This window comes from Molothrus aeneus, chromosome 9, assembly GCF_037042795.1.
Source record: "Molothrus aeneus isolate 106 chromosome 9, BPBGC_Maene_1.0, whole genome shotgun sequence".
Lineage (NCBI taxonomy): Eukaryota > Metazoa > Chordata > Aves > Passeriformes > Icteridae > Molothrus > Molothrus aeneus.
In genome coordinates, this window is record NC_089654.1 from 24,186,816 (window position 1) to 24,296,844 (window position 110,029).

General features: G+C 44.5%; 2 protein-coding genes and 1 long non-coding RNA gene across 5 annotated transcripts; all 3 read right to left on the reverse strand.

Annotated features, from left to right (window-relative positions):
* Positions 1-5,694: 5,694 nt before the first annotated feature.
* EDEM3 (ER degradation enhancing alpha-mannosidase like protein 3) lies at positions 5,695-32,498 on the reverse strand. 3 transcript variants are annotated; one of them, XM_066555466.1, is made up of 21 exons: positions 32,301-32,498; positions 30,563-30,608; positions 26,170-26,270; positions 23,609-23,648; positions 23,047-23,159; positions 22,260-22,413; positions 21,646-21,780; positions 21,151-21,256; positions 20,308-20,405; positions 18,944-19,069; positions 18,156-18,239; positions 17,129-17,212; positions 16,835-16,959; positions 16,154-16,319; positions 13,785-13,939; positions 12,864-13,017; positions 12,173-12,367; positions 11,267-11,432; positions 10,696-10,881; positions 9,854-9,868; positions 5,695-9,194 (listed from the first exon to the last, which is right to left on the reverse strand). In XM_066555466.1, exons 1-21 carry the CDS (start codon positions 32,459-32,461, stop codon positions 8,785-8,787), a joined length of 2,820 nt encoding a protein of 939 aa, XP_066411563.1. In that variant the 5' UTR covers positions 32,462-32,498; the 3' UTR covers positions 5,695-8,784. The 3 variants fall into 3 exon arrangements, with proteins under 3 accessions (XP_066411563.1, XP_066411562.1, XP_066411564.1); XM_066555465.1 differs by having other exon boundaries at positions 9,821-9,868; XM_066555467.1 differs by lacking the exon at positions 9,854-9,868.
* A 625-nt stretch (positions 32,499-33,123) lies between these two features.
* NIBAN1 (niban apoptosis regulator 1) lies at positions 33,124-88,991 on the reverse strand. Its single transcript, XM_066555571.1, has 14 exons — positions 88,886-88,991; positions 62,158-62,288; positions 60,977-61,108; positions 60,131-60,245; positions 58,512-58,676; positions 46,114-46,229; positions 43,709-43,813; positions 43,452-43,614; positions 42,472-42,659; positions 42,065-42,226; positions 39,938-40,048; positions 39,289-39,396; positions 38,295-38,406; positions 33,124-37,339 (listed from the first exon to the last, which is right to left on the reverse strand). Exons 1-14 carry the CDS (start codon positions 88,938-88,940, stop codon positions 35,670-35,672), a joined length of 3,333 nt encoding a protein of 1,110 aa, XP_066411668.1. The 5' UTR covers positions 88,941-88,991; the 3' UTR covers positions 33,124-35,669.
* A 5,425-nt stretch (positions 88,992-94,416) lies between these two features.
* On the reverse strand, positions 94,417-108,554 carry LOC136559891 (uncharacterized). The gene is made up of 3 exons (XR_010784061.1): positions 108,444-108,554; positions 103,444-103,514; positions 94,417-94,504 (listed from the first exon to the last, which is right to left on the reverse strand). It is a non-coding gene; the product is annotated as an uncharacterized lncRNA (long non-coding RNA).
* Positions 108,555-110,029: the final 1,475 nt, after the last annotated feature.

The window sequence follows — 110,029 nt, forward strand, 5'->3', positions numbered from 1 at the left end:
GTAGTTTGCTGTCACTGTGTTGATTTCAATTGTGGGATGGGTGTGGACCAGACTGAGGTGCATTAACAGCATCTCCTAGGGTGTGGCTGACACTGGAGTGGGGCACTCAGCCCAAATATTGGCCATTTTTCACTAGGCTTTCTGAAATCAGATCCCTCCAAAGGATCTAAGTCCCTCAAAGATCACCTGTGACCTCTGCAGATCTCTAAGTTATTGCTGAATTTCCTGACTAAAGGTTTCCCTGAATGTGGGCTCTGAGTGGGGCTGGACAGTCCAGATTATTTAATTCCCCACCAGTTCTGGGCTGTGACTGGAATATCTCCAGAAACCCCCAGCTCTCTCTGCTGCCATCCCTGCACTGGATTTACCTCTGGATTTTGGGGATGAGCAGCGGGGACAGACCTGGCAGCTGCTCCTAGGGGCTGGGTGTGAGCCCATCCAGCAGCAGCAGCAGCAGCTGTGAGGCTGCAAATCAGCTGTTTCTAAAGGTAGAAGCTCTTTCTGAGCCCTGCAGGCTCCCCAGGCTGCCTCAGTCTGAGCCCAGTGGTTGGGTTGCTGTCCCAGGATTCAGACAACCCAAGAGCTTCAGCAGCTTCCCCTATAAAAGCTCAGTGTCAGGGTCCTCTATGGTGTATTCAGCTGTATCCCATTAATGGTCAAAAGCCACCAAATGTCCCTAAATCTTCCTTGAGCAGCTGCATTGGCCAGGCAGCCCCTCCCAGTATCCTAACCTCCCTGGAGACAAAGTTTCTCTGCCTCCCTCCATCCCATGGCTGTTCCTGGGGCTGTGGCATCTCTCAGTGCTAGAGGGCCATTGTGTTTTGGGATGAATTGATGTCTCTCTTCCTGGATATGACTTTTTTCCATAATTTATGCCAGCTCTTGAGCAGGTGACTACGCTTGGGAGAGCTGAGAGATTGTGCATTTCAATTATTTAAAACACTTTAATGAATAAAGAGTCCTGGGGCTTGGTCCCACAAACCCTTCTCTGCAAAGCACTTTGGAAAAGCTTTCACAGTAGTGCAGGAGTGATGGGGTTGGGTCTGTTGTTTTGGAACATCTTGTGTGTAAATGTCCCACACAAACACCGTGTTAGACACGTTCTGGTCTTTCTTTCAGCCATCTCTTAGTTTTAATAATTCTTTTATTTAACATTTTCCTTGCTGCTGGCACTGGAGACCTGCGCTTCGCTGGACGTTTTGTGAGAGAGGAGAAGCAATTCCCATCTTACCTGTGCTTGTATTCCAGCCAGCAGCAGGTGCTTTAGACTTCTGGATGAGTCAAATCCTCCCTGCTGGACCTGTAGATGGCAATATTTGGGAAGGCCTGGGTAGGCTGTGATGCTGCTGGCTGGGAGGCACTGGGGTGGGCAGGAGGTTTGGAATTCTTCCACCTTTGCAAAACCCTGGCAGATTTTGTTAGAAGTCTAAATATATGTGGCAGCTGAAGGTCTGTAACAATACAAGCAGATTACTCAGGCTGGAAATGCATCTCTCCTTGGAGCTCTACCTCCCCATTGCTTTGCTCTGCTCAAATACATTCAGCAGTGTGAAGAGGAGGCTGGGAAGAGAAGGAAGACTTGCTCCTATCTGGTATGCTGTGCTGGGCTCTAAATGGGATTTCAAGGTTCCTCTCAAAATGCCAGGGAGGGGATTTGAGGCCCAAGCTTCTCTTGAGGAAGCTGATGCAGCATTTCCTGAGCTCCACATTGTATTCTGGGATCTTGGAGAGAATGGTGGTGGAGGGGTTTTGCAATCAACCTTCTTCCCTTGAAGTGCATTCTCCTTTGTCCAGAGCCCTTTGAGTGGTGCTGGTTTTCCTCCTTGGAGCCTGCCCCAAGCACTGGGAGGGAAACTGAGGAGCTGCTGCCCACCCCAGGCCCAGCCTTGGGCCCTGTTGTATCTCTTGTTTAATTGTTTAATTACTGGCAGTTCCATTTCACCCCCTCCCAGCCCCTTCCACCCCTCAGCTAACATTGATTTCTTCCCTTGCATTCAGCCAGAGGTTTGGCTCTTTTGAGTTAAGTCTCCCTGCCAGGATCCAGCAGAGCCACCTCTGTGTCCTGCCCTGCCACAAGCCCTTTGTGGCCACGGATGGGCCACCAGCTCCAGGCTGGCTCAGTGCCCCTCTCCATGCCCTGTAAACAGCAGGAGCAGCAGGGCCTCAACAATCCCAGAATTTTTTGCAGTGTGCCTCTTTCTTGGTATAACAACACCCAGGCTGGTGACTGCCCCAGAGTACAGCAGGATTTAAACTCTGGATGATGAGAAGGGAGCACAGGGATCCATGAAGCACCAGGGAGTCATGTTTGAACTCTGAAGACATCGCTGTCATCGCATGAGAATGGGCCTGGAGAGAAATATTCTGTTCCCAGCTATTTTGGTTTTACCAGGTCTGTAAAACAGTAATTTCCTGTCACTTCCATTTGGAGTCATCAATGACTCAACTCCAGATCAGCCTGGCTGACACACCAGGCCTTCAGGATAGGAGAGGCTGGGTGAGGTGTGTGTCTGTCAAAGAGCAGATGTCAGATGGGCTTGGCACAAAAAGGGGTGGTTTCCAGTTCCACCATGGTGGTAGGACACTGGCACAGGGTGCCCAGAGAGGCTGTGGCTGCCCCTGGATCCCTGGGAGTGTCCCAGGCCAGGCTGGATGGGGCTTGGAGCACCCTGGGATAGTGGAAGGTGTCCCTGCCCATGCCTTGTTCCAGGTTGCCCATCGAACAAGATGATTTTTAAGGTCCCTTCCAACCCAAACCATTCTGGGATTCCATGATTATAGAACCAGTGCCCTGACTCAAGTCCTTTGTGAGCTGTTGGGTAATCTGAGCAACATCCTCTGTGTTTAAGAAGCTTTTACCTGTCTGGGGCAGCCCCAGCCCAGGGGGGCAATAATGGCACTTGCACTCTGGAAAATCAAAAGCTTTGATCTCAGCCAAGGTCACTGTGTGGTACAGGCAATTTTTAGGGTGTTCACTGAGAAACTACAGATTTATGGCACTTCTGCCAATGTGGCTTTATGGAAGATGCTTTTGGGTCCTGGTACTGCTGACCAACTCTCCTTTTTCAGGCTGAAATCTCCCTCTGTTTAGTTCAATTCTGTAGGAGTTTGGGGAAGAGGAGACCAGAAATGCAGGGATGGCTTTGGAAGGGCACCTTATTTGCTTTGTTGTTGGGGAGATGAGACATCCAAAAAGAGTGAAAAGACCTGAGTGAAATTCCTATTATTGTTACTGTGCTGTTGTGGCAAAGGGAAAGAAGCCCCAGCTCAGGGTACTTCAAGATGGGAAAGTTGATAGAACTCAAAGATGTTCATGTCTTTGCTTTTTAAAAATTCATACAGTTTTCTTTCAATTTAGCTGCACACATCTACCCATGACATCCAGGGAAATGCTCACTCTGAGTTTGAAGATGGGAGAGTCACCATCATCATCCTCAGGATCATCATCATCAATACATATGGGACTGTGGGACCTCCTTCACAGAAGCCAACTCCAACGCCAGCCCCATGGACACCCAGGGCAGCAAAAGGAGAAGCCTGTGAATCTTCCCTCTTGAAATGACTCCTTTTCTCCACCCTGCTGCTCTGCCATCCCAGATGGAGCCTGGCACCCTGGAGCACCCATCCTTCATCCCTGCAGAACAGCCCCTGCCAAAGCCTCCGAGGTGCGAGCTCGACGGAAAATTTATACATTTAATTCTTTTAATGTATCTGTATATTGAATTAAATTTTGAGACAAAAAGTTCTCAAGAGCAGTTGCTGCAAGAAGCTAGAAAGCTCCATGTGGGAACAGAGCATATTCCTGGGGTTTTGGCATTCTGCTTTTGTGTCTATTAATAATCCCCCAGAGTGAGTCATATGGAGCTGCATTTATTCACTGACTCGGAGAGAGCTGCTACCCAAAATAGCAGCTCTGTAATTTTTTATGATGCTGTAATGCCAGTGCAGTGAAGATTGACATCATTTGAGGGAGATGCTCCAGCCTGGCAGCCAGAGAACCCGTGTCCAGCCCCACAAGGAACGTGGGGAGCCACGTGCTCCATTACATAAAAGCGCTGGAGAGCCAGCACGGGGCGGAGATGTCTTTTCTGTCCTCACCTGAGCATCTTTTCCCCAGATTTTTCATCTAGTTTAGGCCTCTCTAAGCCTTTTTGCTCATTTTCTTCAATCACCAGGAGCACTGGGCCAGAGGATGATGAGGAAATGGCTTTTGCTGCAGAGGGGAGCCTCAAGCACTTCTCAAACCATCAACCTGCCTGCCAGGAGCTCCATAGGGAAATCTTGAAATGCATCAAATTCAGCATCACCAGCTCATCCTTTTTCTCACCCACATTGCTGCTCTGTGTCCCTTCCTGAACCCCTGAGTGTCCCCCATGCCCAAAATCTGCCAGCTCCTTCCCAGCCCTGTGTTCCTGACTGATGGCAGCCCCGGGCAAAGGGCAGAGAAACGCTGGGGCAAGGTTTGGGCTGGGCTTTTTAAGGATCAATCTGGTTTTCGGGATTGCTTCTCATTCTCTGCCCTACACTGCTGCCATCAGGTCTGTCCTGGAGTGGCAGCCAGGGGGGCATGCAAGACATTCTGGGGTGGCCCCACTGCTCCCCAAGAACACCTCTGGGTGTACCACACAGGCTTTTTGGCACAATTCTGGCTAAAATTCCTCTGCAGGGGCCCCAGCCCATCACTCTGTGCTCTCCACCAAAGCATTAGGAAAGATGAATTTGCCAGTGCTGGGCATCAATAGCCTGGGTGAACTTTTGCAGATCAACAGTGTTTTATAGGCTCCATTCCAGCTGGAAATATTTATTAACATTACCTTGTCATGGAGCACCTGGGGAGAAAATGGAACTCCTGCCACAGCAGCTTTGAGCCAGTGTGACTGATGGGATGAGCAGCTCAAGTGCTTTGGGTGAAGGGTGTCACACCTTTGGGAAATGTGACAGCTGAGTTCAGGACCTCAATACAACCACTGGCATAAATTAATAAATATAGTTTTAATAGGAGGGGTGAGGACTTGGTGTCCCTTGTTTCTTGAATGGGGCAGAAAGGGCCTTTGCTCCAATATCCTCCAGTCCCTAAGCCCTGATGTTCCCAGAAAATGGGAAACAGTAGGGCTGAAGGAATTTGGCACTTCCCTAGCAAGGCTAGCAATGGTTCCTACTTCATATCATAAATACTGCTCAGCACTTGAACAAGGACTTGGATTTAGGACTCCTGCATCTTCATCCTCATTTTCCCAGGATTGAAAAAAAACTTCCAGAGAGGAAAAATTTACAGGAATAGAGGTGGTGGAGGAGAGCTCCTAACAGCAATGAGGGATACACCCCTCAAAGACTCACCTCGTCAGGCCCAAGTGAGACCTGGTTTGTTCATTCTAAGTATAATATTTGCAGCAGTCAAAATGAACTTTTGAGGGTCTGGATTCTGGATTTTAAACATAATAATGCCTAAATCATAGAGAAAAAGAGGTTGAAATAGTCCTATTAGAGCTGGTTGCTGAGAGCCTGTCCAGTTTCAGTCCTAGACTGAAAAGGTGGTGTTTTGGTTATTACAATACCTTTGGGTTCAGCCAACTTCCCAGGCAAAAATTGCAGGGTGGCTCCAGCCCTGGGGCTGCCAGTGAAGGACTGGTGTGACTGACTTGGTGAAAGTGACAGCCAACAGCAATGCAGAAATGAGCATCAGTTCAGCACAGCTTGACCAGAATATTTACATTTTATTAAATCTTTACAATCAGCAGTTATAATCAAGTACACAATTATGTACACGGATTATGTACATTTTAGCCCAGACTTTTACATCACAGTACATAGTTGCCCTTAGAAATATTGGGTACATTTATCACCAGAGAGTAAAACCCAACAATTGTGTTACAGCACCTGTTATTAGACATCTTCCATAAGAAAATATACGGCTGTAAATTGGTCTGGCTAAAAAAAAAAAAAAACAAACCAAAAATCTTATAAAATCTGAACATACAATTTTCATTCACAGAATGGTTTGTTTTCTATGTTCTGACTGATGCCTGTTGCATAAGATGTCCTGTTTTTCACCTCTCAACACACACTCATTGGTGCCTACTCAGGGACACTGGCAGGAGGAGGAGAACCAGAGCTGGGCTCATTCTCAAACTTCATTAAGAAACAATAAATGTAAACAATTAAGAAGATTCCTCTAAGATCAAATGAGAAATTAATTGGCTGATCTGAATTACATGGCATGGAATAAGTGCTAGTTGCAGCTGTGATTCCTGAATTCTTCAGTTTTCAATACCATACAGAGAAATGTACAATGCTATACACTAAGGGCGATTCCTGATTAATGATGAGCAATATTCCATATGCAGGGAGCAGACTTCCAAACATTTGGGAAGAACACTTTCTCCCCTTTCCAAAAGGGTTTTTCTTTTTGACGAATACATTCTTTTTGCTTTTTAAGATGATAGTAACAGAAAACTGAATTCTTTCCAGAATGATATGAACAGGTTAAACCAAAGCCTATGTCCTCATAAGGAAATACAAAGTGAAAATAACCTGAATAAAACTGTCCCCCCAGTTTAATCCTCTATCCCAAAAGGTCAACCTTGCCTGATTCAGTTCTGTAAACAAAGCTATGGCTCTTGTGATGGTTTCAAAGGTGAAGCAGAACTAAATGAAACAAAAACCACTTCAAAAGGAAGGAGGCAACAGTAATCTGAGGTAGGCCACCACCAAAATGCTGCCCCCTAAATCCATATGGAGTTCTGGGATCCCTGAAAGGTAATGCCTGCTGCTCTAATAACAGGTGGAGAAAGCAGTTACTAAAAATGAACTGGTGATGGCAAGGAAAGTTAACCTTTTAATAACATTTGACATCTACACCTAAATCTGCAAGTAAAAAAAAGAAAACCTTTAGCTGCTATTTTGAGATAGTAATGACCAGAGGCCTCTAGGATATAAAAATAACTCTATTTCCACCAAAAGAGCTACCAAGAAGGAAGATGATGTCCATGTCAGAAAGCATGGGAACAAAGATGCTCCTTTTGTGGCACTGAGCACTGACAGATCAATGGAATTCTCTGAGTGAAAACGTTTGATCTGCACCTCATGGTTTGATCCTGCACTTGGCTGTGTCCTGGCATTCCCAGGGCTCCAAAGAACCAAGGACACTTACAAGGCTCCCATGGTCAAATGCCTTCTATGAACTCATGTAACAAAACCCATAAATAAAAACATTCCCAACTGAAAACCCCAGCTGCTTCAAGTCCAAGCCTCCAGACAGTTACTTGTGCAAAGGAATGACAACTCCATTTAAGAGCTATTTTCTTTCAAAGGACACTTATTCACTATTTCCCCTCAAATTCCCTCCTACCCTGGTGATTTAAAGTTCTGGATGATATTTAGATGGACTGCCATGCTCTCAAAAGATGCCTGTGCATTCTGAGACTTTTGAAAGCAAGTGTGGCTGAGTACATGGATCCAACATGCCTGGGATTGCCCTGCTCACTGTACAGAGTATAAATACAGAGTATGGCTGTGCTAATTAACAGTTGCATATTCAGCACCTGTCATTTCACCAACTAAATCAAAGGTGCAGTCCAGACTGGGGCTTCCTGTTTATTGACTCCATTGCAGTGATGAACATAAACCTGCATTTTTAGCCTGGTGCAGCATATAGGCAGTGTTCATTCTGTCTTTAATATAAAACCATTTTTGAACCACAAGTCACTAAAAGCAGTTTATATAAATCAAGTTAATTAGTTTTTGGCAGTTTCTTTGGACACAGTCAAAATGCCTCTATGCTGTTTAAACTTGCCCATTTCTACTTCAATATAATGTGGACAGCAAATTTGGACTCCCACTTACCTGTAACAAACTCCAGAGCCTGGGATAACTCCCCTGGACTCTGAACTATCAACCCAACAGCCAGAATTGTTGCTCTTCCTCACTGGCCCTGGCCTCCCTGCCTGAAACACCACACACACAAGTTGTATATAAAAAGAACATGGAGTCAAGCTGTTGGAAGTCAAACTTGTAGAAAAAGGTTTTGCTACAGCTGATGGAGCTGTGTCCTTTCAGAGACTGTTCCAGATTTTGGGGCAGGCTGGAGTTTTTCCATCTGGGAGGCCAAGGGAAACACCTGGGACTCAACACCTGCCTTGTGTGCTTCCCTCAGCCTCCAGCAGGACCTTCCCACACCTTTTCCCAGTGGCCCCATGGCTGGCCCAGCCTCCCTGACAGGACCTGCTCACACTCTGCCTTTGGTTTGTACAATTCCTGCAGCTGGAAGCAGAGCAGGAGGGGAACTCCCAGGTCCCCTTGTGGTTCCTCGTGGCAAGGGGTGCAAGGAGCGATGAGCAGCACTGTGATATGTCAGGCAAAAGCAGACTGCTTCCAGCTGTGCAAACACCTGGAAACAATTCCCCTGCTGCTGTAAGGAAGGCTTTCAGCTGGGGAGGGGTGGGTGGCCCATCAAGAACCATTCCATGGTGTGTCACCCCACCCTGCTCAACTGCTTCCCAGAGCCCCAGGAGTCCCCTCAGAGCCTGGAAGGCAGGAGTCAGGCTCATCCCTACCTGGGGCACAGCACCAGCCACGGGGCCACCCAATTGCTTTGATTGCACGTTCCCATTTTTAAACAGGAAAAATTAAAACATACAAAGAGCCTGTGCTGGAATTCTGTGTTGTTTTCCAGGTGACACCTGGTTGCTCATCCCAATACTGAATATGTTTTCTTGCATATCAGGGCCTCACTTCTACCCAAAGAGGTCTCCATTTGTTTATTAACAAATAAGTTATTATTACAAGTCATAGCTCATCCTTTTCCATCATTTCAAATGCTTCTATATCTTCATTCCAGTCTGCTAATATGGATTCCATAGGCTGGACTTTACTATCCCAGTGAGCTTTGGAAGTGGCCTCTGTCTGGGTGTTTTGTTCCTGAGGCTGGCTGTCCCCTGGTGTGCATGCTGGCTCTGGAGCACTGGCCTCTGCAGGTCCAGAGGTGTGGGGATCCTCCTCTGCCATGGAAACACTGGCACTGGCTGTGCTGGCAGCAGACAAAGGATCAGGGTCACCAACAGCAGAGCTCTCCCCTCCTCCTTCGGGCTCCTCACCAACTGCTCCAGCATCCTGAGAGTCTGAAGGAGCTTCCTCGGAATTTGGTTTGTGTGCATCACTTTCAGATGATTTCTGGTCCATATTCTCCATCTCCAAGTCTTTGAAAGGGAAGAAAAAAACAAAAAAAAAAGTTAAAACAACCGTAGGAATGCAACATTTTATTATGTATTTCAAAATCAAGGTCACTTCCTTTGGCCTTATTTCTTCAAGGAAGAGCAGACTTTCCAGTGATATGAAAATTTAATGGTACTGAAGAATGTATTTTACAGAGGGATAGGAGGGAAGCCTTTTAAACACATTTTAAAGGAGGGCAAACAATACATTGAGGCTCATTTTGGTTCCTCAAACTTCAGGAGTGACTTGTGGGTCAGTGCCAGTTACCCTCCTTCAGCCTTAAGCAAATATCCACTGCGTGCACTGAACTTGAATGCTGGATTTTAAAGCACTCCCAGATCCACCAGGATCCCACATCTGAGCACTTGGGAGTTGGACAGAGTTTCCTAAGTTTGCTGAACTGTGCATTTGAGAGAGCCAAAGCCAGAGCCTCCCCACTCAAAGCAAGTAACACACGTCTCCCACGTCCCAGCTCAGCTCCCAACAACTGCCCAATTTAGTCATGCAGATTTCCCTGGGTTTGATGTTTATGGCTATAAGAAGGACACTGGTATTTCAGGATTTTTAGGGAATTTAACTGCACATGCCACTGTTGACATGGGATACTTACTGCTATCAATAATGTAGTTTGGAATCATTTTACCTTTAAAGATTGTTGCTGGGATTCCAAACGGAAGCACGAGGAGGGGGAAGAAGCAGATATGGATTACAAACTCTCAAAGGCAGAGCTATCCTGTATTCAGCATTTTGTCAGAGCACTTAGCACAGTTATAAACAGGAGGGATTTGTAAGTTAGGAAGAAACAAGACAAGATTTTGGCATATCCCCTTTGCAAATAGGCTGATTTTCTGGATACTTGTTCTTACCTACTCTGCTTGGACACAGCAGTGCTACAAAGAAGGCTTACAAGAGGAAAATCTGGAATTTTCTGCTGCATTCAAACATTTCAACTGGGAATGTATTAGCTTGCAATTTTCTTGCATTATACAAGAACACCCACGAAACATCTGAGGTCAGCAGCCTTATTTCTCATGTTTACCACTTCTCCTTAGATAGGCAAAATAGTTCCAGCACTCGTCTCTCTCCTTTTGGGTCCCAGGAATGTCACTGGGGATCTTGCTGAGGGAGGGATGCTCACAATGTAGGGCACTGGAAACATGCTGTTCCTGATGCTGCTTCAAAGCAGCTGATGACAAAAAGGGTTCAAAAGGAATCCAAAAGGCTGGATTTTCTCATAAGCCAAAGTGACATTTAGGAACAGCATTTCTGCATGTTACCTTGTGGGGGGAGTGGATATCAAGTGGATATATCTGAGAGATACATGATATCTCTCAGACAACAGTTTGCTTAATAAAAAAACTAATTCCAGTGTCAAACAGAAAACCACAGCACCTCTGGGCTGCAGTGCAAATCATTCCTGTCCATTTTCCACTGTGCCACAGCACAGAGGGGAGCTAGATTTACATAAATCACCTCAAACCTTACCTCTGTCTTTTGCTTTATCAGAAAGGAGCACCTCCACAGCCTCATACTCCCGGATGGCATCCAGGATGATGTTCCCTTCCTTGTTGAAGAGGAAGAGCATGGGAATGGTGATGTCATCTGTGTTCTTGCCATCCCCAGCCATTTGGAAGAGAGGGGCTGTGTCACTGCTGCTGCCCTCGTTGTCATCTAGGCAGAGAGTACAAGGGGAAGGGCAAACCTCCTGTTAGATCAGCTCAGCTTGGAACAGCCTCCCCTGCCCAGTCACTTCACAGCAAACCCCAACCTCGTGTGTTTGCCTCCACTTTTCATTTCTATCCCCATTATTCCTCAGCAGTTAGTAATGACAGCACCCTGCAATCCTTAAAGTAACAACTTTTAGTCTGCAAAAACACTGACAACCCTCATCCCAATTTGTGTCTGCACAGAACCTGACAAACCCCAAACATCTCTTCATCTTCTGAAAGCACAATTGCTGTGCTTCACAGCTTAAAGCTTGTCAGCTTTCCTGTATCTTCAAATCTGTAAAATTAGGTTACATTTACACAAATTAAGAACTTGGAATTGTATTTACCAATGACAATGCCTCCTATTGCTCCAGCTTTCTGAATGTTTCGTGCCTTTTCAGCAAACATGCACTGGCCTCTCTGCATCAAAGCAATTTTCTCTTTCACTGCCTCAGGATTAGTGATCTCTGAGCATCCATTATATGGCTTAATGGTTGCAACGAATCCTCTTGTCTGTTTGGAAAAAACAAAAATAAAGAGAGAATTAGAGCAATATGGTCATGCTTGTGAAAGATTCCCATGTATTTTTGTTCTTTCAGTCATTCTACTGCATTTAGTGTTGTCTTGTGTCACTGCAGACAATCTGTGCCCTGAAACTGGAGCTCTAGAAGCAAAGCACAACTGAATGAAAACCTAATTCTCATGATCAGTGTGGTTTGTCTATACCTGGGAAGTGCTGCCTCTGGAAATTTTTCTCCTGTGAACTGCTAGTCTGGAACTCTTCTTTGGGGCTGCAATGGTTTTTCCTACTGCTTCCCAAAGGGACTCCCGCCTCTGTGGATTGCCCTCTTCCATCTACACAGAGCCTTCTAGAAAAGCTTTCCTCAGAACAATTTGCTCTAACTCTAAAAAGCTTCTGCCAGCTCCTGGCTGACATGGGAGAGAAACTTCCCCTAAATCACCATCTCCTCAGCTGTGCACTGCAGACTGGATAAGCTTGCTTTGCAACTCATGCTGTGCATGTGTTTTAAATCCTAAAGCATGGCTGATGACTCAGGAGCAGAGCACAGACAGATAAGGCACTCACCCCACTACTGTAACTGCTGTCATTGTCACCACTGGGCCTGTCATTTTAACCCTGTAATTAACTGAGCACCTGGAGGATCAACTGGATGCCCTCAAACAACAGCAGTACTGTAAAGCTGAGGCTTGTGCAACAGAGAAAGGAACAGACACACCCACATCTCACATACCCCTGCTTTGTGTTTGGACAAGTCCATCCCAAACTGTGCTGGCCCAGCAGTCAAGACTACCCTGCCAAAGAAGGGATGGGAAACAATCTGGACAGCACGAGGAGGGAGCTGCTGCTCCTTCTGCTGCTGGCTGGAGAGCTCAATCATTTCCTGCATGAACCTTAAGCCATCCTCAGCATCCAGGGAACTCGCTGCCTGCAGAGAAAGGAATCAATAAACAATTTTGTCTTAAATGTTTGAGGAATTTGGGGGAAAAGAAACTCAAGTTGTGTTTGCTTGGACCACTGCTACAAAGGCTTTAAGACACAGGGTGGTTGCTCACTTCCACTCAAGCATCATTTCACAAAAGCTTTAGCACCTGCACCACCCAGGAAATTGAAAATATACAAATATATAGACCTCATAAAGAGATGGAAGCATCTCACACTGAAAGCAGTGTTTTCAGCCAAGATGCTGTTGGCTCCATCACTTCAACCTGAGCAGCCTCTATTTAATTTAGTGGAAGATAAAAAGTGTTGCTGAGGCAAAATATTAACAGGCATCAGGCCTGCTAAATATAGCTACAATATCCAGCTCATGTGCCTCCTTCCACAGGGTGGCTGTCCCTCCTGAAGCTCCAGGTATTAAGTATCATTGCTGGGAGGACTTTGCTGAGAGCTCTAAAAAACAAAACCCTGCCAGGCCATCTTACTTGCACTGCATGCTGCACTAGTTGTACTCGTCCATCTTTCAGGTGGATCAAACTGACTCCCATCTTCTTCAGGATCTCCAGGTGCTCAGGATTACTGGCCATGAAGTCTCTGGCTCTCAGTGGTGGTTTTGGTCCACTTCCCAAACTCTCTTCTCTGCCAAAATACATCAGAGATCAAAGCTTTAAGAATCAGATTATCCTTGAAACAGAACTCTAGTGTTCTAGAGTTCTCTGCCATCACAAGACTGGAATTCTTGGTCCACTGAGTGCAAGCTTCAGTGGAATGCAACTTCTCAATCAAGTTATCTTTTTTATAAAGTTGTCTTTATATAAGCAATAATTTTATAGTGCAAAACCTCCCTCCCAAGTATTGATAACAAAACTGCCATATACTCTCTCTCATTTGTAAATTGTCTGCATTATTGCCACACTGACCAAACCCTGCTTGCCTTATACAGTTCCAACTCAGTTTTATTCATGAAATACAAATATAGAAGAGGTGGTCAGGAGGACAAACTTCCTCAGCCTTAACACTGCCCTAAATTCCTCAAAACGGGTGCAGTTATGTGTGGCAGCATAATTTCCTTACTACAAAGAAGACTTTCAGAATTGTTCAGGAGACTGCAGAAAGTATTTTACAAATAGAGAGACACACTTCCTGCAATACTCCAAGTGAGAGCTGCAGCCAGAGTATGCAGCTCATTCAGCTCCTTTTGCTTTGAAAGACTTGCTAATTCCACCTGGAAACAAACTAAATTTTGCTGAAATCCAAAGTGATTTTTCCTGTGGCCAGGAATTATCCCTTTGGCCCATCCCAAAAGGACTGGCAGCTGCAGCACAGCTCATGGCTCTCCTTCCCTGCAGAGCAGAGCCTGTTCCACTCAGTCCTGAGCTAACAAAGAGAGGAAACATCCATCTTACGCTCTGGAAATGCCCCGGGGACAGCTCTTGTCCACCACGTTCTTCAGAGGCTCTCGGATGCTCTGGGCAAACATGGGGTCATTTGGGAAGAGGATCTGGGTGTTTGGACAGGTCCAGTCAAAGTTGCTGTCGTCCAGCTCTGTGTACTCTGTGCTCTAAAATCAAAGAAACAGAGTAAAATAATGCAGGTCATGTTTTTACATAAAGAACATCAATAGATAATCCTAACTTAAGTAATCTGTGTTCTGGGGACATCTGGCAGCAATAGGGGTGAGCCAGTGCACTGCAACCCCTTGGACAGATGAATACAACACTCATGCTAATTTGTAATTTACTAAATTTATATGTAGTTTCTAGATTATTTTGTTTCCAGAAACAGCTAATCCTCTGCTGGTAGACAGAACTTGTCAAGCCTGCTCATGACAAAGCCAGTGCCCTGTATTTTATGGGCTGGACAAGTAAAGGGAGTAGTTCTGGTTTCACCTAATATTGGCTTTACAGTGAGTAACCAGCTGCAGGTTTTAGGTCATTCTTACTAAAAATGTCACATCTTTTCATGTGAACAAAAGATTCTCCTCCTCAGGAGCCACACAGACTTGCAAGTCTGGATGAGCAAGGATGAATCTCTATATAATTCAAACAATTTCTATTTTCAGGAAAGATGGCAGAGTGAACATCTGCACAAATTGCAGGTTTGTAACATGTGAAACCATGTGGAACATGTCTGGTGGTTTGGAGCCACATTTAGCATGTCCTTAGCTTAGCAAATAACTGGCTATAGATAACTGGCAAGTTCATTTCATAACCCATAAAAATTAATGTAGTATTTATCTACCTAAAAAGACTCACCCCTCCTGTTTGCAACATATTGGCCAATGAAAAATCAAGTATTTCAAGGCTCCCTAAAATCCAAGACCTAAAGGGCTGTTACTAAGCATGACCTTTCTTGTTTATGAGAGCAAATACAAACAGGATGTTGGGTTGATAGTACCAAGTATATCTCTCACAGTTTGTTTTAATAGCACTGTATTTATGTTAAAAATCATTTACACATTCCATCTGTTCAGATAAAATTCCATAAAAGAGGAACACCCAATGTCACAGCCTTTCAGTCACCTTCAATGGGCTTTTCTTACTTGGATTATGCACATTTATAGCTTTGACTCAAAGAGCTTAAAAACTGCATTTGAGCAATTTATTCTACCCTCTCTACTGGCTTTTCATTAACATTTGCAGTTCTCAACAGAACAAACTAAGTTAGGCCAGCACTCAGAACAGCACCAGCTGTGGGAACCCTGCCTGTCTCAAAGGTATTCAATTCTTATATTGGGAACAAAAGTTACATAAAAGACTCCTTCAGACCCTTCAGAAAACTTCTTGCTTAGTTCAGAAAACTGCCTGTTTCCAAAACTCAAAGAGGAAAGATAAATTCTCAGGGAAGGAACATTTCAGAGAGGGTGTGGGATTTCCACCCTGAAGGAACATTTAACACCAAACCCATGACCCATTAAAACATAACCAGTGTTTGACATTAAGATGAAATAACTGAAAATTTGTCACTGCTTAATGCTGAAGTCCATCAAACAGTGATTTTTCAGGATATATGGCTTGACACACAATATAAGCCTTTTCCTCTGATCCAGGCATTATTCTAAAACTCTTAGAAAATGTTAAAAATAGAAGCACAAATAAGGGAATTTGTATCCTTGATGTCTCAGACATAATTTTCTCTTTCTCTTCTTCCTTTTTCTTATTGCCTTACAGACAAATTATGTCACCTTGTTGACCACAAAATAAAAAAAAAGTGAGGATTTATGATGCTTCATGGCACAGCTCTATCACTCCAGGTTATTTTGGAAGGTTAAGTATTTATAAACCCACAACTGTTCTCATATTTATGCAATAGGTGCCTACTGCATGGACTAAAGTGATTAAACATCCCTAATCTGTCTGTAGCTCTGTATCTTGTCAAATTAATTCCACAGCTGTCTCAAAAAACCTTTCAAAATTTGTTCACAAGAACAAACAAGAAAACCTTAGCTTTTAGAAAAAATAATAAAAAAATAAAGATGGGGACAAAAATATCCTACTGTGCTATCTTCCAATTTATACAGAAGTGGGGAATGATTGTCTTTTAAAATCCTGCTAATAATTCCTATCTTTTATCTCAAGGTTCAGCAGTGCAGAATCCAGTCATTATTCCTACTCTTGTGACTGCACTGTTAATATGATGAAATAGTGCCTATTAAACAATGTGTTCAAACTGCTACACTTCCTCAAACTATGATCTTTCCTGATTTTATTTCCATTTCCCCTCAAAAAAAGGAAGTGTACCACAGAAAGTGATTCAGACTGGAGCTGTTACATACTGTATTTTTTTTAGAGATGGTTTGGTTTGTAGTGGAGAGCCAGAGTGGCAACAGATGAGCTTCTGTGGTGAAGATATAATCTTCAATGTCAAAAATCATGTCCTCCTTATCAGCAAATAGCAGGTACAGATATTTAAACATCTCAGCCAGAAAGAATGAGTCCATCCTGTGGAGAAAAAGGGGATGTCCTTTAGGGAGAGCTCATTTCTAGAACATCAGTAAAATAAATATTCCTAGTTCTCCATCTCTGAAGATTTCATGACTATTACTGCTGGACATAAACCATTAGCATTCCTTCTGCATGGAAGAAGCTGTGTTTGGAGAGAAATGATTCAGCACATTCAGTAAAAAACAGCATTAGAGAAAAAAACAGATAAACCTCCTGACAAACCTACAGATCTGAAGTATATTTAGCTTGAAAGTAATTAATTGCTCTCAGACAAATGAAAGGTTATTAAACTGAAAGTATTCTTCTAGAGCACCCTATAACCCTACTGAAACAGTGCACAGCTTGTTTCAATGCATTTACAGTTCAATGCATTTACAAACAGGTAATTTAAGGCTTGGTTATCAGAGTGAAGACAGACAGCTCCTCAAGTATTAATTCATTCAATTACACAGGAAAATTTGATTTTTTTTTCTGTATTTTTATATTTTAAAAGATAATTGTACAAACTTTACCTGTCTTCATGACTTCCTGTACGAACATCCTTCATTGCAGCAAACCCACAGGGAACTCTGGCATACTTGTTCAAGTTTTCAATGAGGGTTTTTCCTACTTCTAGGTAGTAAGGGTCTCCTGTAGCCTATAAAATAAAACCAAAAATAATTTATAACCATTACATCTTGTTTATATGCTAAACTGGCTCAAGTGGTTAGTTAAGCTGGAGATATGCTACTCTAATCTGTATTGAAATAAAACAGCAACAAAACTCTAGGTGCAAGAAAAGGTCAGAGGAGTGGATGTGACTGTACCTTATACAAGAAGTAGGTGCTTTCAGCAAATTCAGGCCTCAGAGGATGCTGAGCCCAGTGAACTCTGAAGTCTGTTGTGAATGCCTGAGGAGAAAAAGAGCAGACAAAAATAAATGCAGGAATGCAAACCAAACACAGGTTTACTTGAATTCTATCTTAACTGTATAACCAGCCTAGCTTTGCTAAACACCATTTTTACAAACATACCTACCACCTGATACCTCCAGTGCAGTCAAGTGTCACTGCACACTGACAGATGGTTGAGCAGCTGTTTCTAGATTAATACCACAGGCTAGAAGTCAGGTATCTAAAAATTTCCTGTTTATCTATTCACTCTTAATGTGCACTGGGAAAAGCCATTTCTGTCATATATTCACTACTATTTCACACTAAGATTTAAACCAAGTCTTTGCTTAGGGGATGGTCTGTTAGCTTAAGTACAACTAGCTGACCTTTTAAAGTTTCCTTCATAAATACAAAACACAAAAAAAAAACAACCAAAAAACCATAAAGAGCCAAATTGCACCATTTTAAAAGCCCTCAAAAAATTAATTCCAGTGCTTAGCATTCTTTGCTCTCAATAACCACACTAGGTGAATGTGATGTCAATTAAAATGTTCTCTAACAGAAATAAGCTTACACTAGAGGAAAGTCAGAATTAAACCCGGAGTCAGAACATTTCAAATATAACCTGAGTCATCACAGATTAAAGACACACACTTCAGCAGGTAAACAAGCTTTTCTGTGCACAATGGACTTGCTCAAAGACTTGCAGCATCTGCAGTAAGTTGGTGTGCTGACTTTCAAAGTCATTATACAAAATTTCAGAACATCCTCTCAGCTGTCAGACATGCAGAACTGCAAATCACATAAGAATGCTGTGGAAATGAGGCTCTGATTTTAATAACATATATACCTGCTGGCTTTTCAAATGGGCATCTGCAACTGCTCAAATTGATGTAAGAATCAGTTTACACAATCAAAAATACAAATTTTTGATTTACAAAATCAAAACCTACTAGCTTACCTCTGGAAGGAAGTTATGCTTTTTTATAACCTGATACAGCATCTCATGTGTTTCAATAGCAGGTCTAATATCACCCTTCAACACCTAAAATTAAATAATAAAGTATCATTAATTCACCAAGCATAGGAATAATACTCAAGCTTATAAAAACTTTCATGGTACGTTCATGTAAAGCTACAGAGCAGTCACTACATATTGCAATTATTAATCCCTATCAGTGTAAGTCACAGTTACTCCTTAAGAGTTTTTTAAGCAAAATCAGTGAACTCATTAAAATTATTGCCCATGTAGAACAACATGAACTTTACAGAGAACTAGGGTGAAAATGTCTTTTAGTTTATCTTAAAGATGTCAATGGCACACAAAGTAGAAAACCAGTTACTAGTACAAAGGTAGCTTAATTGGAGTATTTTCATGACTAGGAGTGAAGGAAGCAAATTACAAGAACACACTTGTCCTGATGGCCAACCCAGCCAGCAAAGCACATTAACTTGCATCATAGCATTGAACTGACTGGAAGACTAAGTACAGAACACATGGAATTAGAAAGGTTTAGGTTGGAAAGGACCTCAAAGCCCATCCAGTGCCACCCCTGCCATGGGCAGGGACACCTTCCACTAGCCCAGGGTGCTCCAAGCCCCATCCAACCTGGCCTGGGACACTGCCAGGATGTTCCCGCAGTATGTCTGAAAATCAAATTACTACACTTGACTTGAAAATCATATATCCAACTCAGTTAATAATTTCTTTGTTATTAAAACCATCTCTACATGGGTTTTACACCTTACCTGCAATCCAGGGAAGAAAGCAAGCAGAGAATCCATCCAGGTCCGAGCATTTAGCATTGGTTTGTGAATGTGAACATCAAGGAGAAGAGGTGGCTGGCTGATGTATCTCATTATGGCATCATAGTGCTGCCAAACATCAGGAAAAGCAGCAGTTTGTATCAATTCATTCCCCAAAAGAGAGACAGATTACCAGACTGGCATTGTATTTGAATGGAAAAGGCAGTACTACATCTCCAATCATTATTACATTTGGCAGTGCCTCTCATCTCTAGTTCTGCAAACTAAAACCAAGTGTAATAAATACTGAAAAGCTCCACATTACTACTCTTGCAAAGCTTATCACATTTCCAAGGAATACACATACACAAAAGTACATCCAGCAGCCATGTGATAAACCAGGAATATCACAGTTAAGGCACATTTGTTTTGGCTGAATTTTAAAGCACACTCTAAAGAAAGCTGAAATTGCTTTTTCTGAACAACAGAATTCCAAAGCATATGGATCTCAGGAGGAAAAGGAGGTTAAAAAACCCACACAAAGCAGCTAGACTGCATGGCTCAGAAGCACTTCTAAACCCCCCCTAGGTCACTTGCCATGTTGCTGACTTCCAATCCTAAACTTTGTTTTCAGAAGGTGCAATACTGAGCACATGAGCCAAACTGACAGGAAACACTTAATAGATGTAGCTCAAGAAAATGTTGCACTTAGGACCTTGAATGAAATCATCATTACACCTAAAGTATTAAAACTTTAACTATGGAATTATTCACTTCTAATAAAAAAATCATGCTATATGATATAAAATCATTTTATGAATTAAGATGTTTTTAATGGATATTGCTATTTTCAAAATAAATAATGCTTTTATGAAGGAATTATGATGCTAACCAAGTTGGTCAGTAATTTATGAATTAAAAAAAACCTAAGTGTGGTTTTCAGCTTGTATACTTAAATGCATCCTGGGCCTGAAGATCTGCAGTGAAAAGCAAAATCCACACTTTGAGTTTTTTTGTTGCTCCAGGACAGAATGAAATTGTACAATGGTTTGGAAGAAGAGGCCCTTATGTTCTTTTACAGAAACATTTGCAGTATTGGTCTGGAAATACAGCTTCTCCCATACTGGGAACATGGATAAAGGCCTAGAAGGTTCTGATTTTTTACTGCACAGGGTTAAAATAACTGCTCATGTGACAGCTAATCACCCAAGATTAGCAAAAACCCTCAGTAAAAAGAGCTGGCACTAAACACAGCAGCAGTCACAGAAATTCTACTAAAGATCCCTTCTCAGGCTAACAGCTGACAACACAATTACTCTGAAATTTGTATTGCAGAAGGCACAAACCTGAGCAAGGTGTTAACTTACCGTGTTAAATCTTTCCAGGAAACTGTCATCTCCCAGCAAGACATAGGCTTTTAATAAATATTCATAATATGAATCTATTCCTGCTCCAACTCCACTGTCTAGGAACAGGTGAAAATAAAAAGGTGAGTTTACTTTATCTAGGGATATGGGTATTTTCCACATTTTCCCACTTTGAGTTTAAGGGCTCTTCCAGTAAATGGAAAAGCTTCCTTTCACTGGGATTAAGGCACAGATGGAAGCAGAGACACAATACTGTGTGTCTATGCCAAAGGCTTTGCACTACCAGTGCACATAATAATATGGACAGACATGCACTGAAAGACACTTATTTCACAGGACATCACCTCTCCCATCCTATTTATTTTTTCCCCATGTATTTATAGCAAAGTCTCTGAAAATTCATCCCAAGGCACTTCCCTCTTGGCGTTGAAGAGGATCAGGGTACACTTTGCCATGAATAAAACCACTTTCTTTACTAGAGAGGGCTTTGGGGCAGCACGTTCCTCCACTGCCTATCCCATTAGCATCTTTCAGCAGCCCAGGTAAGCTGGGGGTGGGTGAGACCCCCCTGGCTCTGGCTCCCTTTGCAGACCCAGTCCTCAGTGTGGATGGTTATGGTGACCCCCACTAAGCTGCTGCTGCTCTGCCTCTTCTCCCAGAGAAAGGGAACACTTTGCCATGAATAAAAGCACTTTTTCTACCAGAGAAGGCTTTGCTCTCTCAGAGCAGAGCCAGGTTTGGGGCAGCAGGATTCTCCACTGCCTATCCCATTAACATCTTTCAGCAGGCCAGGTAAGCCTGCTGGGGGTGGGTGAGACGCCCCTGGCTGTGGCTCAGCCCCACCTTTGCGGACCCAGTCCCCAGTGTGGATGTTGATGGTGACCCCCACTAAGTTGCTGCTGCGCTGCCTCTTCTCCCAGATAAAATCCAGCGCCTTCCGGGCATATTCCTGCAACAACAACAACAACAGGGAATTAGGGAAACACAGACACTCAACTCCCCGATTCTTCTGGCTATTTTAATTAAGATGCTAGGATGTTTCATGTCTAACAATTTCAGAACTCTTTCTGATCCTCAGAATATTTATTTTGTTTACTTCTGTATTGCTCTAACTACTTTCAACCAAAATTATTTCCTGTGATTTAAAAAATTATTTAAAAAAATCAAGCCTTAGAAGGAAACCCACAAACTCTACAAATCTCAATATATACAAATGTTTTTGTGCAGCACAGCTAAGACATGCATTTAGTGAACTCAGAATTGTTTTTCCAAAATTACAAAATGTAAACACAATGCTAAAAACCTACAGCAAAAAATAAGATACCGTGGAAAGCAAACCTCAAATATAGATGTGCCTGTGAATCTGCTTAAAGCTGCAAACTCAAGAATCAAGGTACCAGCACAAGCTGTACAGGTATCAGTTTCTGTTCCTGTTCGTGCTTCTGGATGTCTTACACCAAATTTTAAGTTAACCTAGAGAAAAACAGAGATTAATATATTTATTTTTCCTAGCTGAAAGAGTTTACATTCCTATGATTGTATAGCAAGTATATAATCTATGCTCTTTCTAAAGAAAGAAAAAACAGATCTCTTTGGTTTTGCTCTGCCAACTTAGACATGCACAGAGAACTATCCACAAATATTCAAAATCTCAACCCTCCCAAACAAGAACCTGTTTCCTGGTTCACTAGGCATTTGAATAAGAGAATACACTCTAAAAATCTAATCTGAGCAATTTTTTTTAGCAACAAATCAGAACGTCACAAGTGCTCCTGGAAATTCAGTTTTGTAAATATCTCACTACTTCTGGCTCTTAGAGTACCTGCAATTTATCAGCTTTCAATTTTCTGGCCACTTAATAAATACAGAAATTATTCTGGAAACAGATATAAAATCAAAACAACACAAGTCATGATTACAGTATAATCCTGCATTACAGAAACAGAACTTACTCTTGGATAAGGGAGACCACTAGTGGTGTTAAAAGCAGGTAAAAGCTTGTAGCCCAGTTCCTTGGCCATGTGCAGGAGTTCACCATTGTACCACTGCATATATTCACCTTTTTCCTTCAGCATAATTGCCACTGAGTGCCCACCTAGGAGACCTCTAAACACAAGAGAAATCATCCACATCTCAAAAGGTATGCTCATATGAACAGCAAGGACAGCTCTCTACAATTTAGGTGACATGCACATAACTGTGACCCTAATTTTTAGACTGCTGATTCAATTCCCATTATAATCCAGGTTAGCTATCAGGATTTTGGAAGCAATTCTTCTTGTTTATCATTGGATTCATAGATTCATCAATATTAGACAGGAATAGCAACCAAGACCTCCAAAATGGTATATAATAACTTAAAATTACATGCTCTGATCCAGCATTGAGCCCCAGAGGTCCCTTCCAAGCTGAAATAATCTATGATCCCAGGTACCAAAATGTGGTAAATCAAGCATTGAACAGAGCCATTTGCAAGCCTGTTTCTCTAAAGCAACCCTCCTGCTCCCTCAGCATGCTCATGGGGTTCTTAATCAGCAAAGCTGTGCCTGGAGCAGTGAGTTGGGGCAGCTTGATCCAGTAGCACTGCAGCAAGTCCTGCCTTGCATTTTAAAACCACTCTCAGGCAAACTGACAAAGGCACAACTATTTCAAACAGGTGGAAAAGCATAGAAAGGGGTCTTAAAGACACACTACCTAAAATCCACATTTTTAGGAGTTTTGAAAACAAAAGTTACTCACCCAAGGACTCTTATGTTGGTTTCAAAGACAGACACAACTATGTCATTATCTAAATTAACATCCTTTATTACTTTTTTTACAGCCTCTTCAAACTCTTTGGTTTTATTTAACACCTGGAATACAACAGGGAGCAGGTGTTCAGTTCCAGTATAGCTAATGCAGTCACAGTGTATTTGCATACAGGATATTTCAGTGCACACAAAGTTACCCAAGAAATATGAACATACAATTTCAACCAGAAATACATCAGCAGTTACTAAGAGGTTTCCACCACTAACTGAGCCTCTTGCTTTAGACTATAAGGGAGAGCAAATTCTTTTGTGTTAAGTTAGGGCCAAAAAAAGCAATATAAAAAGGTATCAATGAAATGTGAAGGAACTGCTGTAGTTATTACAACCAACTCCAAACTCCATCCTCACAGCACTTCAAAGTTCCCACAAGCAACAGAAACTTCAAACAGAGCCAGAGATCAACAGCCATGAAAAAGAAATCTAAAAATAAGTCTGAGCATCAGAAGACAATCTCTTTGTTTTATCAAAACTTATCAACAGATTAAGCTTACCACAAGAGTGTCCAAGGTATCGATTAAGGTCAGTGAAAACCTATGAAAGAAAATTTAAAACAGATTTACTATAGATCTGTATGTGTAAGAATTAAGTGACTTTTAATAGTAACTGATACCAGGGAAGAAACTAAATTCTCACAGACCACCAGCTGCAAAACAATCAGCTGTACTCAAAATGCTTAATATCAAAACCTCTTTCTAAGTTTCTCCCTTTGCTAGTAACCAGAATAGGAGCTGACAAAGAAGCTATGATTACAGATACATTTATTTATTGCAAAGGTTTCTAACTTCTGGTAAGCAAATTTAATTTTTATTTCTTGTCTCCAATCAAATCTATTAAGAAACCCAGCATAAAAGTTTAAGTTGTTTTCCAGACCCTGTTTCACTTGTTGTTTTTTTTTTTAAAAAAAAAGGAAAAATGTTGAGATCAAAAGCCATTCCAAGCTAAATTTCTCATACCAGAAACTCTTCCAACACTAGCAAGTGGTAGGCTTAAACTAAGGAAGTACTTTATTTATTCTAAAATAAAGAACTATTTTAGTAGTGTCCAAGGCCAGGCTGGACAGGGCTTGAAGCAACCTGGGCTAGTGGAAGATGTCCCTGCCCATGGCACTGGAGGGGTTTTAAGGGCTCTTCCAACCCAAACCAGGCTGGGATTCTGTGACTATTCCATGAAATGAGAGCATCAAGTCAGCTCCACAGAGTGTGAAACAAGAACATCCTAACAAGGACCAGAGGTTTTCTCCAGGGCTGTTCCAGTGCATCCCAAGCTGAGAGAAGCTCTCCCCATCCCAGGAATTGTATCTATGATTGTATCTTAAACACGTCTAATTCCAACAACTGCTCCTATGCTAAGACACACCCACAACACAGAATAGAATTTACAGAACACAATGGTGTTTGAACACTTTGGAACAGTTAAAATTGCCTACTGAGGAGCACACCCCAAGGATTTCAGTAAGTGCCCAATGTTTGAAACCTTGCAGGCAACATGTGACACCAAAATTCTAATTAAGTGTTGCTATATTATAATTCTCTTGAATTTGTAAAGATATAAGGGCATTTTGTGAGTGCTGTTTTACAGGAGACAGAGATTAATTAATGACTATGCACAACTGCCTAACAAATTCACAACTTTTTCTGTACAAGAGGAGAGAAATGATGCATTTCACATCTATATGGAAGGCTCCTAAGTTCTCCAGGGAAAGAGAACTGACCCAGCTGCCTCACCCTGTCCTTTTGTGATTGCAAAGACTGGCAGAGAACACAACTGATGAGGCAGCTGGCAAGAAAAAGGATTAGATAAGAAATCTGCTACATAATAATGTAACTAATTATAAGGTACAGAATAAAGTCTGTATACAGAAAAACAATAAATACATACAATAATTTAATGCATCTAAGGGTAGATGGTAGGGGGGAAGGTATTTTTTACTCAAATGGGCTGGAAGGTATTTTTACTCAAATGCTAGTATGTTACTTTTTAAAAAGGTCATTAAAAAGAATGGATTCAAAATACATTTTCATTATGCTTTTCATCTGCTGTATCTTTGGATACCTCCAAGGCAGCAGGATTGTATGGAAATCTCTAGACTAAAAACCATTTGTACGTAACACAACATAGCCAAAATAACATGCTCAATATCCTAAAGACAATTAGAAACAGTCTATAAGAGAAGGATTTCAGCTTTGATTAACACTATTGTGCTTAGAGACATTAAACTGTGATGTTAAAAAACCCAGCTGTTTGCTATTAAAGAATTTGATCTATAAACTGCACATATTCAAAGGTATCAATTACAAATGCATTTAGAGTAGGTCAATTTTGCCTTTGACTATTCCATTTAACATGGAAAAAAACAGTCCTTAAATCTACATTTTGCTAGCCAAAGGATCAGTATTTTGTACTATCAGCTCCCTTGAAAGAAAGAATAGAAAATATTTCCATGTCTGAAATAATGTTTTATACTTCAGCAAAGGCCTCAGGCTATGATACACATGATAATCATTTGACTGCTTGTTTTCAGAAAACTTTCTACTTAAAAAAGCACTTTAAATGTCACTTATTAGGCCAGCATCATGGATAAGAGTTTATTGTTCTGTTCAGCACAACATTAACCCTTATAACCTGTACTACCAATACTATAAATGTCAGCGCCCATTTGGAAGGTTTTCCTATGGAAAATACTTGGGGAATGAGTAAAAAAATAATTTTTGGATCTCATTCACTGGTCAATTCTTTTCTTCTAATTAAGGTACAATTTCACATCAGTTAACTTCATAATAATAAAAACACAAGTGTAAGTTAACTTCATAATAATAACAACACTTCTTACAAGTGTAAGTTAACTTCACAACAATAAAAACACTTCTTACAAGTGTAAGTTAACTTCACAACAATAAAAACACTTCTTACAAGTGTAAGGTAACTTCGTAATAACAAAAACACTTCTTACAAGTGTAAGTTTCTGGCCAAATCAACTGAACAAACAAGTTTTATAGGCTGCCAATTGTACTTCTATTCCTAGATGTTTACAGTGACCATTTCAGACACTAACTTTCCCAAGGCATCATCCACATCCCCTCGACTTGGCTCCTGACCCCGCACTCGTCCACGACAAGTTAAAGGCATGAGTTCATCAGCTGGATACGCATGCTCCTGTTGGGAACAAAACAGGGGAATCAGTCACAGTGCTCACTGCCACCCTTGGGAGCAGTAAAAGGAATCCTCATCATGCTGCTCTGCAGAAAACCTGCATGGCCATCACAGAGCCCTGCAGGTGGGAAGGGACCTCCAAAGTTCATCTTGTCCAAGCCCTCTGCTCAAGAAGGGCCACCCAGACCCAGCTGCCCAGTACCATGTCCAGGTAACTCCTGAGCATCTGCAAGGAGGGAGACTCCCTGGCCCCTCTGGACACCCTGTCAACTCCACCTGGTCAACTCCACAGTGTAAAAGTGTTTCCTCCTGTTCAGAGGGAATCGCCCATGGTTCAGTTTATGTCCATTTCCTCTGAGCACTCCTGAGAAGAGCCTGGCTCTGTCTTCTTGACAGCCTCCCTTGATGAACTCCCTGGAGCTTTCCCTTCTCCAGGCTGAACAGCCCCAGCTCTCTCCCTTGTTAAACTCCCTGGAGCTTTCCCTTCTCCAGGCTGAACAGCCCCAGCTCTCTGCCTTGTTAAAGTCCCTGCAGCTTTCCCTTCTCCAGGCTGAACAGCCCCAGCTCTCTGCCTTGTTAAAGTCCCTGCAGCTTTCCCTTCTCCAGGCTGAACAGCCCCAGCTCTCTCCCTTGTTAAATTCCCTGCAGCTTTCCCTTCTCCAGGCTGAACAGCCCCAGCTCTCTCCCTTGTTAAATTCCCTGCAGCTTTCCCTTCTCCAGGCTGAACAGCCCCAGCTCTGCCTTGTTAAATTCCCTGGAGCTTTCCCTTCTCCAGGCTGAACAGCCCCAGCTCTGCCTTGTTAAATTCCCTGGAGCTTTCCCTTCTCCAGGCTGAACAGCCCCAGCTCTCTCCCTTGTTAAATTTCCTAGAGCCTTCCCTTCTCCATGCTGAACAGCCCCAGCTCTCTCCCTTGTTAAATTCCCTGCAGCTTTCCCTTCTCCATGCTGAACAGCCCCAGCTCTGCCTTGTTAAATTCCCTGCAGCTTTCCCTTCTCCAGGCTGAACAGCCCCAGCTCTCTCCCTTGTTAAATTCCCTGCAGCTTTCCCTCCTCCATGCTGAACAGCCCCAGCTCTCTCCCTTGTTAAATTTCCTAGAGCCTTCCCTTCTCCATGCTGAACAGCCCCAGCTCTCCCTTGTTAAATTCCCTGGAGCTTTCCCTTCTCCATGCTGAACAGCCCCAGCTCTCCCCTGTTAAACTCCCTGGAGCTTTCCCTTCTCCATGCTGAACAGCCCCAGCTCTCTCCCTTGTTAAATTCCCTGGAGCTTTCCCTTCTCCATGCTGAACAGCCCCAGCTCTCTCCCCTGTTAAATTCCCTGGAGCTTTCCCTTCTCCATGCTGAAGAGCCCCAGCTCTCCCTTGTTAAATTCCCTGCAGCTTTCCCTTCTCCAGGCTGAACAGCCCCAGTTCTCTCCCCTGTTAAACTCCCTGGAGCTTTCCCTTCTCCAGGCTGAACAGCCCCAGCTCTCCCCTGTTAAACTCCCTGGAGCCTTCCCTTCTCCAGGCTGAACAGCCCCAGCTCTCTCCCCTGTTAAATTCCCTGGAGCTTTCCCTTCTCCAGGCTGAACAGCCCCAGCTCTCTCCCCTGTTAAATTCCCTGGAGCTTTCCCTTCTCCAGGCTGAACAGCCCCAGCTCCCTCAGCCTTTCTTTACAGGGAAGATGCTCCAGCCTCTCCATCCCCTTGATGGCCCTTCACTGCACTCTGCACAATGAACTCACCTGCCTGAGGGTGACAGTCAGTGACAGGTAAGAGAACTCAAAAGTTCAAACAAAACATTGATGAATTACTACATAAGACATAAATGATAACATTCACAGAAAAAAAAAAAGCCCTAACAAGACTGAGCCTCTTACAAACATAACAAATATAAGACTGACATCAATGACAATGAATCTTAAATATATCTAATTCAAATGAACATGAAATTGTCTCCCTTAGAAGCTTAACACAAGTGGTTTGAGATAGAGCTTTTCTCTTGATTTCAGCAGGAAACTGGCTGCTGTACTGAGGTCTCCAGTTTGACTTCTAGTGGAGAACTAACATGTGGCAGGAGAAAAAACTTCAATTGCTGCACTGAAACTGCAAGTAAACACATGCAAAATCTTTCCAAATATATGGTACAAAAATAATCTGTATTCAAGCATGAAATAAAAATAAAAAAGGAACATTCCTCTATAAATAAACAGTTCTTACAGCAACTTCTTTTGAAACTGATGGTTTGTTTCCCTGTATACCACCCTCCTGAGTGTTTTGGTCTTTGCTCAAGTCTTTGTTCTCCTCAAGTTTAACTACAAAAGGCAGAATCTAGATCATTTTAATACAGCTTAGATGTTTCTGAGTATCTCTGCAAAGTATTCAGAAAAACAGATTAAAGAAGTACACAATAAAAGCAATGTCAAAACTGAGATCTCTGGCTTAAATTTTGGATAAGAGAAGTGATAAAAAATCTGGAAAAATAAACTTTTAACTTTACAAATAAAGAACTTTAAGCATTTTGAAAAATAAAAGTTCACTTATTCTCTACCTACAGCAGAGAATAAGCAGCTATTGCATTGAGTTATTTCCCAACTTGTCACTAGCCTCAAGTGACTGACATGTCATTTTCACATGTTCTGACAGCCAAGAAGAAAAATGTCCCCATTATTACAAATGTCGTTCAAGGACTGAAAAAAACAGCAGCTTTTTCTAAGCTTCTGTTAACAACTTAAAAAAAGAAAAAAAAAAAAGGCAAGGGAATTTCCCTTGCAATCACATGAATTTTCAGTCTTCTAAATATGCATGTCTAAAATATGTATTAATAGAAACAGAAAATCAAAACTTTTCAGCTGGCTGTTTCAAAAACACCTGCAAAAACACTTCATTTTCCTGTTGTCAGAATCAAGTCTGATACTCTAATCTTTTCTTCAGCTTTAAACAGGCAAGTCACATTTCTCTGTTTGTTTAGTGCTCCAGCATACGTGGCAAATAAATATCCTTTTGGCTTCAAAGCTTCCAGGATAGCTGAAGTTTTCTCTCTCCTTCAAACAGAATTTTCTTGCTTCAGATGTGGCAAGACCCCTACCAGTTGCCAATTTATCACACAATGAACAGTAGAAGCACAGATCCTTGTAATATTTTGTCCAATTTTGCCAAACACATAAGTTTTCCATTGAGGAAATCCAAGCCAAGTGTTTTTCATGGAACCAGATTACAAAAATTATGACCAAAAAAGCCTTGATGTTTAACTGCTAAAGGTTTCAAAAGTAAAGAGCTTAAGTTAAAAGGAGAAACTGCACCCCTTTGAAAATCCTCTTGGCTTAGCCTTCTGTCCACTCTACAGTCCTGTATCTCTCCCATGCTGTATAAAGTTTTAACTCCTGAGATTTTAAGTTTGAATTACATATTAAAGTTTAACCCATAACACAGAACCTGGGACATGTGGCAAGATGCTGCAAGGAAACAGCAGTTTGTGCTGCAGGAACTGATGCAACTTCAGAGGGGTTTCTGTAACAGCCACAAAGAATGTGCCAGAATGTCCATATGAAGCCAGTAAGAATTAATCTTTTATATTTATCTTAGTCAACTCCACACTTTCGCCTCAGAAGTGTATTACTGATAGAATATTTGAAAGTAATTTTTACTTGAGGAAGTGCACTCCAAGTAAATATTTATGGTTAAGCTTTTGTAAACAGAGCCAGACCAGGGTGTGTGGGGTGGCTCAGAGATCCAGAACAGGAGGATACCTGCAGAGGAATCACAAGTCAGAGCAAAAGAAACCACAGCCAGCATGGCCCATGGTCATATGACAGTCACACCCTGGCATGCCTGGATATGGCACCAGATTCCCTTTCTCTTCTACAGTTTGTACAAGAATGCCCAAACTGCATCTGACATGGCTTACCACTGAAGAAATATTAAATGTCATTTTACCTACAAAATAAGTAAGATCAACTTGTGTTCTCCAGAATCTAATGCCCATAGACAGCTCTCCCAAACTCCCTTTTCCTGGAGTTTCAAACCAAATACTTTACTGTTGATAGCCTGACATGAGATGAACTGGTTTGGGAAAGGTCAGGCATGGATTAGGAGAGTTACCACAAGCAATTCTTAGTTACCACTCTAAAAGCCATCACAACCTTCCTGAAAGTAACACTTATGGTCTTTTTAAAGGCTTTACAGGTGCTGTTATTAATTTTAGCTGTTTTCACCCCTCCTTCCCAGATATTTCTATAGAATGTCATGTGCTGTAGGTTGCTTTCTCCCCTAGGTCAGCAACAACTCCTCTGAAAAACACCAAACAAGTATTTGACTTACCATATAATTGCTATATGCATGATCAAACATTTCAAGCACTTGATTTCTAAAAAAGAAAAAAGAAACAGCATTAGTGGTCTGTCTCCCAATGGCCTTCAACACACCATCTTACATGTATCACACTTTCATATCTGAATGTCAGGCACAGGTTCTCTACTAACATACTCTACTCAAGTAAATGAAATACAGAATAATATTTTTTTCTTGATTCAGCTACTCTTGTCCACTCCAAAAAGTAAAGACTCTTTCTTCACCTAACATGAAATTATTTGGGGATCTCTTGGCAAGCAAACACTAAAGAAAACCCTTACATTTGTTTCGTAAGTCTGGAAAGATGGAAATGCTTCTGCACGTACAACCTCCCAAAAAACCACATTTTTTTAAGACACAGCACTACTTGTGATCATTCCTAACTGTTTCACTAGGAAGCCCTGCAAGGAAAAAAGGATGCTAATTTCTACCATCAACATAATTCCCAATCTCTGCTGATAAGACAGAACAAAAAGGAGCCAGGAACGCCACAATTATATTGTAAATATCCAATTTAGTTCAATGACTTGGAAATGCAAGATGTAGTTTTAACTCATCAAGTGCATTAAGGCATCAAAAGAGCAGAGGATGGTGCTTTTCCCAGGTGCCTCTCAGGTTGCAGCAGGCAAAAAGCCCCAGATAAACACACAGACAACTGCTTAAAACTTAGATTTACAGGCAAACACAAACCACAGCAGGACATGGCCTGCACATGCCTGGGGCATCAGATGATATTTTAAGTGCAACACAAAAATTTTAAAACAAAATGGGGAATGAAATTTCAACTCCTTGTATAGCCTCGTGAAGAAAACATATATAAGATTGCACACACAAATTATCCTGAGAACCCATGATGGAAAACTCCAGTAACTGTAAACACTGGAGTTAAATATCAACTTATACATGACAGCTGGACTTGATGGTCTTGGAGGCCTTCTCCAACCTTAACAACTGTGAGAGTATCCACATCGCTTCTCCAGCAGACCTTTGGCATTATTGTTCTGTACAACTCACCACTGGATGGGAACAGGCGATGAAACTGCCCCCAGAAACATACTAACACAAAATACCCTTGATTGCAAATTTGTTTTATAAAGTCCCACTCCATGCAGGAAAATGTATTTCCCATATATGTTGCAATATTTACTCTTCAACTAAAAGCTACCATAAAAGAATCAGCCTATTAGACATAGGCGCACGGGGACCGGAGCAGTTGAGCTTACATACAGGAACTGGGCAGAACACACGTAAACATTTACCTTTTTTATGACTCCCGCACTCTCCCAGAGGCACGGCCATAATTAAACCAACCGAGCGGGGATTTACACTTACCTTTGCTCACTTTCACCCCCAGCCCCTTTTCAGCAAGCCCTGGCTGAAGCCTCCAAGGCGAGCTCCAGGTTCCCAGAGCACACGGCTTGATCCCAGAGCGGAGCAGGGGCCGCGTGTGCCCCGCAGCCGGCGGAGCTGGCCCGGACGCGGCCAGGCTCCGGCACACGCAGCCCCAGCCCGGCCGGGCACCGACACCGCGCGGCCCCTGGAGCGTTAGGGGGCAAACGAACGGACGGACGGACGGACGGACAGACAGGGGACGCCGTCCCGAAGCTCTACAGTCACCCAGCCCAGCCCAGCCCCGGGGGCAGCGCACACGCCAGCCCGGCCCGCCGTCCCTCCGTCCGTCCCTCCCTCCGTCCGTCCCTGCGCTCACCCCAGCCGGCGCTTCTCCTCCCTGCTCATGGCCCCGGCGCCCGGGGCGGCCGCCAGCACGGAGGAGGCGGAGAGCAGGCCAAGGGCCAGGAGCTTCCAGGGCCTCCTCCAGCGGGGCCCCCGCTCCCCGGCGCGGCAGCCCGGAGCTGCGCTGAGGGCCATGGCGGCCGGCCGGGTGCCCGCTAGTCCCGCTGCGGGCCCATCGTGGCTCCCGGGGCAGGAAGGGCCCGGCCCGGCCCCTCCGCGCGCGCCCGCGGGGGCGTAGCCAAGGAAACGGCCTCGCGCCGCCGCCGCTTCCGGCACCGCCCCCCTCCAGCGCGCGCCGCCGGGCCAATGGGGGAGCGCGGCGCGGGGGTCACGTGAGCCGGCAGGGAACGCGTAACGAGAGGGTCGACGTGGACAAAGGGTGGGGAACCACAGCTCCCGGCGAGCCCCGCGCTCCGCCCCGCCCGCCGCGCTCCCTTAGGCGCTGCCCGGAGCGGCTTTGGACGGAAGGGGCTGTGCGGAGCAGCTCGTGGTGGGCAGGGACGTAATTAGAACCCCGTCCAGCCTGGCCTTGCACTCTCCCACGGATAGGGCAGCCACGGCTTCTGTGGACACGCTGTGACGGGGCCTCACCACCCTCGCGGCGAAGAACTTCCTCCTAAATACCCAATCCAACACTCAGTGTGAAGCCGTTCCCCCTCACGCTGTCACTCCCTGCTCCCCTAAAAACTCCCCTCTCCGTGCTGGGAACACCGCCGTCACCTCCAGCTGCCTGAGGAACGTTTCTTTAATAAAATCCCCCGAATTATCACACCCTCACAAAAGCAGCCTCCCAGCAATGGAAGGGAAGAGCGTCTTTATTTCCGTGACAAGCGTTTGTACAAAGTTCCAAGCAAATAGAATGTGTTTCATGTCCTGGCCCTTAACAGGGAGCTGTACACCCCGGCCCGCCCCCCTCAGGGCACCCGACTCTCGGCCGTGGGCCGTAAAAGCGATTTATTTATTACAGTTCACGGTTTGAGAAGGAAACTGCCAAGAAAGCAACAAAAACAACGGAATGGCTGCATTATTATCATTTCTGAACAGTGGTCCCACATAACCTTGCAGATTGTTGAGCTCTTCTAACCAAGCTGTCGCTGCTAACCAATTGTGGTAGACTAGAAAAGCACTACTTTATCCATTTGCAAACGGGCAGAAAATGCCCAAGACCAGGAAAAAAAGTCCCATGGCCATGAGGAACTGGAATTTAAGTTATACAGGCTGAATCTCCCCCATCCTTACCCATCTCTCTGGTGAAAAACATCTGAGCATCTGCATTCAGCAATGCAACACGTATCACAGGAAAATATTAGCCAGATCTAGGCCTGCCACAGCAATAACTCCAAAATTACCATTATGGAAATATTTATGCAAAATGCTCTCTGTACAGATGTATCTAATTCATATTAGAATGAATTAGTTTCCTTTTGCAGGAGGCTGCAGTCTTTTTTGCTGCCATGCTGTCTTTCATACAAAAAAAGTACTAACACCCCATAATGTCCCCTAATTTTAGCATAACAGGGCTGCTTGCTGCTGCTTAACTCTAGAGCACTTTATAAATTTGAAATCACTTAACACTCGGTACCAATTTTAAATAGTTAAAACGATTTGAAAAAGTGAAGCAGCTGACAGTGAAATAACCAATGATTCGTAAAAAAAAATCATTTGCTGGCAGTGGTTTGTATGTTTCCAAATTTGTATTTCTGCATGAAATACAAGGAGGAAACGAGTCAAAGTACTTCTGCAAGGAAAACGTCTGTGACCTTCACGTTTCCACACCACAGTACAGCTTCTAGAATAAATAGGAACTGCATTTATTTTACTGTAGTGACAGAGTAGTTAATCCAGTTACTCAATAAGGTTCCTTCCTCACACAGTAATATTTGTCTGTTCCTCTAGTATCAATTTTCTGTTAGTAATAAAGAATATTTTGATAGCATTAAAAGACTTTGCACAGTTTGCTGAAGTTAAATGCAAACACATATTATGCTCCTGGGACTTTGTTATTTCTTCCCATGTCTTGATGGGCATAAATCCTGCAGTCCTTGCTGCAATTATAATTAATCTTTGCTGTCCTGCACTGTATGACATTCAGAAACAGGCTCAAAACACCGGGCCAGAATTTCAAGGTGCCCTTAAACTGACCTCTAAAGTGAGGCCTTGCATTTGAAAGGCCAATTTACTAAAATACTGGGTCTCATCTCCAAGCTTTTCTGTCCAATCTGAGATGCAAAAACCACATTTAAGCAACTCTGTGCCAAGATCATGGCTTGATACAGATCGTGTGTATGAAAGCAACTGTCTCATTTTAATAACTGCTTTTGTAATGTGATTCTGCCCTCCAAAATCAAGCACATGAAAAACAATCTCTGGCTGCCTGTCACTTCAGTTAACATCTGCATTAGAAATTGGATGCAATGACTCTGGTATTTCACAATTGTTGCCACTTATTACATGATTTCCACACCTAAAAAGGTCTACAGACCTGAGTAACTCAGTGGGAATGGGAATAGCAGGACTCGATATTCTCTATGAAACAGCTGTAATTGAATCTATTTTATGCTGGGATTTAAACCAGAGAAATGCTGCCCAATGGTTATAGTTATTGTAAACATTCTCTTCTCTCCCTTCCATAAAACAAAACAAAACAAAATAGCCATAAAGTGCTCTGGAAGGCTAAATAACCCCGAAGTGCAGAGTGGGACTGAGAAACCTGCTCCCATACTTTCCCCTTTTTAAATACAGCAATAAGAGAAAAAAAAAATTAAAAATCAGAATATTTGCTTGTCTTTGATATCTGCCAAAACTTGAAAATAATTAAGTAATCAGTTTGCAGATTTTGCACAGTGTGGCCTTTCAGCAATCTACTAAATCAACTATTTGGTTCTGTTTACTACTAAAAAATATTTTTATTTCTTGTATACTGCATGCAAACACTAGAAGCATCCTCGAGTATGTATGTACCAACCACCAGAATCAGAGCGGTACTTGTCAAAACCATGCATTTAAAAATCAAGAGGATCCCTAAGAAGAGCTACGTTGTTAAAATAAGTTGATGATAGTTGGGCATTTGAAGCATTCAGTGGTCACATTTCCAGACTTTTTCTCTAGCTTTAAAAGGGAGCAGATTTGAAGTGACAGATGAGATTCCTCAGCAGTAATCTGGTTTTAACCAGAACGAAACCCATCACCCATCCCTTAGGAAGGGATTTGTGGCAAACCTGCAGGAGCTGGGGACACCACAACAAAGCGCATTTCCTCCAGCCCCAACCTGAACAAATATTCAAAACTGAACAGGGATTACTGGAGTGAATAGGTCCTGCAGGGCTGGGCTGAAAGCTGCTCTTTACTCCTCAGAGTTTTGCTGTGCAGGACCATCTTCTCGGTGCTCTTCTGGGAGAATGGCTTTTCCTCCGGTGCTTTGAATTCCTGCGTGTGAAGAGGACTGATCTCCCGGCTCCCCCTCTGGCCGCCCAGGCTCTGTGTCTGCCGTGCGCTCTGCCCTGGGCTGCTCCCGGCGCTGCTGCGGCTCCAGGGACACCGGCTCCAGCAGTCCTGGGTTGGCTCTATCCAGGATGGGCACGTCCCTCGTGGCTGCATCTGCAGCAGGGCTCGGAGAGGGGCTCTGTGTCCCACCGTCCTCCGGGACAGCGTGGCTGTTCCCTGTTCCTTCCTCCCCATACATCGCAATTCCCGTCTGTTCCTCTGGCTGCAACCTCTCACCTCCCGCACCCGCGTACCGCACAGGTGGTTTGCTCTCCACCTCTGCCTTTGCCTCCTGAGGCGGAGCCCAGCTCTCCACCAGCCACGGTGCTTGTGCCCCCCTGGGCACGCTCTCTACCCTCGTACCATCGGTCCCCAGGCTGGCTGAGGACGGTTGCTCCTCCTTGAACTCCACACATTCCGCTGCATCTTCACTCTTCATCTTCTGGCTCACCTGAATTTCTGCCACAGCCACTTCGCTCAACTCGTAGATCCCATTATGGTGCTCCTGCATCTTCAGCAGCTCGCCCTCACAGACCGCCTTTATGTTCTCAGCTGGAGTATCTGCTGGGATCTCAACTGTCAGCATCAGCAAACTCCTTATCTCATTCACATCATCGGGGGATTTACAACTCTTTTCTTCTGACTGGCTTTCTTTTTTAGGACTATCCCCAAACTCTGCTTTCCCTGTCTTTTCATCCTGGGAAACAATCTTTGTCTCAGTACTCTCACCGCTTTCTTTTTTACTATCCCCTTCAAACCCTGTTCCTACTGCATTTTCACTCTGAGATAATTTTCCCATAGTTTCATTTCCTACCTTACTTTTCTTTTCTGCACTCCCTAAAATCTCTGTATCTGTTACACTCTCAGGTGGGAAAGTGAGCTTTATCTCAGAAACTTTTTCCTGTGCTGTGCTTGCTTTCTCAGTGCCACTGACAGACACAGCAGCTGTCACTGTTTGACTCTCTGAGGTCACCTCTTCCTCCACGTCTCCTTCAGGTACCTTCACTTCTTTTTTAGGGCTGGCTTCAAAATTTTTTACTGCAGTGTCAGTCCCAGATGCTACTTTTTCCTCCACAGCTTTTTGTTGTGCCTTGAGTTCTCCCTCAGAATGTATCACTACACACTCTGATACGTTCTCCAAAGCGCTTTTTCCCTCTCCAGCTCCCTGTTTAGTGTGGCCAGCCGAGGGGGACTCCTGTTTGTCACCAATTTCTGTAACAGCCACTGCTTCCCTCCTGCTGGCCTGATCACCAGCTGCACCAGCAGAGGCGCCTGCCTCTTTGTCTGGTGACTTTCCCTCCTCAGCATCCTTCTCCCAGACGATTTTCCCTGTCACAACGAGCGTTTCGTCCCCGTGGCTCTCGGTGTCTGAGCCCTCGGCTCGGGGAGCTGGGGGAGCCTTGGCGGGGGTGCCCTGGGCTGATCCCACGGGGGTCCTCAGCTCCGTCAGGCTGGACACGCTCTCGCAGGGCACGTTCAGGTTATCCTCAAACAGGTTGTGCTTCCTCAGAACAGCAGCCTCGTTGATCACTGAATAAAACAGAAACACCAGAGAAGAACATACTTTCCCAAGTTTATGTTGTACATTTTGGTATTAAAGACAACACTAATGTTCATTTTCAGCTTCCTTTTAGTTCACATTTCTTTTCTGGGGATGGGAATTTTATTTTTTGAATAATGACACTTTAGTATTGACCTGAGCATTTCTGAAGCAGAGGACCCACAATGCACAAGGGTAATGCTTCAGTGCAGAAGGATTTACATTGAATATACCAATAAAAGTATGCTGGTTACAATTATTATACTGCTGTTTTGCAACAGGAGTGCCTATGGTCTGTGAAAACATCCTATGCAGTACATCTGCTTGTCTTTTAGCCAGGGTATAGACAGACAGGTACATATAGAGAAATAAAGTAAAGTATTTATTGATATATATATTTATATAGATATATATGTAGTATTTATTAAGAATAGTCTCGTTTTCTGACACAGAAGTAGAGAGATCTGCAAGGAGCACTGCACTGGCATCAGTGAGTACTGGAAACTGCATCCAGAAGTTCATTTCATTTGAGGAAATTAATCTCTGTTACCCTTAGTCTTTGCAATTCTCTTAGTCTTGCAATTGGCATAGTCTTGCCATTTAGTCATCACCAAATCTGCACAAATAAGGACAGAATCCCCCTCCTTGGCCCAGGGAATCGAGATCAAGTGAAGTTGCCATCATTACATTTTGTTAGAAAAAGGCTTGTGCCAAGCCATCACTCTTGAGTTCCATGGATTTAGTACAGCTGCCCCATAACTCAGATTTTAGGGCTTGCAACACATTTTCAGTGAGCCAAATGAAAAAACAGTGTAGGGACATAACCACCAGTGTTGGAGAAAGTGGGACAAGAGCAGCCAGGTGAGGGCTCTAAGAAGTTCTGAAGGAACAGCTCATGGACCACAGGCTGCAATGTTATCCCTGTCACCTCAGAAATGTTCTCACCTTTCAGGGCCTCTTCAAGCAGTGTCTGATGTAAAATCTCTTCATACACGTTCTCTACTTGGATCACACTTGTGTAATCAGCAAAAATGTACTGCTCATATCTCTGCAGCTCCTGTGTAGGTAGGGAAGAAAGGAACAGATGGAGAAAACTGAGGGATTTTGAGTCCTACTGCAACCAAACAGCTCAGAGATGCCATGGAGCAGGTCTTGCCACACCCCATGACTGCTCCTGGGGTGCACTGTTTGAACTATGACTCCATGAGCTACGTGTGTCCACAATCAATTATGTACTTACCAAACAGTGTTCCTGCAGTACAACCACAGTTAAAAGCACTGCAGATCACTGCCTGCTGATACAAACAGCTGCTGAGGAAATGCCTCACAACTTGTTTGTCCAAGGAGGCAAATCCATGGTGCATGGGAGATGCGGGTTTTGGTTTTGTTATTCTAATAGGTGTGTAACACTTTGAGCTCACTGATTTATACCCATCAGTCTAACTGAATCAGTGTCATCAAGCAGCTGCTTGGTGGTCTATAAAAAAGTAAATTAAGTGACCTCTGCCCATTTCTAGAAGAGGCACCTACATAAATCACCTGGAGGTTTTCAAGTAAAAGGTCAGGACTTGGCGGGGCCTCTCAGCTGTGCCACACTTTGGCTTCTAAAGCTGGCTGCTTATTTCTGCAGAGGCACAAATACAAAAGGCTGGTGAGAAACTAAACAGGAAGGGCTTGTGGAGGTTTGCTCCACCACTGCTTCCTCTGTGACAGAGACATGAAGTGTCTGCACGCATATACCAGGTGATAAAATGCTTGTCCCTGTGCTCCACACCTACCCAACCCATGAAGTGGCACATCTAAGCACTGAGCAGGCAGGAAATCTGCACAGTCCTCTGAGAGCAAACAGCCTGACAGTTGTAAGAAATTACTGCTAAGGTGCTGTTCCTCCCCTGCCTTCCATTATTGGTTTTTGAGGTTTTTAGTCCCAGACACCTACTGGTTTGCATGTTGAAGCCAGTGCCTTCTGCATTGTGGGCAAGGTAATCTGCACCAGTGCCTCCTGGAATATCTTCTTGCGGATGGTGCTGCTGTCGTAGTCATATTGCTGCCAAAACACACCAGAGAGAAACAAGCCCACACGTGCCTGGGGTTATTCACCACTCCCACAGGGAACTGCTTCCTGCCAGCCTGTAGCTGCTGCATCACAGGTGCACAGGGTTGGGATGGCCACGCAGGTTAGTCCAGCTTCTACAAAATCACTCTAAAATCTACTGTTCTGGGATCTCTTTTGCTTCTTTTAATTCTTGGGCTAGAAACAGTCCCTGATTGCCCTCCCCAGCTATTTCAGTACTGCCCTTTCTGAGAGTAACAAATCCCAGTGGCAGGCTAATTATAACGTTAATTAAATATTATTTATCCAGATCCACACCATATTAATAATCTGATTTACCTACAATTAAAGGGACTGCACATGCAAATACTTCTATAAGTGTCTGCCCAGAACTAAGTTTTATCCCCCAAATGGGCAGCTTTGCCCATCAAATCAATATTTTCAGCTTATCCTCTTTCAAATACTGAGGTACATTCATATAAAATATATTCTGTTTCCAGAAAGGCAGCCTGCAAATGTACTACATGACATTTACCTTCAGCACTCTCAGCTTGACTTTTTCAATGGTTGTTGCAACTTTGGCTGAGTCTGCCTGGCAGTTTGGAGAGAACAACTGCTCAAACGTATAAACTGCATTTTCCATCAGCTAAAAATAGTAATTAAAAAAAAAAACAACCTGGTAAGGGCCAGCAACATCAAATTCCTGAAAACATGATATGTGCAACTGTTAATTTAAATTGTGTTTCTGAGAAGGTGCTCTAAAGAGCACTGAAATGCTGCAATAAATAAATAAAATTAAAGCTGTGGTATCATTATCATGCTGTCCCAGCTTTCTTGTACAGATTTGATCTCATGTCCCCACCCAAACTGATGGTGGCAGAGTCAAAATGTAGAATTGATTATCTGTGTATACAGACCACAGTCAAAACTCATTATCCCTAATAAGAAGACTCCCATTGACTTCTATCATTAATCATTAATAAACAGTATTTAATCATACTGCACATCATTTTCGGTAGCTTTCATCATAATACAAATAAATAATCAGCAAAAATCATAGAGTGCAATCATTTCTCACAGAATTATGCCAAGCTGGCATTTACCATATTTTCAGCTTATCATTAAGAATATTACGCCCCTACTCTGAAGATATTTCAGACAAACAGTTCTGCAAGTGGTATTTGAGTCTATTTAATGAGGCTTTGCCTATTCTGTAGCTGTTCCCATTCAAATTTTAACGTTTTCTTATTGGAGAAGTAGTGGGAGATATGCAGGGGGGCCATTCCTTCAGCCAGTTGAGCACCGTGCTCCCAGATTTCCTGAAATTGGCCACTAGAGGATGCCAGGCTCCCAAGGCAAGGAATCCTGCTCCACCCTCCACCCGAGGTACATTTTAGCCAAATACTACACTAACACAGACATGTCTGATTTCACTTATTTATGAAATAAGCGTCCATAGACAAAAAAGGGAAACTACACAATATTTTTATGAGGAAAATACCAGCCTCTTAAAGAGGAAGATGCAATAACAGCATGTTTAGGACAACTCCTGTTATAATTTAACTTATTTCTTGTTAATTTTGTCTCATGTTCTGTTCAGAAAAAAGTGACCTCTTGGTTTATATGGGATTTATTTTCTGTCTACTTCTTTGTCTTGAGTCATGGTCTTCACTCAGTGAAAGAGACTTTATTTGGCAGCATTTTGGAATGGTCCCCCCTGAAAGACCCAGACATGAAATCAGAATTTTATTTCTGAGTAATTCCTTGGCTGCTGGTCTTGGCTGTACTAAGAAGAGCTGCTTTTAGGAAAACCCTATCCCAGCACTGTCCTAGACACTTGTTTTCCACATTCATAACTTCCACTCCATAGATCTGGACTAGCTCCATTTCACAAGATTACTGAGCAGATTAGTAAATTTCCCAAATACAGATTAAAATCACAGGGTTCAATTTAGAGCTCCAAGGCCAAATCTGCCTTGTGATCTGGCAACTGGAATCAGTCTGCTGGCCAGCTCCTCAGACACTTCTGGCCAGGCACCCAGGAGGAATCCAGGCAAAGCAGAGTTATATATAGCCTGTACCAACACACACAAGAGGGGACAAAGAGGTGGAGTTCAGTTTTCATCTGGAATGATATTGTCACCTCCACCAGTCCCCTGAAAAGTGAGGCTGCATAAAGCACCTACATCCTGAAACATCTGTCTCTGAGTTTGTAACATTAATTGCTTTACTTTATATATAGTGAGAAAATCAACTACCAAAGAGGAGACATTCCATTTTGGTAAAACACATTGAATAGTGTTCACCCTCCCTGAAAAACCAAGCCTTTAGAAAGGGAATCAGGTGAATTTTAGCCACTTCCCTAGTTACACACACAACTTTCTTGGGTGCTGAGACACTGGGAATTCAGAACCTGAAAGTTCAGAGGAACAGATGATCCATGCAAAATTTTCATGCCTTGCAGAACAACTCACACACAGAGAGTCTCACAAATAAAAGTGTCAAGCAGCTTCTAGCTGGTTTTCTCAAGATTTGTTACTTGTACCTTGCCTGAGAGACACTCTGAGGCTCTTTCAAGGCTCTTATCAAGATTACTTTGAAGCAGATTAGCAGGACAAACCTAACCTGTTCTCCTAGGAGGAAAAACTGGATCTTACAGTACCTCTTGCATGAAGTTCTGTGTCCTCTGAATCACAAAATCAATGTGATAGACCTTGAAGCGATTCTTGAGGTCCTGCAGGAGCTCCTGGAGCAGGTTCACTTTTAGATAGCAGGGCTCCATTTTCACCGAGTTGAAGGGCAGGGTCATGAGCTGATCCACATTCTGCATTCCCATGCAGGTTGAAAGAAAGCAACCAGAGGTGAATTTTTAATAGAGAATGTAACAATTTGGCTTTAACCCAAATTCTGGTATGTGCACTCCAGTTGCACAAATACTACAAGACTTTTAAATGACAAAACCAGGTGCTCATGTGCTTCCACCTGGGAAAGCAAATCCTGCTACCAGCCAAGGCCTAGCCCAGAACATCCCTGTGCTGATATAAAGGCTCCAGCTCTGTTTTGTCTTACCTCCTTTAGCCTGGTCATGTCATTGGTCTTCTGGAAGTCCTGGATGATTTCATTCACTTCCTTGTCAAAAAGCGTGCGCACTTCCGTGAATCCGGAGCTGACGGGGCCCATGAGCTCCTCCAGGATGGAGGTGAGGAATGGCTGGATATTCTCTGTGCAGCACTTCTGGGCAGGCTCAGAAACACTGGCTGGAGGGTCACACAGGACAAAATTGCATTTAGAGACAGTGAAAGAAATAATTGGAACTTATCTCTTTACAGTAAATTCAATTTTTTTAAATTTTTCCCTAGAGTCACACCTCCACAGAGGTGATGAGGGTGTGAAAGGAGTTCACAGCTTTATGAGTGACAATGAAAACTCTTGTCCCAAGCCTCACCTAAGCAAACACTGCAAATGGGGGCACTGTGAGGGTGGAGGAAAGGGCAGCTCTGAGTATCATTACCAGCTATTTATTTATTTATTTGCCAGCTTAAGCAACACCAACAACATTTTGCCTGCTCTTTATGTTCCTTTTTATATTCATAATAAAATTATTATTACTTCACATTAAATAAGAGCCACCTAAGAAACCCTTTAGTTTAAATATTCTTTGAAAGCCCATGGACTTGTTACATAAGCAGAACCTGGTGTTGTGGTGCATTCCTAGAGATCAGGTCTTTTAATTATGCTCATGTGACCTGTATCTTCACTACCTAAGACTGTGCAAGTAAAAATGAAAGCAGAAGGAACAAGTCTGATCAGGATACTCAAAACCTGTCAGCTCCAATTCGAGAAGACCTGATATTTTCACAGACACAGTGGCCACAGGTATCAGTTCCCACCAAAGGCAGCAGAGCCTCGTTTGTGTTCTGAAAATTGATGTCTCCAGTTGGATTTCTCAAAACACACAAGGATTTCAAAATAAGCACATCTGGTAATTTGAGCAACACAATGGGAAACACTGGAGAATTGCTCCAAAGCACAGCTGTTCCTCCACTAACCTTTGATTTTTCCAGCTAAGAAGTTCTTGGAGTTCAGAATTTGATCCATGTCTGAACGAATGGTCCCTTCAAGAGTTTTTGCAAATTCTCTACATTCTTCTTTCAAGGTGCTTAATCCTTCTGCCACCTGCTGCTGGACTAAGCCATAGGTTTCCTCTACAATCTGGACCCAAATCAAATTGAAAAGCAGAGATCAGAATCAGCACCCACAGAGAGCTGCCATGAGCAACAGGTACTCTGCAAGTGTCAGTCCTTACCCCAAACCAGGCCCGTTTCCTGTCATTCCTCTTTCCCTTCATTTTAGGCAGGATCATTGTCTGCAGGTTAGGCAGCAGTTCCTCCATCACCAGGTTGCTCAGGATCTGTGTGGTCAGGAGGTGAAAATGAAAATGAAAAACATGTTCACACCCTGTTCTTTACCTGAAGGCTGAGCACTGCAGCACAGAGTGATGTGTGCAGGCAGTGGCTCTGCTGTCCCTCCCTCCCAGCTGCCAGGAATTACCCACAGAGGCTTTGCACTCTCTCTGCCTAGATTTGAACTGCAACTCCTTCCTTACCGGTCCCACTCAAATGCACCAAATAAATATGCAAGACTTAATATACATCTGATTTTGGGAGTCTAGGCCTCCCTCTCCACATTTTTATTTAAGGACACTGTCTCTGGCCTGAGAAAGCTGCACCAACAGCCCAGCACAGTCTACATTCAGGATCACATCCCTGCTGTACCCAGCTGCTGCCTGAGCCAATACAGAGTGCAAAAACACCCTTCAACTTTCCATTTTCATCCATTTTCAGGGCTTTTTTCACTCATGTCTGTGCTCCCAGACACCGCACCTCATGTATTACAGCTGCCAGAGGGATCTGAGGCATGCACCAACACCAGCAGAGAGAACTGGCAGGAACTAGAGCAGCACAAGTAAAGAACTCTGACTGCAGCCCAGTGTAAAACAGGGCATAAACAGCCCCTATGGAAATACAACACTCAATACCTGCTGTAATATACCTCTAATATACAATACACATTTATTGGAGTTTCATTTATGTACTTAAAGATAATGCCACAGCAGCACTTCATATTCAGCACTGCTGACTGAAATGTCTGTCAAAAGCAATTCACTAATTCAGGTCCTAAACTAATGGCTCCCTTAAAAAAGATCTCATGAACAATCCAAACTATCACAAATAATAAATGTGACAACAGATCAGATGGATTTAAGAGCCAAGGGAAAGGCATGAAGCTGTGCCAGGGAGGATTAGGTTGGAGCTCAGGGAAAGGTTCTTCCCCAGAGGGTGCTGGCACTGCCCAGGCTCCCCAGGGCATGGGCACAGCCCCAAGGCTGCCAGAGCCCCAGGAGGGTTTGGACAAAGCTCCCAGGGATGCACAGGGTGGGATTATTGGGGTGTCTGTGCAGGGCCAGGGGCTGGACTGAATGGTCCCTGTGAGTCCCTTCCAGCTCAGGATATTCTGTGATTCCACAATTTTATATTGTGAAGAATCTTGAGTTCTCTGGGAACATTTTTAAGGCATTGGTGGATCTTCCTTCAGGTGCCTGGGCTCGTGCTCCCACTCCAGCCATGCTGCAGCCCCAGCGTGCACTGACACTGTGGGGACTCAGCCACCACAAATAAGTGTCAGCAAATACATTTCTTGGCATTCTTCAGGGCCTTTCACAGCAACAAATTTCAGCCTGCTTGCTCCAAACCACTCACTTAGCTTGGATATTTTCCTAAAATAATTATTATGTTTGGTCCAAGCAGGCCATGAGAACACACTATACTTACAGAATGAATTATTGCTAAGAAGATAATAGTGGAACTAGGCTGGATGTCTTCTGATTACAGCTCTCTTGAGACATATGGGCTATGAGTAAGATGTTGGCAAGCAATAGGAAAAATAAAACATGAAATGAAACTAGCACTATAATAGCCCCATAACATGAAGAAGGAGGGGAGAACAGAAAACCCCTCATGTAACTCCTTAAAGTAAGAATTTATTATCAGATGTTAGCAGGGAACTTCAATCACTGACATGATGGCAGTGGGAAAGACACTGTTTATAGATTTTTCTCCAGATTCCACATTTCTCAGCATTTCAAAGGTAGGCTTCTTCTAAAACAATAATCTGCTTCCTTAAAACAAACCACTCTCCTTAAGGTTTTTTCCGTTTTTCCAAAGGGAAGCCAGATTTCATCAAGGAAAACAGCCAGGAGTTGGCACTAAAGTAAATAAGTAAACATTTGCTGCTGAGTGTTCAGTGTTTGGAAAAAACCCCTATGAATCAGGGTGTAAATAATGCCCTAAAAGCCACGTGGAGTGATGCCAGTGGGGTTGTGGGGTAATCTCAGCTACTGTGAGTGCTCCAAAGCCAGGTGCCCAAGCATGGGCCTAGACTCTGGCCTTAGAATTTCTTTTCTGCAGAACTGAAGTACACAGATTTTTGGTGTTTTAGTGTAACTGTTACTCTACAAGACTCTGTTTTAGAAGTTTTTACTAAAAAAGAATTGTCACATATGAGTAAGAGATGTCTTAAAATCTCAGGTATTTCTATCTACGAAATTCTCTTTTTTAAGATGCCCTTTTTGCTAAGAGAATTTATAATCTTCACTATCCTGAGAGCTGCAATACCCAAAGCCAAAACCCCATCAGGAATATATTCTTTTACCTCTTTTTCATTGCCAGTTATCATCTCCCACGTGCCATAGTGGCCTTTCTCCTGCCGGAAGAACTGAATGGCCTCTAAGAACGCCTCCACTTCATACGTGGTCTGTTTGAGAAAGTCTGGAGAAAAGAAAAAGTAACATAAAGGATTTACCCAGAAATAATCTTGAAAAATAACCATCCTTTTCTGAGCCATTTCCCACTCCACATGCACCTAGCAGTAATATTTTTAAATAATTTACTAAGCCTGGATGCCTGGAGACCCTGGGCGTTCACTAAGATTTAGAAGTGCAATAACATAGGAAAGCTCATTCCTTGCTTTTACACCTGTGAGCAATGTAAGGTGGCACATAGGAAGACACTGACAGTATGTGGCAGGGCCAACAGTTGGGAATTCTTCCTCTTTAGTTTACAATAATGACAGGCAGCTCATTGGATAAATTGCTAAATCCCAAGTTAACACTCCCCAATAACTTTTTGTTTTGTTAAGAAACTGAGGATCAAGATGGTTTTTCATGGATATACAACAAAACAGACCTCAACAAAGAAAGCACCATGCTTGTACCAGTTAAGAACAAAAACTCCTGACAAGATCATGCTGATTTCCCTAAATATTTCAGGAATGTTCAACCAGAGCTCTGGAATATCTGGCTATTGTGCAAGGCCACTTCTGCCAGATGGGAGCTCTTCCTGAGAACAGTGTGGCGGCCTGAGGACATCTTGGCCTCGAGACATGAAGCAGAGTGGCTGCTTGGCAAACCTGAGTGAGAAAACCATCCCCAAACACTTCAGTGACTGAAGTGCTGTGTCTTCACTATCAGAGAGTCAGGATTACTTTCTTGTGGGAAAACAAAGCCACAAAGGCTTATTGTCCCCTCTCCAAGATTATCATCTGCAGCCTTGAGCAGCTGAAGTCCTGTTGTGCACTCTGAGAACAAAGGAGGGAAGAACAAGAATGTTGATTCTCTCAAAGGGAATTATGCTGCTTTAGAAGGTACTGATACATACAAATAATTGTGATGAGAAGAGTCAGGAGGAAGTCCTCAAGCCTTGCTTGTCAAGCAACACTTTGGGCTTGTTCATGAAACTGCTCGAGAGAGAAGCTTTACAGGAGCCTTGCATAAATGCCAAGGGCAATGCAGGGATTAGAGAAATTATGGGAAACATGGAGGATTAACACCACAGTAATGTCTGAAACATCTCCTCCATGCACTCAACAAAAACAAAAGCTACAGAAACCTACAATTAACTTCATCAGGGGTTTATTCTTGAAGCTTGAAAACTGCTTGAAAACTGCATGGTTTCAGATCTGCTCAGAGCCCAAATGTCAAAATTTTCCTTTTCAAAGTTTCACCTGGCTGCAATGACTGCAGGAAGGTTTGTTAAACACACTGAGGGGCAATAAACACTCTCTTAGTGCCACTCTCTTGATACTGTTCTTCATCTGCAGATATTTGGAGATCCAGAGACATAACAAAAAATTCTCCAAGCTCATACAATGATCAAACAAAAAACAAAACAAAACAAAAAAAAAAAAAAAAAAAACAGCCAGGTAAAATCCCAACCCTACCTTCACTGCTGCCTCCAGGATTTATAGCATTTGTCATGGCAAGTCACAAACCAGTATTAGTTGTAAGTCAGGCTGTTCAGTGCTGAGAGAACCTCCTCTGACCACAGTTTTAATGAAAGAAGGGAGTGCTCCACCTGAGCAACTGAGGTGGAACATTGCATTCAAAAACTTTTGTCCTCCCAAAATAAAACTGAAAAGAATTTGATGAGAAGAGGGCCTGGTTTGGCTGCAGGGAGGGAAAACTGCAGCTCCCACAGCCCTCCAATCATGACTCACATGTTTTCCTCCTTCACAGCTGTGCTCCCTCCTAACCCAAAGGGACAAGAGACCATCCAAGAGGCTGGATCTTGGAGCTGCTGAGATGGTGATGCACCAGTGCTGACAGGAGTCTGCCCTCTAAGATCACCAAGTTTTAAATCCACGCTCAAGGGAGTATTCTCTCTCTGTTCTGACTGTCCCCAAGCCTTTACTGCAGTGGGAAGGAAGGTGCTAAAAATCCAAGAGTGATTCATCTGAATAGCTCATGGGAAAAACATTAAACTGCAAGTGCCATAAAATCCCAATCCCACATTCCTTCCTATGCCAGTAAACACAGGACACAAACACAATCATGGCAGTCTTGCTACAAAAACAACTCCAAGCAGAAAGAAAGCTTTATCCTTCAAGGCTGCTGCAATTGCTTAATTTAGGCAATTTCATCCTCACTTTCCATAGGAGGAAAAGATTGCCTCAGTGATAAGGCTTTGAACAAGCAGATCCATCCAGTGCCGGGCTGTGCAGAAGCTGCTGGCGAGGCACACGAGACAGAAGCACATTCATGGACAAGGCTCAAGAAAAGGGAATTGTACCCAGCTGAAAGGAGCTGCCATGCACATTCTGCCAGAGTTCTGCCCATCCCATGCAGCAATCCGTGGAAGGGCTGGAGGAGGGGGTGGCTTGGCAGCCACAGCAAGGCCAGGGAAACAAGGGCAGGGCTGTTGGGGGAGCCCCGCTGGCGTGCGAGGGAGCAGCTGGGCCTGGGCCATGGCAGCAGAGCTGCAGCTGCAAACGGGGCAGGTGACAAAGCCCAGTGGTGCCAGGGACGAGTGTTCACCAGGGGAAGGCATGATGGGTGCTCCTCACTCCTGAAGCCCTCACAGGGGCTTCCCTCAGCCATCCTGGCCCCTTGTCCTGAGGGATCCACGTGTCCTGCTGGTTGTATGGAGGGGAGCAGCTTAGGGCAGCTTGGTGCAGTGCTGGCTGCAGTATTCCTCACCCAAATCTCACACAAAGCCAGCAAGGTTACTGAGTGTTCTCTAGCAAAAGGCCAGCGAGGCTTTACAGGTACCCAGACTGATACTGTGTGCAATGCAGGATGCCTTGCACTTGGAAAATCACCCAAGCATCTTCTCCAGCTGCTAATGAACAAAACATCCCTTTTGTGTGGAGATTAAAACAAAATTCTGTTTGTTCTCTTTACTTTTTTTTTTAACTACCTAGAGACTCTACATATCCAAGCATAGAGCCCAATTTCAATAACAGATATTGCTAACCACAGATTCCTTTTAGAAATGCAAGAGTAACTGCTATAAAGCTCCCTTTGACTTTGGGAGATGGAAGGACAACTGGAAGCACTATAACTTTATATATCTTCCCAGACTTGCACATGTCTCAATGGTATGGCTCAGTTAGTTCAGGACTGCAGAAAGCAAAGGAGCTTCCATGCAGTGAATTCCTCTTTTAAAAAACATAATTATGTCAAACCTTAACTTATCAAAATGACGCCCAGAGGGCCAGGCTACTGGACACCCTCTGAGAGCACCTGCACATGGTGCAGGAGGGTTAACTTAGAGGGTCCTGTTCCCAGTTTCAGCTGTCTCCCATGCTTGGCCTGCCCTGGGAGTGCCAGCCTTTTAACAGGGTGCCCAAGGCTATGAGCTGCTCCTTCTGTCCCTTGGCAGGTGAATGTTTGGGGAGTGATGAGCAAATCTCCATTCCCAAGGTCCTGTGGGCCCTCCCAGCCCTGTCCATGGCAGGACAGCTGCACCCTTGGAGATGGACATGGCTCCAGGCCCTCAGGACAGGCTGTCCATTTGTGACTCACCAACCCTTCCCATGTGTCCCATGCTGCAGGAATTAACTGCTCTCATGGATTTGGTCTCAGCCACAGATCAACTGGTCTTGCACTGGAGAGCTCTGTGCAAGAACTTCTGCAGATGGGCCTCGTTACCAGAGAGGATGAGTGTTCCAGCTGCCTCTGGCTCAAACTGGATTTCCAGCAAATCCAGATAATATGAATCTGCATTTGAACATTCCAGTTCAAACTGTGCATCTGTCTGTACTGCACACCGTTGCCTTGGGGCTGCTGGTGAGGAGGTTTAATCACTCAAATAATGATTTTTCTTAATTACAAGCAAAAGCAGATGCCTTCATAACATTGGCATAGCTGTTAAAAAGTGATTATTTCTACACCCCATTTAAACTGCCCCTCTGAACAATAACTGTCACTAATGGCACTTGGGGACACAGTTTAGTGGTGAGTTAATGGTGGAACTCAGCTGCAATCCACTAACAGTGAAGGGGTCTATTGACTGTGGATAAAGTGCTTCACCAAAGTGAGCTCCACCATGAAGAATAACCTCAGCCTTTTGGCTGACATTTCACACAAGGCTGAGGCCCAAAGACACAGCTGAACAAGTGTTAGGCCAGAATCCAGAAGTCTGAGCTCACAGAGCACAAGTTTTAATTAAAGAAATGCTGACTCTGACATAACGCCCTTCATCTGACCACCAAAACTCAGGAGCAATCCACCCTGGCTTCATCTGCTCCCTGCAGCATCCCAGCCAGGTTCTGCATGCAGGGAAAAAAATTTATATGATCCTGGAATTCTTCCTGCAGGTAATTAATTGATATCAGCAATGTGGCACCCAGTGATGGCAGTTTTTGTAGGAAATGATCATGTCAGAGCCCACAGGCCTTGCCAGGCTCAGGAACTGCAGCTCTCTCTTCCCAACACAAGACATTCACAACCAAACTCATGACTTTTTAGTTCCCTCCTACAAGCAGGGCCCACAAATATCCTCTCAAATAATTTAGAGCAACAGGCTTTGGACAAAACTGGAGAAGGCAGGAGAACAATCACTGGAAGATGAAGATGACCAAGGAGTCTGGTGGCCTTTCACTGAGGAGGAGAATGTCACTTACTATTAATTTTTGGAATATGATAAATGAGTAAAAAACTGCATTTGATTTTAGGTGATCTCACAATATTATTTCCTTGCTTCCTCATCTATTTGATGGAGAGCTGGCTCTGGTGAAGGCAGTGCCAAAGCATAACTAACTCCTTCTTGTTGGTCACTTTATAGAGCCTTTTCCTGGGACACAAAAAATCTCAGTACAGGTACTGGTGCAGGGCCTTCCTTCTTGTGATGTTACAAATAGATAGTAAGAGGCAGATAAAGAAATATTTGGAATTTGAAATGCAGTCTCAAAAGCTGGTGCTTCCACACCTTCTTATTTCCACTAGACACTGTTGCCCTCAAGAGAACAGATTTCATGCTAAGAAATGCAAATTACACTTTCCCAATTTTCTCATCCTTCCAAGTCATTCCCCTCTCACCTTGGCATCTGTTTCTTTTGTATATATTTAGAATTGCTTTTCCCCTGTTTTCCACTATACACACTCTGTAATTTAAAAAATAATAAATTTCTGTTTTTTAAAATTTAGTTCTTTTAAAACAAAAGCTGGTAGAAAAAAGGAAAATACACAACCCCAAATCTACTAAAGAGACAGGACAGTGGTACTGACATCTCAAAGACAGTGCTCCCACTCTGCCAGCTCCCAAGGATTTGGGGTGGAGGCAGCTGGAGACCATCAGGGAACAAGAGACATTCCTGCAGGGAAGGAATCTCACTCTGCCAGCCTTCCAGCACCACAATTAGGGAACGCCCTTCAAATAAAAATAAATGAGCATGATAAAAAATTATTTCCCTTTTTAAGAGCTCATGTGAGCTCCAACATGTTTTAAGAGCTGCTGCATTTAGATACCACAGACAGCTGGTGACAAAAGCCATGGCCATCAACCCCAACAAAATTAAACTGGAAATTCTGTCTCCAAAAAAATAAGCAATGGTCCCAACCCACTGGGATGGCAGGTAAGAAAAGGAACATGCTTTGAACCTGGGGAGATAAGGAAAGCTCAGGAACTGCACCTCAGGAAAAGGGAGGTTACCTGGGGCTTGGGCATGGCTCAAGCACAGCTGAAAGTAAAAGGACATCCCTCTCAGTAAAAGGACACACATTTTACCCTCACAAAATGCTGTCCTCTGTTGTTAGCATCCAAACTGAGAACCAAGTGAGATATATCCGGTGCTCTGGGGCTGAGAGGCATCAATCTCCCAGCTCTGGGGATTTCCTGTGAGCAGTGTGCTGTCACATTATCCACAGAGCATGTGGTGTGAAGCTGCTAACCACCAACAGAAGCGAGATGAGGTCACTTCCAAACATGATACAGCCCTGAAAGAAAACTCTGTACTTATAGCAAATAGAGCTTTGCAGCACAAGTTCCTTCCGTGGCCACCAAACCAACACTGAGCAGGGTTAACTGTTTGCTTATCAGCACACAGCTCCCAGACTGAAGCTGTTCAAAGCAGCACCAGACAGGGCACAACCAACCTCCAGTGGGAAGCCCAGCAGGTGTGGGTTTCCTAGTCTAAAAAATTAATGAGCACTGCATAAACACACACAAAGGATCACAGTATCACTTATTTCTGACATTTTCCAAGTGCTTTCCAAACCAGCTACTATATTCCTGGAGCAGGTGGGAATTTGGAGAAGAAATTTGCTCTAGGGTGACTTTATTGTGGCCTTTCAGTACCTACAGGGGCTCCAAAGAGCTGAAGAGGGACTCTGGACAAGAGATGGAGTGAGAGGACACAGGGAATGGTTTCCCACTGCCAGAGGGCAGGATTTGGTGGGACATTGGGAAGGAATTGTTCCCTGTGAGGGTGGGCAGGCCCTGGCACAGGGTGCCCAGAGCAGCTGTGGCTGCCCCTGGATCCCTGGCAGTGTCCAAGGCCAGGCTGGACAGGGCTGGGAGCAACCTGGGATAGTGGAAGATGTCCCTGCCCATGGCAGGAAGTTCCTTCCCACCCAAACCATTCCATGATTCTCTGATTTCTCTGCTGCAGAACTTCAAAGCTGGAGTCTGAACACCACCTTACTCTGCAGAGCTCCTGAATGAGTCTTCACAGCTCCTAAAACAGGCTGGGCTGGGGGGGGTGGGCTCAGGGCAGTGGCTCCCCTGCACCACCCACACTTGGTAGTCTGTAAGAAGAAGATAATCAGCCTGAGATGGGAGGGATAGGAAGAATGTAATGGCAATTATGAATTTAGCACATTTATCATCTTGCTGTTTCAGAATGAATGTCACTCCTACAGACTGAAAATCCTCACCACAGTGTAGGAAACCAGGCTAGCAGGAAAGGCAAAAGCCATGCTGACTGAATGAACTCATGCTGTAGAGCAAAAACATCCTAGAAAGAGAAGAAATAGTCTTATTTCAAGCAAAATACTCTAAATTATACAAAAAACCTCTATATCATATCCTAAAAGTTTTAGTGAGGTTTTTTTTAACACCCCACAAGCCTCATCAAGGGTATTTCTAGTGAAATGGACTGGTGAAAGAACAGCCACAGTCTCAGCCACTCATGTGGATCACAGGTGGTCTAATCTTATTAACCAAAAAGGGGTTTAATTAACCCAAGTACAGCAGCTACTTGAGAGGAACCAAGACACAAGTCTTGGTAGATGAAGGGGTAAATATATCTCCACTTGTACTTTTTCCCACCCCAAATTACCACACAAACTTTCCAAAAGGCCTCACTTTCATCCCAGTGCACAAAGACATTTTTCTTTAATGTCATAAAAAGCAATTTCCTCCTCATTTCTCCTTTAATTGCTCCCTCCACATCCATTGGAAACAGGCAACAAGAAAATCCTTCCCTTCATCTCCCTCTCCAGAGAAGAGAGGCCACCCTGTTTGTGGCATGAAGTCTCAGAAACCCTTCCAAAGTGGTATCTGGACTCCTGACAGCTGCACTGCTCTGTACATAGAGATATATGGACACATTCATCCCTCAGCTCAAGGATTTCATGTCAGCTTCTCAACCTTTATCAGTGCTCCCAGAATTATTCTGAATTCTGGGACAAGAGTTGGTAAGTCCTATACAGGTACTATAGACATGTAACATAGGAAATTTAGAAATAACTATGAGGAAAACATCTGCCAGATAAATTCAGAGCTGAAAAAGGAAATGCAAATACCTGAAAGTCAGAGATGGAGGAAAAAAATCTGCCCTCCACAAGCTTTTGTCTTTCTCTCTTGCCTAATGTATTTCTTTATTATATATTTCTTTAATATATGTATTGCTCAAAATAATTTCTGTTGTTGTTTCTGTTGAAATTGAAAATGACAGGATATGGTTTTGAAAGTCCCTCAGCTTCCTGTGTGAGGAGGGTGATTGTCAAGATGTGGATGTGAAATCAAACCAGACGAAAAAAACTAAAATCACGAAGTGAAACTCTGTGTCTCCCAGAATGAGCTAGTTGTCACTTCCTTCCCATCATGCAGACTTCCCTCTATCCCAGCAGCAAGTGGTCAGAGTTCCCCACTTCCAACAGCAAATACTGAATGAAACTCAAATAGGAAGCAAGAAGACCTAAAAAACCAAGTAATTTAAGAAGTACTCAGAAGTAACTTCAGTCTGATGTTCAAGACATGCAAACATAAAGGATTAAAACCTGGAAAATAGCTAATATTAGAGCCCTGTGGATATTTTGAGCCTTTCCCTCACTGTTGCCATTGTGGGACTGATAGAACATCCCCACTGGGGGCTAGGTGGCCATTTCAGCAGCAGATTCCCCCCAAATTTGGGGTGTGCACTTCTCAGCATTTCATTAAGGAAACAGGGAGCAAGATGGAGCCAGGTGAGTCCAGGTTGTGGATCATGGAGCTAAGGCAAACCAAAGAACCCCAAGCTGCCACCCCCATCTAACCTGGCAGGAGCAGCTTAGAAAATCAGAGGAAAATGCTAAACCACTTCCTCCACCCTCCACCTAAACTCAGCTAAGTACAGCTTCTTTGAAAAGCTGAGGAGTGTTAAAAATCCTACATTGCTGGAGGTCTGACCCTTGGGAAGCACAGGCTGCCCAGAAGCAGCAGAGAACAGCCAGCAGTGCCCACCAGGGACCCCCTGCACCCACCAGGCTGTTGGGGTTCCTCTGCTGCTCCCTGGGTCTTCTCACTGATTGGCCCTAATCACACCAACCTACAAATTACAACCCAAAAAGCATTTGATCTTCATGTTCCATTGCTGCTGAAGGAGATCATTGTCTCCTCAAACCACCAAGCCCTCATCAATGAATATAAAGGGCAAAGACAAGGGGAAAGTCGAGATGGGAACGACACAACAACCCACACTCCAAACATCTGAATGCCATTTCCCAGTGGTGCTCACTAAATCCCAATGCTTTTGCTCTGCCCAGAAATCCCAGAAACACAGGCTGGGCTGGGTATTTATACCACAGGGGACAGGAAGCAGCTGAATGCCAGGGCGGCTCCCAGCGCTGATTTCACTCCAGCTTTCTGTGTTTAACTCTGCTTCCTGGGAGAAAGAAAACACATTGTAGCCACAAACTCCTCTAAGTCCTTGGCTAAAGCCCAGTGCAATACATTCCTTTCCAGGAGTGGCAGATCACAGCAGGGACAGAAAGGCTACCTCTGATCAGACATGACATTTGTCTTTGTCCTGCCCTTGCCAAATCTGCCCTGGTAAATAGGAACTCGGCACTTTGGGAAGAGGTGGAGTGAGTATTGCCCTGGTCCGTGCTCCTTATCCCACTAAATTATTTTTCACAATCAAACATGAAGGATTTTTCACAGTTCTTTTCTCTTTTCAACTATTCTTTAATAAAAGAGCAGAGTCAAATTTTCTAACGCAATCCTTACTAGACATTGTTTTGCTGCACGCAGCTCATAGCTGTAACTTTGTAAGATTGCTCACACACCTGTTTTTGTCAGCAGAAGTGTTTGCAAAAAAGACTTTAAGAAGTATTAATAAACTAATATTTTTCAGTGATGTGTGAATGAATAGGAATCAATATGAAGCCCTTGGGAAAAAAATTCTCTCCAAGGGCAGAGTTCAGGTTTCTGAGGTGCTTGTCAGTGATCATTTTTCCACTTGCAGCACCTAGATCACCAGGGGATAACATAACTCCAAGAAATGCACACAAAAGGGACTCCTGCTTCCTTGATAGCTGATGAAACTCATTTCCTGCTTCAACAGGAGATCCTAATCCAGCCTGTCTTTATCTGCTTCTCACCCTGTTGGGCAGAAGTAAGGATGAGCCTTGAGGCATTGTCTGTCAGATAAAAACTGGACCACAGGAAAAGCTGAGAGGGGTAAATCCTGGAACAGATGCATAAATGAGCAATAGCTAAGCCATATGAAATATAATGAAGTGCAGACTCACAGGCTTTGGAGACGGAAAAGACCTCTTAGGTCATCCTAACACAGCTTCTGCCAGTTCAGGATTGGCCCCTAGAGTGATGTGCTGAACTTTAAGAAAAAAACAGGCTGCCAAAATCTTTGTCAAACCCATTACACTCGTTCCAGAAGAGAAATGAAAATCCCCAAACATCGTGAACAGGTTTCAAGTCATGGAGTGCCAGGAAAACTTGATTGTGTCCCCATCTCCCTACCAAATCTAAGTGAGGAGCCAAGCCCAGAGTGTCAGGGCACTGTACATCACCTGGATAGCTGGGAAGGGGGACTGCACACCACCTGGATAGCACTGGGAATGCAGTTAGGGAGTGTACAGCACCTGGACAGCATTGGGACCAGGAATGGGGAGTGTGCACCACCTGGGATAGCATCGAGATTGGGAATCTCACATTTCCTGCAAAGAACACTCCTGAAACCAGCCAGCCCTGAGCACCACACAACTTAGGAATCTGCCTACAAATGCAGTCATGTGTGTTTTCCTCATGGGAATGGAGTCCTAAAGGAAACCTAAAGGAATGTCTTTGGCAGTGGAGACAAGGGAAAAGAAATGGTAGTTGAGAATGATCCAGGGAGGACAGCAGGAGAAAGCTGTGTGAGAGCAATGAGATGAAGCTGATGGCAGCTAAAAAAACATTCACCAGGAGCCACTTCTGTAAATAAAAGGGACTGTTCACACCATGCACTCACAATTCATTTACCCACAAGCCTGGGCTTCAGACCCAAGCAGCTAAGTTTAGTGGAAAAGTTGCTGAGTGTTCCCATCTCCCACCAAGGGCAGCAGGAGCAGATGGGACTCCAAAGCAGCACTAAAGGCATGGAAGACCCTGGAGACCAATGGGGAACTGAAGGCATCTTTGTGGAAAAAAATGTCATCTGAAAACCAGGAAAGCACTTCTTGTTCTGAAGGATCCAACTCATAAATGATCTTCCAATTTCATGGGAGCAAAGCTGTTTATACAACCCTAGCAAGTCACAAATTAGGGTTTTTTAAGTTTTCTAGTCTAACCTACTCAGAAAGTGACATTTATAATTTATCGTTGTGCAGACAATCAATACTGTGTCCTACACACCATTCATGGACCAGCTACAAGGCTTAACCATGGCTGGGGCTGGAGCTGCCATTGAAACATCTGCAGGAAGGCCAAATGTCTGCTCAGGAGTGATGTGTGTGTAACAACATGGGAATGTACTGGGGGACTGCACTCCCTCCATGTTGTACACACCTGGTCTCCTGTATGGCACAGGGTGGGATTCTTGGGATTGTGTGTGCAGGGCCACGAGTTGGACTCCATGATCCTTGTGGGTCCCTTCCAATTCAGGCTATTCCATTATTCCTGACTCTACAGCTGTGATGCATTAATCAGCTTGCAAATGCAGGTGAGGGTTTGTTGTGCCTTAGTAATAAACACCTCTTAGGGATTTTGGGTCACTGCACAACTTCCAAAGCAATTCCCATGTTTTCTCCCCAAGCTCACACCACTGCATCCCAAACCCTACCAAACTGTGTTCCCAGCACAGCAAGCAGCAGGGCTGTGTTGAATCATTCCTTGGGATGCTGAAGCCAAGCACTTCTCATGACTGACTTGCATTTTCCCACAGCTGTTCCAGCATTTCTGGGTGGGTGACACTGTCCCAGGCTGAGCCCTTCCTGAAATATCCCACATGGGTCCCATCCCGCACTCACCATGGTTGGAATGTCCCCATCCCTCACTCACCGTGGTTGGGATGTCCCACACGTCCCCATCCCTCACTCACCGTGGTTGGAATGTCCCACAGGATCCCATCCCTCACTCACCGTGGTTGGGATGTCCCACACATCCCCATCCCTCACTCACCGTGGTTGGGATGTCCCACACGTCCCCATCCCTCACTCACCGTGGTTGGGATGTCCCACACATCCCCATCCCTCACTCACCGTGGTTGGGATGTCCCCATCCCTCACTCACCGTGGTTGGGATGTCCCCATCCCTCACTCACTGTGGTTGGGATGTCCCCATCCCTCACTCACCGTGGTTGGGATGTCCCACACATCCCCATCCCTCACTCACCGTGGTTGGGATGTCCCACACATCCCCATCCCTCACTCACCGTGGTTGGGATGTCCCACACATCCCCATCCCTCACTCACCATGGTTGGGATGTCCCACACATCCCCATGCCTCACTCACCGTGGTTGGGATGTCCCACACGTCCCCATCCCTCACTCACCATGGTTGGGATGTCCCACACATCCCCATGCCTCACTCACCGTGGTTGGGATGTCCCACACGTCCCCATCCCTCACTCACCGTGGTTGGAATGGCGCACGCAGTCGCCCAGCACGGCGCTGAAGCGTCGCTGTGCCTCCGGCTCTGGGAAGCAGTAGTAGCTGTGCCGGCAGAAGGGCTGCCACAGGTACACCGGGAACTCCTTCGGGAGCGGCACAAAGGCTGCAGCCGCCTCCTCGCTTGAGCCTGCACAGAAACACCTCTGTGTGAGAGCAGCACACTTCCTCCAGGCTGGCTCTGTGCCTCACCTTTGCCAGCAGGGTAATCCCCTTCCCAGTCCAGGAGACTGGGCACAGAGGGCAGGGGGACGCAGCTGGGATGGGCACAGTGAGCTGGCATCAACCACCTATCTGTGTTATACCCCACCAACCTGATGGCCTCTCAGTTTGCTGTCAAGGTGGCAAAAATCTAGTTTTGGTAAAATTTCAAAGAAACCTCTTTCAAAGAAACCTCACCTCTTTGGTCTCATTTCAGTGGATTGCAGCTGGTAGGGAAATGGTTTTCATGGCAGATAAGTAAATTACTGGGGAGCTCTGGTCTGTTCCACATAAAGACCATTTAGGAGCATATTGCCTTTCCTATAGAAACAAGCTGCATTAAATAAACTGTGTTGGAACAGCTTTCACTGGTTCCAGGACTGCCACACACAACTGCTCCTGAAAACTGTCACTTCAAGCGCTTGCAGGTGATGTCAAGAAAGCACCAAGTACCTCCAGCTCCCACCTGCCCTGGATCCCTGCACACAGGGGATGCTGGACAGCACATTTAGGGATGACCAAACCCAATCTGGAGGCACTGACATGCACTGAGAGCCCAGACACGTGAGCTTCACCTTGGAGGGTCTTCAGCACCACACAGATGGAGAGTAGTGCCAAAAAGATGAAGTGATGATGTTTTTGAAGGGAGAGCCATGGGAAGCCCAAGAGCACTCTTGGGGTGTTCCACATCACTCAACCCCACCTGCTGCAGAGCTGTGGTGACACACACAGGTCACCCCCAAGCCCCTCTGACCACCCTGTGCCTTGGGAAAGGGCGTGACAGGGCACCTAACTTCTAAATCCTAGGGATTTAAAGGACTCAAAAAACAAATCCTTGTCTTCAAGTTGCCCTTATCCCTTTTGTTATGTGGCCTCCCATTCTCCAAATCTGACTCTGCAATGTGAGACCCACTCCCATAGAGCCTAAATTTTCTCCATCTTGGTGGAGTGGGGGCAGGCAGGACCACAGCAGTTCCTGACCCAGAAACAACAAACTCAGAAGCAGCCACCTTCCTGCCCTCTCTGTGGGACTTATTATCAGCTGCGAGTCAACACAGACAGCTGGCATCTAAAAATGGAAACAAATAAACCAGGAATATTAACAAAGCTCGGGAACAATGGTGTTGTGGTTCCTGCCCTGCTTCTGCACAGCTTCCAGCAGCTTTGTGCCGGAGTGCTGGGAAGAAAGGGACCCAGCATTTCTCTGAATGTTGGCTTACAGCATCTGCTTTGTTCATCCATTCTGGAGCTGTGCTTGAACTTGGGAAAAGGGCTGTGGGCATCTTCTGCTATCCCATTTTAAACTGGAGCCTGAAAGCCTTCCCAGGGCAGAGGAAGGAACAGAGCCTGGGCTTTGGCAGTTCAGCTTTGAACAGGACTTACCAACAGGGTCTGGAAAATGTTTATCAGAAAGCAAATTGTAATCTTCTTCTGAAGTCAGGACTTTGCCTCCTGCAGGAAGAACGTGATATTTAGGGCTAGCTCCCTTCTGGTAGGCCTGGAAAATCAACAGAGAGGAAGTATGGTCAAATAGAGATTTAAGGAGAGAGAAAAAATAAAATACACAATTCACTGACAAAGCCAGGAGCTGACTTCATGATCCTTGTGGGTCCCTTCCAACTCAGGATATTCTATGCTTCTAATGCATGGGAATATTGCACAAAGGGAGAATCTTTTTGTAAGGCTGAATTTTGGAAATGTTCCCTAGGCATGTCAAATTTAAAACAAATCTAATCTCTCAGTGCTTATCTGCTGTGGTGAGGAGTCAGGGATGGAAAGGAGGGAAAAAGGATGGGATTTTCTCCTGAGCCCAATTTGTTGGATTTGTCAGCCAGGACTAGCTTGACTATGGCAGCTTCCAGGCAAAAACCTCCACTGTAGCCAGCCTGGAGCCACCCAAACCCTGCTACTTCAGATCCAACTGCAGGAGCACTTGGATGTATTACAGGGATGTGGAGATGAGAAGTGCTCTGGGACAGGCACAGGAAGGTTCAAGTGCTGTTAAATGGATTTGTTAGTTCTTGCTGACGTATCTGGCCAAGGAATGTCCCATTTGTTAGTTCTGGCCAAGGCAGAGCACTTGACTGTACCCACAGCCATCCCACTGGAGCCACCCTAACGAGGACAAGGTTTCACCTCCTATTGCTGAAGGCAAGGCAGCAGCAGCAAATCCACTCCCTATTGGTTTATTTGAGGATGTACAACCAGATCCATGGAAGCAGCACTCACCTCTTTGGTCTCAAAGCAATCCACAGTGTAGTCATTTTTGATCACCACGTATCTGTCCTTCCACTTCTTCAGGTCCTCAGCGAAGTGCAGCAGCTCTGCTTCGTACAGAACTGTCCCAGCTTCCCCCGCAGGCTACAGGGACAATTGGTGACATTTGAGACTCTGCACCACTGACCATCTTGAAGCTTTTATTTCTACATTTCCATAATGCTGCTCTGAGGGCTTTGGAGCCTTCAAATGCAATTTGGAGTCATAAGCACCTCTGATTTCAGAAGGTTCTACAGACGCAAGCAAATTCTTGTAGCCGAGGTGAGAAGGCAGCAGAAGAGCTCTGCCTTCCAAAACACTGCCAGATTTCTGAGACAGAGATTTATTCACCTTCCAGCTGACAGGCTGAATGCAACATCAGAGAATCCTACAGTGGCTTGGATTGGAAGGGACCTTAAAGATCATCTAGTTCCAACCCCTGCAGGATGACTTGGAGTTCACCAACTCCCATTTTCCACTACATAATATAAATATTACATTGATATGAAAAACGGGGTTTTGTTATAATATAGTAAATTGTTTCCCATTTCTTTGTAATGCTTTTGCATCTGCACTGTAGTAACTGAAAGACACATATCCCACCTCACTGCTTTACTTACTCATTTCAAGAGCACTGGAAATCCATGATTTCCAGTATGTTCAGAACATTTAATTTTTTATCTTCTTAATCTTGAAGGCTGGTTCTCTGCATTTTCCTCTAATAAAGAGACTTTTGTCTCTCTTTTTGTCCCCCCTCTAATAAAACCCAGCTTTCCATGGTTCACTCAACAAAGGGAATTATTGCCATCTTCTTTAAGGAACCCTGAGCCACGGATGACAGGAATAATTACATTTCCTACATAATCTCTTCCCTGGAAGTATGATATCTGTCCCTAGATTTTGCAGAACCTTGCAACCAGCAAGAAGGAACCAGTTTTATCCAAATGTCCAACTCCTTGTACCAGAAACTCACATCATGGTTCTCCTCGTGCCATGATAAACAACTAAACAAGACCAAAACAAAGATGAATTTTCAAAAATTGAACTTCAAACCTGCACCCAGATGCAACTTTTCCATCCCAAACTAGAATGACCCAAATCCAACATCTCCACAGACACTTGGGTCCCAGACAGGAAAATGAGAGTCCTCCTACCCTGGTTTTCAGGAAGCGGGACTGGGAGTGGCGGTGCTGCTCCAGCTCCTCCTGCACGTGCCGGCAGAAAGCCACGGCGTACTGGCGGCGGTAGTGGGGGCTGAAGTTCTTGATGGTGGCCTCTGTTTTCCCTGAGGTGGAACAGAGATTTAAAGGTATTTCTTATCCATGGCTTCACAGTCTGTAACACAGAACCAAGGCACTTCCCACCAGTGACCCAAATTCTTCTCTTTGGAGAAGAGGCAGTTCCAGGGTCACCCAATAGTGACCTTCCAGTACCTGAAGGGAGCCCACAGGAAAGATGGACAGAGACTCTGGACAAGGAATGGAGCGACAGGATGAGGAGGAATGGCTTCCCACTGACAGAGAGTAGGTTTAGATTGGATATCGGGAAGGAATTGTTCCCTGTGAGGGTGGGCAGGCCCTGGCACAGGGTGCCCAGAGAAGCTGTGGCTGTCCCTGGATCCCTGGCAGTGTCCAAGGCCAGGCTGGATGGGGCTTGGAGCACCCTGGGATAGTGGAAGGTGTCCCTGCCCAGAGCAGGGAGTGGAGCTGGATGGGCTTTAAGGTCCATCTAACCCAAACAATTCCATGAAAAGACCTCCTGAGTGTTCCAAGGGCCACTTGCTGCACAGATCAGGAAACCCTTGGAGATGCATTCAGAGGGAATTTGTCCAGGAAAATGTTTAGTTTAGGACTTTGTTTTTTCTTCTAAGATCAAGTAAAGAATTCCCCAAATCCATGTCTCTAAGGAAAGATGCTCTCTACCTCTCCCTGGGGCATGCTGCCCCAGAGCCAGGTATGGTCAAGGGGTGAAAGGGTTTTCAAAGACAACCAGTGATACCAGCTAATGTTCAGCCATAGGAGCCAATTTTATCACTTACTGAGATTTGAAAGATGACTCAAAGCCCTACAAAATATTTTTCTAGGCTTGGGCACTACAGTCTCATCTTTGTTTTAATGTAAACATATCCTCAGTCATGCTGCAATAAACACTAATCTGGTATTGTCTTGCTGTGATCAAGATCTCATGGGTAACAGCAACAGCAATAAACACACTGAGGTCTCACTTCTGAGAATCTTAAAACAATTTACAAGCAATTAACTCATTAACCCTACCACAGAAATAATGGTGCTCTGCAGACGGGGAAGTGAAGCTGAAATTAAAGGCATGTGCATTTATGTGACTGAAAAAGTCTGTAGCAATGCAAAAAAACAGAACCTGGCCTATGATCTAGAGAGCACCCCAAACATCCTGGATACTGGAGAGATCTTTTCTTCTTGGTATTAGGGAGCTCCATGCCAAAGGGCATTTCTGAGCTTACAACAGAGAAATGCAATTTCACATCTCCAGCAACTTTGATGCTTTCAAAATTTCATTTTGTTCTGCTCGGTGGGGAAAAAACATAATATTTTCTGTATGAGAAAAAAATGGTAATTCCCAAACTAAGACTTCTTAGGACTCCTAGACCAGGACTGGCACACAGCATTCCTGAAATGGAATTCATGGAAGTGTTCAAGGCCAGTGGCAAGAAGCAATCTGGTTTAGTAGAAGGTGTCACTGCCCATGGCAAGGCATGGGACTGGATGGGTTTGAAGATCCCTCCCAGCCCAAACCATTGTGGGATTGTATAAATAATTCCCTAATTTCCTAAGACAGATGTGCATGAGGAGACAACCCTACATACCAGCTCCTCTGCTTCTGCAGGTGAATTTGCAGTGTGGTGCAGAATAAGATGCACCCCCAAGTTCAGGGGCAATGCCAACACTGCTGTTCCACAACACCACCTTTCCTTCCAGCCACTCCTGTGTCACCAGGACAGCTCAGAGGGGTGAGCTGCAGCCTTCTCCTCCATAAGCACCAATGTCATTGCTGCCCACCACTGAACTGGAGCCCCTCTTGCCCCACTGCTGCCCCACTCCAATCCCACACCAGCACTGGGAGACAGACCTGACGCCCTGGAGCCCTCTCCAGGCCCACGGAGGAGCTGGCTCAGCACTGGCACAGCCATCCCACTCAGCTGGAGGGATGGCAGGAGCAGAGTCAGTTCACCACTCATGTAAGGCTTTCAAGAGTTACTGTGGGACAGCACCCTGTGACAATGTGGACTCCAAATCTTCAGCTTTAAGATGGATTTTTAGAGACATACTGATTATAGGATGTGCTTGGGTATAATAGCAGGATATGGTGCTGCTAAAGCAGAATATCCCAGCCCTATAAAAACGAGCCTGCTTTGGGCAGAGGCATAGACTTATTCTCCAAATAAGGACAAAGTTTCCCAAAACCTTCCTTACAGCATTTTTTTTCCCTCCTGGACCCAGCCAGCAGTAGGATGTTGTTGGCCCCAGCCGAGTTTCCTGCTCAGGGTTTGCCCCTGTTTTGCACTGTGGCTTTTTCTTTTCCAGCTCGCATCATCCTCTCAATTTGTTAGAGAGGGCTCTGGGACACTGCACCTCACTTGGCTACTGCCTGCATCCTGCAGTAAAAGTTTGTAGAGGAAGTGGGACAAAGAATAAAATTCTGGTGTTGGGAAGAAAGCTGCAACAATCACAGGAAATACCTGTAATTTTGGCAAAGTCTCTCAATTAAGGCTAAATGGCCTCAGAAGTGTCATTCTTCACTGTCAGTACTGCTTAGATCAGCTTAAAGGACAGTGACTGAAGAGAAAGAAACTCTGCAGTTCACAACATGCACGTCAGAAATAGGACACTGATGATGTAATTTTTATGTGCAGGCTATATTTATGACAAACCAAAACAAGAATCAAGAGGCAAATGTTTCTGGTTGTTTCTTCCAATCTTCACACTACTTGTTGCAAAGGAGCTTTGCATTAAAAATACTCCTCCCTCATAAAATTAGAAGCAAAGTTTATTTAAGGAGATCGTGAGTGGCCCCATATGAGGACCTGGCCTTGCAGGGCTCAGCTGAACAGGAATTTCAGTGCTACCTGAAGGTGGGAAGAGAAGCAGACAGACCCTTGACCCATTGTTCCTCAATGGATATTTAAACTCTTTTGGTTTAGAGAAAATAAAAATATGCTATCTGAAAATAAACATGATGGAAACAGTCCTGAGTAACAGAAACTCTTCCCATGAAATGATAACATGGGGCAACTGGAGATAAAATACTCCAGGGCAGTTGAAAAATGAGTTCCCCTAATTCTTTTCCAAATTTAGTGTGGCTGGCTTCGTCAGAGCTGTTTATATGGAGCACAGCCAATGCTCCCACTTGGCTGGTCTGGCAGTGGCACAGCTCCAGCCCACATAAATGGGACTTGGAGCCCAGCAGCTGGGATGTTTATCCTGGGAGAATGAGGAGTCTGATCAGCTCCAGGAGGAGCCTGCAGGCAACCTCCTGCTCCTGTGCTGGGCCAGGAGTTGGACTCAATGACTGATCCCTGGGGGTTCCTTCCAACTTGGGATATTCTGTTATTCCATGAACCAAAATTACCAACAGGAAAAGACAACTGTGATGGAGGTGGAAGGATTTCCATCAAATTAACATGGCAAGGGTCTGCTCCTCCTTTGCTGAGGGTTTAGATCCTGCTCCAGAATAAACTTTGCTAATACTTCATTATGCACCTCCTGCTCTGCACAACTGCCCCTGCACATGACCACAAAACTTTAGCATGAGTTATGATACCTCTTTCAAGAATTAAAACAAATGTCATTGCACTGAGAAACAAGAAACATCTACCTGTTGCTCCCCTGGAAATCAGTAAGCACTCCCAGATTTTTTTTCCATGCTTTTCCTCTGCCTTTGACCTTCTTAATTGTGTCACCCATGTTGGACACCTGTACGTCTTTCCAAGTCATCAGGCCCACAGAATGGCCTCAAATACCCAATTTTATAGCGGCAGTTTCACTCCTTTATTGAAATAACTGACATACAGCTTTTCCAAACAAGGGCACTCTTCAGCAAGTTTTCCCAGGAATGAATTCCTGCTGGTCTGGCTCCCATTGCAGCCTATCCAGCTTGCCCTGCCACATCTCCCTGCTCTCAACCACGTTGCCACGTGGCCAGTCCAGGTGCAGGTCAGGAAAACTCAGGAAAAAAGGTCAGAAAACAATAACTTCTTGGCTGTCATACAAGGGAGTGATTGCTCACACTCCCAGAACTTCAGCCATTTGGAAGTGAAGAATGGAAAGAGGGAAGGACTTGCCATAAAAGCTATTTCACTTAAATATTGGTGTAAATATTGGCAGTAAGGGGACCCTTCCAAGAGCAGAAAAATGTTCACAATCCCCCTTCACAGCACAATTGCCTGCACTCAGCACCTTTTGGAAAGGGTTTTCCAAATATACCATGACCAGTGATATGAATCTCTCTGGAGGTCTGGGGGCTGATGTATGTTCTTACACCATATAAGTCCCAGGGGACATAATGTAAAGGAAGTAGATTATTTGCTGCATTAAAACAAATCCTGGACAAAATAAAACATAAAAGAAATAGGCACTGTGTGTGCTTAATGTCAGTACACCCAGCACTTCAAACAAGTAAAGCAGTGAGACAGAACAGGAACAAATCACTTTGTCTTATTTCCTCCACCAGGCCATGAGCAAAGCTGTCAGAAAACAATCTAAAATGCTCAGGTGATTATACCCATACAGTGCTTCACAAGCCAGGATGGAACCCACAACTGGGGGCAAACTTTCCAATTATAAACTACAAACCAGTTAATCTAGATGTACTGTCTGCCTTAATACAAATTAAGCTTTAAAATTACTACTGTTCATCCATCCATCCATCCATTTATTTTTCTATCCATAAACACTGTCTTTTTCTCACAGCCCATCATGGTAGTAGCAAAATGAGTTAACAAAATAATTCCATTGTTCAGCTCCTGGGCCAACTTCATCCCAAGTCCAAGAAAAGCACAACTCTGATTGAGGTAAACATCTGAAATTGCAGATGCTCTGCATAAGCCCTGAAAGCTGGATGTCAGTACTGGCACCTCTGAAATGGGCTGGATGCTCAACAGGAAGAGAAGGAAGCAGAAACTCACCATAAAAACTGCTTTTCCTCAGATCACCCATTCACTGCAAACATCATTATCAGTTGCTAAATGCATCTGGTAGCCAGAAGACCTGTGAAATGATTCTGTTTGGCACATCCTGACAGTGCCCACCACCTTCCAGTGCTCTGGGGTATAGAACAGAGGGATTACAAGTGATTCCCTCTTTCCTTTTACAAGTAGTAGGATTTACAAGTGATTCCCTCTTTCCTACAGTCTTCTTCCTTGTGGAGTACTTACAATACCACCCAGGAAGAGTTTAAGTTCAAGTGCTCCCAGACTTCATCCAGGAAGGCAATATAAACTACTCTCATTGCTGTTGAGAGCAGAACTCATTTTGATCTTTATTTGTAGAAACAGTATTTCAATTAATCTGAGTCATGACTTAATACCTGTTAGGACACAAAGGGATGGCAGACACAAAGGTTCTGATCTAGCTGGATCACCTCTCACAGGTTTTGTTTGCACTCAGCCAAACCCAGCAGCTCTGGTTGGTGGAGCCACCCCTCTTTCCCACGCAGGAACATGTGGTTTGCACCTGGTAAAATACTGAACCCAATTATTTATCCAGCCTTGGTTTATATTAATAGAGTCTGCTCTCAATAAAACCTTACAATTCTGTGACTCCAGTGGTGTGCACACACCCTCAAATCCCTGTTGCCATGCTGGCAAAATCCCTGTTAGTCACCCAAAACTCAGTGCAGAGGAGTGGTAACACCCATCACACCTCAGATCAGCCTCTGCTCTCATCTCAGCATACAGCACTCCTCAGGTGCTTAGTCCATCTTCTCTATAGGAAAAAACTGATGCTGTCTGGGGAAAAAATCAGATTTTTTCACAAGTTTGGCAGCTGAGACCCTGGCTGTGATATTTGTGCTCCATCAGAAGCGAAGCTTTTGTTTCACAGCAAGCTAAAGAAACACGTTTGTAAGGTCATCTAGACGTGGTCCCTGGCAAAAGAGGTGCCAAAAGTAACAGGCTCCGTTCCAGCCTTGCAGATCTCCCTTTCTACAACGTGACCCCTGTACTTTGCTCTTCCTCAAGTGCTCTGCTACACGAGGCTGAGGTTTGTACTGAGATAGACAATTATCCCATAGATTTCCAAAGGTTTCCATACTTATGTTGTCACCAGGCAGCTTCAGGAGCATCTCACATTCAGAAGGAGCAGACTGAGCTGAGGGAGACCTCATACACTCTATAAAAAATACTCGTTTTGTGAAGAGAAGCTTGTGGTCTAACTATGGAGCTTGCTGGTTTAAGTTAATTCTGAATGCTGTCTGATTATTAAAAATGAAGAACAAATAGCACAGATCCTGCACAAACACAGAGTGGCTCTTGGGTCAAACCCAGAGACTCATTCCTGCAGCTCATTCCCCTGCTCCCACTGCCCAATCCTTATTTATGGGAGAAGGAAGATTTCACAAATTGCCTTTGCACTTCTGTCAGGCTAAAAATTCCTAATAATAATGATTTACATAAAGGCCAGTCTTGTGGTTGATAAGGCTGGAACAAGCCAAGGGTTTGATTAACACTGTGTCAGATAAGCTTATCTCAAAGGCTGCTAAAATCCACCCTTTGTTGGTAATGGGGTGAGAAGCAGCAACCCTGTCTAGAAACAATTACTCATGGTCAGATTCAACTAGAATAAGGTCTGACAAGACTTTATTTATAAGCTTCTTTCACAGCACCAGAAGGACTTGGAATTTAATAACCAAATGAACCCAATCTAATTCCTGGGGGGGGTCACATGAAACTAAACTATGATCTGTGATAAATAAATTTGGTGAAGGTCAATGATGTTCAAGTTTTGGGGTTTTGTTCAACTCCCTGAGCCACAAGTTGAGCCACTCCTGGGGACACAGACAACAGGCATGCCTTGAGCAGCTTTCTCCAATCCAGATCTCAGCACCACTTTACACATCACTGGAGGTCACACAAAAATGTTTCTTGGGAACATTTAAACAGCATTCCAAAAATGTAAGCCAAGGCTGCATCACCCTTTAAATCAGGATGATGTATTCCCCCTTCCCTCCCTTTCGGGTGACAGTTACCTCACTGCCCAGCCATCCACAAGACAAAATGACAAAAAGACACAGAGACATAGATAACAGAAATAACCACCTTCATGACATTAGCTGAAGCTTTTTTCTTAATATATATTTATATATATATATATATATATATATATATATATATATATATAATTTATACAGATACACACACACCTTCAAACTATTATTTCCATGCAATGCTTGGCATTTGCTCATACAAATCTGGGGAGATATTTTTACTAATTTCCTTTTTTTTAATTACTTTGCCAAATGATACCACTCTACATGGCTCTATCACAAAATTACTCCAGGGAGTACATGACATTGGCCAAAGCTATGAGTGCACACGTATCTTTCCATGAGGAGCTTCATTTCTGCTGAGATTTCCTTACCTAAATTCCCTTTATTTCCTCACCATTCCAACTCCCGTCACCACCAGCCCAGATGGACTCCTCAGAGTACCATATTTCCCACAAAGTAATCACTTTTTAAGCACTGTAGCAGCAGGCCATTATTCCATGGCAGGATTTTATTCCATTTCTCTTCAACAAACACACAAACTGCACAAAACAGAGTAGCAAAATGAGAATAATGGTAACACTGGAGCCTCTTTTCTTACCATTTTCCTCATCATCTCTAAGGTGTTTGCTTCACTTTTGGCTCCTGCATACACCAAAAAAGAGTAAATACCATGATTTGCAAAAGATTTTCAGCTAAGCCTGTGTGCAAGAAGGGTAAAACCAAGACTAATCTCTAAACTAAACAGAGGTCTCAGAGCAAGGACATTTACTTTAATGATCTCCCAGCACAAGCACACAACTTGATTTTACCACAGGAAATAATTTCAGCCTTAGAGCCCCTTCTTGCCACTCTGAACCCCACAAGAACACCTGGGTGGATACACAGATTTTAACGCAAACAAGCACCATTCAGATTTTTGAAGCCCAAGGCCATACCCATGTCACAGTTGTGCCAGCTGGGGCCATTTTCCAGTTTCACCTGGTTTGCTTTGCTTGTGCCAACACCTCCTCACCCTGGTCCTCTGTAGGGCAGCAACTGTGAAAGGGCATTTTGAGGGGGACAAAGAGCCAACTTCTTGTGAAAACCAATACTTGATTTTATTCCTTTTCCCCCTCTTTTAAAAAGGACAAAAATTTGGCAAAATTTTGATAAAAATGTATATATACATATATGTATGTATATAATATTAAGCTTCTAATAAAACTTTATAATACAAGAAGAGGAATATGTAAAATGCGATTCACATTCCAAAGAATTTTAAATTTTTTTTTACCTGACTTCCCACTTTACATTCAGCTTGAACAATAAAAATGGAAACATTTTTCCTTTGCAGTGCATATTTAGTCATTTGTTCAGGCTCTCACTAGTTTCAGGTTATAATACTGCAATATGACTGCAGGAAAATGTAACTTGTCAGAGCAAAACATTGGGCAGAGGATGGGAGAACTTACTTTATAAAACTTAGAAGTTTGAGTGAAGCTTATAAAAATCTCTTTAATGTGTCATGTATTTTGTTGTTACAAAGCTTATAAAATCTCTTTGATCTGTTATGTATTTTGTTTTTACACAGCAGGGTGATACAATGGGATCCCTTTCTGACATCACATGGACTTTGTTGGCCATGCAGATGCTACAGCAGGAATTGTTCAAGGAACTGTTCAAGGAATTGTTCAAGGCTGACAACCTACAAGACAAAAATGTTCCACAGCTCTACACCGTGGTCAATCCTTCAAAGCCTTAGCTAAGACAAACTAGACAAACTCTCCTTGCTGGTAGTCTGTTTTCATGTTCAGAAAAATAACAGCTCTAAAACCGTTCGCTAAATCTTTAGAAATAAATTGATTTAAAAGGAGGATTGCATTCATTCCTTTGCAAGGAACACTGCCAGGCATTAAAAGGGTCAGTCCTCATGCAGCTGAAGGTGTCCCCTTTGACAAACAGGCCCTTCTCTACCCTTCCATGGATGGTAGTGTCCCTCAGGAAATCCACACTGGTCACTTTTCACTCTGCACGAGAGACAGGAGGAAGCGCTGGCGCCTCGTCCTGTGGGAAAGGTTTCTTCACAGGACTGCTAAAAAGCATCAATTAAGGCAGAGTTTAGAAGACAAGTGTATAATTATTACATGGAGCTGCTCACCCAACCCTGTGTAAGACAGTTTTTTCTGTGCTTATTACAGATGGGGAAGGGAAACTACAGCTCTGTGACGTAACAGATCAGCTTTATAATTCAAATTAGTGCAGAAGTGGTACCAGAGCATCAGCCCCTGATCCAGGCTCCTTCAAGAAAGGGTGGCAGGAAGGGAGCAAGATGCACTGAAGCTGCTGGAAAGGGAGACCTTGACCACATCTCCTCTCACTCCTCAATCTTGGTCTGGCTCTCTCTCTGTCACACTTTACTCTACTCTCCCATAGCAGCTGTGGCTGCCCCAAAGTCCCACTTCAGGATAGGTCACAGCCTTTTGCTTTCTTCCAGCTGTGAAATGGGTGCAAAAGGAACAGAATTGGCCTCTTCCCTTGTGAAACCAATGAAACCACTCCAAAAGCTCCTACTAAATCTGGCCCAAGGACAATTCAAGGGAAGAAGCAGAGAAAATGAGGTAAATGAAAACAAAATGAATGGGAAAGGACAAACAGAAGATGGGAGATGGCTCTCTGGCTGCCTGGGTCTTCTGAACATGGGAGACCTGCAGTGGCCTCCTTTCCCCTGTTTTCTACCATTCAAAGTTGAACAAGGGCATAATCAAGATCCCAGTATTTCCAAAGCACTGTAAAAGAATAAAACAAAGTGATCTAAATATTTTGGGGTTTTTCTTTGGCTAAAAGGACCCATTAAACTTCATTAATCATTCCATACTTGGCAGAATCCATGCCTTTGATTCCTTCTAAATTAAAGCTGGGACCTTACTAATAAAAATACACCTTCTGCTACGAAATAGAGAATAATTCCCGAAATTTTATACTGAAAAGAGGTCAAGTAAAAATCCAAACAACCCCTAACTTTCTGCAGCTGTATCAAAGATGAAGGATTACCCTTATATTCCCCAGGTTTGCTGTTCCTACAGCCCACATCACCAGAGGCAGAAACACTCCCAGGTGACAAGGGCACAGGTCAGGGGAATTCAAGGAAAAAGGGAAACCAAAGAACTGTGTTCAGAAAGAATTTGTTGTAACTGCCACAGAGGACACACACAAAGGAACACTCCTCTTACAGTCTCTCCTGTGCAGACGTGGGGGTTTAAGGCCTCTCTGTTCCGGCACACTGTTTAAAAGCATTTATTTTCTTTTTCAGGCTGCTATTTTTAACCATAACTCAGAGGCAGGCCAGAGTCCAACAGAGTGTCTGACTGCAGCTCCCAGACAGGCACAGCCACAGTGTCACTTGCTGTGACAGGAAGGTGGTGACACACAGCTCTGTAGGTCCCAGTTGCCTTGTTTCCTCCATGGGGCTGGTTTCACCAAAGCCCCCTTTTATTCAGTGACATCAGCTCAGAGGGGTTCCATCCAGCCACCTGGCATGCCAAGTGTTGTGCATTACTCTTCTTCCTCCTAGATCACTTTCAGATCCTCAAACACTCATGAAAGCATCGCTGGGAGGACAATAGTTACCACTGGTGTTTGTTTTCTCCATTTCTAGGAGGACTTCCCAGGAAGAAGCTCCACTCAGCCATAGCCCCTCTCACTAAGCCTGTGCTTGAGGCTCCTTGGCTCTTCCACCCCAATGTTTCAATGCTCCTTCCTTTTTGAAAAAAAAAAAAAAAAAAGGGGAGATAAGCTGCCTCATTTCCTCTCCATTTCTTTCACGTTCAAAAGGACTTGTGACAACATGACTTGAAAGGAAAAAACCAAATCCAAACCACCTTCTCCCTGTGCTGTGTTTGTACAGCAGGGCCACGTGAGGTCTGGGCTCAGAAAGGCAGCTGGGCAGGTTATTATTAGGAGGAAGAAATTTGTTCCTGAGAATTTATTGGGAAATGGTTGGTGAGAGCTCTCCTGCTGGTTCACAGCGACCCTGTGCCTCTGGAGGCCTTCCTGGCCCTCCATGGACAGACACACCAAACTCTCCTGCCTCTACACCAGGATCTGTGGCTACCCAGAACCAACCAGGTGTTCAAGGCTTGGGTTTATATCCATGGTGGCAATGCTTCAGTCAGTGCATTTAACAGTTTGCTTTCATCTCTCACACCTTTGTATGACTGGTTATGCAGCTCCAGTTTTCTAAGTCTCAGCTCTTCCATCAAAGGTCCCTATGAAGTTCTCCCCATCATTCCAATCTGAGCTCCTGCCACTGTGGATGCTGATACTCTTTTCCAGAAAGAGAGAATGTATGTTTCACTTGTCTGTATCAAAATCTTAAATTCTTCATCGTTCTGTGTTTTGCAAAATGTTTTATTTATGGCACCAAGAAAAGAGCAGCCCTAAGAATGCAATATGCAAAAGCTGTGCCATAAGGGTTTTATTTGGCAAATTTATGTATATCAGATCACATTTTCACTTTGTGAATGCAGAAGTAATCACTAGTAATGTGACTTTAAACATATTTAGCCCCTGTCTAACAATGCTCATTCTGACTCTCATCCAAACCTGAATTCCTCCAAAAGCTGCCTGCATTTCCTCACCAGAGCTACATTTCAAGCCATGTTTGCATTCTTCAAGGGTGCCTTAAAGGCAGCCTGTGGCTTTCTGAGAAACAAATGCAGGGAAAACCACATAAACCCATTTTCTGTCTTCATTTGGGTTGATGGGACTTCACCAGCCTGATGAGGTGAAAGATGAGCCCTGAATTTCTATGAAATATTTTCTCACTTAACAGCATCCAGTGTGGCTTCAAAACACCCTGAAGAGGTCCCAAATCTACAACAACATTTCAGAGACTTTTCTACCCTTATTACTACTCCCAAAGACCTTTACTATACAACCAACCATCCCTGCCAATGAGATGCTACCCAGGCTGTGTGCTACTCCTGCAGCAGCAGCAGAACTTTTTGCTGCCCTGAGACAGTTTCTCTGCTATTTGCCCTTTCAAGCATCTCTGAGCCAACCGTTTCACCAACTGTTTCACCACAACTTTTGCATAAACCCAGCAGCTTCACACAAACAGGCAGGCTCTTGATTAAGGAAAAAGCAGAGCAGTGAAAAGTGTAACAGAACAAGAATTCTGGAAAAGTATATTCAAAAAACCCACCAATAAGATTAATGGTTTTTTTGTAATTTCCAGTGAAAAAAACCACATAGACAGTGTTGAATGAATGGATCTTATGGTCTCTGCTCTACTCTGAGCTTTACTAGCAAAAGTGCACCAAACCTTCATAAATAAATCTGTCAGGCTGAACCTCCTGGCTTCAAAGGTTTGGGCTTAAATGGAATCAGGACCTTTTCTTTGCCAGTCCCAGAAATGCCGAGGTCAGGACAACAAAACCCAGATTTAACATCCTGGTTTCCAATTCTGTTCCCTCTGAGGGACACGTGCCTTAGCCAACAGCCACAAATCCATTGTTCAGGAGATGACAGTCTTCTTACAACCCCTTTTGACCAAGAAATGAGGTCAGGTCCTTCTGTTGTAATTATTTCCCCTTTGGAAGCAGCCCTGGCACTAAGAAGACACACACACTGAAAATTCAAAGGCATTTTTTTCAAAGTTACTTTTGCTGCCACTGGTGTGAGGCAACTCCTCCAGTTTCCAGAACAGCTGGTACCAACCACCAGTTGCCAGGTGGGTGCTCAGCGCCTCTGAAGCCAAGCTGAAGCTCTAAATGCCAGCTGGAGTTCTAAAAATTACAATTTTTGTTTGTGTGTATTAAAAATATCTGCTTAGTGTGCTTAAGAAGAACCTGCTGAGAGAAACACAAAAGCATCAGGTCTTATCTCATTCAAGAATGTCTAGTACAGAGCAACACCAACCAAGTCAGAGGAGATCGTGCAGCCCTGGCTTCCAGACTGAGCAGATACCCTGGCATGCTTCTTAAACTCCTGATCTCTGAGGGTTCCTCTGATTTGTAAAAATAGTATGTCTTGAAATTGAAATAAAACACAGAAATGTAGTCAAGACACCCACCATACAGAAGTAAAACTTCCCCGAGGCAGCAAACATGATTTGTTGTTTTTTTTTTTAAAGGTATTCAAAAGAAAATAGAAATCTCTTAAGGGCATTAGATCCACTTTTATTGCAAATCTGCTCTGGCAAACTAATTTTTTAAACATACACTCTTCTTTGCTTACCTACTGTATATAAATTGCATATATTCTGATTAACATTATTCAGCCCAGAATAATTACACATCAGAGAGATGCCTAATAAGCTCATCTTTAAATTCTGCAGAACTAAGAAAAGATCCCAAGCATATTTTATGAATATAGGATGGCATCAGCTGACAAATATATGGCACAATCCATTTTATTGTGGTTGCAAACAAGAACCACATGAATGAATGTTATGGGCTTGTTTTGCATTATTCAAGATGATAGGACTTCTCAAGGAAAGCAAGAGTGTGTTCTGGAATTGTGAGACTGTGAAGATAAAAGAAAATAAGTCACACACAATATGGTAAAGAAAATACACAAAATAAGCAAAACTGCATTTTACCAGCAGCACGCACTTCACTGGAGGATTCCATAAAGTTTCCTGACTCAAACAGCTGCTACAAGAAGTAGCAATGAATCAAAACACTTGGATTTACAACTAGAATTGACAAAGAAATATTTTCAGTTACTCTAACCATATTGTTTTAGACTTACTTCAGACAAAAGCTATTTCAACAGGAAAACCTGTCTTAGCCAACAGCTGGAAAGCTCATAGCCTTATTCTGGAAGGAAGGGGGACTGTTACTTTTTACAGATGTCTCCATTCTCATCATCCAAACCGAGTTAAACCTCTGAATAGAGAGATGGGCCCCATCTGAAATGCAGCTCTCACATCCTCCAAGGCTGTGCACGCTCACGCCCCTGGCACTGATTCAGCCAAGGCACCAAACTCAACAGCCACAGAAACTCAGCACTGTGCAATTGTCACTCAAAGTCAGCCTGAGTTTTGGGGCAGCCCCTCAACAGCAGAACTCCAGACACTCAGCTGTCAGAGAGGCTGGGTTTTATTTAAAAGCAGCCCTTTTGCAGATGGTAACAATCAAACCCAGCCAGTGCTTCCCTCCAGTGCTCAGCCCCAACACCCTGTGAGATCCAGGTTTAGGAGCACCCCCCAAGGCAAGCATGAATTTGGTTTATGGTCACAAAAGTAACACCTGCCAATGCCAAGTGCTACAGAAAGAGCAACTTTTCAGTTGGCCACACTTCCTGCTGCCTACACATTTAAGGCACGCGAAGGAAAGGCCGTGTAGCAAGAGATGAGTAAGTAACAAACCACAAGCTCTTGCTCAAAATTACCACGTAGTATTTTACACTCAGTGGTGTGGGACATTTGTTTACTCTGGTAACTCCTCTGTCTCCCAGTGTAGCATCAGCTTTAGCCACCCCCATTCTGGTATGGGATGTGATGAGCTGCTTCATGTTTTTTCCAGTTGTAAGGGAAGTTGGTGCTCAGTTCAGATGGGGCCTTCCTCCTTCATTCACTCAGAACTCAGCTTCCTCCTTGTACTAACCCAGTGCTGCCTCAGTTTCTGATGTCACCACTACGTGGCCACAGCTCCTAAGGGATCACCATGAACACACCAAGCCCAAACTCCAAAGTCTCCCCAGAAGCTTCTTTTGTCACAGCCCTCGGATGTGTGTCACACCAAATACAGCCTCAACTTTGTTCTGGGCACTCTTCCTCCCCACTGCTTCCCTTGGGTTTGGTAGGACATGATGGAAACACAGACTACTGGAATCACTCAGGTGTGAAAACCCCCCCAGAGGGTTTGAGTCCAATCTGTGCCCAATGCCTACTGTGTCACCAGCCCAGAGCACTGAGTGCCATGCCCAGACAGATCCTTCACAATCACACCTAAAAATACCATCTTCTTCCTCACATGTACCTGTCCCATTCATTGCAGAGCTCTGAAAGTTTGTGGCACAGTGAGCCAGAAATAGCAGGAACTTGATTTATATTTAAAAGCAGGTAAATACCACCCCAGAGAATCAGATCTATCTCTACTGCAGAATGTAAATCTGGACAAAACACATGGCACTTACAGGAAAAGCTCACATATGGCTCCTGCCACCTTCTTTCCCTGATATACAGAAGTGCTGAGTGCCTGAGCACAGCAAGAACCTGGCTGGAAACTTGGGAAGAGCATCAAAATCGTCAGTTCCCTAAAAAAAATTAGGCACCAGGTTTGTCCAGCCCCAAATTAACAGCCATAACTCCTCGTGCATGAAATCAAACAGCACCAAGATCAGCCAAGCAAAGGCTGCACAGCACTTTGCAGCTTGGCAGGTGCACAGGAAATCCCAGAAGGAAAGAAAAAAACCCAAGCAATGAATATGGGGTTTCCTACTGAATGAAGCAGTAGAAAACCACACCAAAGATCAGCCTTTGCACCCAGGTCTCCTTCAAGCATCAGCAATGAGTTCAGGGCTTCAGATCCATGGAGCTTTTCCACTCCACCTGAAGCCTGTGAGGTACAAAGCTGTGTTTGCTTTGCCCATGGCTGTGAACAGCTGCTGGGAGCTCTGGCAGCTTTTTCTAGCCTGCACTGAGGACAAATGTGGAAACAGCAGGGTTTAGTCCAGCAGGAGAACATGGGCAGTGGCTGGAAACCTTTCCCACTCACTTCCAGTTTCCTTATTCTACCTCTGTGGCCCCCAAACCCTTCCTTTGCCTGCAGGCCATCCCTGACCTGCTCAAAAGAAGAGGAAAGCATGGTTTCTTTAGCTTAATTCACAAAAAAAAACCCCAAAACCTCCTCCAAAACCCCAAAAAACACAAACCAAAACCAACCAAACAAAAAACCCTGAAGAAAAAAAACCCTCATCCATTTTAGTTGTATTTTTCTCAAAATGGCAATTTGGGGCAGATGCTCAGCATGGAAACTTCAGTCTGGGCAGCTGAAGGCTGGCAAAGCCTCATCTGCAACTGCAAACACTGGACAGTGTCTGGCAGACTAAATTACAGTGATATTACTTTACAGAATAACCTTAAAAAGCAAAAAAGCCTTTTTGTCCTTTCTTTTGCGCAGACCCAGCCACTAAATCCTTGCCTGGGGATGATGAAAACTTGCCTTTCCTCTTGTGTGACCACTGCAATATTGGAATATCAAGTGAAAACACATAAAGATCCTCTGTATCATGCTCAGGAAAAGCAAGCTGGTCTTTAGACAGTGTTCACCCAAGGTATTTAACATCCCAAATCCTGCTCCAGAAGTGGTGTCTCCAACATCACAGCAATGCCCTGCAGAGAATCACAGCACAAAGAGCAACTGTGGTTTCATGCAGAGGAAGGGAAATACCATGTAAAGCTTTAGAAATGCCTTCCTGAGACAGGAGATGAGAGGGGCTGAGTGAGATGGATACTGAGTGGGATGGAGCTGGTATCTTCTGTAAATTTGAAGCAGCAACACCCATGTACCTCCTCGGCAGGCAGAAAATTTCCAGATACAGCACATGAGGATATTTTTTTAGCTGAGGTCCCAAGCACAACGAATCAAAAATCAGTAGTGAATGGGCTATCCCAGGAAAGGAGCAGGGATCTGGTATGCATGGCCAGAGGTGGGCTCTGAGCCCTGCAAAACCTGCAGCTCCCTTCACAGGAAACATAAACTTCCAGATGGATTTATAACATACAGAAGCTGTAGGTATTTCTTTGTAGGGTTGGATGTGAAAGCATTTAGTGACAGGCTAGGAGCTGGGATTGTTCACCCTGGAGAAGAGGAGGCTTCAGCGAGACCTTGTTGAAGCCTTTCAGAACTTTTGGGGGGCTTATAAAAAATGAAGGACAGGGCAGATAGTGACAGAAAAGGAGGAGTGATTTTAAACTGCCAGAGGGCAGGGATAGATGGGATATTTGGAAGAAATTCTTCCTTGTGAGGGTGGGGAGGCCCTGGCACAGGGTGCCCAGAGAAGCTGTGCTGCCCCATCCTTGGAAGTGTCCAAGGCCAGGTTGGCCAGGGCTTGGAGCAACCTGGGCAGTGGAAGGTGTCCCTGCCCATGCAGGGGGTGGCACTGGATGGGCTTTAAGGTCCCTTCCCATGGAATGAACGTGGTAAAACACCAGCACTTTGGGGAGCTATGAACATGGAATGAACCTGGTAAAACACCAGCACTTTGGGGAGCTATGAACATGGAATGAACCTGGTAAAACACCAGCATTTTGGGGAGCTACGAACAAGGAATGAACCTGGTAAAACACCAGCATTTTGGGGAGCTATGAACAAGGAATGAACCTGGTAAAACACCAGCATTTTGGGGAGCTATGAACATGGAATGAACCTGGTAAAACACCAGCATTTTGGGGAGCTATGAACATGGAATGAACCTGGGAAAACACCAGCATTTTGGGGAGCTATGAACAAGGAATGAACCTGGTAAAACACCAGCATTTTGGGGAGCTATGAACATGGAATGAACCTGGTAAAACACCAGCATTTTGGGGAGCTATGAAGAAAGGAATGAACCTGGAAAACCACCAGGATTTGGGGGAGCTATGAAGAAAGGAATGAACCTGGAAAAACACCAGGATTTGGGAGAGCTATGAACAAGGAATGAACCTGGTAAAACACCACGATTTGGGGGAGCTATGAACAAGGAATGAACCTGGTAAAACACCAGCATTTTGGGGAGCTATGAACAAGACTGTCTTACAGCATTACCAAAGATCTCCTTTCAAGCTCTCTGTGGTTTGAAAAGGCATCACTGGTGCTGAGGTGTTGGGGAGAGCCCACAGCCTGCCAGGCACTGCTGTGGGCAGCTTTTCTCAGCAGAAGCCACTAACAGGAGGATGCTCCAAGCCCTGGCCAACCTGGCCTTGGACACTTCCAAGGATGGGGCAGCCACAGCTTCTCTGGGCACCCTGTGCCAGGGCCTCCCCACCCTCACAAGTGACATTCAGCAGTGACATGTAGAAAGCCCAGCCTGGAGATCAGCTGACACATTCACTTTGCCAAAAGCTCCAAAGCAGAATTCCTTGTGGAGGACAGATCATGGCTTGCTCCTGGCCAGGTACAGCAAGTGAGAAGCAAGCCAAAACCCCGCTGCTCTTTTCCACCAAGGAGTGGAGTGGCTGCTGCTGTGACAGCCCTGGAGCAGCTTGGCTCGAGGTGTCCTACACCCAAGGGAGGCACAGCCCAGGTACCTCTGAGCCCCTGGAGAGTGACCAGGCGCCTGCAGCAGCACCCACCTCTCTCTGATGGCTGTAGGGGTGTCTCCCCCAGTCACACCCCAAAAACCACCGGGGAGACCCTGGGCTGGTGGGCTCCCAACAAGGAGTGCACAACAGCACTGATGGTGGCACACAACAGCCTGGGTTCATCCTGGCACTGCCCACTCCTCAGGAACCACGGGGTGCAAGGCATGGCTACAGGCTTAGAACCAATCTCGTCACAAACGGCACCCAAAAGGTCACTTAAATCGCTGGATTTGGCTTTAAATATTTACTTAGAAAATAACTACTCTACTCCTGATCTCACTCGTTTCCTAAAAGAATTTCAACCATACAAAAACTATCCACATACTTTTGCAGAGTGTGCTGCTTTTATCCTCTTACTCATGTATTCAGAAAAGCCCAAGAGTCAGACTTGCTTTTTTTTTCCGCTTCCTGCACTGCAGCTAAGACAACTCCCTAGCTTTAAAAGACATGCAATAAAAAGATGCAATAACTACATAACAACTTTGGTAGTACTACAATGACCCAAATATTTTGTCTTCAAGCTTCAGTGCTAGCCAAAGTGTACAGCAACTACTTGGTCAGACCTATTAACAAATACCACAGAAGCATGAAAATTAAAGGCTTGTGAATTCAAGATATAACAGTTAATTAAATATTCAGAGAAGCAAAGTCACTAAAATCTTAGGTTATCCATACCAAAATAAGCTTCAGTGCAGAATCAGCAGCAAACTTATTTTTATATATATATAAGACTACTAGAAAGACACAGGACAAAGATTTTAGGAGACCCAGGCAGGAGAACCCTTTCTTCACAGAAGTTTGAGTCATTTGCACAAGCTTTAATCTTGCTTTGATGTAAGAGCTGGCCTTGTTTCATTAGCATCCTTTAACTGCAAAAGCAAGTCAAAGGCTTGCAAGTATGATCAAAAACTTGAAACAACTTTTAATTGTTCTCCATGTGTGAAGAGAACAGCGTGGTTGTTCCATGCAAAGGAGAAAGCTGTACTTTAAAAGCACATTCCTTATGAATATCACCCTTCCCCACCTAGACACTGGCTCTGCAGCTGCCACTGCCCAAACACACACCAACAAAGCTGCTTTTATCATCTCAGAGCTTGCTTTTTCTCCCTTTCATACCAATAAAATGTCTATCAGATGCAAAGATTGTCTTACCATTTGTGGCCAAGCTGCACTAATTTAAGAACTTCCAGTATTCAAGATTTTGAAAAACATCAAGTACAAAGGCACAGCACACTTACAGTGTATCTCTCAATTACAGATTTGGGGCAAGGATGAGCCTGTTTCTCACTTTTTCTATTGAGATATTCTTTCCACTGACCCCTGTGCCTAATTCAACACCGTATCTTGTTTCTTCTACAGTGACAAGAAAAGCATGAAAAATACTACATGCCTTCCCCTACAACCCTGTGGTTTCACTCTCCTCACAGTACCCAAAAAAAGACCAGAGAAAAGCCACCTTTCCTTTTCCAGACCCAGTGATGCTGCACATCATCTTTAGGAGTAGTTCCTGTATGTGGGTTGCTGTGGTGCAGGGCCTTGAGATGATCCTGCTGAACAGGCACAGAGCCTCATGCAGCTCTGGGACATAAATCGGGCAACTGGGATTTCTGGGTTTAGGAAAACCTCAAGCCACATACAGAAGACAAATGGGGTGTGATCACAGACAATACTTCTACTGACTAACAAAGAAAAATTAAACATTTCACCTCCTGCTTTGATTAGGGAAATTTTGACCATTCCTGTTGCAAGATAACATGGTTGGAAACTTCCAAAATTGCTTGTGGAGCTTTTGAGAGAAGTTAATAATGGACAATTTGAGCAATGGAAATGGAACAGAGAAGGTGTATCCTTCCTTAGTCTCCCAAAGCTGAACCTGAAAGCTCTCAAGGACAGTAAATGCTGTCCACGTGGGTGGCAAGTACCTTTTCCACCAATCACATCCCTGGATGCCTTTTGCTTGCATTCAGTCAAAAGGTAAGAAAAAGCATTTGGCCCCTTGAATTAAAGGCTATAAAACCCAAAGGGAAGTTTCCTCTCCTTTCCAGCACAGGCAGGCACCATTTATTAAAACTATGGGATGAAAATCTGCTACTGGCTCCAAAAGCAACAATCTCTCTGAACACTAAAACTTCTCAGAAAACAAGTAAAGCCAGAAGGATTTTCCTTTAAAAATCTCATTTTTTACAGTCTTCAAGAACTTGGAAACTTTGCAAGGTGCATATAATAGAATCTTACATGCTTATTGAAATCTGAATTTCCTGTGTGCTTTACCTCACTTCTTCTTTCCGTGGGTATTTATCCCTGTTTGGATTGGATTAGATGGTACTATCAGGAATTCTGGATTTAATACATGCTTCTGAATGAAATTATTATTCTGCCTCTTCCTTAGACTTTGGGAGTTGCAGGCAAATCTAATCAGCTTTTACCATAAACCTCAGCAGGTGAAAAGGAAAAGCAGCCTCTAAGATGCTGTCAAATCCAGAGAGACCCCACTTGTAGAATTTGGTTGGAATGACTTTAAAGCCCATCTCATTCCACCCCTGCCAGGAGCAGGGACACCTTCCACTGGAGCAGGAAGGTGCCCCAGGCCCTGTCCAACCTGGCCTTGGACACTCCAGGGATGGGGCACTCCTGCTCTGTATGATGTCCCAGCCATGCTCACCTACAGAAAATGGAAGAGAGAATTTCCAGAACACAGAACAACCCAGCTTGGAACAGGCTGGAAGCAAAGGCAGGGAGTGCAGCAAGACTTGTACAGAGCCTTGCTGTACTGTCAGTCACACACCAAATTAAAACCAGAAGGATAAGGGACAGTTTAAAGCAGAAAATCCAACATCCAGCCTGAGTGCCTGTCCAAAAAAAGGCCAGCTTTTCCACAATTAATTCCAAGTCATTCCTCCATCGTGCAGCCCTCCTCCTGCCAGCTCTGTGCACGCTGGCTGAGGCTTTCACTCCAGAGCTGTATCAGGCCCTTGGGTTCTGTCCCTCTGAGTTGTTGGGACTCATCTCCGTACCACCAGTGGAATTTATTCATCAGGTTTCCTGGAAAGCTGACAACCATTTCCTATCTTGTCTTTCAAGTGAAGGGTAAAGGCTGAGGCTCCTCTTCAGCCTCTACAATGGGACAGAATAGGAGTCTCTCTGCTTTTTCAAGTATGCTGCATCTTGTAGGAGCACACCTACAGTGTGTGATCGTTGTGCAAAATCCCAACTAAATTACCAGCACACTGAAATTCCTAAGTAAAAGAAATGTCTAGAAAGAAGTTTCCTACAGACATTAAGTAATAGCTTTCACTGTCATCTCGAAAGAACAACAAAGGTCTGCCTGGTAAAACTTCCTAAACAATGAGGAAATCCACAGGGTGCATCCTGGGTGCCACAGGGTCAAATAATCAAATATTCACTGTCCCACCTGCCTGGGGGAGGAAAGAGATGGAAGAGAAGGGAAGGAAGAAATGGCATTTAAACAAACAAATCCAAAGCAAATGACTACAAAGCCTCATCCTCTAGACAGATGTCTATTTATAGAAATGGGTAGCCAGGATATGGTCGAGCATACCAAGTATCTTTATGAAAAATATAACCTTCAGAGAAGTTCAACTTTTCATATGCTGAACTGTTTTGGAGATGCACCTGTTGAAATTACTGGGGTTAGGTGCTTGAAATCCTTCCACTTCTGCAAATTAAAAAATTTAGTCCTGACTAATTTAACACGACTCATGGCAGAGCAGAGCTTGGTCCCCTACCACTTCTGCTGCTGAGATTGCAGAAATGGAAAATCACCAGGACTTTAAGGGCATTTCCATCTGTGCCAGCTGTAAGATCCTCATCCTTGACTGGCTCCTGTCTGCTAGCAGGGACACTAAGCAACACTTTCCCTCAGCAGTGATGATACCCCTGGCTCACTCTCTCAGTGGTATCTCTCAGGACACAGCACTGGGCTGCTTCAGCAGGCACTTTGAGCTGGGTCCTGAATCTCATGATTGCACCCCGAGCCCAGAACTCCCCAGCGCCGCCCTGGACCGCTCCCTCTTGGGTGTAGCACTCCTCAAGCATCATTAGACAATTCACCCAAAAAACAACTCCCATCATAAGGTTAGCCCATGCCTCAGTAAACTGAGAGCACAATTTTTTTTAATAAACTCTTTTCACATGACCAATTCCCAGTCCCCTAATTATTACTGCCATGTTTTAAACTCTGTTTTACTCACATCCTGAATAATCCCCATGTAGTCCCACCAAAATCCCACAAAGCAGGATTATCTCTGCCACAAGTCATCTTTTTCAAGGCCCCGGTCCAAAACCTAGAGGAATTACTATAAAATTTTCATTTTGGAGGGCTTTAAATCATTTTACTGCTTACAATGTGTGTGTATTTAAAATATCTTATGGATTTAAATAGGTGGAAAAATGTATTTTTCCATAGGTCTGGTTAGAAAAACAGACCTGTGCTGCAGAGCACAGAAAAACACCTCTGAAACTGCTAAGGTTTCCAGACTAGTAATGCTGCAGTGCATGTGGTCTGGCTTTCTCCCACTTCCCCCTAAATATCCTCCACGCACCTTCTCCCAGAGGACACAAACTATCCCCACTGCTCACAGGAGTCCCTGCTGACTCATTTTTCCAGTCTTTCATTCATTTCCTTCAGGTAGGAGTAAGAAATATCAATTCCTGACATTTTATTCACGAGTTCATCCCCCAACAGTGACTGATTTTCGTTAATTTCTACTCAACAAAGACAAAAGATGTTGCAATGGCTTGCAAAATGTAACTTCACAAGATATAAACATATACAGAGATTTTTTGAGTGTAAAAATTGCTTTGCAAAGCATTTTCATTCCCAACTAAGTGTTTAGGCAGTTGATTCAAACTTCACAAGGAAGATCCCTGCCCTTGCAGTTTCAAACACAGCCTCAAATTCCCTGTGGAGACCGCCTGGAAAATCACACATTGGCATTGTCTGTTCTCTTCTTAGGCATTGTTTGAGGCAGGGGATGCACATTACCAGGTCAATAATTACATTTGCTGCCTTTCAGGTCATGATATTGCCTAAGTATTGCCCCATGTACAACCACACACAGCTGTGTGTGTTGGCTGGTTCAGTCCTACCCCATTTTCCCTAAGAGGATGGAGGCTGGAAGCAGTTTTAGGTGGAAATCCCAGGCTTTGCATTCAGTAACTGAGACTCTGTGTGGGATGCCTTCCTGGTTTTCTCTGGGATTCATTTCTCCAGCTGGTCTGACAAGGCTCACCCCATTCACCACGGGAAAGCACGGGGAGCAAAGCAGCTCCCAGGCTCTACCTGGGGGTGCCTGTGCTGAGGGCAGGCTCCTGAGGGGTTACAGAGGCACCTGCCTGACTGGGTTTGCATATTTCCAACAGAATTTTACATCTCACGTAACTCCTGTCCTCATTTGGTTCTCCTCTCATCCCACATCAACGTGAGCCGACTGTCAGAAGTCAAAAAACCTGTAGAACTGTGCCTGTGTTGATGCAGAAGCTGTAACTTGGAATTGTGGAACAGACCCACAAGAATCATCAAGTCCAACTCCTGCCCTGCACAGGAGGACATCCACTGCCTTTAATGCTCAGCCCCTCATTTCCATTCATTACATTGTGCTTTAGCTTGAATGTTGTCTGAGTAAACTACAAGGCTTTACAATCCATTTCATTCCAGACAAATTAAATTATCATTACGGCAACAACAAATGAAATTACACCATCATGAAAACAACTATGATCTAGACCAAGCTCTCACTTGAAGTAATACTCAGGATTTCCTGTCTTGAGGCTACTGGTATTTGGGCCAGTATGAGGGAGCATCCCAAAATGCACAAAGTTTGGAGAGTGTTGCTGGCTTGCTGTCTCCCCATCTCCCTCCCTCACCAGTGCTGTCCCATTCCAGCACCTCTGGACTGACAATTCTGCTGACAAAAAGCAAGTTTTCCCTTTCCTTTTTACTGAGGTCACCCCTGCATCACCTGTGGAGGAAAAGAACTCCAAAAGCTGCCATCCCACCAGAGAAACCCACCCAAGCTTCACGAAGCCAGCTGAAAAACATACTGCTCATTGAAGCTACAGACTCAGTGCTTGCACCTGGCTCTTCTTCACCACAGAGCTCCTCTGCCAATAAATCACACCCAGGTGTGTAGGACAGACAGCAAGGCCTGACTCTCACAGACTCCAGCCTAACATCAGCAGTAGCTTCGGTGAGCTGGCTCAATCTCACTCTGTTCCCATTTAAGATGCTCTTCACAATTCTTTTTCCTCCTTGGAAGTGCTGATTCACAGGCAGCCTCTGTATAAAGTGCCTCATTAATTATTTTTCCAGCCAGGAGCTTTGAGTGGGGGATCCTCACAGCACCAAGAGCAGATGTGAGCCAGGGGATGAGCACAGATTTAATTCCTTCTTCCACAGTGACTTCCCTCTGGCTCTTGCCTGTGCAAAGATGTGATGGGCAAACAAGAACTGTGTCTGGAGTGCTGCAGAGCTCTCAGCATGACCAAGGCACCCTCCCTGCAAGCAGCAGGCAAATTAAATGCTGAACTGTGAAAATACAATTTTGGCTGCAGTGTGGGGATGAATGTATAGAAATCCACAGGGACTGCACCCTCATGGCTCTGATGGGACTTGAAACCACCCTCAATGGGACAGGAAAAACTGACAGTACTGACAGGACTTTTTTGAAAAATCTCGCTGTGAGAGGCCAGTAGCTCTGCTGACTGCTTTTTGGGTAAAAGCCATTTACTAACTGAATATCCTTCCCAATATGGGAATCTCTTGAGAGCCCCACTGTGATTTCAAAGAAGTCCTAACAGAGCAGCAGCTTAATGTTTGCACTCCCTCTGCACCACACAAACATCCCAAAGCAAAGAAACCCAAGGACAAGTTGGGCTGTGGGCATCACCCAGGAGTCCCCCTCCAGCCCAAATCCTCAGCACAGTTTGATCTCCAAGAGAGAGCTCTCATAGGCTCTGCATGCATCACACATCAAGTGCTAGAAATGGGCTTCCTTTTCTCATGGAAACTTTTATCCCACTTGTAAATCTTCAGCTTTAAAAATTTGCTTTGCAAATACTCTACCTGCTGGCTGAGCGATAAGCAGCACAGGTAAGAGCCAGCTGTGCTTCATACCAAACTAGTCAAGTAACAAAAAAACACCCCAAACCCCAGAATTACACTTTTCCTTCATAGTTTAACAGCAATATACATAACTTAAACCCTATTGTTTTTGTCTGCTCTCTCTCCTAACATTTTAATGGGTAAAGAACTGCCCTTCCACAGTCAGATTGTGTAAGGTACCCACCTTTTTTACTTCGGCACCCACCAGCAGCGTTGCCAGTGCCTCCAAGGGGCTTGGCAGAGCATCAGCCCGTATGGTGCTGGTTGTGTTCACCCTGGCAAAGCCCAGAATCTGCCGGGTCTGGAGAGCCGGGCTCTGTCACACGGGCAGGCTCAGCCGCAGCGCTCCACACTCTCTCAAGGTTCATCCTCCACTTACAACTAACTCCCGCCATGGAAACTCCTAAAGCATCGCCCTTGAGAAACTGCTCCAAACTCCATAGGACGCTGAGAATCAGCTCAACCCGCGCTGTCCCGCCGGCTGCCGAGCGCTGCCCGGGATGCGCGGGGCTCCCGGGGCGCTCCCGGCGGTTCCCTGAGCCCGGGGATATCCCGAGCGCTCCCGGCGGCTTTCCCGAGCCCCGGGGATACCCGGGGAGCTCCCGGCGGCTTTCCCGAGCCCGGGGATACCCGGGGAGCTCCCGGAGGCTTTCCCGAGCCCCGGGGATACCCGGGGAGCTCCCGGAGGCTTTCCCGAGCCCCGGGGATACCCGGGGAGCTCCCGGAGGCTTTCCCGAGCCCGGGGATACCCGGGGAGCTCCCGGAGGCTTTCCCGAGCCCGGGGATACCCGGGGAGCTCCCGGCGGCTTTCCCGAGCCCCGGGGATACCCGGGGAGCTCCCGGCGGCTTTCCCGAGCCCGGGGATACCCGGGGAGCTCCCGGAGGCTTTCCCGAGCCCGGGGATACCCGGGGAGCTCCCGGAGGCTTTCCCGAGCCCCGGGGATACCCGGGGAGCTCCCGGCGGCTTTCCCGAGCCCCGGGGGCACCCGGAGCTCTCCCAGCGGCTTTCCCGAGCCCGGGAATACCCGAGGCGCTCCCAGCGGCTTTCCCGATCCCCGGGGGCACCCGGAGCTCTCCCAGCGGCTTTCCCGAGCCCGGGGACACCTGGAGCGCTCCCGGCGGCTTTCCCGATCCCCGGGGATACCCCCGAGGCGCTCCCGGCGGCTTTCCCCGAGCCTGGAGCTCCCGGAGCGCTCCCGGCGGTTCCCCAACCCGGGGATACCCGGCCTGCTGCCCCAGCCCGTACCTCGGATGTAGGCGCACTTGCTGTCGTCCAGCGGCGCGGAGGCAGAGGCGCCCATGGCTGCGTGCGGATCTGCGGCAGCACCGCGGTCCCACCGAGCCCGGACCGAGCCCGGACCGCTCCCGCCGCTTCCTCCGCAGGCACCGCCCCCGGCCCGGCCCGGCCCTGCCCCGCCCCGCCCCGCCCGGCACGGCACGGACCCAACAGGGACCCGCGGTAACCCACGGGGCCCCCGCCCCGCGGCCGCTCCGGGCTCCAGGCACGCTCCTTGTGCCCCCACGCCGCTCTCACTCGTCACCGCAAAATCCACATCCCCACGGAGACACGGCTGGAGTTTCTGTCCGGAGTTTCTCCAGAGGTCACGTTAAAGACCGTGTCGCAGTAAAAGCAGGGTTAAACAGGACCAAAATGCCTCTCCTGGAGGTGTCCCGGGGGCAGCGGGGTCTGGCTCAGGATCATGTGTGCGGTGCTTTTGGGGTGACAGTGGCCGTGCTGAGGTGATGTTTGAACCCCGTGATTTTAGATGTCTGTTCCAACCTTGATGATTCTGTGATAAAGGCCCTGGCACAGGGTGCCCAGAGAAGCTGTGGCTGCCCCTGGATCCCTGGAAGTGTCCAAGGCCAGGTTGGATGGGGCTTGGAGCACCCTGGGATAGTGGAAGGTGTCCCTGCCTGTGACAGGGGGTGGAATGAGATTATTTTAAGGTCCCTTCCAACCCATCCCATTCCATCCTTCTGTGATTCTGTGATTTATGGCTCAGTCTTCAGGACCGTATTGTCCCACTCTTCCCAGGAATACTAATAATTGCTATTGTATGTTTGATTCCAGGATGAACAATAAACCTACATAAGCAGGCACTCAAATACACATCACTTCAGTAAATATTGTCCAGGCATTGAAACAACTTCCGAAAACAGGCAAGCACACCAGTCTGCAGATCCTCAGCACAGCAATGTAAGACAGTATGGAACAGATATCTGAATTCTCCTGCCCCTGAATAATAATTTCACATCATACCCAGATGTGACTTTCTAAAGTACTTCCTTCTCTTTTGCTGTTTTTATAACGTTAATCCAGCTGACTGGCCATGGGCAGGGTGCCATCCCTTATTGGGCCTCATATGTTTTGTATGGAGCTGATGAGTTGCAATGAATGTGGATTTTGCTGACACGCTGGAGGTTCACAGTGACTGGAAGTTACTCACTTTACCATTAAATACTTCTCATTCAGCTTGTACACATCTGCCACTCACTGTGAAATTGCTTTCACATATTTCAGCTTTGCTGACATGGGCTGTGGGGTGGGGAGGTTTATCCTATGCCACTCAGCTGATCACAGAATGGTGAAACATTCTGGGATTGAATAAACCAACCATCTTGGGGTTGAATAAACCAACCATTTTGGGGTTTTTAATGAGGTTTTTAAACTAACACTGAACTTGATCAGATTTGAAATACTGCAGATGATATGTGACATCGAGTTCAGTATTGTGCTAAACAATCTCTTTCCTTCCAAAATTCATGTTCTCTGGTTGTATCTAAGTGTGATGGAGCAATTGCTTCACTACCTTGAGGAGAGCAAGCTCATCCAGAGCATCACTGAGCCAGTGTCTCACAAGCCTACAGAGACCTCAGCTGAGCTAAAACATTAAATCAACAGCACTTCCAGAGGTCAATTGTGAACCAGGCTCTCTTTTAAATATATTTGAGAGCTCTCAGCAAGGTGACTGCTGTGGTTTTCTCACTGCATCTCTGCGAGCTGTGTGAGCAGACACCAGTGAGGAAATACTGGTTGCTGGTGTGCTTTTGAAGGCATTAACTCAGAGGAGAATTCAGGCTCTGCTCAGTGCAGTGTATCTTTTATCAGCTGTAGCTGAGGAGCTTTTCATCATGTGAAATGGGCAAGTCAGCTCCAGGAGTCTGGACAGATAAACCTTGGAGAATTCATGAGCCATGAAGTGGATTGCAGTTCTGTCCCATCATTTAGCAGATGAAATTATGCCAAATCCCAGAAGCTTCATACCCCACGAGAGATGACAGAACGTGCACTGAGTGGGAAACCTCCCTGGCTAATTGCAGCTAAGGGTAAAAACAAAACGAGAGCTGAGGAGTTTTTCTAGTTATAACATTCTATGCATTGTTACTACCTGATCCCCAAGATCCCCAGGCATTTCATAAATGCTTGCTAATTAAAGACTGTGATTTCCTTTTTAAGATAGGGAAATGCTGTTAAAATGCTGTTTTAATGGCAAAGTTTGTGTCTTTATCATCTTAAAAAGACACCATGAGAAACATGAGCCAAATCAGGAACAAAGATAAATGATCCTATTTATGTACTGCTTAAAACAGAAACCATCCTCAAGATAAGAAATTTGCCATGTTAAATTTTAAACTGATGTGACACACCTGCACTGCAGCTATCCATGATAAAGTAATACAGTCAAAACAAGTATTTTCCCACTTTTTCTACTATGAAATCTTGATCTTAAGGGTTGTGTTTATCTTTACACACCCCAAAATTCCTTCTCTAAACACCTGTTTTGTACTATATCCTAAAGGCTGTACTATATCCTAAAGGGCAAAATGAAAGTGAATTCCTGAGTGAAGAGGATCAAGAGAAATCCTTCTTTCCAAACAAAGGGATGAAGATCTACCTCTGCTGCCTCTGTGAGTTCACTTGTGGCACAGTGACATGGAGGGAGGTGGTTTCTTACATCACCACAGTCTTCCTCATGCTCTGGACCCATGAGGTAGCCAGTGGGAGTACTGGGAGCTCTGGTACCCAAAAAGTGCAGTGCACTGCCAAATTCTGCTTTGGGAGGGTGGGAGGGAGGGAGAGGATAAAGGCAAGGAAGGAAGGGAGAGAGGGAGGGAGAAGGAGGCTGTCTCCACAATCTCATCTATTTGATCTCCCCCTGTAATGGAACCCTGATGTGCCCCAGACACGACAAGATCCATTCCCAGCGCCACAGGCTCACCATGGAATGAGCTTCCAGGGGCTGTCAGTCAAACACACAGTCCCTAACACAACACAGGGCTCACAGCCTGCAGAGGTGTCCTCAGAGGCACTGATAACATCTTGGCCACCTTGCTGGCTGCTCCTCCTTGTGTAAGGATGTGAAGGGGCCAAGCCAAGGAACCAGCTTATTTGCCAAGCTGCACAAGAGCATTGGCTGTGCCCTTTGCTCCAGAGGGAGAGCAGGTTCACCCTGTGTGTGCTCCCCCACAGCCCTCCTGGTTGCCTCAGAGACGTGGTTTGTTACCAAACAGAAGCACTAAAGTGAAAGGTGTGTGAAATCCATTGGGAGAGATGATTCATTACCCAAAAGTACCTTCTAGGATTTCTCTGAGGGAAAGGAGCCATTTTAAGGCCGCTGGCTTTGTAGACAGGATAACAATGTGCTGTTGACACAGCCAGCTGCAAAGGTAATGAAACTGTAATGAATAACTAATAATTATCTATTGCTAGAGGAAACTCTTAATCATTATTGTCTGGAAGTCAAAATCAGGTTGTAGACAGTGTGAGAGATGTGTGACAAAATAAAACCAGCCCTTTTCTCAGAACAGACTGGTGGCTGAAGTATATTCTGAATCCTTTCCCTGTAAGTAAAACAAAAATGTTATTCTTAGGAATTATTTTCAAATGGTTAGAAGGAGGTCTTAAAATCTAGCTACAGAAGATACTCTAAGAGAACCACAGCTATTCTGTCTGGAAAAGCAAAAATAACATTTTGATAAAATAGCCTTAAAAAAAAGTTAAGAGTTGGTTGTGCTTTAGCTACTGCCCTAATTCTGAGAAACCAACCAGTGTGAAGCACTGAAAACCCACACACAGAAGAGTGGATTTTGACAAGTTCCTAATCCCAGAATCATGGAGCAGCCCAGGTTTGGAAGGGACCAAAAGTTTCTCAAACCTCTCCTGGGAAGGGAGTCTAAGGAGATTATCTAACACCCCATGCCATTGAGAACTTCAGCAACAGAGACCCTGAGGAGGTTGTGCCAGTGAATTGCTGTTCTTGCTAGAGAAAGTATCTTTCTTACACCAAGATAAAATGAAACAGCACGGTCTGGAGACAGTATATGGTGTACTGCTTCACATACAAACTGAATGTTCCAGGAAAGAGGTAAAAATTATGTTTATGGTCATTATTCAAATGAAGAAATCAGATAAAACCCCTTACTTTTGTAGCTGAAAAGTATGGGTGACAGTCTGAACCACTCTTGAAGGAGGGAAGGCAAGGCAAAGGAATATTTCAGTAGCAAATGGTGGTAAAATTATATCATTTTATCTGCAGTTCTGTCTTTCAAAGGTTATGTAGATCAAAATATAATCAAGCTGTTGAGTGCACAGTTCAAAGCAGGAGGGGGCTTTGGTGGTTCCCTTTCTCACTCCTTAATTTCTTCCCAATTATGTTTTATTATGTTGCTCACATTCAAGATGTGAACAACATTCATTGGAATAGTCATTGAAAAACAGTGCTCATAAAAAAACAAATTATAAATGACACTCTTTATTTTATGACACTATCAACCTTCTTGGTTGCAAATTGTTTAGGTATGTCAATTTTGCCCACAGAATTGAATGTGATACATAAACTGAGAGGTTTTGAAACTCCTGCAATAGAATGTTCTGATAATGCATTCATGGTGACATGGCAGAGTTCTGTAGTTCTCTACTTGCATTCAATAAATATATACAGACAAACATAGCCCTAGCCCATAGCAGGGCTCAGCTAGATACCAGTATTGCTACAAACTGAGCATTTCCACCCTCAATATCCAAACAACACACATCTTCTTCCTCAAACACTAAATACTTTTGAGTGGAAAGGTAGAAAACTTGAGGTTAAAAAACTCTTTTTTCTTTGTTGTCTAAGAGTGTGGTGGGATGATGAGAACTTCCCAGTAATGACAACAAGAGGCTTCTCTCTCTTCTGACCCCTGAGGCTCTGGAGTGGGAGGATTTGAGCAGCTGGGCCTTTAAGACACCAGGTCAGCCCAACAAAAGAATGCTGCTCCCCTAGAATTCCCTCTCAAAGCTGAGGGGAGCAGCTCAGTGCTCATGGTGCTCACTCCAGAGAGCTCTGCTCTTTTGGTTTCTGTCCACAAGGGCCCTTCAGTGGCTCTCAGGTTCCCAGTTCTCATGGAGTACAACCAAACCCTTGCAAATCCATCCTGAGCCAGTGATACTCCTCACAACCAAACACACAATCTCTTAGTGCTTAGGGCGTGTTACCAACTGGCATGTCAAGACTGCTTTTTAAAACAGAGTCTAAAATTATTACAAATAAACAGATTGTCCCAAGTACAGCTCCAGGCAGCAGCTGTGGAGAGGGGAAAGCACACCTGGAGTGAAACAGTCCTCTCAAATCAGTAACCCCACAAGAAGAAGAGACTCTGCCTTACCTTAATGTGAAGTAATTTCTCCTGCAGCCCTGTGGTGAGAAGTTCCCCTGGACTTGTCTCCTCCCCTCCCCAGTTTTCCTGGGGCAGTGCTGCTGGCCCTGTCATTGCCATGTCAGGAACCTGATGGGAGCGCTGTTTCAAGCTTGTTTGTTCTTTTGATGTCAGCCCCGTGGCTCTTTGGAGTCTCGCTCTGGAAGGCTGGGGGGCAATGCTGGATCTAGAAGAACAGGAAAGGAAAGAGGTGCAGCAAACCCAGCACCCCTGGGAATGGGTAAGGGAGTGAAATGGAGTGTGAGGACATGCCACAGGACTGAGGGCATCTGGGACAGGAATAAAAACCCTGAACAGGGATGCAAAACTCAGAAACTGGAAGATATGGTTCTGGATTTTATTTCCTATAAAGTAAGGAATCCTAGAGTTAAGAATCACCTCCAGGTGGGGCACACTCCATTTGCCTGCCCCACTGGGCAAGAAATGGCATGGTTTTGTGTATATGTAAATTAAAATAAAATACATGGCGTTGAACTTTCCTTGTTTTTTAAATACACAAAAAGTATTTGGTAAATTCAAACACCATTTCCTTCTCTGCTTAGTCACTAGTTATGAAATCTGTTAAATGACAAATGAGGTGATCATTCCTGCTCAGCTGCCATTAGAAGCTGTAATTTAATTAGTTGGGACATTCATGTCAAAACAACTAATGCACAGGCCCTCACAGATCCATTGTTGGAGTTCCCTCATTGTCAAACAAGACCCATGGGTTTGTTCCCTCACGTGAAAACAGAGGTGGTGCTCAGGAAACAGGGAATAAAGCACAGCTCAGTGCCCTGCCCACTGCCCGCTGCTCCCACGGCTGCAGAGCAGCAAACTCTGCCCAATCTGCTGACCTCAGCAGAAAATCCAGAATAAAAAACCATCTGGTGGACATCCAGCGGGTTCTTTACTGCTTCAAGTGGGCAACCACACCTGCCTGGGAAGGCCAAAACCTTCCTGAGTGGTAGAAATAAGTTTACAGGGAGGTTTTTGTAGGAGGCAGCCTGGTAAGAAGGGAAGGCTGGGGTGTCTCACTGCCTCTGAACAGAGTTTAGTGAGGCAAGATGCCAAATCCAGAATTAAACCTGTCATTTTCCCATCTTAACTAAGGAAATCATGGTGACTCTGCTTAGAGGAGTAAAAAATTCTACTTCCATTTGATTATCAAAGATGTGACTGAAACTTTCTTCCCAAGTGAGCTGCTGTTCCTGTATTATTAACAACCCCTCAAGAGTCCAGCAGGCGTAGGCTGCAGCAGCTGAATGATCCTGCAGACATGATTAATGAAGGAGAGGGCTAAATCCCCACGACATCTGGATTTGCTTCTTCTGGCCACAGATGGTTTTGGTTGCTTTTTATTCCAAGCATATTCGTTAGGACCAAGCATGGGGTTTAAACACAGCTTTCCTGTTCCAAGTCTCCATTTTCCATGGAGGAGCTTCTCCTCAGGACCCTATCCAGGGAGGCATGTGTAACAAATAAAGTGGGATTTGCTACACCATCCTGCACACTGAAGGGGCTGCAAAAGTTCAAAAGGAGACACACAAAGGAAAGCAGAACAGTTTGGATTTTTGATGTATTTTCCCCTCTCTGAAGTGATTGTCTCGTCTGCTTCATTTTCATTCCAGATGATTTTATAAAAAACTTATCCCTCCGAGGTTTTAAATTTGCAGTAGATGGATCACAAAGTGTTTACAAGTTTTTCTGTTCACTTAGTGTAGATGCTGAGAGCACAAGGCTGCTGAGCTGGGAAAGCCACCCAGCCTGACAGCAATCCCACACTGGTCCCATCAGTGGCTGAGGCACCCCCATCCCTGGGATCCTGTCAGCCTCTGCTCCTCTCCAGCTCACCTGCACTCACCCAAAGTGTGCCTGGACAGAAGAACATCACCTCCTCTGCAGCACCAGCACATGCTCATGGTGGAGCAGCAAAAATATTTCCAATTAATTATTACCATGACTTATTTGTGTGATAAAACCTGGGCACAAGGCCTTTCAGTATCCTTTAGGAGTGCAGATGGAGTTAACTAGTGTACTAGTAATTTTCTTGCACTCTGTTCTTCTCCAGTTGTTAACCTGGGTAACAATCTGCTTTTCTAGCACAGTACCTGCCTTGGGTTCACTCTTGCCTCTCTAAATAACCAACAGAAGGAACAGCAGGTGCCTTGATTATGTAGCAATGATCTACTTAGAATTGATAAACTCTATCAAATCTCTAGTACTATTGAGAATTGATAGAATTGATAAACTCTATCAAATTACTCTAGTAATTCTGTGGGTTTTTCAAAGCATTTTAAATGCCAGTGCTTATTTGGCTGTTACAGGAAAGCATAATACTGATTTTAAAACTTGCTCGCTTTCAGACACATCCACCACCACAGTCCCAGCTGGTTTGCTGTGCAGTACTGAACACACTGTCATATTTACTGCATCAAAACCTCTCTCTGCAGATCAAAAGAGATTATTTTATTGCTTTTTTTGATGATGTTAAGCAGAAACCTATGTTCTCCTGGTTACCTCCTCTGTTCAGCTTTACCAGACTGGTTTTGACCACAGTCAGTTGCACTAATGTTTGTAAGTGAAATGCAACTATTGCTTTTCCTTCCTTTTCTATTTCATAATAAAGTCAGTATTTCCGTAGACACTGGAATCCTCGTTTTCCTTACATGAGAGAAAATAACAGCATTCTTCTGTTATCCCAACTTTGAAACACGATGATTAGAAGTATTATCATAGATCACAGAAAAATCCAGTTTGGAAGGAACTTCTGGAGCCCATCTGCTCCAAACTTCTGCTGGAAGCAGGACCCTTGTGTTAGGCTGTCCAGGGCTCTGTCAAGCCAAACCTTGAATATTTCCAGTGAGGGAAATTTTACCACTTCCCTGGCAACCTAGTGCAATGTTTAATTGTTCTCACAGTGATTTTCTTCCACTTAAACCCAGACAGAATTTCTCCTTGGGGCAAGTTGTTTGTATTAGCCTTAATGTGTTTTCCCTTGATGTGTTCAGATGCACAAATGAGCTCTTGCCTGTCTAAATAACCAGCAGAAGGAGCAGCAGTGGCCTTGCTCCATTTCTGATGGCACACTGGATGTTCAGCAGTTGAGCTACCTTAAGCCTGGTTTTTGCCACATCTTGCAGTAACTGCTGGATAGAACTGGGAGGGTCTTGCATTCCTCTGTCAAGAAGCAGAGAGCCCAGGAACACAGAAGTGGGCAGGAGGCTGAAATTGGGGATGTTAAGGTTCTCTAACAGCTGCTCAGCCCATTTTAAAATGAAGCTTTTTGAGCATTTTGTCTGTACAGAATAATTGAGCTGTAAGGATCCCTGCTGTGGACTGAAAGCAGCATGCAAAGCAAACCTCGGAGTCTTGCCAACAATTACCTTTTACTTGGCACACTGCCCAGAATTAAAACCTTGCAAAATTTTAGTCTCCATTTCTCTCGTATATTTCTGTAGCTATTTAAACAACCAATAAAATAAAGGGGAAAAAAAACGAAAAAAAGAGATTATGAAAATGTGCAGATTATGGACTAAGCACACATAATGGTCTGGCTTTGGTCCCCTTCTCTTTCCCCAAATACCTAAAGAATAACAAGAGGAAATACTAAAAAGAACCAGCAATTTAAACAAAAGCTGTGAGGTCAAACTCTCCCTTGCTCCTCCTTCCTTCTCTTTATCGCTGGTCTCCACTTGGCTCCTGGCTCCCAGCTGAAGGCACTGCCTGCATTGTTAGTCCATGGACAAGAACAATGCACCACAACAAAGGTTGAGGGAACTTACTGGTAACTTGAGCCTTTCCAGGGTTCTGCCTTGTGCAAACCACAAATATTCTGAAAAGGAGAAATGAACTGAAATTCGTGTGGAATCACAGAATCATGGGATGGTTTGGGCAGGGAGGGACTTTAAAGCCCATACAGTGCCACCCCCTGCCATGGGCAGGGGCACTTTCCACTATTCCAGGTTGCTCCAAGCCCTGTCCAGCCTGGCCTTGGACACTCCCAGGTCCCTCTCCAGCTCTCCTGGAGTCCCTTTAGGCACTGGAAGGGGCTCTGAAGTGTCCCCAGAGCCTCCTTTTCTTCAGGTGAACTCCCCCAGCTCTCCCAGCCTGAGAGGCTCCAGCCCTTGGAGCACCTCTGGGGCCTCCTCAGGCTCCAAGAGGGCCACATCTTCCCTGAGCTGTGCTCCCAGAGCTGGATGCAGCTCTCCAGGTGGAGCCCACGAAGCAGCAGCCCCAAGTGTGGTCACAACAGATGACAAGTGTCACTAGAATGAGCTGCCCAAACCACAGCTGTGTGTATGAGGTGTATCTGCAAAGGAGGGTGAGGAGAAGCAACTTGGCAGGGCTGTGACTGCAGCTGTGGGTGAGGCAGCAGTGCAGGAGAGGCACCAACAGGGGTTATGGACCTTCTCACTGGTGGTGCACAGGGCTCTGCTTGCCAGTGAGCTCTCACAGCAGGGAAACAGGATTGGAGTGTGAATTTTCAGTTTAAAGAGAGCCCAGTGGCAGCTTGGCCTCAAGTGAGCACCTGCACCAGCAGTTGGAAGGTGCTTAGGAAAAAAGAACACTGTGCTTTAGGAGAGCATGGGTAGAAGTAGCTGCCACTCAGTGCAGCTCCCCTAAATGCTGGATTTGCCATGGAAAAATGACTTGGTAGATCCTGACAGTGCTCCAGTGTCCAGGCTTCTGAATGTTTGTGCTGTCTGCAAAAGCCTTGCATGGCTACAGCCCTGAAAACAAACACAGCCCAAGCTGAAACCTCATCCAGCATTCTGGGAGCACAGGCAACCAACCAACACTCAGTGCAGCAATGTGGAGGCTTTGTAAGGGGATTTTCTGGTTTAACAAGGAACCAGCTCACTGTGGAGGCTGGTATCCACGGCTGGGATTGAGGTAGTGGTGTGACACGAGAAATAAAGGAAGCTCTACACTTCCTACCCAGTGTTCTCACACATCTAATTAGAGAGGACTGTAAAGATTGTACTCTTCACTGACTGAAGGCTGGAGTTGCTGACATGAGTGACAGCACTCAGATTTTCACTCCTGTTGAATGCACTAGCTACCAAAACCACGGATGCTCAGTTGGCCACTCTGACTCTCGGAGGTTATGCAAAATATAACCTCAACCAAAACTTTAAACCAGCTCTTCTCCCCCTGTTTTAATGAGATGCTGTCACAGCAGAAGTTACTCCTTGCTGTCGGGCGCCCTCTCCTGCACGTTCACCTCTGTAGTTCTGGTGACAGAGAATCCCTCCTCCTCCTCCTCCTCCGGTAAAATCCTTCCACACAAAAGCCCCTCCTGACCCCGCACACCTCCCTGGTTTTCCGATACCCAACTTGTGGCCGCTCCCTACACTCCAGAAAGCTCCCAGGCAATCTTAGCTTTGCTAATAAAGAGTTACCAGGAAATTAGGTTTCTTTACAAAGCAAATTAGTTCCAAGTATCCTCAGTTTAAAATCATAGAATCCCAGACTGGTTTGGGTTGGGAGGGACCTTAAGGATCATCTTATTCCACCCTCTACCACGGGCAGGGACACCTTCTGCTGGAGTCAGGTTGCTCCAATACTTGAACACTTCCTCCTCTCACGGGCTGATTACCAAACCACTTTCTCTCCTGCTTCCTGCCTTCTTCTGGTCTTTTTTACACTCTGTCAAGTTGTTCACATGGCTTCCTCCTCCCCACTCTCTGTTCCAAGACTTCTCTTTATCATATTTTCCTAGTTTATCACCAAAAAACTGCCAGAAACAAAGAGAAATTATGTCCTACAGAACACCAGAGAGATCTTTGACTGTTGGCCAATGCTCTGCTGCAACGTTTATGCTATTTGATGCATATGTTTTAGAAGACTTTATTGTAGGTTGGGGATGAAGAGTAGATGTCTGTTTTCTGTAAAATTTCATAGATACTCACTGTTCATGGTCTGTAGGTGCCTTTGACAAATGCTTTGGCAGGGTGGCCTGTTTGAGTCTTCTCTGATCAAGGGCTACACAGTACTGCTGTCATTTATTTCACAAGAAAGGACATGAAAAATCTGGGTTTGGTTGCTTTGTGAAATCAGGTGTGTACTCTACAGTTTCATTGTCCAACAGCTCTGTATCCCTGACTTGTTCAGACACAAATGATTTTTTTTCCTCTGTTCCTGCTGGAGGTGCTCAGGACCAGGAAACGTGCCAGGTCTGAAGTTTGTGAAAGTTGTTCCTCCACTTGTGGACCTTGTGGATTTAGGTCCCCCCTCCCCATGCACACCAACCCACCAGACTTCTGCAAAATCAACCACTGAAAGCAGTGGGAAAAGGAACCCACCAGGTTTCATGAATTGAAACTGCCTCCTGAGAGATTTACTTCAGCATACCTGTTCCTGGAACACAACAGGGAGTTCTCTAAAGAACACAGAATTGTGGAACAAAGCTCCCAAAAATCCTACATTTTTATGGTAGTCAAAGCTATTGACAGTTTCATCCCACTGCCCCTTACCTTTTCACTAGAGATGCCTGGAACTCCTTTCAAACAATACTACTTAAATTGCTTCCAAAGTTTGAAGTAGGTTTGTTTTAAACTGATTTTTTCAAGGTAGTGTTTCCTATTGTTGCTAAATTATTGCCAAAAAACCTGATTTTTTCTTAGCTCCTGGAAAAATGAAGACATATAGTTTGAATTTAAGAAGAAGTTTTTTTCAATGGGGGTGGGCAGGCCCTGGCACAGGGTGCCCAGAGATGCTGTGGCTGCCCCTGGATCTCTCTGGAAAGGTCCAAGGCCAGGTTGGACAGCCAGAAGCAGCCCAGGATAGTGGAAGGTGTCCCTGCCCATGGCAGGGGGTGGGACTGGGATAACTTAAGGGTCTCTTCCACCCCAAACCAGGCTGGGATTCTCTGACCAGAGCTATCTTGCCAGCTGAGCCAGTTCAGAGCACAGAGAAGGCAATGCAGAACACCTAGAGTGGGTGCTCAGAGCAGACAGTGTAGGAAAAAAAAATAAACCTCAGCTTAATGTCACAAGTACAAAAAAAGGATTCTTTGAGCAGTAGTCACCCTTTAACATCCTCCTGTTGTGCACTCATTGTAATGTCTGTCATTCCCAGTCACACCAGCCACATAATAGAGTTCTTCAGTGCTCCTAATTTTTATTGTCATTGTGCTCCCACTGTTATGTTAATTAGATTAAACCAGACTCCCACTGAGGCTGTAACAATGATAAACATTGTAGTAATCTGTCAGCTCTCTCTGAAACCACTTTCCACAGCTTTGGAAACGTGCTGCTCCAACAGACCACACTCCTGTGTATTGTAAATGATCTGCTTTGATCACACTTGCTCACATACATTGTAATAATCAACACTGAAAAATAAGCTGCTAATGACTCACAACCTGAGGCACATTATTGATCTTTCCAATCAGCTACCATGAAGAGGCTCATGGAAGCAGAATGTATTAATGCTGCCATTTTTAACTACACAAGACAAATATTGTGGGGAGAGGGGTCCTGCCAGAAATCTAAAATGACCACACATTAATACTCATAATTGTCTTTGTCTGGAAAAAAAAAAAGGCTTATTTCTTCTTTCCCTCTTTGCCTGAAATAGGTTCTAGCCTTTCCACTAATGGTTTTAAAGATAGCAGTAAATTCTGACAGCTTTTTACATAGACACTCAGTTCTATGGGATTTTGCTTCCAGGCCATTAACTCCTAAATCCATATTCTGACAGATTTCTTCTGAGGAACAAAAAACAGTGTAGAAATAAGACCTGAACAGATTTCTTTGTCTTACTGTGCAGAGACACTGAGCAACAAAGCTCTCCTCATTATAGAACTTGTGGAGAATTAGGACTTCATAAATCCAGGTTCTGTCCAAGTGCTGTGGAAACCATTATTACAGATGGTTCTGTACTTCTCACTAACCCTGTGCCTCATTGCAGTGAATCCCAAAAGGTTAAATCTTCTTTATTCAGAGTGTCTGTGTGTGTGTGCTGATGTATGAACATCTGCTGTGTCCATAAACCAGCATTGCACATCCCATTTCTCCTCCTGCTGCAAATCTGAAGCAGATGTATGAGGATGCAGAAAATAGGTGTAAGCTGTATTTCTCCAAACGATTTTCTTGCTGCTGTTTAGAAGGCAGCAATTTGCCAAATACCAGAACCAGACACTTTAGAAGCAAGTAACAACATACAGCCATACTCTCACTTTTGCATCCCATGACCTGAAAATAATCAGAGTGAAAGTAGAACCCAAAAAGAGAAATTATTTATTTTTTAGACCTCTACCCTAATATAATGCCTGTCCCCAGCACCTACCAAAGTCCACTGCAGATCCCTAATTCATAAGGCTGGCAACTGGGATCTTGGAAAGAAACTCCAAATGCAAAGTCCTACCTAATATGCTGGGCTGAAATGTGTGTTCAGTATGCTCCAGCACCCCCAAAAAAGTCAGAGCTCAGATCTACAGAAGCCAAGGTCTGTCCAGGCTGGAGGAGCAAAGTCAGGGAACTCCCAGCATTTAGAGAGCAGAGCTGTGTTCTGAAGAAATGGGCACAGCTGCTTTGGTGAGTCACATGTGGGTTTGGAGCGAGGACCCAGCTGGCAAACACATATGTTCCATCCTTTCTTGAGGTCACTGCTGAAGTTCAAGTAATGGAAAAACCAGATGAGTTAAAAGCAAACCTCCCTAAGCTATATTTGAAACACACAGCTCAGGGATAGCCTTGCACAATTTAAGCAGCCTCTGGAAAGCGTGGCACAATCATCCCCTGAGCTTCTCCATTCAGGGAAATAGTCGGGTTGAGGATCACAGGCTTTGCACAGCTACAATACAAGGTAAGTCTGAGCTACAGGAAATCTTCCAAAATAAGATATCAAATCTTCTAAAATAAGGTATCAAATAGAGAAGGAATAGTCATTAATTTCCTGTAGCAGATGCTTAAGCAAGAAATCATTAAAACATATCCTGATCTTTTCCTTGTTATTTTTCCCCGTTTTTAAAAATCCTCCTGCTCTCTTGTCTTTTTGCCTTCTCCTTATCCTTGTCTCTTTAAAAATATACTTTTGGTCACTGCTTTTTAAATTTTGATCTTTACACTACTTGTAAAGATCAGCACAACAGACCAAGTCATCCTCACACTTATTTACCTTTTGCGCGATTTTCAGTGCAAGCACAAGCCTTCGATGATTCCAGGAAAGGTTCTTGGTTGGGCCATTCACTGGAAGAAAAACAAATCTGTTTGTCTCGGCAAGAAAAAAAAAATAAAAATCTGATTATATCTGTCTCGTGCTCCACTAGAGGGCACCAGATAATTATCTTAAATATCACCCAGGCGGCTGTTGTGTGCAGGCTGTTAATTGCACCTAATTAGCGATCAGTAGATGTATTAATCATCTACAAGTCAGGCCTCAATACAGAAACACTCAGTGGCACCGTTGCCATCTACAATCAGCCTCCAGCTCCTATTTGGGTCCCAAGAAGTTGTGTGCAGGTATTGCTTCTCCCTCCTGTTTCTAACCCTGCTGCTGTGCTGTCTTGTGTCACACACCTAAAATATTGCACATATTTAAATACTGCCCACAGCCCTAGGTTGAGAACAGCCTAACAGTGCTAAATTTGTTTTCCAGGGCACAGCACGTTCTTTTCACCTCAATGAAATGTTCATCAGTGCAAGAAACAACTTTACTGTGGGTTAGTCTCAGCCTGTAGTTCATCCCACAAACACCTTATACGCCTCGTAAATCTTTGACTTCATCTTTGCAACACTTTCTATGTAGTCATTCCTTTAAAAACCATTTCCAAACATTGTATGGAACTTCCCTTCATTTGCCAGGTTTTAATTACCCTTTAAATATCCTTGTTGAGCAGGATGTTGTTTGCTGAATGACAGATTAAAAAGTTGTAAACAGGGTTTAATCACGTCCCTGTTTTAGTTCAAACCACCTCTGCTAGGCACCAGAGCTGGAGCATTCTGCTTTCTTTGCCCTGACATTACTTAAACCCTTCTGAAAGGATGTGCAAAATCTTCTGAGGAAGCAAGGGAAAAAACAAGATTTCTTTCCCTTCAATCCACTTACTATAATAAAAGTAGTAAACAAAGTTACAAGGAAAACCAGTTTGATATCAAAGCTGGGTTCTGTCTTACTCACTGCCCCCTTTGCAGAGCACAGAAACAACATTTTCTTGCTCTCCCCAAGTTACTTATAATGAGATCCCACTCTTTGGCCTTTATCTCTGGGCCCTGGGTTTCTGGGAATGGAAGAAATTAGCTTATCTTTTGCAGCCTGAATTTGGAATATCCATTGGCTACAGGGCACAGACCATGCACACAGCACTCCTCAGGGAGAAGGCAGCCATGTGCTCAGTGTGCTACTCCCACCCTGTGGAACAAGCTGCCCATATTTCATGGCTGGGAAGTCCCACCTGTGTTTTGTAGTGGCTGAACAAAAAGCTTTAGATTAGTGGAATTAATTGTCTTGCTGCATTAAAGGGATATAGGTACAGCCTAAAATAAAAATCCCAACAAATCAAAATATTTGTAATAAGCTAATTATCTGATTAAGTGATTACATGCTCTGTCATCCTACAGCTGTTAATACACTATTGTAAATATCAAATGCAGAATTAATACCAGGCATTAAGTGCATGCTACCCCTCTCCAAAAGCCCAATTAAGCATGTGTTTACAAATGATGCCACTAATTATCCACCTCTTCTATTTCAGTCAAATGTCTTATGTGCCTTGGAGACATTTCAAAGCTAAGGAGACATAAAATGTCTTCTCAAAGAATCATACTCTGAAAACATAGTGAATTTCTGAGGTAAGCCCTAAGGCTATAGATTTTGTAAACATGTTTTTTTCAGTCTAAGTGAGTTTGGGGTTTTGCCTCATGACTGTTGAAGAATGTGAATTTCAGATGCTTTTTCAGTTGCATGGCCATTTCTGTGATTTGAGGATGTGCTACTTGGAACTATCCTTCATTTATTAAACTGGCATTTGATCACTGCCTGAAACTTCACTTTATGAAACAGATAATAAATAGTATCTTGCAGCTACTCCTCCAATTCTTGGCCAGTTTTGACCTCTGTTTTTATTTTGCTGATACACTCACTTTCTGAATGCTGCTATGAAAACACTTCTGAATTACTACCAGTCACTGATAGCAGTGTCCTGCTGTTGTTCCCCAGCTGTGGCTGTGGGATTACTATTATTATAGTTATTATCATCATCATCTTTCTGTTTTGTTATATTACAAGTTTAGAGTTGAGATATTTGAGATATTTATTTCCCTATTTGCATCAAAGAACTTTGCCTGGCACTGTTCCCATCAAAGGTGGAAGATTTGATGTCCCTTCTTGCTCACTGCCCGAGCAGTGCATTTCTCCACTAAAGCTCTACTGGGATCAAGTACATTGAAATTTTTGGGATACACTGGAGGGGTAAAAATAAGTCTTTGACCCTTCCTAAATGAGATCTATTCTTTTACTACCTGCTCCTATCTCTTCCACTCCCAGCTCATTCTGGATTTACCAGCTGCTGTTTTTAGCAGTATCTTTTCCTCTAGGGTCACCACTGACTGTCCAAATGCTGGCTACAATATACGGATTTTAAGTTTATTTTTTGAAAGCAAATACTTAATAATGGCAGGGCCTGAATGCTGAAGAGCCTGTAATGTCTCATGCCAAGCTTATTTTCCAGGGGAATACAGCCAATAGAATCCCTAATTTGTACATTTTGATCCTTGAGCAACATGGATTCTGTTACCATTTGCCTTTATTCATGTTACCTCTGTGAGTAGTTAATCTGCCCCAACTCTCTCCCTCTCTCTTACTTTGTCTACAAGCCTCAAAATAAAGCCACAATCTGCACAGTTCTGCAGATATATCACTGGGGTATTATCTTGCAGGTCTCTTATGATCCAGAAAAGGGCTTTTCCCCTTGACTGCCACTGGACATTTTGACCAGCCTGCTAGAGCTCTGCAGGAGGGAGAGGCACATCACAGTTACCATCACAATACCAATCTGTGCTGAGCAGTCTTGGTTAATTTCCCTTCTTTCCCATTCATAACATCAAACATTTTTCATTCAAGATCATGCAGCTTGCTTGCTCTGCTTTATTTTTAAAGAATCTAAATCTTAAACTGTAGCAAAGCCATTGGTCCTGAGCCAGAGTTGGTTCAGAACAACCTCAGTGCCTTTTCCTCCTGCCACACTGTACCTGAGTTGATCCTGAGCAAAGCTGCTCTGCACACAGTTTGTACCCTGCACAAAGGGTAAATGCCTCAGAAATCCCTCCTGCTCTGTCTGGCATGGGAAAAGGATTCTTTTACTACTGCGAGGGCAGACCTTACCTCATCCTACCAATGCCCATTTAGTTTTCCTTTGCTATCATTTATTTATACCCTTATCTTGCTTTACTGTAATGTACCACAGTGGAGTAATGCACCAACATGGACATTTTCTCCTGATTTTCCCCATCTTTTGCCTCCTATTTACAGTTCTCTGCCTTCAGATTTTTACAACATGAGTATTTTCTCTTCCTTCTCTCTCTATGCTGGTTTCTGAAAGGAAATGAACAGGTGACCTTCAATCACTTTAACAGGTAATAAATATTTTACCTGAAAGGATGACATGGAAACAACATGTCTCAGTTGACTGGAGTAATTTTCTTTACTATTATTTTGCTGCTGCAAGGAGCAGAATTGTTTCCATTACAGCAGGAACAGTGGAAAGCAGGAGCTGATGAAAGCTCTCTCAGCTCTCATGCTGCATGGTTTTGCTACCTGCTTCAGAGAACAAAAATGCTCCCAACACAGAGCATTGTATTGTATTGAAATACAATATTATCCATCTCCCAGGCTTTCTTGTCTTGCATACAAGTGCAGAATCACAGGATGATGGGATATCTTGGGCTGGAGGGGCCCTCAGAAGTCCCTGTCCAAGCTCCAGCTCAGAGCAGGTCAGCTCTGGGGTCAGACCAGGCTGCTCAGGGCTTGAACTGCCTGCATTTGGAAAACTTCCAAGGATGGAGATGGCACAACTTTGCTGGGCAGCTGTGCTGCTGTTGAGTGTCCTCATGGGGAATAAGCTTTCCCTGTATTCATCCAGAACTTTCTTGTTTTGGCTTCTTGTCACCTCTCACCTTGGCTCAGTAACCTAACAGGAAGGGCTGGATGTGTAGGGTCCCCAAAGCCTGCCTGCCCCAGGCTGAGCAAGCCCTGCTCCCATGGCCTTTCCTCCCAGGGGAAGTTTTCCAGCCCCAGCCATCCTGGGGGCCTCCCTTGCCTTCCCTTCCTCCAGTCTGTCAAGGCCTTTCCTGCAGGGAGAGCCCCAAACTGGGCAGAGTATCAGGATATGATCTGGGGAGTGCTGAGCATGAGGGACATGGTCCCCAATCCCCTGGCCATGGCAGCAGTGTCCCTGTGCCAGCAGGGCTCCTGCTGGGGAGCACAGCTCTGCATCTGCACCACAGCTGCCCTGAGCACAAACCCTCATGCTGATGGCTTGGCAGGAGGACAGCCTGCACTTGGAAAGTACTTGGCAGCCTTTTCTCACATCCTTAAAAGCAGCAAGAACACCACATTGCAGAGGAGATCCATGGTGCCACTATTAAATCATACAGGAAATATAAAACAGAATCAGGCCAATATTCCTAGAAATACAGAGAGCTGGACACCATTAGCACAGCTTAAATGTGTTGAATTTCTTTTTGTGTCTCTTTCAGCAAAAGGTTCCTAGAAATGTTCACAGTCTGTTAATTTACATGCCTGTGTATAGTTTTGCACTTTACCAGATTTCTTCCTGTGAGGGTGGGTGGGCCCTGGCACAGGGTGCCCGGAGAAGCTGTGGCTGACCCTGGAAGTGTCCAAGGCCAGGTTGGATGGGGTTGGGAGCAACCTGGGATAGTGGGAGGTGTCCTGCCCATGGCAGGGGGGTGGAACTGGATGAATTTAAGGTCTCTTCCAACCCAAACCATTCTGGGATTCTGTGATTCCAACATTTGCACTCCATCTGCCTTTGGAGATCTGCCTTCCTGACAACTGCATGCTCTCATTTTGCCAATCTTATTTTTGCAGCATTAAGGTTTTCTCACATAGGACAAATTTTACTAACAGTGGTACATTAGTATCAGAACTTCTTCACTCACCTCAGTGCTGCAGTCAATTAAGAAGAGAAGCAATTTGTATCAAAGGGCACTTCTGGTTACCACAATAACTTGCCAGACAACATTTTCCTTTCCTTGGCACTGATGAATAGCTGAAACTTCAGGAAAATTTCAGTCATTAGTTCTGACTAGTGTCATTCTAAAGAGAGGAATGTATCAGACTCTCTTATTCCATTCTGTACCTGCTTTGAATTTTAACACTGAAAGAGCTCAACACAACCCACTTCAGAAAAATAATTCTTTAAGAAACCAAATCAAGAACAAGGAGTGTTAAATCCTGTCCACAGCTGACTCCCTCTGGGATTTATCTGAGACATTTGATCACTCTTAGAAAACAGAGATGTTTTTCCTGACTAATTTATCAATGTCTCGTAAGGATCAATTATAGAGGCCGCAGTATAGGTCACAAGGGGTCCGAGGGAGTGCACCCCATAAAAAACTACTCCATAAAAAGTAACTACTCCATAAAAATAGTTATCTAGGAATAACCTGACTTAGGCTAGAATTTCTCAAAAATATGTGAAGTTTTGCAAGGAGAGGTGAAGGTCCAAACCAGGACTTTTAAAATATTCTAAGTATGAGAACACGAACTAAAACACTCTAGGAAAACTTACCATACTCCATACTGAATTGCTTTAAATACCCCGTATTGAATTGCTTTAAATACTCCATATCGAATAATCTTAATTATGTTGCTGCATGATTAAAGACTGAAGTATTAATTCAAACTCACGTCTGATCTCTGTTCACTTTTTACTCACACCAGATTTAATTACACTAAGTGCACTGCCTTGCTATCGCTCTAAAACAGTTAATGCCAAGACCAGTAAAGGCACTTCTGAAGACCCAAAGCTCATAAAACCAATTTTAACTTACCAAGCGTTAAAACGCAGGCACGGGAAGACAAACGTTTATTTCAGATCAGGACCGCAGAGCGGAGATGCTGGAGAACACCTGAAGGTGTACCGTGAACAGAAACACCGCAAGACCCGGTTCATCTTCTGTCCCTGGCCTGAGGGTGTGGGGATGGCGCTGGGCTCAGTGCCTCCTGCCCGGGCTCAGCGCTTCCCTCAGCCTTCGGCCTCCGGGCACGTCCCTCTGGGAGCGGTGTCCGAGCGCCCCGGAGCTCCGGGAGCAGAGCCAGCAGAGCCCGTGCATTCAGCCTCGGGGCAGCGCGGTGGCGGAGCCGGCAACCGCCCCATTCCTGCGGCCCGCAGGCTCACCCGGCCCGCCGGGGACAGCGGGGGCTGCTCGGGCCGGCCCCGCTGCGGCCCTGGCACCGCCACCCGCCCGGCCCCGAGCTTGCCTGAGGGAGCCACAGAGTCACCGGGGCTGGAAAACACCTCCGGCACCATCGAGGGCAACCTGTGCCCAACGTCACCCTGTCAACCAGGCCGTGGCACAAGTGCCACAGCCAGGCTGCCCTTAAACACCTCCAGGGACAGTGACTCCACCGCCCCCCAGGGCAGTCAGCCCTCTCCAATGTCTAATCCCAATTTCCGGGAAGGAATTCCTCCAGATGAGCGACCTGACCCTCTCCTGGCGCAGCTCAGCCGCCCCCGGCCGGG

Excerpts from the sequence above, each read along its gene's own strand:
- NIBAN1 (XM_066555571.1), bottom strand. The coding sequence starts at position 88,940 with ATGGGCGCCTCTGCCTCCGCGCCGCTGGACGACAGCAAGTGCGCCTAC. Across the intron at positions 58,677-60,130 it reads ACATTTTCCAGACCCTGTTG|GCTCAAGCGAGGAGGCGGCT; the intron begins GTAAGTCCTGTT and ends GTTTCTGTGCAG. Across the intron at positions 37,340-38,294 it reads GCTTGAAGAGGCCCTGAAAG|TGATCAACGAGGCTGCTGTT; the intron begins GTGAGAACATTT and ends TGTTTTATTCAG.
- EDEM3 (XM_066555465.1), bottom strand. The coding sequence starts at position 32,461 with ATGGCCCTCAGCGCAGCTCCGGGCTGCCGCGCCGGGGAGCGGGGGCCC. Across the intron at positions 30,609-32,300 it reads GAGGAGAAGCGCCGGCTGGG|AAATCAAGTGCTTGAAATGT; the intron begins GTGAGCGCAGGG and ends TTTCTTTTTTAG. Across the intron at positions 9,869-10,695 it reads TGATAAAGCAAAAGACAGAG|CAACAATCTTTAAAGGTAAA; the intron begins GTAAGGTTTGAG and ends TTGGAATCCCAG.